Source organism: Myodes glareolus, chromosome 6, assembly GCF_982192425.1.
Source record: "Myodes glareolus chromosome 6, mMyoGla1.1, whole genome shotgun sequence".
In the NCBI taxonomy this organism is placed as follows: Eukaryota; Metazoa; Chordata; class Mammalia; order Rodentia; family Cricetidae; genus Myodes; species Myodes glareolus.
In genome coordinates this window covers 6,876,599-7,019,952 of record NC_142031.1, presented here as the reverse complement: position 1 = coordinate 7,019,952, position 143,354 = coordinate 6,876,599, and the positions used below count along the sequence as shown (strand labels likewise).

General features: G+C 50.9%; 1 protein-coding gene and 2 long non-coding RNA genes across 8 annotated transcripts; 1 reads left to right on the top strand and 2 right to left on the bottom strand.

The window, feature by feature from the left end:
* Window positions 1–7,446: 7,446 nt before the first annotated feature.
* Window positions 7,447–9,797, bottom strand: LOC146894074 (uncharacterized). Its single transcript, XR_015737968.1, has 2 exons — window positions 9,418–9,797; window positions 7,447–8,844 (listed from the first exon to the last, which is right to left on the bottom strand). It is a non-coding gene; the product is annotated as an uncharacterized LOC146894074 (long non-coding RNA).
* Window positions 9,798–63,608: 53,811 nt separating this feature from the next.
* Window positions 63,609–127,194, bottom strand: Spsb1 (splA/ryanodine receptor domain and SOCS box containing 1). Of its 6 annotated transcripts, none has more exons than XM_048415288.3 (3): window positions 127,029–127,194; window positions 74,570–75,412; window positions 63,609–65,743 (listed from the first exon to the last, which is right to left on the bottom strand). In XM_048415288.3, the coding sequence occupies exons 2-3, from the start codon at window positions 75,261–75,263 to the stop codon at window positions 65,616–65,618; spliced, it is 822 nt and encodes a 273-aa protein (XP_048271245.1). In that variant the 5' UTR covers window positions 75,264–75,412; window positions 127,029–127,194; the 3' UTR covers window positions 63,609–65,615. The 6 variants fall into 6 exon arrangements, with proteins under 6 accessions (XP_048271245.1, XP_087762973.1, XP_048271251.1 ...); XM_087906847.1 differs by lacking the exon at window positions 127,029–127,194 and adding an exon at window positions 117,759–117,777; XM_048415294.3 differs by lacking the exon at window positions 127,029–127,194 and adding an exon at window positions 112,157–112,175.
* LOC125387622 (uncharacterized) lies at window positions 79,288–83,100 on the top strand. The gene is made up of 3 exons (XR_007227919.3): window positions 79,288–79,403; window positions 80,605–80,878; window positions 82,356–83,100. It is a non-coding gene; the product is annotated as an uncharacterized LOC125387622 (long non-coding RNA).
* Window positions 127,195–143,354: the final 16,160 nt, after the last annotated feature.

The following is a 143,354-nucleotide window of genomic DNA, read 5'->3' as shown; positions in this document are numbered from 1 at the left end:
ACCCCTCCTGTTGGTCCTGAAAAGCCAGCTAAACTTTGCCTAGTCTTTGACCTCTCCACTGCCTCTTCCCACACAGATAGTCCACCATCGCTCCGCAGGAGCGTCTGCTTCCCTCGCATTGACTCTTCTGGGTTTGTGCCCCCTTCATTCATCCTGCAGCAACGGAAGGACTGGGTGGGCGCTCTCGGCTTCCATGATGTTGCTCCTCCCGGCCACCGTAAGGAACAAGGCCTTACCCTGCCTTGTTTCCAGGGCCTACTCAGCACCTGGCACTCAGGAGCACCAGCTGAATGAACTGTCTAGGCAGTGAGGGTGGGAAATGCTGTCACGAGAGGATTTGAAGCCCTCTCCCCAGCATGGCCAGCACCGGGGGACAGACATCATCTTCCGGCTCACTTCCCTACAGTTCGCAGTAGAAATAGCTCCCTTTTCCCATCTCAGAAAACAGCTGTTCCACTGGCTCCCCCGGCATGTGCCAGCACTATAAATACCCAAGGCCTTGGCACAGGGATCCGGGGAACTAGGGAAGCCGGAGTCCTGAGCTGTGTGGGCAGTGGGAGGGAGAAACATTGCCTAACTTCCCTCCCCTCGGCCTCCAGGCACAGACTGGCTCTGCTTCCCACGGGCTAGGAAAGCCGGCAGTATTCCTAGGAATCTGGCAGGCAGATGACCAGCGGCCCTCCCGCCCTGGTGGTGGCTAATACACTGTCTAGGGCAGACCAGTCAGCTCCCACTGCCCGGGACGGTGGGAGTCAAGCCTCTGCTTCCAGCTGGATTCTTGCAGGATGGGTAAAGACCCAGGATTGGCTTTCGTTCATATTTAAAAAGGATTTCCCTAGCCAAATGTGGTTGGTACTATAATCCCAACATCTGGGAGACTGAGGCAGGAGGATGACCTCAAGATAGGGGTTGGGTTACATACTGAGCTCTGACCAGCCCAGGCTGCATAGGGAAACCCTGTCTCAAAAACCAAACCAAAACCAAACAGTATGAAATCACAAAATCCTTCAGAAGGAGCCCAGGAGAGGTAAGAGCTGGGGGTAGTGACACAAACCCGGAATCCCAGAACTGGAGAGGTTGCGGCAGGAGGATTGGGAGTTCACAGCCAAACTCAGACACGTTGTTCAAGGGCTAGCCTGGGTTACATAAGACTGATCAAACCTAAACAAACAACAATCATATCATCTGCTCTATGACTCCTAGCATATTCTTTCACCCCAAATGCCACACGCTACTTTGACATGAGTGTGTAGAATTCTCTAGTGTGAGTGAATGGAAAAGAGGGACCTGGGAGGGGATCAGGTTCTGTCTTAAAATCATAAGTGCAGTGTGAGGCAGATGTATGGACAGCACGAGCTAATTGGAAAGTGGCTAGCCCACCTTCAGAGCACAGTCCTATTGCTCTCCTAAATCATTAAAAAATGCATGTGTTTGTATGGGTGCTTTGTTTGCCTTGTGTCTGTGCACATGTGTGCAAGGGGCCCAGAGACCAGAGGAGGGTGGGGCAACAGCAGTTGTGAGCTGCTGGGTAGGCACTGGGAACCGAACTCTGGTCCTCTGAAAGAAGAGCGTGGGCTCTTATGTGCTGAGCATCCAGCCCCAGAAAACATCTTTCCTTGTATTTTCTGCCCACTTCCTCCTTCCCACTCCTAGGCTCCTAGGATTGCTTAGTGCTTTATCCTGGTGGGCAGTTTGGGTCAGCGCTTCCTCAAGGCCCACAGGAAACACAGCTGCATCCTTTGTCATCTCCGCCCCATCCCCTCCCGCTCCCCCACCAATCTCTGTGGGCTGGGGCTCAGGGCAGCTGCCCTTCACCTTCCCCTCTCCTGAGGTCAGGACTTTATGCTCATATGAGACCAACATCAGGTGTCTGGCCCCTGTGCTCCTGTGTGCTGCCACATCTTCCTGTCATCTCTTTCTGCCATCTTCTGCAGGACCAAGGCAGGAAGGGAAGAGCCTCAGCATCCACGTCATCTCCCTCTTAGCCTTGCTACTCTCCACCTGTGGGCCATCACAGGGCACAGACATCTGCTCAGGCGCGCTCTGCAGCTCTGTGTTGGAACATCACTGGCCTCTGCTGGCTTACTCTCTGCCTCAGGACCTTGGTGGGAATTAAAGCAGGAGCGATTACTTCCTAACATCTTGTTTTGTTTATGCTTGCTGAGGGCAGGAGACCGGCAGTTGGTTTTAACAACACAACATGTCCCCTTTGACTTGCTCGTGTTCCGGGTGTTTTCCACACGCTATAGTGTTACACCTGGGGAGAGAAGAGCTGCAGATGGCGGTCTTTGTGCACTGGGCTATCAGGGGCTTTAGGTTCATCTCATGGTCATACATGGTGGTTGTTTTTCCGAATACTGTGCCCAGAGTCAAGATAGAAACAGGCAAAAGAGGCTCCTCCAACCCATTTATTTATTTATTTATTTATTTATTTATTTATTTATTTATTTATTTATTCATGTGTGTAGAGGCCAGAGGTGAACATCTGTGTCTTCCTCAATCAACCTCCACCTTATTTTTTGTGTGTATGTGGTTGTGTGTGCACGTGTGCATGGGTACATGTTTATACGTGTGCACATGAGTGTGGAAGCCAGAGTCAGTATCAGGCCCTCCTCCATCACTTGCTACCTTATTTTTTGAGACAGGATCTCTCCCTGAACTTGGAGCTCACTATTTGTTTAGACTGGCTGGCCAGCAGCCCTACATAGCCTCCAGTTTCTGCCTCCCCAGTGCTGCAATTACAGGCACGTAGGGTTTTGGTGCCGGGAGACGGAACTTGGTCTTATGCTTGTGCGGCAAATACTTTAGCTACTGAGTGTCTCCCTAGTCTCCTCCAGTCTGTCTTTTAGGGAAGAAGAACAAAGCCCCTTTTAGAATCTTTGGTAGGACCCTGCCAGGTGGACTTGGCTTTCCCAGCCTCTCAGTGGGGATGGACAAGGGAGGAGGCAGAGCAATGATTCAACAACAGGTCCATGCCACCAGGCAACCCACAGGAACCAGGTTGGAGATGCTCCCTGGACACAAGCAGGTGAGGCTCTGTATCCCTTTCCTCTCAGGCCTCTGTGCAGACATGTTCGCGAGCGTCACACTTGCCCTGGGTGTTGCTGTGGTGGGATTTCAGCCTTGGCCCCGGAAATCCAGATAGCACTGAGCAATCACAGGGATAGGGTGAGGCATGCAAGATCAGGCATGCCATCAGGACTGGCTTTGAAAAACCCGCTGAATACTTGAGGTCTCTTGGATGTCAGCTCCCATTTTATGGAAACTGAACTCTAGTTTCGGTTATTCTAGACCAACCTTCCTAGACAGATTTTTTTATTTTGGTAGTTACCGTTTTTGATTTTGAGAAAGAGTTTCACTCTGTCATTCAAGCTGGCTGCAAACCGACATCCTCCTGCCTCAGCCTCCTAAGTACTAGAATTACATGTGTGAGCCCCTGCACAGCTCTTCCGACTTCACGCTGGTTCTAACTAATTGATTAATGGATTAATTAGAGATACCGTCTTGCTATGTAGCCCCTGGCAGAACTGGGACTCACTAGGTAGCCCAGGTGGGTCTCAGACTTTAACCTCTCCTTCCCGCTTCAGCTTCCAGGAGGCTAAGGTGCCAAGCATGCCCAGCTCTTTCTTATATTGTCAGTTATTAAGTGGATCTCCTTTTCCCAGGAGCAAAGGAGAGAGGGAAGGTGGCTCAGTGGGTAGAGGCGCTTGCCTTGCAAGTCTGACCTCCTGGACCTGACCCCAGGACCTGGCTACAGATGGGCGGGAACTAACGGCACCAAGCTGTCCTCTGCCCTCTACGCGTGCAACTGTGCCCCCAACGATAACAAACCAACCAACAAGTTAAAATAATATAAGAAGGAGAGAGGAGGGAGGGAGGCAGTAAGCTTAGCTTACCAGCATGAGGCTATGGTGCTCCACTCTACCGTTCTTACGGCAAACACAGCACAGACTTGCACACTCCACACGGGTCAGGTGGCTCTGTCTGCGCCTCTTGTGAAGGCAGAGAGGGTGATAACAGCCTTCATAGTAATGGCGTTGGTGTGTTCCGGGCCAGTGAGATAGCGCAGCTGGTAAAGGTGCTGTTGCCAAACCTGAAAACCCTCCTTCAGTCTCCAGGATGCACATGGTAGAAGGAGAAAACTGACCCCTGCAAGGCGTCCTCTGACCTCCACGTGTGCACCATGGCTTGTGTGTGCCCACACATGAACACAAACACATACACAGTCTCCTATAATAAATTTTAAAATGACATTTAAAAGTTATTATATTTAGGTCGAATGTTTTTACTTTATTGCAGCTTTACAATACCAACATTTAATATTTAAATATATGTAATATCAAATTCTTTATTTATAATAAAATAATTATTAATAAATTATGAAACTCATTAAAAATTTCACTTCTTTGTTTTTTTTTTTTTTTTTTTTGCTTTACTTTAGGCTCACTGCCTCACAGCCACTCACTCTTAGGATGTGTTCCTTGCTAAAAACTTAAAAAAACAAAGAAAGAAAGAAAGAAAGGAAGGAAGGAAGGAAAGGAAAGAAAGAAAGAAGGAAGAAAGAAAACAATTCAGCTCATCAGGGCTGGAGAGATGGCTGAGAGGGTAAGAGCACTGGCTGCTCTTCCAGAGGTCCCGAGTTCAATTCCCAGCAACCACATGGTGGCTCACAACCATCTGTAATAAGACCTGGTGCCTTCCCTGCCAGCAGTACATTGTATGCTTAATAAATAAATAAATCTTAAAAAGAAAAAAAGAAAGAAAGAAAACAAGCCTGGCTTCTTAGAAATATATAAAAATTGCTACATCAAGACAATGGAATTATTCCTTGCTATAGCACAGTCAGAGGTCCAGCCATGAAAAGATGAGGAGAAGCCAGGTGCGATGGCACAGACCTCTGATCCCAGAACTTGGGAGGCAGAGGAAGGCAAATTTTTGTGATTTCAGGGTCAGCCTGGTCTACATGGGGAGTTCTAGATCCGTCAAGGCTACATAGTGAGACCCCGTCTTAGAAAGAGAGAGGAGGAGGAAAAGACAGAAGACACGTGGTACTAGTGGCAGAAGCCGGTCTGGACAGGCTACCCACAGTTTAATCCCTACTCTGACTTTCTGGAAAAGACACGCTGAGGAAACAGATTGGGAGTGGCCAGGGCTGGGATGGAGCCTCGGCGCACGCAATTTATTGGTCATGAAAGCTTCCTTGTAGGCCACAATAAAAGCAGAAGTAAGTCATTCATGTGTTGTGCAACTCTGACTGTGACCCTAATGTGACAGAGATGTCGGGTGTTAGCAGTGTGGCCACATGGTTTCATGGGCAAGGGATGTCCCCAAGGGTGCAGGATGTTGATGGCCAGGAAGGCCATGTGCAGGGTGATTAATTGAAACCCCACTGTCTGCTCCGCTTGTCTGTGACTCAGAAACTGCTCTAGGTGGCAGACTCAGTTGGTGGAGAGCTGAGGAAGGCCCAGGTGCCACATGGCATCGACCCTGTGTGGTGGCACCGTAACGCTGGCACTTGGCACTCGGGAGGTCGAGGAAGGAGGTCAGAAGTTCAGGATCACCCTCAGCCATGTATCAAGTTGGAGTTCAGCCTGGGCTACATGAGACCCTCCCTCCCCTCAAAAAGTAAATGTGGCTTAAGTGTGTTCATACACAGATGAGTGCAAGTGGAGACAGAGGGTTGGGCACATTTTTTAGAAAAGTCCCCATTTCATCCCAAGGCCTGCCAGCAAACTTTCTCGGTGTTTGAAGGGGCCTGGGACAGCGGAGGGGGGATAGCACGGTGTTCTTACAAGGACACCATTTTCTTAACATCTTCCTCTGGGCATCCAGGCCTGTGGGCAGCCAAGGGCTTCCCTCTCCTCCCACCAGCAGAGAACAGGGCCAGGTCAGCAGCTCACACCAATCCTTAGACACAGGGAGTCTTATTTAGTCTAGAAACTCACAAAGGAAATATCTGCTTGCACGTGAAAAATTTCTGGAATGTCTCTGCGAGACCACCGTGAAGAGCCCGGTGCACAGCCCACAACCACAGCCATCCAGGCAACCTGGTGGCCCTGCTGTGTCCCTCAGTCACCCTTGCTCTTCTGAGCCCCCAAGGGTGAGAGACTGAATGGGAAGAGGGAAGGAGAGGAGCGGGGATTCTCTGAGGTTGGAGAGAAACCTGGAGAAAGGAGGGGAGACCTGGGAGTCCTTCACCCCAGGACTCTAATTCAGGTCAGAGGGCTCTGCTCCCCTCCCCACCCTCCTCCCTTCTATCTTGTTTCCCTCCCCCCTTTCTTTCTCCCCTCTCTTTGTTTCATTTAGACAAGGTCTTCTGCAACCCAGGGTGTAATCCTGCTGAAGTCCAGGGTGGCCTTGAACTCCTTGAACTCCTGGTCCTCCCGCCTCCACTTTCTCAGTACTGGGGACATAGGCCGGTGCCACTGTGCACAACCTCCGTCTACCTGTAATTAATCTCTCCAAGTTTCCTTCTTTTTTTCCCTCAAGTTTTAAAAAAATGTACTTTAGTGTGTGTGTATGTGTGTGTGTGTATGCGCGTGCATATGTGTACGTGTATATGTGTGTGTGTAGAGGTCAGAGGACAGACAACTTGTGGTTATAGGCGGCAATCAAAGGGCAAGCGGTGGGAATCCGTTCTCCCCTTCTACTTTGTGGGTCCTGGAAATTGAACCCAGACCTCCCGTTCATTGGGGGCAGGAGCCTTCATCTGCAGAGCCATTTTGTGGTTCCCTACTTTTCTCAAGACCTGCTTCTCCAGAGGCCATTGACGGTTATAGACCTGGGTTTACTTAGATAGGCATGTTGGGGTGCAGGGCACTGAGGGCGTGGATATGACGTTTTCTCCGGGGTGACAATAGGGACACTCTTAATCCAGTTTCCTGGCCCCTCTGCCCTAGCACTCTTTGTAGGGTCATCTAATCTTGCATGAGACCAGTTTCAGCAACAGAGGCAAAAGACTGTGCCCTTGTTGTTTTTCTAATGGTCTTTCCTTTCCAGTCAGCATGCCGAGTAAAGCCGCCGGGACACGGAAAAGGGGGCCTGACGCTGGAAAAGAAGCTCAGGGCTCTAGGGCACCCACTGGAAAATAAGAAGCAGTCAAGCACCAGGTGTGAGGACTTTAGATAGAACACTGCCCACAGAGCGCTTGGGATAACAGCAGTCAGCTCTCCGAGGACCGGCCTCTCTCAGAGCCTAACATTTAAGTTCCAGACAGTTCCAGGCAGTCTCAACAGCACATGGATTTCCTGGGGCAAGCGCAGCCTCGTGGCCCATTCTGTCCACGCATCTCAAATTTCAAGTTTAAGAGCTGATTTTCTAAGGACTATGCTAAAACTCTCACATTCCACCACACACACACACACACAGACAGACACACAGACATACACACACACACACACACACATACACACACACAGACACAGACACACACACACACAACAACCGTTGTTTTTCAAAATGTTGTCTTACTTGGGAATTTATGACGTCAAACACTTAAAAATGTGGACAGTTTTGTTTCAAAAGACTTGATGGGGCAAATTTTAGAACTCTTGATTTTTTTCTTTCAAAGTCTTTGCTTCGGGTTCATTTCTGCAATCAGGCCTGGCAGTGGCTTAGTGGATGCGGCTAAGGTCACATAACGAAGGACTCATAGATGCCGAGTCTGGCCCTGTAGCCATTCAGATCTGTAAATATTTTCCCTTCAAAAACAGAAATCAAGAAGTTACTTTGGGGTCACTCAAAACTCTCAAAAGATCTTTTTCAAATGAGAACTAGTTGGGTTTTCTTGGAAGAGCTCCTCGGCACCTTCACGGGTCCAGGTTTTGGGTATCTGTGCTGCTTGAACCAGTGAGGTGGCATCAGGGGACGAGAGCCCAGGGCTGGTGCAGTCGGGGGCTTCAGGTGACTAGCCGAGGGGACAGAAGAGACTCTCTGGGCAGGCTCTGGATGCAGGGTGACCGGCTTTTTTCCAGTGGCTTCTGTGGGGGTGCAAGCTTCAGTAGGGCCGTGTGCATTGCCTTAAGGAAGAAGGCGGAGGGCAACAGCCATGAGGTTGCAGAGGGTGAAGGCACAGCTTTGCCTAGAGTGTGATAGAGCTTGGAACACATCCCCCAAATCATACATTGGAAACTTGATCTTCAATGCAGAAGTGCTGAAGGGCAGGAGACAGGTTCTCGCTATGTAGCCCAGGCTGACCTTAAATGCACCATCCTCCTGCCTCAACCTCCTGAGGTCTGGGATTACCGGAGTGTCTTACCACATACAGTTAGAGGGGGGCTTTTAAGAGTGTGTAGGTCATGAGTGCCCCTCCATCATGGATGGATTAATGCTGTCACTGGGAAGATGGGTTCTTTTAAAAAGGAATCCGAAGGAATCTGGGGTCAGGCATGGTGACACACTGGGAAAGCAAAGCCGGTAACTGCCAGTCAGGACCTACAGAGTGAGACCCTGCTCCCCTCTCCTCCCCTCCAAGGCAAGTCTGGACTCTGTCTGTGTGTCTCTGTGACATTTTTATTTAGACAAAGTCTTGCGTATCCTGGGCTGCCTCAAACTTACTGTGTAGCCAACTGAATTTCTGGTCCTCCTGCCCTTTGTACTGAGTGCTGGGAATACAGGCCTAGCCCTGGGGCTCCATCCCAGGTTTCAAGCACTCCAGGCAAGTGGGTACCAACTGGGCCACATCCCAGTGCCTTAAAAGGCACGTTTTGAACCTTGGGAGCTTTTGGGTTTGTTCTTGTCTGTGGGGGACAGGCAAAGAAGGCACTCTGGCCTGGGGACTTCTTTACCTTTGGAGGTGGCTTCCAACACACTGAGTCACTCTTGTACCACCCATGTAGAGCTGTCCTGGAAAAAAAAAACAACAAAAACACTAAAATAAATCTACCCTGCTTCCTGGCGGTTGTGCAGCTCATGAGGCGATGGCCAGGAGCACAGCGTGGCAACACCAAAGAGGCAGGTGGCGGAAGGAAGCACAGCGTGCGGGGAAACTCGACTGTGATTTCATCGTGTGGAGGCTGCGTCAGGCTGGGGTCTGTTTCTCCAGGGAGCAGACCCCAGAAAACACGCAGGGGTGTGGCTAAACCAGCTAGCCTGAAGCTGGCTGCCCTAAGGCTAACACCCAAGGGTGGATTTGCAACCTGGCCCTGGTCTGCTGACCAGTCTCCGCTCCTGAGCCCCAGCTGTGCTGGGAACTGACCTCATTCATGAAGTAAACACTGAATCAGATACCAGTGGGCCTAACCCCGGTGGAGTGGAAACAGCTCAGATCTTTTCATAATTACGAAGCGGCCGATTGCACTTGGCGTGAGCCCCTCAAAAGATGTCAGTCGGAATGAGTTCATGAGCATCTCTTGCCAGTTTCGTCAGAAGCCAGTTGCCTTGCTGTGGCTGAAGTGGTTTGTCTTAAAATGTACTTACATTCTAGTTCGGACACCTCAGATGTCCTCCTGGGAAGCAGTGCAGGTTTGCAACTGGAAGACGCTACTGGGAACCCACCAGCTGCCGCTGAGCCCTGGACACATCTGGAGCTGGTCTCGGGAGCCAGATGTTCCTGAGGGCAGGGGCTATGTAGCGCAGGTCTGTCTCATGATGATGTGGTCCAGGCTGGGATCAGGGGCCTGGCGTCGGTGTGTGCTTCTTTTGGGTCATGGACACCCGCTGGAGGTGTCCACACTCCCCTTCGGTTAGTCAGAGACTGTGGCCATTCGTGCTTTCATTCCCTTGCTTATTCGTGTGGTTTGTCCAGGAGATGAGAGGCCGTGCTCCACTGTATCTGGGCCACTTTGCAGGGCACTTTCAGAACCTGGGAGAAAAATAATTTCTTTTGTTTTAAAGATTTATTTTAAAAAAATTGTATGCATGTGTAAGTTACCTCAGAGGCCAAACGAGGCCACTGAGTCCCTTTGGGTCCAGAGTTATGGGTGGTTGTGAACTGCCCAAATGGGTGCTGGGAACCAAAGTTGGGTCCTCTGCAAGAGCAGTATGTGCCCTTAACCGCTGAGCTATCTCTCCAGCCCTGACGAACAATTCCTAATCATTCATTCCTTAGCCTCATTTACATGTGGAACAGTGGGATGTAGTGCCTGCCACTTGTTACCAGACTGCTTGAGTTCAAGTCCCAGCTCTACCTCTTATAAGAAGGACGGGTTTGGGAGGGTCACTCCCTTCTGTGCCTCGAGACTTAAGGGTTAATTCTGGGGCACAGTAGGAAATCAACAAGCATTAGCAGCCTTGATCCCAGTCTGCTTGTCCCGGCTGAAACAAACCAAAACCAAAACAAAACGGCACTGACTAATTCATAAACGTTAGAAATCTATTTCTTCAAGTTCTGCAGGCAGGGATTTAGAGGTCACCGTGCAGCATTTGACATCTGGTGAGACCTTCCTGCTGCTTCCCCGTGAGACAGCGGGCTGGAGGGAAAGGACATCTGGGATCCTCCAGGCCTTCTCTACAGCATCTAATCCCCCCTCCCCACGCCATAGTGGCAGTCTGCTGACTCAGTCACCTCCCAAAGGCCTAACAACTCTACATGGATTCAATTCCACGTAGATTTTAGGAAGGACAACGTCCCTCAGGGCAGGGAAACCTTTGTTTTTGTCATTGCCACCAGTAAGCTAGAATAAATAAAAAGGCATTTTGGACATCTTGTACTGTTAAGTACACACGGTGACTGGCAGTACCAGGTATGCCCAACCTTTGGACATTGCAACATGATGTTGACACTTGCAGCTGAGTCACAAAAACAAACAAGCAAGCAAAAAAAAATATCATAAAAATAGCATGTTGGAGCAAGTTTACAATTTTGCTTTAGGCGGCGCTTCTAGCTATCCTGGACCACGTGTGGCCTCAGAGTGGATATTTCAGTGTGAGCCAATCGCTGCTTTCCAGGGATGGCGATAAGAATCCAAAAGACAGGGCTGGAGAGATGGCTCAGCAGTTCAGACATTGGCAGCTTTCCAGAGGACCCTGGTTCAGTTCCCAGCACCCATGTGGCAGCTCACAACTTTTGTAATTCCAGCTCTAGGGAAGCTGCTTCTCTCACTTGGCTTCTGTGGGCAGTGAGGACATCCATTTAGCAAAACATTCATACACATAAAATGGAAATAAATAATTAAAACAAGAAGCCATGAGGCCAGGGTGGTGGTGCCCTTGTGTCGGTTAAATCGGGAACCTAATTTCCCCTTTAATTCTTGTGTGTTATATGGAGTGAAGGCTTCCTGTTCTTTCCTGCAAATAATTGTGTCTGGCCTCCATACTGAAGTAACTCAGGTTGTAAAACCACTTGGGGGTGACACTAGTGACATGGAATGACAATAGCATTGTCTCTTGGAGGGCTGTGGAAGCCATCTTGTCAAGGCTTCTTGTGGTTTCCTTTCTCTCCCTGAGATGAAACCATTTGGCGGGGCTTCACTTTGTAGCCCAGGTTGGCCTTGGACTTACATAAACCTCCTGTTTCAGTCTCCCAAGTGCTAGCACACAAGCATGAACCACCACTCCCATTTCCTGCTTCCTTCTGCACCTTTCTCCCATCACCCTGACCCCCATCAGCCTGGAAGAGAGGAGGCTTTCTCATCCGTGATTTGAAAGGGGGAGGGTTAGGATGGACAAGCCTTGGCAGGGGTACTGAGCACCTCTGAGACTCCAGGATGCTGTGAGGAACCACAAAGGCAAAGGTGACAAGTTGAATTATTAGGATGTATGTTTTTCAGGCAGGATCTCATGGATCTCAGGCTGTCTTTGTCAGGGTTTCTATTGTGGTGATGACCAAGCAACTTGGTGAGGAAAAGGTTTATTTGGCTCACACTTCCACACTTGAAGGGAGTCAGGGCAGGGACTCAAACAGAGCAGGGTACCTGGAGGCAGAAGCTAGTATAGAGGCCATGGAGAGGTACTGCTTGCCATCTTCCTCCACATGATTCAGCTGCTTTCTTTGCTTCTCCTTCTCCTTCTCCTTCTTCTTCTTCTTCTTCTTCTTCGTGGGGGGGGGGGGAGGGCAGGGTTTCTCTGTTTAACAGCTCTGGTTGTCCTGGAACTCGCTTTGTAGATCAGGCTGGTTTTGAACTTACAGGGATCTGCCTGCCTATGCCTTTCAAGTGCTGGGATTAAAGGCATGTGCCACCACAACCTGGCTCAGCCTGCTTTCTTACAGAACTCGGATCACCAGCTGAGGGATGGCCACACCCATTGGCCCTGGGGACAATGAACGGGGCCCTTCCACAGCAATCACTAAGAAAATGTTCCACAGGTTTTCCCACAGCCTGATCTTATGGAGGCCATCTTCTCAATTGGCGTTCTCGCCTCTCAGGTGATTACGGCTTGTGTCAAATTGACATAAAGCGAGCAAGCACATCCACACAGCTGAAGACAACCCTGGACATCTGCTCTGCCTGCCTCTACCTCCCAGCACTGGCAATGAATCCCAGCACTCCCATTTTACGCGGTGCTGGGGATCCAACCCAGAGCTTACTACGTGCTGGGTAAGCACTCTAGTAACTAAGTCACATCCTCACACAATTTAAAATTTTTAGGTTTTAAAATCACAAATGAGGGGGGCTGGAGAGATGGCTCAGTGGTCAAGAGCATTGCCTGCTCATCCAAAGGTCCTGAGTTCAATTCCCGGCAACCACATGGTGGCTCACAACCACCTGCAATGAGGTCTGGTGCCCTCTTCTGGCCTGCAGACATACACACAGACAGAGTATTGTATACATAATAAATAAATAAACATTAAAAATATTAAAAAAAAATAAAAATAAAATCACAAATGAGATCAAGGAGAGGTCGATGAGTTTAGGGTTGATTCTAAGGCAGCAGCAGATGGTCAGGCGCGTGGCTGGTTGGCCTACAGAAGGTGCTGATGGGGTGGATGATGATGCCCAAGCGCTGCCTTTGATGGCTTTGTTAACAGAATGAACACCATGAGCACCCATGCTGCTTATGATAGTTTCTCTGCTTCTCACATATTTTCCTATGGACCAAAACCAGTGACAAAGCCTGCTGAAGCTTGAGGCATGTCTCCCTGGAAAGCGGCACCGTTTCACACAGCAAAGAACGGGGAATCGGCGTCCAGGCCCGCCCCATGTCCAAGGTAAAGGTTCCTTATGTTTCTGGAACTCCAGAGCGTGGTCATGTGGAATCCTATCAACAGATGGGGCCATGTCAGTCCAAAGAATTCTCTAGTGGCGTGCCAAGAAATTCTGTCCTTGGCTTTAATCTCTTCAGCCTTCTATCAACAACTTGGATGGGACCAAAGATAGCTGCTTATCATCTGTGCAAACAGCCCAGACTGGGAGGGATGGCCAAGCTGTTGGAATTGCAACAGCGAGATCCAAAATTATCTCAACAGGAAGGAATGCTCGGTTAATCCCAACGAGATAAAATTGAACAGGAATACAGGCAAGGCCCTGTATTTAGCTCTAAAACTTGACTGAAGAAGTGTAGGAAGTGGCTGGAAAGGAGGCCAGTCTCACTGGTAATCAAAGAAATGCAAATGAAAGCAACCCTGAGATAATCGGTTCCCTCTATCAGATGGGCAGTGATTACAAGGAGAATTCCTGGAGCAGTTGGGGCGATCTTGTAAATTGCTCATGGGCTTACACATCAGAACACCCTTTCTGGAAGGCAATTAGGAAACTCAACAGCAGAAATCCTTCTTCCCAGAAGTCTCGTTCATAGAAACGCATCTAAAGATAAGTCGGGAAGATTTATGTACCAAGATATTCCTCAAAAGCGCCATTAAGAAAGAAAAGTCTTTTGGAAGAGGGAGAGGCGTGCGGGTTGGGAGCAGAAGACATGGAGACCACGGAAGGGTACCACACAGCTACTGCCAAATGCTTCACTCCTTGAGGAAACAGACTCAGCATCCCTGTAGAGCACCCGTGTTGGAAGCCAAGCAAGCCCGGTGGGATTTAGGAGACATCTCTTTGGCTGAACCACATTCCATCAGTTAATTCTGTCTCTGATCACAGTGATTGCCTTGAACACTCTCTGTCAGGGGAATGGAGGGGACTATGAGAAACATTAATCATGACTCTATCAAACACTATACAATTTGTGTTTCTGACCAGGAATTAAAATTTTGGTATATCACCAGGTGGCAGTGGTTCACACCTTTAATTCCAGCACTCTGGGGGTAGATCTCTGAGATCGAGGCCAGTCTGGTGTACAGAGTGAGTTCCAGGACACCGACGACTATTCACAGAGAAACCTTGTCTTGAGCCCCCACCCCAAAATAAATACAAATAAATAAAAAAAATTGTATCTCCCCCACCAGTATGCCAATGTTTCTATACCCCCTACATAGGAAAACCTTCGTTTACCAAATTTAAGGGAGCTAAGTAGGCAACCCCTTCCTGTTTCCCTTGTGTACTAATCTTTAAACTAGCCAATCGGATCCCAGCCAATGGGGAACAGATCCAGCCACCACCTGAAGTCCCAGGGCTTTGTTCTCTGGTTTTTGGGACTTCTTGGTTCAGAGTAGACGTGCCTTGCTAAGACACGGCACTACCATCTCTTTTTGAGAACCCCCAAACTTATTTCTGATGGGGACAGTCAGAGATCGTTTTTGTTTTTTTGCCGCATGCAGCTGAGGATGACCTTGATATTCTGATGCTCCTGCTGTAGCCTCCTGAGTCCTGAATTACAGGCATGCACCCAACCCCAGCTTTATGGGGTGCTTAGGATCAAACTGAGGACTCTGTGCACGGTAGGCAAGCACACTACCAACTGAGCTACATGGTCAGCTCAAGGGTTGCTTGGCTACTGGGCTGAAATGATTGTGTGGTCTTTCACACAGGGATGGGCCCCGGGACATTTCTGTGTGAAACTGTTCGAAGTAGAACTGCCAATCAAGGTGCGGGGGCGGGGAGGGTTAGGTGAAAGTTCACAAGGGAGGCCACGCATCTGAATGCTGAATTTTATTGAAATGAGAAGGCTTCTGCTGCCTCCAAAGCACCAATACTAAGAGCCACCAGGAGGTGAGCCCCATCTGTTATTCCTGCCCCTAATCTTTCAGGAGTTCTTCTGTTTATCAGTACCCTGACAGTGAACCTGGTTATTTACATCTGTGGTTTTGTGGTGGGACCTGGGCATGGGGAGTTAGGTCATTGGGAGTGTCTCTTGATGTGGACATCTGGTCTTTCCTTTGTTGAGTTTATGTTTAGATCTGTTATCCCAGTCAGTCAGGTTGTATCTGGATGGGGTCTAGGACTGGGTCTTGAGGTAATTCAGAGTAGATGTGGGAAGTCAGTAACAGTTCCGGCGTAGCTGGCTTGGTGTAGATTCTCAGCCTAAAGGATGTCTACTGAGTGAGAAGAGATTCTCATAGTCAAGCAGGAGTTTGAAGGAACAGCGGAGCTGGGTGGAGCTGGCAGTGTGAGCCTAGGATAGCCATCTGGGGCGAAGGGCCAGAAAGCAGGTTGTGGGGATGGGTTGATTGTAAGTGAATCTGGGGCCCCCACCTTGAGTGGCAGAAAACACGGGCTTCTGTGATGAGAAGTGTCTTAGTTAGGGTGTCTATTGCTGTGAAGAGACACCATGACCATGGCAACTCTTCACTGGGGTGGCTGTATGCCCCTCAAGCCACACGATTGGCCAGGCCCCTCCCCCAAGGACTTCTAACTGCCAGGTTCCACCCGCAGAACACTCTAACTGTCCCAACTGCTGGACACCGCCCCACCCTACAGAGTAAAAAGCCCAGTCTCTGGACATGAAATTCATCCGTCTCCACCTTGGAAAGCGCTACCCTGAAAAGTTCCACCCCTTCCCAAGAAACTTCTTGTAACCCCTATCTCCTGTTCAGTTTGCTGCTGTTTCTCCCCTGAGGAGAGCCAGCCACCCTTCTGGTTTTTCTCCCTCCCAATAAATCTCTTGTGTGAGGTTTGCTGTGCGGTGTGACTTTGTGGTATTTCTTGGCTCCTAGCTGCCAGCAGACCTTTCCATCCAAGCTGTAATGTTTACAGATGCCCACTTACATTTTCAGAACTTTAGTCTCTTTCCAACATGGCAGTGTGCAGACAGACATGGTGCTGGCTACATCTTGATCAGAAGGCAACAGGAAGTGGACGGTGACAGTGGGAGTAGTTTGAGCATAGGAGACCTCAAAGCCTGCCCCACAATGACACACTTCCTCCAACAAGGGCATACCTAATCCAACAGCACCACACCTCCTAATAGTGCCACTCCCTTTGGAGGCCATTTTCTTTCAAACCACGAAAAGAATATGTTTTTGAATCCCCGGTGAATGGGAATTCAAATACCACCTTCAATCAAACCGAATTAATAAAGCCAGGCTTTGTAGTGATGTTTCATTTTTATATTAATAAATAAAGCTTGCCTGAGGATCAGAAAAGTAAAACAGCCACACTGGCCAGCCTTATGGACCAGGCAGTGGTGACATACACCTTTAAACCCAGTAGCCACACTAGCTTGCCATAGAAACCAGGTAGTAGTGGTGTATGCCCTTAATCCCAGAACTAGAGAGGATTACAAGATGAGAGGAGACAGCTCTCAATCTCCTCAATATCTTCCTGAGATTCCTGGAGGCAGAATCACTATTTTGGACTGAGGTAGAGGTAAGAGCCAGTGGCTGGCTATTTTGCTTTTCTGACCTTCAGGTTGAACCCCAAATTCTGTCTCTGGGATTTTATTAATCGTGCTACAAGGCTTACTCTGAGCAAAGTACTCCTGGGTGACCCTCAGAAGGGTATGAGAGGTATCGCATGGCAAATATGACTATCAGGTCTTAAGTAGCCTATAGGCGTGGTCTTGAGCAGTCACATGGAGGGGCTGACTTTTGGCAGGCTTTCTCAGGGGTGGAGTTTAAAGAGGGCAGCTCCAGGGGAGGGGTCACTGCTTGGTGCACTAAGGGTAGGGTTTGGAGAGGGCAGCTCCACGGGAGATGCTGCATGGGGTGCTGAGGGTGAGGTCCAGAATGGGGCTCTGAGCTGGAGATTCTAAACATCCCAGACTTTGGGGGAATATATGGATGCCAGACACTGGGGTGAAGCTTCCAGCAGAACAGAATCTAGAGTCCTTACCTGAAGAAGGGAGGCCAGAGGGCAGACCATGGGGATGTGGGGAGCTGCCGTGACAGAAAGCCTAAAGGAACTAGGTGGTGGTGCACGCCTTTAATCCCAGCACTTGGGAGGCAGATACACATAGATCTGTGAGAGAGTTCCAGGACAGCCAGGGCTACACAAAGAAATCCTTTCCTAAAAATAAATACATACATACATACATACATAAATTTTAAAAAAGCAAAAGGCTAAGGGAACTGTTTGACTGAAACTAAAGCAAAGAAATAAAATAGAGGGCTAGAGACTCAGTGGTAGAGCCTGCTCAGCGTGCACAAGGCCTTGGTTCCATCCCCAGCATCACACAGGCAGGCGCTCCTCTCAAATCCCGTCGCCCACTGTGTTTGGGCTTTCAGCAGACAGACACAGGGACGGTGGCGCTGTCCCAAGCCTCCCCACTCCAGACAGAATCACTTCTGCTTAAGAGACTGTCAATGGTTTGAGGAGTAGGGCGGTCTCAACAGGGATACTGAGGTAGACTACTGGGAAGCAAGTTTACTAGAAAAGTAATCTTGCAGACAGGGAGAGAGCCCTGGGATGGAGAAGGGTGGAGTTGCTGAGAGATGGAAGGTGAACTTGCCGTGTTAAAAGAAAGAACTGAGTCATGTGGTAGAGTGTAGATAAGAAATATGGGTTAATTTGAGTTGTCAGATCTAGTTAGTAACAAGCTTAAGCTATCGGTTGAGCATTTATAATTAAAAAGTCTCTATGTAGTTATTTGGGAACTGGTTGGTGGGACAGAAAATTAGGCCTCCAGAGAATTTTCCTGTAGAAAGGAGAAGACAAGGACTGAGAGGAGACGGAAGAGGATTCAGTCAGGTAGGAGGTGGAAACTGGAAGAGGAATATAAGAAGTTCCAAGGAGTCATGATAGCCAGGAAAACGAAGATGGGGAGAAAGATGGAGTCACAAAGAACGCTTTCGGGAGGTAGAGGCAGTGCTTTTCCCTGCTGAGGGGGAAATCCTGCCAGTGAGTTCAATAGACTTTGGTAAATTACGAATACAGTGTAGTTTTACACTGCAGACTCCCCGCACTGGTCTTCCTGGTCCTTCTCTCTTGTTTTGGGGTGTGTATGTTGCATGTGTGTGTGTGTTTTATGCGTGTATGTGCATGTGTGTGCCGCAACCTTGCTTTCCTAAGTGATTTTGGTATTCTTATCCTGGGTTTGTAATTGTTTCTGGAATCATCCTCATAACTCCACTAGAAACAAGATAGCATGGAACCTGAGCAGAATGTACCCTAGGGCAGTGGTTCTCAATCTTCCTAATGCTGAGACCCTTTTATACAGTTCTTCAAGCTGTGGTGACCCCCAAGTATAATATTATTATTGTTGCTACTTCATAATTGTAATTTTGCTACTGTTATGAATCATAATGTATATATCTGATATGCAGGATATCTGATGTTCAACTGCCCTCCAAGGGCTCAGGACCCCATAGGTTGAACACCAAGGCCCTAGAGAGAGCTTCTACGGGCTTTTGAAACCTCTGCCAATCCCGTCTAGGGCGCAGGGTTAGACACTTGCATAATCTCCACGGCAACGGCTTTGTCCCTGGCGCTTTCCGATGACGCCATCAGTTCACGCTGCTCGGGTGACGTAAGCCCAGTCTCAGGAGCGGGACTCCGTAGGTGTGAAAAAGAGCACGGCTTGGGACACTGCGCATGTGCCACTTCAGGTCTGCCGGCGCTCAATTTTAGTTTGCAGTCTAGGGCGAGCACGTCTACTGAGAGGGGAGCCGGTTCTTTTAATCTTAGCCACAGAAATTATCCGAGATGCTTCAGCCTCTCTCTGGCTTGCTTTGAGCTGCCTGCGGGCGATACCCGATTAGCTGATGAGTGCTGTGCTCACCTTGTCGCTTCTATCTCTTGGCGTGCCTCCATCATGCCTAGCCCGTCTGACTGCTAGGTGGATTCACAAATCGCTGTTGCCTTGGCACGCTTTCTTTTGCAGGCCATCTCCCTAACGTGCTCCTTAGCTCTGTAGACTGAGGAGAGCCTTCACCAGGCTTTATAGCGTCACAGGTAGCAGGGACTCGAGAACTTGCGCGAAGTAATGGTCCCGGCAGGAATAAGGATATTCAGACAATGGTGACGGCCAGAGGGGGCCCACTGATCCTCCAGAGAGATTTCACACAGCTCTAAAGGTCTCGCAGATGGCCTTGCAGAAGAGACTGGAGAGGCTCACGGGTGGGACCACAGCTTCTTGGGGACTGCTTATTATACATACCTCGTACCTCTTGTTTAAACAGAAACCTCACATCCGAATCCTCAAGGTGGACTTCGAGGGGCATAGGACCTCCTTGTTCCTTCCCCGATGTGGCCGCGTTGAATGAATCTCCTTTTTCTGCTTTTCCCTATTATTTGTTTCTGTAGCTGGCTCATTGAGGGCAGGATGCTGAGCCTACATTGTCAGGGCTGCCAGGATTCAGGCTCTGCCCCTGACAATGCCAGTAACAACCAAGCATCCTTTCGGCGCTGTGCATTTGTGCAGATATTCCTCTGTGTGTGTGTCCCCAGTGTGGATGGCACTGTCTCAGTTGCAAATGGTTGATTGATTGATTCAAGAAGTGTTTATTGAGCACCAGCTGTGGGCTGGGCAACTGGGCAGTTTATGACTATTCATTAAAAGATAAATGAATCTTTTAATGAATCCCAGACCTACCTGGCAGGGAGCTACGGACTGCCTTGCGTTTGAATCTTAGCCCTACTTATTTTTTTCCATTAAAAATAGATTTTTTTAAAATACAATATATTCTGATCTAACTTCCCCTCCCCCAACTCCTTCCAGATCCTACCCATCCACCCAAATCCACACCTTTTTCCCTCTCATTAGAAAAAACAAAAAAGGTACATAAAAGTAAAATAGAATTAAAACAAACAAACCAGAATAGGACAAGACAAACAAACATAAAAAAGATCAAACAAAACAAAACCCTGTAAGAAACATGCACAGATGCAGAGGCACACACATCCACGTACAGAAATGGTATAAAAACACAAAAGCAGAAACTATAATATGTAAACAATAGAGCCTCTACTTCTCACTTGCTGTGTGATCTCAGGTGAGCTAAAACCCTCTCTGTATGCCAGTGAGTGATTTGTGAACATTTCTAAAAGTCTACCTCTTAAGGGTACGAAGACAAACCTTATGCTATGATTTTGGGAGTGTTTCCATTTCCTATATGTCTTTCCTTCAATATATGGAAAGTGTTGTACCTTCGAGGTCAGCAAGTTCCAGGCCAGCCGGAGATATATAATAAAACCCTGTCTCAAAAAAAAATAAAAAAGAAAAAAAAAGAAAAAGAAAGAAAGAAAGAAAGAAAGAGAGGAAAAAAAGGAAGGAAGGGTGGAGCCCCAACAAAGCCAGTCCTTTCAGGGAGGCCACCATCACTAATGGGAAATCAGTCCCCTGCTCAGCACAGGGCTTCAGTGGTCATCCACAGATTCCCAAATTACCATAACAGCAGCTTTATCCAGACGCTGCATTTTGCGAGTCTGCACATGAAGGCCAAGTTATATTTAAGCAGAGCCCTCCCACCTCATCTCCAGACAGCGGCTTGAAAAACCACCTATGTCCAGAAGTGAAGGATGCCTTTCCTCCGCTCCTACGGTGACTTGCTGCTGACTATGGCTGGGAGTTGGAAGGTGGCCTGGAGCCCGGGCTGGATCCTGCCTGGGATACTGTCTGAGGAGCAGCCATGTGTTGTCGGGGTCTGGGAGCCAGTGTCTGACTCCTTGTCACCACAAGGCCTGTGGTTTCCAGCTCTGTCTGCATCTGAGTCCCGCTAACCAGCAGCGGGAGAGAAAACAGACATGAACACAGGCAGCCACACACAGGCACCCAGACGTGCGCAACCTTCAGAGGAAGTGGAGCGCCAGATGTTCTGGGTTTCCTGTTCGATGCTTCCACAGCTGGTTGAGTCTGTGGCTGTGGTTTGTCTGTCTCGGGCTCATGTGAGAGACAAAGGCTGAGCTGACGGGAAACCTGGCCTCATCTCTGACTGATCAGTTACACAGAAATCTGGCAGATCGGAGATTTTCTGAAACACTTAGACCTGGATTCTCCCAGAAAGACCTCCAATCCCCCTGTCCCCGAGGAGTAGCCACAGGCGGCTGGTTGGCCTTCTTAGGACCTGGGGACAATGGGAAATACTCCAACTACGCCATTAATTTGGAGATCCATCCCTGGTGAATAGAAGGAAGCCAAGGCCAGTTTGCTTCAAGCTCCAGTCCATAGCCTGTAATGGCAGACAGCCAGAAAACTCTCAAAAAGGACAGGCATGGCAGTATTTGCCTGTGGTCCCAGTACTCAGAAGGCTGAGGCAGGAGGATGGCTAGAGTCCAAGAATTTGAGACCAGGTTCCAAACAACAAGATCTTGTTTATATGATAGAACAGGGGCTGGAGAGGGACTTGGTGAGGAAAATGCTGGCAGCACGTGAATGGGAACCTGAGCTTTTGTCCCCAGAACTCTCATAAAGGCCAGGCGTGATGGTGTGCACCTCTGACCCCAGCATGGGGCTGGTGGCATGTGTATGGCAGTGGTAGGGAGGATCCTGGGAGCTCACTGGCTACTCAGTCCAGCTGAAACAGTGAGTTTCAGGTTCAGTGAGAGACTGTCTCGATGAATGATGAATGAGACAGGATGGAGAAGCAACTGAGGAAAGATGTTTCGGTGTCAGCCTCTGGCCTCCATATGTACCCACACAAGCAAACACACACACACACACACACACACACACACACACACACACAATGCATACCACACATAGGTTCATAGGTTTAAGCACTACACCACACACACACATGTGCATACCACACAGGTGCATACACTATACCACACACACACACACACACAAGTTACAAGTAATAAAACCACTCACCATCTGAAGGAATAGATGAAGAAGGGCAATGGTCTCTGGGAGTCAGTTCTAACCCCCCGCTTAGCATCAGACTTCATTTGTGGCTTTGGATTTTAACAGGCAAGGGTTTGAGGCAGGTGTTGTACCGCTGGTCTCCTGTGTGCAAGTCATTAAGAGCCATGGATCCTATCTTATCTGTACAATAGATCCTGCTTCCTAGGGGCGCCAAGGTCTCTTGAGATGGGGCGCCTGTATTTGCTTGACAGAATGGTGCCCATAGTAACTGCTCAGTAACGCTGGCTCCCACTCTCTCCTGCAATACTGTAGTTTATCTAGGGAGGGGCTACAAAGCAAACGGTGGAACAGGCAACAGCTGGAATGAAGGTCGCAGGGCACCTGCCTGGGGAGCAGGATGTACAGCAGGAGTACTAACGTTTGTGGGGTATCATTGTGCCATTCTGGGTCTCTAGGCTCGATAAGGAGGTTCTCAGGGATCTCCTCTGGCTGAGGTGAGGTTAGGAAGGGATGAGTGTGGCTTCGTGTCCTTAATGATCACCAGTGACTCTCTCTAGGCACCACAGCCACTGTCCAGTAAGCTTCCGAACCCAGTGACACAGCCCTTTGCCAAGGGCCCTCCCTCCACAGGCTCCATAGCTCTGCGCCCCTGTCCAGGGGACGAGCATCCACAGTGGAGAGCGACCATTACGGCACGGCCTCAGTGTCACCTCTGGCATTTATCTGCGTAATGTTGGGCAACTTCACTTCGTCCTTCTGCGCCTCTGTTCTTTGTTTTAGAAAAACAACAACCGAATGGTGGGGAAGCTGGGGAGATTAAGTGAATCTGTCTGAAGCATCCAGACACAGTAGCATGGGAGCATGCGGGCCCAGGGTAAAGGGTGAATGGCAGTTAATTACCCCAGTTGGCTACACGGTGAGTCTGAGGCCAGCTAGGATCCATGAAACCCTATTCAAGAAAGACAGAGTACGTCCCTCCTGCCCGTCTCACGTCCTCTTGAGCAACATGCTTAATGTTCACCTGCTGCAGGGAAACACAAAGGAAGGCACAGAACTGGGTCCAGACCTCAGAGGCGTTCCAGAAATCATGGGGGTCCTGGACGCGATCTGGAAACTACTCTTGGGGTGAAGGCTGCTGGTCAGAGGAGAACCAAGTGGATTGTTTATTTTTCTCGTGCAAGTTGCGCGTGCGAGCTCTCTCTCTCTCTCTCTCTCTCTCTCTCTCTTTTTCTCTCTCTGTCTCTCTCTGTCTCTCTCTGTCTCTCTCTCTCTGTTTTTCTCTCTGTCTCTCTGTCTCTGTCTCTGTCTCTGTCTCTGTCTCTGTCTCTGTCTCTGTCTCTCTCTCTCTCAGTGAATGACATGGCAGACATCCCAGAGTATGCCATGAGCCGAATCAGTCAGAGAATGTAAGACAATTCTGCAGTAACAAACAGCCCCTGGGGCTGCGTAGACACGATAACAACCCCCCTGCCCCCCCGCCCCCGCTTTAGGTTATAAGGTCCATAGGGTTAGCAGGCAGTTTTCCACCACCGCCTCACTCAGGGAGACAGCACATGTGTGTGCAAACTAGAGGACACTCTTCCTCAGATGCTGTCCACCTTCAAACAGATACTTTACCTTTTACTTTTGTATGTTTGGATGTGTGTGTGCGTGCATGTCTGGAGAGACCAGAAGAGGGTGTTGGATGCTCTGGTACTGGAGTTGTAGACAGCTGTGAGCCACCGTGTGTGCACTAGAAGAGGAGCTGGGTCTTTGGCAAGGGCAGCAAGAGCTCTTAACCACCCAATAGTTCTCTAACTATTGAGGGCTCCCCTACTACACTAGGCTGACCAACCCGAAAGCCCTCGGGCTCTTCCTGCCCTCATCTCCCCAGTACTCAGACTACAAGCACACGCCTGACTTTTCCTGTGCGTGACGAGCACTTTGCTGACGGAGTTATCACCCTAGTCCCGGAAGTTATCCTTCGTAGATCAACCTCCACCGGGGCAATGGCTGAGGAAAGACACCAGCAGGCAGACGGGGCTTTTGAGAACACACATCTCCCGTACTTCCTTGGCCAGACTCTTCACAAACCCCAGCAGGCGCCCACGGGGGTGGGGCGGAGTCTTGGACTTTCCCTGGGAGTCATCTTTTCACTCTCAATACTTCCAGGAGCGAAGAGGACAGTTTGCTGTGTCCCAGGCTGACCTGGAAATTGCTAAGTGGTGTAGGCTGGCTTCTGCTTCAGATTCCTCCTGCTTCAGCCTCCCGAGTGTTGGGACTGCAGGTATATGCCACTACACCTAGATGAAAACTCTTCGTCTAAATTTCCAGCTTGGGCACAAGGATCGATGGTTCTTAGAGAGAAAAGGGAACCCTGTCCTTAAGCAGTTCTTGTATTCTACATCCCCAGAGGCTCTGATGCATTGCTTATTTTAACACGTTTGCCTCCTCCTCCTTCCCATTTTTCTTGCACATGGAGAAAAGCCTTCTGTCTCAAGCAGCCAAACAGCTGGTCATCTTGCCTAGGCCTTCCAAGGAAGGGATGAGCATTTCTCAGTATGCCAAGAATTGCCCCAGGCCCTCTGAGCTCCTGTGGGTCTGGGCTAGGAAGCTGCCTGCCAAAAAAGCCCAGGTCAGGGCTACACAGAGCTCAAAGCCTTGTGCCTGGCCGCCCACACCGCCCTTGGTCCCATTGCTCTACAGAGCTCAGCCCAAACCAATCCAGATATCTTCAAAAATGGAGAATGCCGGACTGGAACCCTGCAATTTGGGGCAGCATTTTTTTTTTTTAATGGAGCACATAACTTGGGAATTTGCCTTAAGAAATCTTTCATTCCTAGATTGTCAGTGGAGAAACGGAACTTATTTGCTTAACCTCGAATCAAGCCGCAGCCCCCACTCCTGGGTTGTTTGTGAAGGGTTTGACTTAAAAGCTGAACAAGCTGAAAACTCTGAGTTGGCTTGCTGGAAGGCTGAAGCAAGCAGCCTGGCACAGGAAGTTCTTGATTTTTCCATAGCATGAGACGGGTAGTGGTTGAGGGCGGGGACTGAGGCATGGGAGGGGAGGTGGGCTGTCAGTGGAGGAAAGGATGGGCCACTCTTAGGCTCCATGTTGGCTGGATTGTCTTTGGTTCAGCCTTTGGTGGACCTGTCTCCTTGACATCTGGGAATGGGAGGAGACCATGGAAGGTTTTGTGTGTGTGTGTGTGTGTGTGTGTGTGTGTGTGTGTGTGTGTGAGAGAGAGAGAGAGAGAGAGAGAGAGAGAGAGAGAGAGGGAGAGCGAGAGATACATGTTCATGTGTGTGTGTATGATACATGTTCATGTAAATGTACACACATGCACACACACACACATTTGTCAAGGCCAGAGGCTAATGCCCACCACTCTCCATCTCACTGAACTTGGAGCTCATCAGTTTGCTAGACTGACTGACCAGTGAGCCCCAGGAATCCCCTTTGTTAGACTAACTGGCTAGTGAGCCCCAGGAATTCCCTTTGCTGGACTGACTGACCAGTGAGCCCCAGGAATCCCCTCTGTATGGTTGCTTTTCTTTTCTAATTATAGTGAGTGTGTGGCTCATGTGGAGGGCAGAGGACAACTTTCAGGAGTCGTTTAAGTCCTGAAATTGTAAGCTTTGCTTACCAACTGGATACAATATAGAAGCAACCCAGGAAGAGGGTCTGGTGTGGGAGAATTGTCTGTATTCTGTCAATCACGTTTTAAATAAACGCTGATTGGCCAGGCAGGAGGTATAAGCGGGAAAACCAGACAGGAAGTGGAAATGATGCAAGGAGAGCAGGAGAATTCTAGGGAGGAGGAAGCTGATTCCTCCCACTCCTGCCCAGATCACCAAAGCAGCAGGATGTGAGCTGCCCTGCTGAAAAAGGTACTGAGCCACATGACTAACATAGATTAGAAAAATGGATTAATCAAGATGTGAGAGTTAGCCAGTAAGAAGCCTGACCTAAAGGGCCAATCAGTTTTATAACTTATAGAGATCTATGTGTGACTTTTCCTCTGGAGCTAAACAGCTGGGGGAACAGGGCAGGACAAAAACACAAACAAGCAGCCCCCTCCTCATGTTACAAGGGTCTCCATGAGGCTTGTCTAAATCAGGCTGAGCTGGGGAGGACTGTCTTGGTTTTTGACTAATGTGGGAAGGACCCAGTCCACTGTGGGCAGCATCATTACAGAGTCCTGGACTGTGGAAGACTGGTTGGTGATGGGGAGCTGAGCAGTGGGCATGCCTGCATCCATTTGTCATTGTTCTTGATTGGCTGTGATGAGCTGTGATGAGCTACTCTAAGCCCCCCCCCCCCACCTTGACTGTGGCTGTAATGAGCTACTCTAAGCCCCTCCCACCTTGGTTGTGGATGTAATGAGCTACTCTAAGCCCCTCCCACCTTGGTTGTGGCTGTAATGAGCTACTCTAAGCCCCTTCCACCTTGGTTGTGGCTATGATGATGAATTGGAACCTGGAATTGTGAGTTAAAATAAACCCTTTCCCTCCTAAATTTCTTTTTTAAAAAAAGATTCACACACACACACACACACACACACACACACACGTATTATGTATATGTACCACACATGTGCCTGGGTCCTTGAGAGGCCATAAAGGGGACAAGGGGATATGAGGTTCTTCGGAGTTGAAGGTTTTAGATAGATAGATGATCGTGAGCCATGTGGGTACCAAAGCTGTCCTCTGCGAGCACAGCAAACCCTCTCTATTGGCAAGCCATCTCTCCTGTTTTCCTCCAAGCTGTTTCTGCTGTTTTGGTGCAGGGTATTTTTACCATATTTTACCATAGCATGTAAACTGCGATTTTACCATAGATGAAACTGCGAGCCCCATCTCCACAGCCTTGGGATGACAGGTTCCCAGTGCTGCGTCCTACTTTTTACACAGTGTTGGGATCTAAACTCAGGTCCACACGTTTGCAAGGCAGACATTTTACCGACGGAGCATCCTCCTAGCCCGCAGGATTTGTGTTAGCAGCCTCTGCAGGCAGCTTCACACTCAGGACCCGAGCACCTGTGCAGCCTTCATCTTCACGTCCACCCTCCATTAACCTCTCTTCCTGCCCAGCCTCCATCTCTTGGTGAGAAGACAGGCTCTTCCTACTCTGCTGGTCTGAGATGAGCTAACTCAAAGTCTATGAGTTCACAGACGGCTCTGTCAAGTTCCAAATCTCCCACCACGGCCAAACCCTGCACCCACTGCTCTACCACCCACGGGTGAGCACGGAGTTGAGAAGATATGGGAGCATTATGGTGGAGATTCTCCCTCATCCAAGGTGAAGCTATAACCAAAGGTGTCCTGTTAGACTCTTCTGGCTGTGGGAAAGGACTGGTTCCCACCTAGATAGGATGGTGGCTGAGGATTGCTGGTAGCCATCTTGCTGGCTTTAAGGGAAGATGTTTGGGAGGTGTGTGTGTGTGTGTGTGTGTGTGTGTGTGTGTGGTGTGTAGAGATCATTCATGGCATTACTTGAATTTCTGGATCCAGCCATCCCTGAGGCAGGAATAGTCCATGGGTTTTATAGTTATACAAACCAATATTTCCATTTTTGCTTAGATGTGAATTCCTGCTACATGCCAATTAAAATACCAAGACTAAAATAAACAGGTTGCCCACGAAGGGGACTAACAAAGAGATTTGATGTTGGCCTTGTGTTGACTTTGCAGATGTCCACATCTTTTAAAAATATAAAACTGGGGCTGGAGAGGTGACTTAATGCTCAGGAATCCTACTGCTCTTTAAAAAGCAGGCAGGTTTTGTCCCAGCACCCAGCTGAGTAGCTCACAACTGACTGTAACTCCAATTTCAGGAGATCAGATGCCCTCTTCTGGTCTCCTTGGGCAGCTGCATGCACGTGATATATGTACATACAATCAGGCACATGCACATACAAATTAAATAATAAATAAATAAACCCTTGAATGTGCATATAGAAGCCATCTATATGTAATAGCACCTGCCTGTACCCCAGCTACTTGGGTGGCCAAGGTAGAAGGACTTGAGTCTGGAAGTGTATGGCCAGCCTGGGTGATATAGCAAGACCCTGTAGCAATAATAACAATGATAATGATAAAAGAAAAGCATGTTTATGCTTATTATGAGCTGAAGTTCTGTGACAAAGCTTTTTTTATATTCAAGAGCCTGCAGACTGTTTGACCTTGGCTGCCTAGAACATCAAGATTAGAGAGAGATGGAATGCTACAGATAAACAACCAAAGTAGGTCAGGCCAGCTTCAGTCTCTCCTACGGCTGGGCTAGTTAGGGTTACCATTGCTGTCAGCAAACACCACGACCAAAAGCAACTTATGAGGGAAAGGGCTTGTTTCACTCACAGTTCCACAAAGCAGTCTGTCATCAAAAGTAGTGAGGGCAGGAACTCACACAGGGCAGGAAGCTGGAGCGGATGCAGAAGCCATGGCGGGGTGCTGCTTTCTGACTTGCTCATCATGGCTTTCTCATAGAACCCAGCACCAGCATCCCTGGGATGGCCCCACCCACCATGGACTGAGCCCTCCCACATCAATTACTAATTAAGAAAATGTTCTACAGGCTTGCCTACAACCTGATTTTATGGAGGCATTTTTTTTTTTCAATTGAGAATCTTTCCTCTCTGATGATCCCAGCATGTGTCAAGTTGGCATAAGCTGGTTGGGACAATAGACATGCACTGTCACCTCTGTGTCTTGACCCAGTGTGTCTTGACTACTCTTGGGAGGTTTTGCTAAGCTTGACAGATACCCAGTTCCCATCAACCCTGTAGCTAAAATCGACATAAAGATAGCGCCTGAGCCTGGATGCACAGGCCTGCAATCCTTCCTCAAGAGGCTGAAGCAGGAGGGTGATGAGTTCAAGGCCAACTTGGAAAACTTCGCAAGAGTCTGTCTCAAAATTAAAATAATGTTTCAGAAGGAAAAATGAGGGCTGGAGAGATGACTCAGTGGCACAGCATTGACTGTGATTAGCATGTTAGCATGTGACTAACGTGAGCATGCATAAGGCTCTGGGTTCAATCATCAACAAGGCAAAGCTAACACCTACAAAGGGATTTCCCACCTTTTATAGTTGCCTACCTGGGCTGGAGAGATGGCTCAACCATTAAAGGCTAGGCACACAACCAAAAATATAGTTGCCTGCCTGACATCAACTTTCTTTACTTTTGACCATAAAGCTCATGCTGCTTTTCCGTGGTGACATGTCCCATGCACGGTGATAAAGCGTGCATTCCCTGGCCCTGGTTGTGCATGTTTAGCTCAGGATGAAACATCGCATTTCCTTCAAAGCCATATTTTATGGCAACAAAAGATAAACAAAAGGCCCGGGATGTACAGGTTGGGATTCGCCTTTATCGTGATGTCCTAGTTAGCGCTGTGTACTTAACACAACCCTGGAAGGAAAGCCTCCATTGAGGATAGACCTGTGGGCTTGCTCACAGGGGATGTGTTTATTTATTATTAACTGATGCAGGAGGGCCCAGTTCACAGTGGGAAACACCATTCCCTAGGCAGGCGGTCTGGGCTATATAAGAAAACTAGTTAAGTGAGCGTGTGAGTGTCCCAGGTAGCGAGCAGGGTCCTGCATGGTTCCTGGTGTGTTTCCTTGGCTGCGAATGAATTACCTGGTCAGAAGCAATGTGGTATGGGGCAGTAAGCAGTCCTACGGTTAGGTCCAGTCTTAACTTCTCCCAGTGATGGACTGTTACCTGGGAGTATAAGATGAAATAAACCCTCTCCTCCCCAAGCTGCTTTCGGTCAGAGCGTTTTAACATAGCAGCAGTGGCGAATTAGAACATATTCCTAATTCTGCCAGGCAGAGGTACGGATGCGGAAATACAAAAAGACCATGACAGTCTGCCACCATTTCAGACAGGCCTGTGAGGTCTGGCCACTCACACATCTGCTGCCTGAAGGTCTTGGAGGAGACAGAGATGAGGGAAAGAAGAAAAGATATCTCTTGGAAGCCGGAGGAGCAGAGCCCTCCTTGCTGCAGCTAGATGTGACTGCCCCCTCTGCCAACCCTGGAAACCAGCTAGTCCCCATGGCCCATGACCCAGGGCTGACAGTCCAGTCCCTTGGGAAGACTGACTTAAAGCTATATAAATAGAATTCTGTTTCATTAAAAAAAAAGAAAGAAAAAAGGGGGGTAGGTAAATCCTCAGCTCCCCACTCAATCTCAAGTGTAAAGATCTGAAGCTCTTACCTTAATCTCTCCCCTTCCCAGAGTTGCCTAGGAGCATGTAGGCCCGGACAATGTCTAGTTCCTGCACTGCCAACTGTTCCACCTGGTGATGCCAAAAGCCCTGGTTCTTCTGCCGTGGGACTCTGGGAGTGCCCATCTCATGGCCAACTTTACAAACTTGGGCTCAATTTTCCCATTCCTAGAAGTTAGATGCCTGATAATTCCCATGATACAGATAAGGAAAACCAGGCTCAGAGGGCTTAAACCCCTTGCCAAGAGGCATGGCGGAGTCTCGAATTTAGGACCCCGCCTAAATTTGTCTGTCCCCAAACCCAGATTTCCTGTCTGTTCAAGGTGGAGAGAGTTGCACTTAGATTTCTCATTTAGTGGCACTAAATTTATAATATCCAGCTACAAGGTAGATGAACTAGTTTGAGCAGGACTGTCTTGCTTTTGATGTGGGATTGAAGCCAGGGCTCTGTAGGGTACCAATTAGCTATACCCTTAGCCTGGCAAAGTGAATTTCAAACATCACTGACTGTACAGGAGGCTCGAGGCATCATGGCTGCTGGGACAGGCTTCCCATTTGTGCATGGAGGGCCCAGGCAGGTTGGAGTTGGAGGCTGGACGCTTAATGATTAAAAAGTGAGGAAACGTGGGGATACTCCAGGCGAGCCATTTTCCTCAGACCCCCCTGGCACTCCGCTGCTGCTTCCCTCCTGGGTTCCTTGGCATCTTCGTGGCTTGTCTGATGGCTGTGACAAAAGCCACCTAAGGACTGAGAGATTGCTAGGTCAGTAAAGTGCTTGTCGCACAAGCGCGGAGACTTGGGTTGATCTACAGCACCCTCAGTTTCAAATGACAACAAAGGCTCAGGGCGTGGTGGTGCGTGCTTGGAAGCCCAGCACTGGGGAGGCAAAGACACACGGCCTGAGGCTCTCTGGTTAGTCAGCACGGTCTAGTCGCCCCGGAGGCTCTCTGGTTAGTCAGCAGTCTAGCCAGTGCTCACGTTCCAGGCCAAACAAAGGCTCTGTCTCCAACAAGACAAAACAGAAACCAAGATACGTGAGCCTGAGGAGCTACACAGGAGGTTAACCTCCACATACGCAAACAGACGTGTGCCTCCACACGTGCCCTTCCCCTCACGCAGTGATTTGAGGAAGGGTTTACACGGTTCATAGGTGGAGGGAACAGACACAAAGGAGGTGGCAGGTGGCGGCGTGTATGTGTGTGTGTGTGTGTGTGTGTGTGTGTGTGTGTGTGTGTCTGGAAGCAGAGAGAGATTAACCTGGTGTTCAGGTCATTTTCTCATTTCTATGCATAGGTCCCCAGTCCACAGGATGATGATGCCCACTCTAAGGATGGGTCTTTCCTCTTTAGTTAAAGCTTCTCCGGCTATGCCTTCACAGACATGCCCAGTGTGAGTCTCCTGGGCAATTCTAAATGCAGTCAAGTGGACACCAGTTTGGCTGCCATGCTCTGGATGGGTCTTAGATGCCCACCAGGGATGCAGGCCCCTGCCCTAGGACGGTGCCCTCCACTACCCTGCCCGCCGGAAGCCTGCTCACCCCCAGGAGATAAAATGCTGCTCCCTTCTTTTTTTTTTTTTAAAGATTTATTTATTGGTTATATACAACATGTTTTCCTGCACGCCAGAAGATGGCATCAGATCTCATTACAGATGGTTGTGAGCCACCATGTGGTTGCCGGGAATTCCAGAGGTCCTGGGAACTCAGGACCTCTGGAAAAGTAGTCAGTGCTCTTAACCTCTGAGCCATCTCTCCAGCCCCCTCCCTTCTTGATCTAGGCACAAGCTGCTTATTTCTACAATTCTTAGCCCCCAAACTGTCCTTTAGTGACTTACAATTCTCTGTACCTCTCTGTTTAATGAAGCCGGAGCTGCGCCACAGGCGAGATGACAGTAAGAAGTAGGCACGCTATGCGGACGTGTCAGAGACAGGAGAGATCGCATGCCCATTGGTTTCCAAAGAAACCTCCTTCTCCCCCTCCTCCCCTCTCCTCCTCTTCAGAATAAAAAATTGGAGAGGTGGAGGGAGAGAGAGAGAGAGAGAGAGAGAGAGAGAGAGAGAGAGAGAGAGAGAGGCACTTTGCACCTCTGAATGCCAGAGGACAATTTGTAGAGTGTTCTTCCCTTCCACCTTTCAAAGGGTTATGGGGATCTTGCTCGGGCTTGCAAACCTTGACCTGCTCAGCCATCTTGATAGCCCCCACATTTCTTTTAACAACATTGGGCAGGATTAAAAGCAGGGACTTTTGTTGTTACTGTTGTTTTAGACGGGCTCTTGAGATATGGCCCAGGCTGGCCTGGACTACATGACCTTCCGTCTCAGACTCCCAAGTGCTAGGATTACAGGCGTGCACCGCTGTGCTCAGTCAAGATGGGGACTTTGTTTAGACTAACTCTGTGTCTTAGTCCATTTCTGCTACTGCCATAGAATCCCACTGCCTGGGTAGATTCTAAACACGAGGCATTCCTTTGGCTCCTGGAGACCAGGAAATCACAGATATAGGAAATTGCTTGGTTTTGGTCAGGGCCTTTGCACTCTACTGTCCCCTGGGAGAGGGCATAAGGGTGAGGGAGCAAATGAGGAGAACCGAGTGGAGCTGAAGGTGGCCTTTGACCTAGCCATCTCACCAGTCCCCACCTTACGCTTTTAGTCACATGACTTCATTTTATTTTAGAACATGTTTTATTTTATGTGTGTGAGTGGTTTGCTTGCATGTGTGTGTGTGTATCATGTGCTTGCCTGGCTGCCCACAGATGCCAGAACAGGCATCAGATCCTGGAGTTATGGATGCCACCACATTGAATTAAACCTGGGTCCTCTCCAAGAGTAGCACATGTTCTAAACCATGAAGTCTCCAGTCCTTCCCACCTCAGTTTTTGAGACAAGGTTTCTCACTGAACTTGGAGATCACCAGTTCTGCAAGACGAGCCCACCAGCGAGCCCCTGGGTGTGCAGGACCCTACAGGCTTCTCCCGTGGGTGCTGGGATCCACAGTTAGGCCCGCATTGTGGCAAAGCAAGCATTTTATCCACTGGGCTGTCTCCCCACCTCCCTAGGTAGACATTTTAAGAATGATGGCTTTGTGGTAACATAAAACTCTGTGAGAACATTAACTACAACAGCAATGTTGAAAAGTAACACTCTCCGCCCAAGAACCAGGACGGGAGAAAGCGAAAACAAAACAGGGCAGCGAAATGTTCCTGATTAACTGACCCTGGGAGCTGATAATTTCTTTTTTCCACTTTTTTAAAATCCCAAATATGAATAACTTCTATCAAGATTAATTATAGTTTAAAAATATTTTTTATCTCGAATGTCCTATTTTTGGTAAAAACAATACAAACAAGGGAAAGAAGAAAACAAGCTAACATTTCGCGTTTCCATCCAGCCTTTCCTGCATGTCTATTTCCACGACTAAAAATAGACAGTCTTTTGACTAGGGAAGAAAAATCCCAAGGAATTTTGGAGTCGCTCTGCCTGGCTCTGAGGTTCCCATTCCCTGGGAGTTCCCTGCGGCCTGGGAAGGCTGGCTCCGTAGTCCATGCTTAGGGATAGAGTCTGCTGTTAACTCAGACTCCTGGCCAACATGGGCCCACCACCTCATGACCCTGGGCCAGGATGCTGTCCCCAGGCTCGGCTTCCCTAGCCCAGCCTCAGGCCCTGCTCCGGCCTATTTTATAATGTCTATGCAATCAGTTTACTAAGTACCCCAGACTCTGGCAGACTCTACCCAGTGACTTGTCTACTCAGTGGTTTGGGCATCTGTTGGCTCCCCTGAGAGCTTTATTGTCTGAACTCATTGGGTAATCAATAGATCAGGCTGGGTTTGGTGGCTCATTCCTGTGATCCTAAGGCAAGCAAGAGAACTGCTATAAGGCTAACCTGGGCTACAAAGTGAGACTTTATTTAAAAAAAGGAAGGAAGGAAGGAAGGAAGAAAGGAAGGAAGAAAGAAAGCAAAGCAAGTTTGGGCTCTAGGGTGTGTGATGGGCGTGCTGGCGCTTGCCCTGTCCAGGTGGGGACAGTGCCACAGGCACCTCTCTGAGAATGTGCTGGTACTAGGGGCTCTATTGGGCTACTGACTCATTCGCTCCTTCAGGCTGTGGCAGCTCCCCCTCAAGGCCCCCGGATAGCTCCCTTTGATTCCTAGGAAATGCCACTCATTCTGAGGTTGGGGAAGCGGGGACGGGGACTCCCCATGTCTTTTTCTGCTGGCCTGTCCTCAGTCTACAGCCGTGACGCCCTCGACTCCCATGACTGCCTCTACCCGCAGTGCAGGGCCATGATTCAGAATTTCTCCTCCCTGCCTGTACCCGGCCTCCTGTCCGCCCCGCCCCCCACAGTTCACTGCACCACAGCTGCGTTCGGTTTTGGTCAGAGGTGAGCATGAATCAGGGGTCAGCAGGGGCTGCCCAGAGTTGCCGGTTTCACTTAGAAGGCAAAACAGGTCAGGCTGGCCAGGCCCTCCTTGTTGGGTCGGGGTGAGGACGTGGGTAGGGGAGGCCGGCCTGGGGACCAGGGTGAGGCTGGGAGCTCTGGGATGGCCATCTGAGGAGTCATTGGCAGCACCCACAGGCTAGCCCCTCTCTGCCCTAAATCCCCAGGGGATGGCACAAAAATATGCTCAGTTTTTGCTATTCAGTGATAGGAGGGAGCACTTGCTGTCTTCTCTAAAAGCCAAAATCTACTTCCTGGGAAAGAGGGCATCTCCTAGGAACCTTTGCATGTACAATATGCTGTTATTGCCACTTTTAATCTAAAAAATCACCTTTATTATATTTATTTTTATTGTGTGTACGTATGTATGTGAGAGGGGGAGAAAGATGGAGATGAGGCAGGAAAGGGGGAGGGATAGAGGGGGAAGAGAGAGAGAGAGGGAGAGGGAGGGACGGAGGGAGAGAGAGAGAGAGAGAGAGAGAGAGAGAGAGAGAGAGAGAGAGAGGAGAGAGAGCAAGAGAAAACAAGCGAATTTACTTGTACTGGCTCTGACCCGGGGGAAGGCACGTGGGTTTTCCTCGGCTGTACCCCTCACCCCCAACAAGCCTTGGTTTGAAGTTGAGAGGGAACGTTTTCAAAGTCATGGTTCAGACACCAAGGCCCTACAGAGTTGAAGCCATACAAGAGCTGCTTGACAAAGAGAAGCCAGTTGAGAAACAAAGGCCCAGCCATTTGTTAGAGTTAGATCCCTGGGACTTCAGGCCCACTCAGGCCTCCTCGGAGACAAGGGAATGGGGCACTGGAAAGATAAATGTGGAGTGGGGCTCAGCCAATGGGTCTGGATGCTTCCATGAGACTAACCAAGACCCAATGTCCCTCCCTTTCCTCATGCCCTTTCGGAAATTGCTAGGGCAGACAGGGCTATAGCTCTGACTGCAAGGGCTGCCTTAGTGAATAAGTTCATGGTGCAGGCTGGCTCACGGAACATTCTCTGAACCCTTTGCCTCCAGGCTGTATAATAGAAATATGGGAGGCTTCTGACTTTAGCTGACCCTCCTGCAATGCAGGAAGATGGAGGTCTGATCTTTATGTCTCTGAAGCTGAAGCTCGCCCATTTGTGAGTGGTCTTAAAACAAGCCAAGCTGGCAGAAACCCTCCATTCCTCCCAGCCTTGTAGCTGCAGAGCTCAGAAGAGGGAGTCAGATCCCCTGGAATCGCAGTTACAGGTGGTTGTGGGCCGCCATGTGGTTGCTGGGAGCTGAACCCAGGTCCTCTGCAAGAGCTGCCAGTGCTCCTCATCACTGAGCCGTCCTTGCAGCCCCTCAAGCTGAGTCCGGTATCTGGACATGATAACCAGGTGTCATGGTTTGGTCTTAGATCCCCTCAGCATCTTTACGCTCTCCAACACATTACACTCACATCTGCCAGCGGAGCCCAGCATGGTAGATAATGGCCACTCTGCCCTAGCCTCTTAAACTAGAATCCGTCTGGAATCTTCAAAGCAAAAAGGGACTTTAAAATATGTGGTATGTGGTTAGAGCAAAATACTGAGAAACGAGGATGGGGAAGGAAAACTTGAGCTATGTTTGCCTTGCAAATGTAAGGGCCTGAGTTTCATCCTAGAACCCATGCTAACAAAAAACAAACAAACATACAAACAACAGTGTGGCGGCGTGCCCTGGGATCTCCAGTGCAGGAGGTGATGGTGTGGGAGAATAGTCTGTATTCTGTCAATCATGTATTTTAATAAAACGCTGATTGGCCAGGCAGGAAGTATTGGCGAATCAACCAGACAGGACGTAGAGGCGGGGCAATGAGAATAGGAGAAGGCTAGAGAGGAGGAAGCTCCCTCCGCCATTCCTGCCCAGACCACCGAAGAGGCAACATGTGAGCTGCCACACTGAGAAAGGTACTGAGCCGTGTGGCTAACATAGATAATGATAATGGATTAATATAAGTTACAAGGACTAATAAGAAGCCTGACCTAATGGGCCAATCAGTTTATAATCTTATGGAGTCCTGTGTGTGATTTTTCTTGGGGTATGCCGGTTGAGGGGTACTGGGTGGGACAGATACCCCAACAAGCCGGCCCTCATGTTACATATGGTTCCCACATGGATAACTGAATCCACAGAAAGCTTGAGAAAGCTGGAAAAGAATAGAGTACAGCATGTTTTCTTGGTAGCAGCAATTTCTCAGGTCTGCTCTGCTTGCTAGAGGCAAGCAAATGCTCTCATCTAAGTGAGGCTTCCTGACTCAGCTTTAGATGCAAAACCCTGCAGCTCTTTTAAGAGGTCCTGCCACAAAACACTTAAATGGTGTTAATGAAAAGCTGAATGCATGCTTTTCGGTTTTTAGCCATAGCAGGAAAAAAGCCATGTTGTTTTAAAATGCCAACTTTCTGGGCTGTCCCGCTAGGGAAAACTCTGACTCTTTCAGGCAGGCAGTCCGACTGAGTGTGGTCTGTGAGCAGAATGCTGAAGCTTGCTTGCTGGCAAGGACCTTGAAACGCCATAGAGTTGTGACAAAAGAAATGGTTGCAGCTGGTACCTCGGCCACGAGACTGGAAAGCTAAGGAATGGGCTGGAGCTAGCCGTCAAAGCCACAGCTTTATCCTCTCCATAAAGACTCATGTGATCAGAAAAAGAGAGATATACAGTAAAGAGAGATTCAAAGACAAAGAAAATCTCTAAATGGTTTACAGTGTTTTAAAAATATATGCAAGCTAAAAGTTAAGTTCTTAAAGTAAAAAAAAAAAGAAAGAGTGAAAGAGAGTAGTTGGGTGTGGTGGTACACACCTTTAATCCCAACACTTGGGAAGCAGAGGTAGATTGACCTCTGTGACTTCAAGGGGCAGAGGTAGATTGACCTCTGTGACCTCAAGGTGTGGTAGTACACGCCTTTAATTCCAGCACTGGGGAGGCAGAGACAGGCAGATCTCTGTGAGTTCAAGGACAGCCTGGTCTACAGAGTTATTCCAGGACAAAGATATACAGAGAACCTGTCTCAAAAAGCCAAAAGTAAAAGTAAAAATATAAGAAATAGAGGTTAAAGTAAAGCCACATAAAGATGGAAAATAAACAGAGAATCTTGATACTGTATGTTATTATGCTCTCTTTGAATTGTTTGAATGCTAAGGAAGGAGCAACAGCTGCTAAAAGACTTTTGTTTATAAATGCTGCTGAACTAACCTAAGATAGGTATTTTGAAAATACCTTGGCTTCAAAACTGAAGTCAAAAGGTATGTTACTTTGGAGAAGAGATTTTGCTTTTGTTTCCACAGAAAATGAGAGGCTGTGGATTCATTCTGAGTTAAGAAAAATCAGGTTCGAGAAAGGAAGACCACCTGAGAAATCTCCAATAGGAACAGATGGCCCAGATGACAGAGTTCTTCATCCAGAACAGATTCAAGACTGCTGCCTGAGATGATCAAGACTCCCAGGATATTCCAGTCAGGACTTGATTATACCTCTAAATTTTCCTTAGGTCCCTATAAGATCATCAGCATCCCTAACCAGCAGGAAGTAGTCTGGAATACTACGCCCACATTCCTCAAAAATGGACTATGGATATTTTTCTTTGTTTAAAAAAAAAAAGAGGGAAATGGTGCGGGAGAATTATCTGTATTCTGTCAATCATGTATTTTAATAAAACACTGATTGGCCAGGCAGGAAGTATAGGCGGGAATACCAGACAGGAAGTAGAGGTGATGCAATGAGAACAGGAGAATTCTGGGAAGCAGGAAGCTTCCTCTGCCATTCCTGCGCAGACCACCGAAGAGGCAGCATGTAACTTGCCCAGCTGAGAAAGGTACTGAGCCATGTGGCTAATGTAGATAAGGATAATGGGATAACATAAGTTATAAGAGCTAATAAGTAGCCTGACGTAATGGGCCAATCAGTTTATAACCTAATGTAGACTCCATGTGATTTTCTTTGGAACTTGCCGGTTGTGGGGTACTGGGTAGGACAGAAACCCCAACAAGCCGGCCCGTCATGTTACAAGGCGAAGACAGGCAGAGCCCTACAGCTTGCTAGCCAAGCAGGATAATCTACTGGAGAATTTAAGACCAATAAGAGGCCCTGCCCAGGAAAGGTGGTGAAGGTTGGAAAGCTGAATGGGCAGTTAAGAGCACTGGTTGCTCTTCCAGAGGACCTGGGTTCAATTCCCAGCACCCACATGGCAGATCACAGCCATCAGGAACTCCAGTTCCCTGGGATCTGATGCCCTCTTCTGCCTCTACAGGCACTGTGTGTATGTGGTGCACAGTCATACATGTAGAACAAACACCCTATAAAGGGGATATGATATAGAGATGAATACTTTGCATTGGTATGGATCTTGGTTTATTGATACAAATTTAAAATCAATTTTGTTATATGTATATTTCTGCTCTTGATTAAGGTATTGTGTTGTGCAATTCATTTAAAAATGTAATGAATAATTAAGAAATATGGGTTAATAGATAGTCATCTATAACAGTCAAGTTCTGAAATCCATGCTCAAACCCAACATTCTTCTGTCTTGTTTCGTCTGAGATCAAGTCTTACTATATAGACCAAGCTATGATCAAACTCACAGCAACCCCTGTTAGCTTCCCGAGTGCCAGGATGAGAGGCACAAGCCACCGTGCTGGGCTAATAATGCCAACACCAGGAATGGTGGCTCATGCCTGTCACCCCAGCCCACAGGAACTAGAGGCAGGCCCCTCTCCATGCTCTAAGCTAGCCTGCACTATATAGTAAGACCTTGTCACAAAAAACAAGCAATACTCTACGCAAAAATACCCTCAGCACTTAACAGCATCTGCTGCTCTCACAGAAGACCTCGTTCAGCTCCCAGCACCCACATGATGGCTCCCAGCTGCCTCTAACTTCAACTCCAGCTGAGCCAATGGCCTCTTTTGGCTTCTATGGGCACAAGTCACAAATATGGTATACATATGTGCATGCAAACAAAACTCTCATACATATAAAATAACACAAGACAAATCTAAACAACAGCAAAAACCTAAGCCAATGATCTTACTTCTTGGAGATTTTGCTCCAGGTGAGGGGGACATGAAATAGGATCCGACCCTTACTCCCCTGGTAGTCTCAGGCACATGGCAAATCAATACCTGCTAAACGCATGCCAGACTGTGGAGGAGGGAATGGGTGCTTCTGAAACAGGCCATGGTGGGCTGTAGTGATATTTTATTGTGATCTAACAAATAAAGCTTGCCTGAGGATCAGCGTGCAGAGCTAAGCCATTAGTTAGCCATAGAGGCCAGGCAGTGGTGGCACACACCTTTAATCCCAGCACTTGGGAGGCAGAGGCAGAGGACTCTCTATGAGTTCAAGGTCACCCCGGGCTACACAGGATTGATCCAGAAACAGATCCAGGTGGTGGCTCACGCCTTTAATCCCAGCACTAGGGAGGTGAAGACAGGAATAATATGGCTGAGCGGAGAGAGGAAAATAAGGTGGGAGGAGACAGAAACTGAGACGCAGTCTGAGATGCAGTCTGAGGATTCGGTAGAGGTTAAAGGTCTCTAGTGGCTGGCTGCACTGCTTCTCTGATCACTTAGCTTTCACCCCCTAATATCTGACTCGGCTTTAATTAAAAACAATTAGATTTCGAGCTACACCAGGCCCTGCCCATTCCAGGAAAAGCCCCAAGTTCAGGGTTCAAGGCTGGTAAACGAGAGTGGCGCAGCCTGCCCTGGCTCTTCCCTGAGCCCTCCCGTTCTCGCCAAGCCCGAGGTTCAGACAACATCCCAAGTCAGCGGTGGCTGTGGCTACTCTGAGCCCCTCCCTCAGCCTGCACCCCCAGGCATCCGCTCCAGACTGTGCGGTCTCTGACCTTCCTTTCCTGAACACGATGTTGCTTCTCGGCTAGGGGGACTTTGCTCTCCTCCTCCTCCCTGCAGGGAGTGTTTTTGGTCATAACTCAGAGTGGGCAGGCTGGGGAGGTTGCTCAATTCGTAGAATGCTTCCCTAGTGTTCCTGAAACCTTATTTTCCCCCTTAGCACCACAAAAACTGGGTAAGGTAGTGACTCCTGTAATCCGAGCACTCAGGAGGTCAGAACAGGAGGATCAGAAGTTCAAGATCATCCTTGGCTGGTTAGTGAGTTCAAGGCCAGCCTAGGATACATGAGACTGTTTTATTAATCAATCATTCAGTGAAGGTAGGCTCTGACCTTGGATATGAATTAACACAGAGATGAATTCATAATCTGCTGGGCTGCTGGGAGGCGATGGAGATTTAGGGAGGCGAATTTACACAAGGAAGCAGGTTCTTCAGTGCGTGTCTGTGGGAGCTAGTCACTATCCCCTTACATCTTCCCTCCCTTCTCTCTGCTCTCTTTTTGCCCCACTCTTTGGCCACCAAGAGGCAAACAGTTTGCCCCCTCCCTCACACATCTGGCACTCACCTGTATGTGTGAGTGTGTGTGGGTATGATCAGAATGTGTTATATGTATGGATGACATTCTCAAAGAATTGGTACAAACATCATATTTTAGAAAGGACAAGGTGTGATGGGAAGGGTTGGGATTTAGGGGAGGGGCTTATAGAAGAAAGGCAGAGTCCAGGGAAAGTGTTCTAGGCAGAAGGACCAGGTCCTGGAAATTTCCAGACTAGGCTGGGGTTAGTGATAGAACTGGAGACTGACAAGCCCCATCAGGGAGACAGATCTCAAGATCACTGGACGCAGGGCTAAGCCCTGCCGACGAATGTCATATCCACATGTCAGTTGAGTGAAGAGAATCAGGAGACAGGGAGCTTGCAGCTGATGTGTGGGGGAAGCATGGGAAATGCTGGCTGAATGTCTGTGCCTGGTATGCAGGAGCATAGTTTCTCAGGTAAACTGAGAGAGAGCTTCAGGACTTACACCAAGATGGCTGGGGGCATGGCTCAGTGACACTACAAGCATTAGGATCGATGTTCAAGCCCCAGGGTCCCCATAAGAAGCCTGCGCAGCTGTTGTCCCGGCACCCCGAAATCTGAACTTAATGTAAATGATAAGGGCCTCTTTGATATACACAAGCATGTCCTATGCACCGTGGGGTAACTTCATTCTTTAGCCAGCCCGAACTGGCTTCAGGCTGTGGCACCTCTCCCATACACCGAATGGACTGGCTGCTGGCTACCACTAACTGATCCCAGCTTGAAAGGAGAGGTCCAGGGTTAGAAAGACAAAAGGAGTGAGTCCACGATCTAAGCTCCCAAGGATGGATCCAAGACTCTTTTTATCTGCCGCCAATCTTTAAAGGTAAGTTGAGGCCCTCGGAGGATATATGAAGGATCACAGGCTCCAGGTCAAAGTTCTTATCCTGACCCTGCTACTTGTAAACCATGACCCTGGGCAGGCACTTGGATCCTTTCTCTGAGTCCCTGTTGTTCTAACTCAAGTGAGGAGAATAATATTACATACGGCTGGCTATTTAGGTTACAGGAGGCCCGGGGCCTCTGGTAGAACGCTGGGTTTTATTTATTTATTACCAAATGCCTGAGGAACAAGTCTATATTTATGCAGATGTGCACAGTTATTACATTATTATTACTATACTTCTTGTATTGTTTGTGCTTATCTCTCAGGCATCTGAGACGCTGCCTGGAACACAGTAGCTTAATTATGTACCGAGCTAGTAGGTGACCTCAGATCAGGTTTAACTGTAGGGAGCCAGGAAGGGAGCAGAGATCTCCAGAACCCCTGAGGTAGGCTCGTCTCACTCCTACTTGTCCAAGCTGCCCTGATGACCCTCATGATAAGTAAACAAAATAAATGGGGATGTAGAAAAACCCATATTGTGGCTTCCCGTCTGTTCCTGTGGCTTCCCGTCTTACCTGGGATAGGAGGTGGAGGGCCTCTGGGGACGTCTGTGGATTCTGGTCTTGGATTCAAGTCTGTGGATTCAAGCGCCTTGGGAACAAACAGTGTCCTCATCTATCCCATGGGGCAGAGAGAGGACTGGGAAATAAGATCAAGATGAGGAAAGGGCGTAATCTCTGTCCTCTCTGAGCCTTATATCTGGGACATCCCGCGTGCCTGGCTGGCCCTGCGTGCCTGGCTGGCCCTGCCAAAGGATGTGGTGCCCCCACAGTCATGTCTGGGGATGGAATTCACACTCCGTGGTTCTACGGGCCAACGCACTTCCAAATTCCTGGAGCTCTGAGAGGTCCTATTGCTACAGACATTTTGAAACTGGGTTTTTAAGAACAATTTTTTACTCAATAAGAAGCTAGAGCTAATGAGCCAAGCAGTGTTTTAAATAAAAAAAGAACACTTTTATTTATATTTTATTACGGGTGGAGGAGGCACATTCATGACGTGGAGATCAGAGAACAACTTATGGGGTCAGCATTCCCTTTTGACTGTGTGTGTCAGGCTTGGTGCCAGCACCTGTAACAGTGAGTCATCTCACTGGCCCTGAGACTTCTGTCCTAGCTAGGGTCATTTCTGTCCCTCTGGGTCTACATCAGAAACCAGAAGTTTTCTGTCCTTCCACACCATCCCTTCTACCTCCTCAGACCTCACAACCATGCTCTGGAGAAGTGAACTATTGTTGCTTGCTGGCCTTCCCTGGCTCAGCTCCGGCAGCTGAGTAAGCCCCTCTCTGCCTTGCACGGTGACTTGGGACTCAGCCATGGGCACTTCGCCATCCATATATTCCTAAGCATTCCAAAGCCATGTGCAGAGTGAGACACCCCTCCTACTTTAACACAGCAAGCACCTTGCAGGATCCAGGGCACTCTCTTGCGCACCCGACTTCAGGAATACCAGTTAACACGCTCTCCACAATGAATATCTCAACAGCTCCAAAAACGAGTCGCTGGCCCTATTTTTGCTTTCAACACAGATTCCAGCCAGAAGTTCCCAACCCCAGGGCTCGGTGGCTTGTCCCATTAGTCCTCATTAGCTACTCTGGCAGCCCCGCGCTTCCCCACCAGAGCCCCACGCCTGCTCACTGACATCTTCCCCTCTTGTTAGGGGAGAGGACACGGGCTCAGGCTTGTCACATCCCCGGTGTGCCTGGCCCATAGAAAGCCGAACTAATGATGTTTCTGGAGTGGAATGGAGGAGGTGACACAGATCCTGTATGCTCGTAATTTCTTTTCCTCTCCGGCTAAAAATCTGCCATCTTGAAAAGCGGGTGTACTCAGTATGGAGAACGTGAAACAGGGAGGGAGGCAGCTGGCCTTAGCTCCGTGTCTGTGCTGGGCCACAACACGCATCTGCCCCTTCACTAACACGGAGGAACAGGGGACCTGAGGTGGGCTGTGGGGACAGTGCAGGCTGGGTCCCTTTCTAGCTCTTTCTGCGCCAGGGCCTCCTGGTGTCACTCACCCTCGTGTACCCAGAGATGTGAACTCTCAGAGAGCTGGAGCTTCTGCTTACAACGGGACCCCAATCTGGGACACAGGCCCAGCCTTCTGGGTTCTCAGCCTGCAGGGGTCATTCTCTCCCTCAGGATAGCTCATGGCTCAGAGGCTCACATGCGGACTAGAGTAACAATGGCCGGGACAGGGTTCTGGAGGGGCAGGAAGGCCCAAACAGCCCTGTGAGACGGAGAGGTCACTTGGTGTCACCAATATTTATTGACACAGTCTGACTGTTCCTGGGACAGCTGTGAATCAGAGGAACTGCCGGGAAAAGCATTCAAAGGCCAGACGCACAGTGTCTGACCCGTGCCTACCACCCCACCCGCATCCCTGGGGCAGGAACCCGGAAACCCTGGGGCCTGGGAGAGTACAGCATGGGTGAGCACGGGACACTGCCTGCTAGCTGTCACCTAGTCTGGCTCTTCAAACATGGCTACTGAGAGGCCACCATACCCCAGACTAAGTTCCATTCATTGACTGCGGTTGTATTTAGTTTGGGCAGTGATTGTGGATAAGGCCTTGCCCAATCTAGATTTTGGGTTCAGTTCTCTGCTTTTGGTTGATTTTAGAACGCTCAGGTGAGGTACACAGCCAGGCTCTGGCCTCAGGACCTTGGAATCCTTAGCTGTACCAGTCCTGGCTGGGAGCCAGTGGTTCTAGCCCAGAATACCGGTTTCAGCTGTACCCCCTGCGGGGTAAGACTCCATGAATGAACCACCCAGTTTCAGCCCAGGACAGATGCCCCAGCCGGGCTATTCACAGGCCTTGCAGTGAAGCTAACTGCTGTGTTCCCTAGCTCCTGGGGTACCCCCTCCACATAACAGTGGCCCATGTTGCTGGGAGACGATGTACAAAACATTGCCATCTGCTCTGTGAACCTGGCATAGCCCCTAGCCCCTTCGGCCGTTTGAGCAGCCCAGTCCTCTAATTAGAACCAGCAGGATTGGCTCACACCCTCCCCAAACCTAGCCTGACTTCAGTGTCCATAGCCATGCAAGCTCTTTCCTGTGTGCGTCTGGGAGATGCCGCCTGTAGGAACCTCACCGGCAAGTCACTTCCTGTGGCTCAAGGCCAGGCAGGTGCAGCAGAGTCATCCAAGGCACAGAGCCCGAGGCTTTCCAAGCAAGCCTGGTGTTCCCAGGCCTGGCACACCAAGTACCAGGAAGATTCCAAGAGCTAGGGCCCGGGCTGCTGCCTCCAAGCGCCTCCACATCCTTGCCTATTTCCTGCAAAGTCAGCCTCATCTGGACAGCCCCAGGGACCCTCCTGCAGATGGCTGACCACCAGCCGTTTTCCTTGGTTTCTGCTATGTCGGTTCAGACATGCCACATTGGCCTGATTTTACCTGGCTGCCTCAGGATCTTATCGGACAGGGCCAGCTAGAGTTGGGTCTTTTTCTGCATCTCAGCACCCATCACACACTTTGCACAAATCTGGGTTCAGGGATTTTTTTCAGGAGGCTGGATAAGAGCTACTCAAATCCCTCTGAAGCCAGCTCTGGCAGGAAGGAGTCCTTCCCTTTACCACGGGAGCCTGAGATAGTGAAGCCAACTTTTCCTCATTGGACTCCTTGAGGCTGGTATGGCCCAGACCTGTGTTGTCTGTAGCCAGGTAGACCAGGTTGATTCCAGTACATACAGCAACTTCTGGCCCAGTGTGGACCAAGTTTTCTACCTGGAGAACATCCCCATGGCTGAGTTGGCTCCCCAGCTTGGAATCTCTGAGGAATTCCAGCTGTTGGATCTCCAATCCCTGGTGTGAGAGAGCAGCTGGCACAACACTTCCTGTCCCAGCTTCTGCTCAGGCAGAGATGGAGGTGGCTGGGCATCCTGACGTCCTTGGTGCCCTCTTACACCTTCGAGGCCACACCAGTGTGCAGAAAGCCCCTCTCCCAGCCCCGAGATTGGCGCGCAGCAGTTTCTGTCTTGGAGGAGTTTTCATCAGCCTCTCCCTGGGCTAGGGCAGGGCAGGGTCCCAGGATGCAGTGGCCCTGCTGGGGCTCATTGCTTCTGCCAGTTCCCGCCCATGATCTAGCTCCTAACCTGTAGTCTGCTGGTCGAAGTGGTGGGCAGCAATCTTCAGTGTGGGGGATGCTGAGGAGAGACTGAGCCCAGGGTATGCTGGGATTGGTGCGAGACTTTGGGAGACAGAATGAGGGAAGGTGTCAGTATCTTAGAAGCTGCAGGCAGGGACAGGACAGTGGAAGGGGAAGGGGTGAGGAATGAAGGGAGCACTTGAGTCAAGGCCTTGGGCTTCCCTGGATCAGCTGGGAACAGGAACCTCAGATACTTCCCTCAAACTCAGGGATGGGATCAGCCAGTGTTTCCAGAACACGAGATCTGTGGGGGACTGCATCTCTGGAAAGGAGGGCGGGCTGAGGGGAGGAAGTGGTGTCTAGCCTGAGGCTGCAGCTGCATCCTCTGCTTGCCTCTCCACAGCCTTCGTTCACAGGTCTGACCTGCTCTCCCTCTGTGGTGCCCAGACTGTGACCCTGAAAGGGGCTGGGAAAAGGTCCCCTACCCCCACCCACCTGCTTTCTGGTCTCAAACATTCCCGTGTGACTCAGAAGGGTGGAGATGAAGCCTGGAAGCTTCTCAGAATCCTCTGTTGTCCCCTCCGTGGCTGGTGGCCAGAATTCCCCACCTTTTCTGTGGGACCCGGATGGCTTGCCCAGTTGCTCAAGCTCCCAGGGCACATGGATCTGAACCTGGCTTCCACTCAGGAAAAACCTGGCTTATCCAAGGGTGTGCCTGGCAGGCCTCAGCCAGGGGCCGCGTGCCAAGAGAGTAGCTAGCGGAGGGCCCTGGCTTGTGCACTGTGTTCAAGGATGCTTTGAGACCCCCTGGCTTAATTGAGAAACATTTAAAGCCTCTGGTCTGGCTGGGTCATCGAGGTCTGGAATCCCTCCCAGGGAGAAGCTTGAGTGACGACAACCACTTGAGCTTGGGTGGGGGGGGGGCTCTATCCACTGGAGTCCAGTTCTCCAGGGCTCAGGGAGGCCCTGGGCTTTTGTGACGTTTTGCCTGCAAGATGGTAGGAGGTAGGGTGGCAGCTCGCCTTGGGGACGCCAGCACTGCCAGGCACGCTCTTTGCACAGCCCTTGTCTTATGGTCCCCTTCTAGGCATCTGCTGAGAACATTCCAGGACCTGTCGGCAAGCCTAGCCTCTTGACCACGAGGGCCTCTTCCATACTGTCCTGGGAAGGCAAGGACTACATTGAGAGTCCTCAAGGCCAGGTCCCCAGGGTGTGTGTCAACCCCACGGATGCCAGCTCTGTGTAGGGACCACCACTCTTCTGCCTCAAGTCATCTACCTGCTTTTTTTTCTCTTCAGTTTTTCTCTCCTTCCTTTACTTCTTTCCTTTTTCTTTAGTCTTTTGACACAGGGACTTCATGTAGCTCAGGGTGACCCTGAATTTGCTATGTGGCTACAAGTTCTTCTTCCTTTCACCTCACCAGAATTCTGGGATTACAGACACGTATGGGGACACCAGGGCTTGCTCTTTCTTCCTTTTAATCTTAAAACTCTTCACTGGGTCTGGCTGGAATACACCCTGAAGTCCGCACAAGTGTTGCTAATGACAGCGATCACCTTTTCTCTCTCTTGCAGGCAGTGGTTGAAGCAGGTGTCAACAAGGCTGAATCCTTCTGGGGCCTGCGGGGAAAAGAGTTTTCTGGAGTTTTCCAGCTTCTAGAAGCGCCTGCATTCCTGGCCTCCCTCACTGTACCTTCTGGAGACTTTCCAGGATGCTAGGACAGTGAGTGATCGACAATGACAAAATCCCTCTGTGTTTGGTCTCTGCCCCACCACTCCTGTTGACTTTTGGGGAGGGTTCTTGGTTTGCCATTGGACTGGCTGCAGCGCCCCGTGTGCCCAAGTCAAAGGTCAGCTGGAGAATCCTCCACTGCAAGGGGCTGACTGGCCAATGGCCCTGGGAGAAGCCTGAGAACTGACCCTGAGTAAGGCAGCGCTGCAGCATAAGTGTGTGTGACTGGCTATGGTGCTAGTCAGAGGGGAGGTGACAGGCAGGATAACCGCCCTGTGAGGATGTTTAAGTCATCCTTATGATTTCACAGGGCAAAGGACTTTGGAGCTGGGATTAAGGACCTCCATGTGGTGAGATCAACCTGAATTATCCAGGCAGGCTTGGTGTCACCAAAGGATCCTCAGGAGAAGCAGACAGGAAGGAGCATCAGAGACAAAACCAGAAAGTCAGAGACAGATAGAGACACAGACAGAGACAGAGATATAAAATGAGTGACAGGAAATGTCAGAGAGAGAGAGAGAGAGAGAGAGAGAGAGAGAGAGAGAGAGAGAGAGACATAAACAGGAAGACATGAGACACATGAGACACACACAGAGGACCAGGATGAGACTCAGAGATGCTCCCGCCTAGGGCTTTGAAGAAGAGACTGTGTGAGCCTAGGAACAGAGGCATTGCTCAAAGTTAGAAAATGAAAATAACCATCTTCCCAGGCTCCAGGAGTCAACGCTGCTGAAACCTGCTTCTATCACTCTGGCCTCCAGAGCTCTGAAGTCGCACACGCATGTGTGCACAGTCATTTCTCAGACTTGTCGTCACAGGAAACCCACAGGGATCGCCTGGTGTCCCTTCCCCTCCTCCTGTCAGAAATCCCCAGGTTCTGCTGGAACCCCTGGTGGCTTTCAGACTGCGCCTTGCCCTTGGTGACCCTATTTTACCAGCAGCCCTTGGCTCCTTGTCAGTGCAGATGCAGACAGGTTCACTCTGCCTCCTGCACGTGTGGAAGTGACTTACCGACAGCAACTATGAAGACAGACTGATGGCTAGCTCCTAAAAGGAGGAAGTGAACAGTTAAGAACTTGTCAAAATATACTGGGAACATATGGGCACATGGATGCATTGAAATACCAGGAAGAGCAGGCTAAGAACTTCCTGAACACAGACTGAAGGTGCAGCACCCTCACCTGAATCCATAAAGCGGAGGACACTTACCGCTGTGATGGAAACGGTCCCCCTCATACATACTGTCATCTGACCACCCAGGTGTGTGTCCAGGGACAGATAGGCAGACGATTCCCTATGGTCCCTGGGACTTTCACTTGCCTGCATTTCCGGGGTTTGACATAGCTGGCCTTCACTGTGTCTGTTTGTCCTTCTGTCTAGTCCAAATGGATTCTCATCCCCTGCCCTTGTGCTGGAGTTCACATTCCTCCTGCAGATGTCCAACCAGACACGAACCTGACGCAGGGGTGGGACATGGTTCCGTTGGTAAAGCACTTGCTTTGCAAGCATGGGAACCTTGAGTTCACCTTCCCGGAACCCAAGAAGAAAGGCAGGTGTGGTATGCACACTTCCTAGTTCTACTTCTAGTGCTGCAGGGAGGTGGTGGAGACATGTGGATCCCTGGGACGGCTGCTCAGCCGACCTCGCCCAACTATTGAGTTCCAGGCTGGTGAAAGACCCTGTGCCCAGAAAGCAAAGTGGATGGTGGCCTGGGGAGCAAATGCCAAGGTTTACCTGCGGCTTCCCACGGGTGTACTTCCACTGAAGCACACGCACGCACACACACATGCACCATGCACTGGCAAATCCAAGTGTCCCCATGATGTTTCCCTGGCACGTGGCTGCAGGGATTCTGTTCTTCCTTCATGACTTCCTTCTGATGCCGAGCAGGCGGGTGGGGCTCTGAAGAGATCTAGTAGTAGCAGATGCCCACGTGATTGGCATCCAGGAGAGAATAGATCAAGGTGCCAAAATGGTTACTGTCATTGGCAATATGACCACCAGAAGCATGGTGAGTGCTGCTTACACCAGTGAAGGCAGATCTCCCTATCTGGGTCGGCTGCCTTTGGGACAACGACTGTCCCCTCTAGTCTTCCTCTGACCCTTCAAGGCCTGGCTCCCCCTTTCCCCTGCTTCCTGTCTGGAGACCTTCATGCCCTCCGCCTGAGGGCTAGACTCAAGACAGGCCAGAGGGAAGGAGGCCTGCTCTGATTTCCTGGAGCTAATAGCACACATGCACGCTCTCACAGTTCACCGTCACGTCCCCGAGCCCAGGGCCCTCCCCAGCTCTGGGAGGATCTACTTCGGGTGGCTCATCTTCCTGGGCTTGGAGCAGCATCTCCCCCATCTTCACGTCCTTCGTCACGTGGTCTTCGGCTCTGTCTACCTGTCCACGTTCTCTTCTGATGGGGATACCCGCCACTGGATGTTGACGTCACCTGGTGGTACTTACCTTGTTACATGCATAGAGAGAGGAGGGTTGGCTTTTACGTCAGTTTACATTCTGAGCTCTGGGTTGGCATGATGTTTGGGGTTCAGTCCAGACCACTGGCCAGACCCTGGGAGCTGATGAGGTCCGTGAGCGAAAGCTGCTGCTGCCTGCAGAGCGGCCTGCTGCTCTGGGTTTCAGCTGTGGGCCACACCATTGTCCTTTGGAGCGTGGAGAGAAGGCAGCTTTGCTGTCGCCAGCTCCAGGTGTCCTCAGTTCCCCCTTTTCTCTCTGAGGCCCTACACATACCATGTGAGGAAACCTTCTTTGAATTATCCCAAAGGTGCCATCTGTCTCTTGTTGGAACACGGAGACACAGCACCAACACTGAGCATATCCGCCGTCTCCTATTCCTCGTCCCACTGAAGAAGAACTGGAGAGCTGACCACAGGGGTTGCTCTGAGATAGCTCCCAGAAGGCTGCTAGGACATCCATCCAGCTGTAGGCTTCCCCTGGGAAGCAGGCTTCGTTCCCAGTGGTGTTGACAATGGTCTTAGGGGAGACGCTGATGGCTAGGGTCCCAGGCTGGGCAGTGAGCTCCGTAAAGTGAAGCTTGAGTGCTGATGAGACGTTTGGAAAGAGCGGGTATAACCAGGGTCAACTCTAGTGTTGAGGGGACATGGCAGCTGGGTTTCCTCTTCTATAATATAGGGTCAGAGGGGCTAAGGAGAGGGTGATCAGAGGCTGTGGGGATGGGGCAAGATTCATGCTCTTTGATGTCCTGTTGGACTTAGGACACCATGGGCTGCCACACTTTTATTCTGTCCCAGACATCTCAACACCACAAGCCTTCCCAGGGTTTAGTGACTTAGACCCTGAGCAGATGGCAGACCTGACTGGCATCCTGGACCCCTCACCAAGGGTCTAATACCGTTATGAAAAGGATCTAACTCATCTTCACACGTCACTGCCCTTCTCCATCCTGGACCTTGTTTTCCTACTGCCCTTTTGAAGGGAGCTTTGATGGGCTCCAGAGATGGCCAGGAAGGGCCATGTCCCCGTTTCACATCCCCTGGCTCCTGACAGCCATGAGGCCAGGCTTCTGACTTGGACGTCTCCCTTTGTCCAGCCCAGTCAGCAGCCCCTGAAGGCAGGGTGGCCTGTCCAATGATCCCCTTGTTTGCTCTGCAGCCTCAACAGACCCTTGTTTGGTAAGCTGCCCTGTGAAGCTCCGCTCTGAGCAGGGCGGGGAGGGCTCGGATCTCTCCCGGCCATGCACTGAATAAACACGCTTGGTGCCAGCTCAGTGCCAGGCGGTGCCAGCTCAGTGCCAGGCGCTGCGGGACACAGAGGGGCTGAGACGACAGGGCATCAGAGCCATCTCTGTCTGGAATGCTGACTTTGCTCTTGCCAGCTGCGAGGCACACTTGGGTCAAGACTCCCCTCCCTCTGTGCCTCAGTTTCCCCTGTAGAGTGATGATGGGAACCTAACCTTCCAGAATTTCAGTGGGGTTCAGGATAGAATACCCTGGTGCTTTACAGTGGGCTTGGGGCACAGACACAGTCTGAAGTTCTAGCAGGCCTTTCCTGTTGTCTGTCATACAGATGTTTGTTCATGTCCCATTGTAAAAATCATCCACATGTAATTTAGACGGGCTAGAGACACAGTTCGGTTGGTGGAGTGTTGGCCTGGCACACACCAAGTCCCAGGTCACTCTTTAGCGCTGCAGGAACCTGGCATGGCGGAGCATGTCTGTATTTCCAACCCTGGGGAGGAGACGGCGGAGGGTCAGGAGTTGAGGTCATCCTCTGTTACGTAGTGAGCTAGGACAACTAGCCTGGACTCCAGGAGACCGTATCTCCAAACAGAAACAGAGGAAGGGCTCTGCCTGCTTCCTCACACGTCCCTTCTCCTCCTTTGACTCGGACATGTTTGTGAGGTGAAAAATCACCTAATAAGACACAGGGACCCATCCTGCTCTGGTCCTCTCTAGGTTACCCAATCTTCCGTCTCTCCCCCTTGTCCTTTGTTTCTGGAAGGGGCTGACTTCCTTCCTGTCAACGCTCCCTTTTCACATGGATCCCCCAGCAATCATATACTTCCATCTGACCCCAGCCCCACCCACCATCTCTCCTGGATTCTATCTTTAAAAGTCAGGTACGCGCACCAGTGTCCAGAGGGTCAGAGCACTGTCACCCTTCCCTGACTTGCTCTGGTCTCTCACAAGCCTCTGGGTCTCTTGCCGGTAGCCAGAATGGGGATGTGCCTTGGGGATGGAGTGGACCAAAGCTGTTTGGCCACCATGGGTGAGGGAGGGAACTCCTGGTCTGGTGGCTGGTATCTATCATAGGGGTGGTGTTATGCGGGTAACCCTGTAGATTTCCCCTTAGGCATCGCTGCTGTATCCCCAGCTCAGTGAAATCTCTCCTGATTTTGGACTCTCTGCGGGTGTAAGGTAAAGAAAGGGAGATGGAGGGGTTGATCTAGGGGAGGAGACGAGAGCAGTGGAGGAGGGGAAATTGCGGTTGGGATGTAATGTCTGAGAGAAGAATAAAGGCTTAAAACAAGAAGAAGGGGGCTGGAGAGATGGCTCAGGGGTTAAAAAACACTGGCTGCTCTTCCAGAGGAGCCGGGTTCGATTCTCAGCACCCACATGACAGCTCACAACTGTCTGTAACTCCAGTTTCAGGAAATCTAACACCTTCACACCCACGTACATAAAATAAAGTTAAATAAATTAAAAAAGAAAAGTTGCCCTTTCTGCTGAGTGTGAGGAACCTGCGTGGTGTGACTTTGGAACTCCTTACTGGGTACTTCGGCTCTAAGATGCCATTTAGAGCAAATAGGTTGACAAAGTCTTAAAACAAAAGGACCTCCAGGTCTGTGCCGGCTGTGGCTGGGGGGATGGGGAAGGCCCAGTGCATTGTAGGTGTGTTATGTCTGGGTGCTGCCCTTTCTGCTACCCAGGGCCCCATTCCCCGAGGAACCGTATTTTGTGGAGACCTATGAGCTCAGTTTCGGGAGGTCAGCAAGGATCTGCCAAGCCCCTGGGGGAAGCTGTGTTCCCAAGAAGGGGTGTTTGCACCTGAGCACTGAGATCTAGTCCCCAAGTCATTAGCAATGAAAACAAGGTCCACCCCACAGGTATGTGTGCCTCGCACAGTGTCACACCGACATCTGTCTGTGGAACCCAGCCGACGGTCTCCTTCCCACCTCCAGCCAACCCAATATCCAGATTCTATTCAAGAACTGTCTTTGTTCTCATAAATCTCCCACGATACCCCACGGCTCCCCTCTCTTCTCAGAGGGGCTGAAAGGAACATGCCACTGACCCAGAGAAGAACCAATGTTTTATTCCAGAGACTTAATTCCCTGGCCTGGGGAAGTGGCCTAGGGTAGGCCGTGTACTGTCCAAAGGCACCTTGCCCAGGAGGGCGCTGTTCTCAGTGAAGACATCGACTAATCTACATGAGAGCAAGGGGATGATTTGGGGACCTGGAACTGTGGCTGAACCTGGAATAGTGGGCTCATTTGCACACCTCCATGCTGGCCTGAACACACTCGTGGATGCTTCTGTATATTCTTGGCACACCTGATCCATGTGGCCGCAGTGTCCAGCTCTCTGAACTCATGGGGCCTTCAGCTCCTCTCAGACCCAAGTCTAGCCCTGTCTGCCTCTGTGCTAACAGGTCTCAGGTAGCATTCAAGAAATGAGAGGAAAACAAACCAGCAAATGAACGCTAAGCGCAGGAAGCAAGGGAGCACACGGATAATAAAGGGCGAGGGCTGGGAATTGAAACTTCCAGCTGTGCCTGGATTGGTTGGGCGGGTTGGAGGCCTGGGCCTAGGGAGCGGTAGGCCGGTAGGCCGAGCACAAGCCCTGGAGTTCAAAGTTAAATCAGCAAATGACTGCCTCGTGTTCGCTGTCTAAGCAGCCCCTCAGACCACACGGACGGACAGAGCTGAGAAAGTGTCAGCGTTCAGCGCCTCGGTCCTCCAAGGCCAGCAGGCCGCTTTCTGCCATCTTGTGGGCCTTAGGTACTCTATTAGACTCCCAGGGTGTGGGGCAGGGGCAGACAGCAGCTGGGTGAGCCCTGTGGCAGCCAGCCCACTGGGGGCCTGCTCACCCCTCCCTGGGCTCAGGCGCGAGGGAGCCTGGAGCACAAAGCTCCTTTTATTTATGGTAGTGTCGGGGCCAGCCTCTGTCTAGACAGCTGCTGTTATCATGCGAGGCCATCCTGGAATGCGTGTCCTCATCTACTGGGAACAGAGGACAGTGAGCAGATTAAACAGCTCGTAAAAACAAGCTGGCAGCCGACACAGAGCTCAGGAGACCAGGGTAACCTCGGCCGGGTCAGGTGTCCTCGTTGGTCTTGGACAGAGCAATGTTTATGGAGAAAACAGGGAGCGATGTGGCCCTGGGGAGGCCAGCCTGGTTGTTTTGGTGCCCCTCTGCAGAGGCGCCCTTGGGGAGGCCACAGAGCATGCCCTCAGAAGCGGTGTAAGTGCAGGAGGAAGGGACCACCTTGCCCAGGACAGGTTGTAGAAAATACCCAGGAGACAGTCTGCAGAAATCTTGGCCTCCCAGACCTGGGAGCCAACATGCATAGAGGTCGGAATGGTCCTGTTAGCACTCCCTAAGGCTGTGTGTGTGTGCGTGTGTTTCTCTGTGTGTTTACGTGTTGGTATGTGTGCACATGTACAAACAGGGACGTGTACACTTGTGTGCGTGTGGAGGCTGATAGCAGGTCACCTCCACCTTAATTTTCTGGTACAAGGTCTCTCAGTGAACCTGCACCTCACAGATTCAGCGAGATCAGTGGTGCTCAATCTGTGGGACGAGACACCTTTGTGTGTGTGGGGTCACATATCAGATATTTACATGATGATTCATAACAAAAGCAGAATGACAGTTATGAAGCAGCAACAAAATAATTTCATGGTTGGGGTGGCCACGACGTGAGGAACTGTATTAAAGGGTTGCAGCGTTCGGGAGGTTGAGAGCCACTGCGTCAGACCCTCCTGGTCTCTGTGTAGCCTCAGGGCTGGGGTTACAGACCGTACTGTCCTGCTTGACTTTTCACGTAGGTGCTGAGGATTTGAACCCGGGTCCCCATGCTTGCACAGACACCCTGTGTCCACTGAGCCATCTCTCTAGTCCTATGGGGTCAGTCATTCTAAATGCCAAACAGAAATGTTCTAGAATTCTCAGAAAAGTGGAGGAAGAGAAGGCATGGGAACTGTGAATAAATCCACCGAGCCCCTCCGAGTCTCTCATGTGGCAGCGGCCACCAGGTGATCCCGGGCACAGATGTCCCAGTACTGTGGCTGGCCTTGGTCTCTAGTCCTGGCTCTGTGTGTGTGGTGGTAGGGATCCTGCTGGCTTTGGAGAATGCGGCCCTTAAGGCTAGCATCCATGTTTGAACCAACCCCAGCTCCTGATGGGCTCTGGGCCCAAGGACCATTTCAGGAAAAAGTTCCCACTGGCTCTTCGCTATGCTTAAGCCGGTTACCATCCTGAGCCCACACACCACCACGGGGCAACAGCCTTCCTGGCCTGGCTCATGGCTACCCCTAGGATCTCCAACGGTCGGAATTCAGGGCCTTTCTCAGGACAGTTGCTCTGAAGGGATCATCTCAGAAAAGCGAGGACCTGAAGGGACTCAGAAGGCCTCAGAGATGCCCCGGCTCCTGAGGGTGTGGGGCTAACATTCTTCCAAGACTTTTCTGTGGGAGGCATTGACATCGTGTACTTGGATGATGTCATCATAGTCGTCATCATCATCATCATCGTAGCTGTCAATGCTACCATTACTAATACTGCACTGAGCAAACTCTATTAGCTTACAAAGAGCTACTCAGCAACAACCAATTTCATACAGAAATGTGCATATGGAAATCTACCCATCTTTCCAAATTCCAGGAAGGCATCCCTGCCCGGACTGACTGGCAGGTCCCATCCCCCCTACCTGCTGGTTTTTGTCTCCCACTGTGCCCGGTTCAGGGTTTTTGAGTCTCTATCTAGTGTCCACATGTGTCTGGCACAGACCCGTGGTGGGGTGTGTCTACGAGCTGTCTGTCCAGTGGCATAATGGAGTCTGGGTCTTTGACAACATTTTTGTAGGCTATCCTGACAGGGACCCCCAGTCTCTGAGGCCAGCATGTTCTCGGGACGATTCTGGCCTGGGTTGCTGCATGGCTCCCCTTGAAGGAAGTGACTCCTGAAACTAATCCATCCTTCCAGGAAGTCAGGGTGGGCGACGGCCAAAGAAGCCATCAGCTTCCTGGAGAGCTGATGCAGATATAGGAGGAAGTGCTGGGCCAGAGGGAGGGGCTGTCTGGGAGCGAGGTGGGGGGTAGGGGGTGGGGGCGTCCCTAGGATGTGTCCCGACTCCCAGCAGGTGTGGGCTTCCTGGCCCTTCAGGTCCCATCTCTGTATCTACACTGCCTTTGATCTTGGCAATGCCAGGGGCTTGGTTGGAGGTTATCATTATCTCCAAACTATAGAAGGCACAGGCAGGTCCCTGGGAAGCTGACAGGTCCACGTGATGGATGCTCTGAGTCCAAACTCAGATCTTAGGTCTGAGTGTCTGCACTTCTGCAATGGCTTTATCCCTGCTGTGGGCCAGCCTGCGAGTATCTTAAATTTCACCATCATTCCCGGGCTGGTAACACAGGTTGTAGGGAGAGACGAATTGTTGAGTACTTTTCTTCCCTTTTTTTCTAATTCTCTGCAGAATTCAGAAGAAAAAACAGGGGCTGGGTAACAGCGCAGAGGGACACTGCTGAGGGCTGCAGGCTGGAGGACACCCCTGGGACCTCAGGGAAGCAGGGCTCCCCAAACCCTCCAGCCCTCAGCTACATTCCTCTCACATGGAGCCCTCCCAGGCCTCTCCCTGAGGCAGAGCCAAATTCTAGCTTAGGCAAAGGGTGTTTTCCTTCCCGGCGGACAAAACATTGCTGGCGCTTTCAGGAGGGGACTGAACAGTCTGTCCACTTTGGCGGCCTCCAGCCAGGATTCCTGGACGGACACAAGCAAGCTTGCACAGCAACAAGATTAATCATGCGTCTCCTTCCTCCTCCCCACCCTTCCCCTGTCACCCGCTTAGCTCCGCTGTGCAGCTAAACTTTCTGAGAAAACGCTTCCTAGTGGCCCCAGGAAGTGATCATGAGCCTGGAGTCTGCACCTCTTGCCTCAGCCTCTCGGATAGGGGAGGGCGCAGAAATGCAGTCCAACTTCCGGTGACCCCTGACTAGTCTCATGCTGGGAAAGATCCTGTCCACCCTCTTTAGGGCTGTCCAGGCTTGACACAGTTGTCTCCATGAACAGGTTGTAGTCACTAGTACCTCCAGCTCTCTGGCACTACTTGAGGAACCTTCTAGAAGCTCTTGGCTGAGATGTGGTCCCAGCCCTGGTCCCCTGTGCCTTTGATGTCAGGTGGCCAAAGCGGGAGAGACCGGGACGCAGAACAAGCAGAACAAACGCCAGACTTGTCGGTACGCGTCTCTCAAGCCACGCCCCACGTGCTTGAGCTCAAACAGAACATTCCAGAGCATTCTTAGAGCTCCGGAGAGACATCCTGAAATCAGACCTGCCGTACCTCCTCAGGAAGGTGGGATGCTTTGGAAACTGGGCTCCCAGCCTGGCTTCCCCTCCGAGTCGCAACAGACCTAAACAGGAGGGCGCCTCCAGGCAGCTGAGTGAGGCCTGTGGGGTTGGCGCCAGGGCCCTGAACCCGCTGGGGCCAGCTGAACTCCAGCAGGAGGTGGCTGCTCACCAGTGAGCGAGTTGTAAAACCCGGCTCAGACACAACATCTGGCAGCTGCTTCAAATAGTTTCTGTCTGCAGTCGGAGCTGCTCGCGGCCTCTTGTAAATCAAACCATGTGCACAGAGGAGAACGGTGCCAGCTGACCATGGCACCCCAGTTTGGCATGGCACCAGCTGTGCCTTCTGTCCCCCAGTAGCCTGGGGCTCACATTCCATGTCCTTGTAGGATCAGCTCAGTGCACAGCGCCGAAGCAAAAGCCGCAGGGATCCGTGGGATCCCTGTCCCGTCAGATGGAGGGAGATGAGCTCTCAAGGTCCCCACGGGGAACTTGGCACTTAAAGTGTGATGTCTCAAGCTCACCCTCTATTTCTAGAGACTTCTGAGCTATGGTCATCCTTTCCAACCCCTGGTGGTATAATGGGCCCAAGGGGAGAGAGCCTGACCCTATGACTCCTGAGCCTGCCCTGAGCTCTAACCATGGAATACAGATAACGGATACAGAAACCTGGTGTCATAGAACTGGCCTAAGAGGTCAGGGAGGGAGGACAATGACAGGTGACTATTGATGACTGAGATCCCTGATTGTTCGGCAGCAGCCCCTGTGGGCTAGCCTGGGCTGCATCTCTCACCTGCTGCTGGAAAAGTCCTCACAGCCATTCCAGTAACCGTCTTTAAGAAGCAGGAGGGTTGAACGGTATCCCCAAACGATGTGTATATATTTTGAGACCAGAACCCATGGATGTGACTTTATTTGGGGAAGGGGGTCTCAGAAGATGCCACTAAGTTAAGGACTTAAGGTAAGTTCACTTGGGTCCCATGACAAATGTTTAAAGAAGCCAGGAATAGAACAGAAAGAAGGGGTAGGGCTAGTTCAGCCGGTGAGGGGGCTAGTTCAGCCGGTGAGGGGGCTAGTTCAGCCGGTGAGGGGGCTAGTTCAGCTGGCTAGTTCACCTGGCGGGAGGGTGAATTCAGCTAGTGAAATACTTGTCTTAGAAGCATGAGGCCCTGTGCTTGAGCCTCAGAACATAAGTAACCAAAGCCAGGAGTGGGGTACATGCTTGTAGACCCAGAGCTAGGCAGAAACAGGTAGATCTCTGGGGCTCACTGGCCAGTCAGTCTAGCCTGCTTAGAGCACTACAGATCTGTGAGAGACTATATCTTAAAAAAAAAAAAAAACCAACAAGAGTTCATGAGGGCAACAGTCGAGGTTGTAGTTCACATATGTGACCACATGTACATGCACACACATACACACACAAACCAAGTGGAAGCTCATGGGAAGCTAAGGGAAGTCTGGAACCATCTGGAGCTACAGGAGGTCGGGAGGCTACTCCCCTAGACCCTCCAAGGAGAGTCCATCCTTGTCTACACCTTGACGCTAGACTTCTGGTGGTATTTTTAGCCGCCCAGTGCAGGGCACTTTGTCACATAGCCTCAGGAAACGAATGCGACTGGAACCTGGAGTCAAAGCTACTGAGCAAGGCCAAGAAGCCCTTATCGCCCGGTCCTTTGTTGCTCCTGGCTCCCAGACTATAAATAAATAAATGAATAATTAAATGAATAAATAAAAGTTAGACCTCAATTCTTCAAAGAGAAACTGAGGCTCCTGGGTCCTGGCAACGACCCTGAAAGATGCCGTTCTAGGAATGGGCTGACTTTGGTCAACACAGCGTGAGCGCAAGGGACTCTGGGTGGCTGGCAACCATGTAGTTACTTTCCTACATCTAAGGCTTGCAAGTGTCTGAACAGTCTGTAGATCCTGGCTCATGAATCCCGAAGGGAACCCGAGGAAATGTCCCCCTCTGAGGACCCAGGAGAAAGGAGTAGTCATAAGGGAAGTCATGAGGGACAAAAGGGATAAAGCCCCTTCACAGGTCACTGGGAAGCCAAAGAAGCCAGACACAAAAGGCCCCATGGTGTCATGAGTCCACTGAACAGAAAATCCATGGTGCCTGGTTGCCAGGTACTGCAGGCAAGGGGAAACGGGAGAGTGATTGAGTGTGTGTGTGTGGGGGGGGGTAGTAGGTATTTTAGATGGAGGTGGAGGCTAATGTCCAACACTGGGCATGTGCTAAACACCATTGATGTCTGTACCTTAAAATGGTGAATTTAATGCCACGTGACTTCAACTTTATTGCAAAATAAAAGGAGAGCTCCTGAGGGGACAGTCCTGGTAGAAAGCCCTGCCTGAGAGGAGGCTCGGAGACCTGATAAAGTCACCAGGCTCCTGGTGCAGCTTTCCAGGGAGCATTTCCTGGCCTCTACTCCAGTTCTTCCCTGCGGATCCTTCACTGTATTCTCAAGACCGGACCTGCTGGCATTGCCGCCTTAAGCTTCAGCTCTCCCGGGAACAAAGCAGACGGACCAGGCAGAGTCTTCACATGGTAGCTTCTGTACTGGGGTGTCACCAAGCCCCTTCAGGGCCGTCTGCAGGTTTCTGGAGGACCATGAGGGACTGGCAGAGGAGTCGGCTTGGGTAAAGCTATGTGCAGAATTCTGGGTTCTCAGGGACTCTGGGGCAATCTTATCAGAGTCACCGGATCCTCTGTCTTGGCGTCTTGGCGTAGCAAGTTTGCTAGGATTCTGTTTTTTCCAAGTAAGTTCCCCGAGGTGACTCAGATGCAGGGGGTATCTGGAGATTTCAGCTGACACATCCGGCTAGGACCTGTTATTGATGGGCATATACAAGCCCATAAAACCCCATAAATATATAGAGACGTAAGTCCACCATGAGATGGCATCAGGAGGAAGAAGGGACCTAGAGGCTGGCTTTCTGCCTAGAATATAGACCCAGAAGGGTAGCAGCTGGGCCTGGACTGGAAGACAGACCTAGGGCAGGTCAGCGCCAAGGATACTTCAGCTAAGGGCTAAATTCTAGCCGCTGCCCTTAGCCTGTTTTATCTTATTTATTTTTTGATGGAGAGCATCCCCTCTGCTCAGACCTTTAGGGGCAGTGGCAGGTCTCCGACGGCCTAGCCAAGCTATAGCAAACAGCTGATGTGAGTCTAGAAGAGGATCACGAGCTCTGAGTGCACGGGGAAGATGGACAGGCTTTCCACAGCCCTGGCTTCCCACAGCGGAGTCCTGAGAAGCCCTAGGAGTCATGCGCCGCTTCCTCCGGCTTGCTGGGCCAGGACATCATTTGTTGATCCTCCAGCCTGATCCGAGCTCATGATTTCCTCTCCGGTTGCCATGGCCCCATGCAGAAAACACAGCAAACTCCTGGCTCTGCGCAGTGCATTTATTTCAAATATTCCTTGTGGCTGGAACCCGACCATGTTTGGGTGTCTGGACTGGAACATGAACGAATTGCTCTGTCCTCAGCCCCCTCCCCAGCTTCCCCAGCATAGTTTACGGTTCAGCGGAGTCCACATTCCTCATCCCGCCTAGGAGCGGGAGGGAGGCTGCTGCCCAGGATGGAGACAGAGGCAGCTTCCCAATATGGCCAAGCCAGAGAGCCGGCTACCTGCTCGAAGGCAGGGGATTAATTACAACCAGATGGGCCAAGTCTACACAGATGGTTTTATTAAAACCGTTCCCTTCAGCACAAAGGCCGGCTCCCCCAGAAGTCTCCTGGCAGCACAAAGACCCTCATTTTGCTGATGCCTCCCCTACCTCATGCCTGACCCCTGCCATCCTTTCAAGGGAGGCCCAGGTTCCAACTGCAACCCAGACATGAACTCCTGCCTAAAAATAACTCTAGAGCCACCCTCTTTCCTCTGCCTGCATCCGGGGTGGGTGTGGAAGTCTTCCCCAGCATCCACCTTGATTTGTGGATGACTACCTGAGAAGAAAGATTAATTAGGAGGTTAGATCAGGAATGCTTGGCTTCCCCAGAAGCCAAGTCTCACTATAGGAAGCCATAGCTTTCAGGGAACGAGTCTCCACAGCGCTTGCTGGCACATGGACTGTGAGGCCAGGCCCTGTTCTGGGAGTCCCATGGCCCCTGGTTACATCTGTGACTGCCATTTTACGGAGGCGCATCTGAGGTTACCACATCAGTTGTCAGAACCTCACTGGGGATTCCATGTGCTAGTTCCTGGGCCAAGAGGCCACCACACAGATGCGAGTCCCTTTACCTAGCAGCTTTGCAAGAGACAGCATGAACACAGTCCCAAAGAGCATTGGCACATTCCATAAGCAAGGTGACCTGGGGAGCATGGGGGAGTGCAGGTTCCGGGGACCTGGCCCCAGAAATGGCAGTGAAGCTTAGTGGGTGTGGTTGCTGCACTATGTATTCTCTCTCTCTTCTTTTTTTTTTTTTTTGAGATAGGGTCTCATGTAGCCCAGGCTGGCCTCTAAATCACTCTGTAGCCAAGGATGGCCTTGAACTCTTGCTCTTCTAGCCGCCCCTCCCACCCGTGTCAGGGATCTGTCACTGTGACAAGCTGTGCTTTGTTTTCACAATTCTAATTGCTGTGAGCTTCTTTGCAGGCACCACAGTGTGCATTAGATTAGAGGACAATGTGAGGCAGTCAGCTTTCTCCACCATACGGATCCTCGGGACGAAACACTTGGCAGCAAGCGTGTTTACCTGCTGAGCCATCATGGAGGCCCATGCTAGACTTTCTATGGTTCTGGGGAAGCCAATGCAGGACTTTGTGCATGTCAGGCAAGCAAGCACTCAGCTAACCAAGTTACAACCGCAGCACAGGAACTTGTATTTAATAACACAGGATCTAAGAAAAATGGGTCAGGAGACCCTCAGAAAGGGACATATGCTGAGCAGCTTGTGCCCCGACCAGGCACTTCCTACAGCATCCCTAGAGACCAACGTGACCTTCAGACAAAATCCCCTCGACAAGCTTCATGTCCTCTCAGTGGCTCTCTGGAAACCAGTTACAACCTATGAGCTCACTCAGTGAGCTTCTCGAGAGCTCACAGTATTGTTCATCATTCCTCTGAATAAGTCAGAATTCCCTGTCCTTCCCACAGGGCCTCCATCTGCAGCGGTTGGCAAGAGGGGTTTGCTGGACAAGGTTCTTTCAATGCCACTGTGCACTCGATGGGATGTGAGGGACATAAGCCTAGTCTTCTGCTAAGTGTTGAGATTGGACTCCATGGGGGCTGTGCCGGCTACTGCTGGTCCTAACTAGCTCTATTCGACTTGAGTACTCCTCCTAGTTCTTGTGCATGTGTTGCCCGTGTGCACATATAAGCAGGCAGAGGCTGGAGGCTGACATCACATGTTTTTCTCAGTCACACTCCACCCTCGTTTTTGAGACAGGGTCCTCTCATTGAACCTGGAGCTCATGGATTTGGCACGACTGGCTGGCCCCCAGAAGCTTACCTCTGCTTCCTCAGTACTGGGATTACAGATGCATACTGCTGCGCCCAGCTTTTTACACTGATACTCCGACCCCAGCTTAGGTCCTCATGCTGTGTGACAGCACTTGGCAAGCTGAACCATCTCCCTAACTCCCACCCTAAGCTTTTAAGCAAGGCAACGAGAGGGCCTCAGCAGCAGGTGGAATCGCTTCCTATTAGGCTTGGTGAGTTGCTGGGGTTACAAGCTTTCTGCAAAAGTGAGGTGTATCCTAGGATGATCCCCGACTCTTTGGCAAGCATCCCACTCTTACGCCAGGTCAAGGAGTGACAAGTAACACAGTAGGCAGGATCGCTGGCCGGCTGAGGGCTTAATCATGCCCCGCTCCTCTCCCACAAGTTACAAAGGACTCAATGGTTTCATATTTTAACAAACTTTCCTTTATTAGGTTACTGTTATGAATCATCATAAAATAGAACAAACAGGGTTTCAAACTATACATGCCACGAGGCTTTATGCTAATGGGATGGCAGGGAGGGGTGGCGACCTGGGGTGACGGAGTATGGTGGATTCAGGAGAACCTGGCAATTCACCAGCATCCACCGGGTACAGCTGGATCAAGACGAGAAGCTGGGATCTGTACAGTTGAACATGATCCACTCCAAAATGGGAACAAGTGAAATTTTACAATCTGACAAGGCCCTAAAAGGAAACAAACAAACAAACGAACGAACAGACTCCAAAACTTCAAAATATGAAGGGAATAATTTACATTCTTTATCTAGTCTTGGCACCAATTTTGTGCTTTAAAAATTAGACTCCACTGGAAGACTGGGGGAAAAAAGGTACCTACAGCAGCTGTTTAAAACAATGCTTACAAATATATATATATATGTAAATATATTAAACATTTTCAACATAAAGTCATTTATTGTACCTGTGCAGAAACGAGCAAAGCTCAGACTCGATGGGAGTTGCTTTCTTTTTCTGTTTTTAAGAGGACAAGTGTCACACAGCCCTGGGCGGCCACCAGCTCAGCACACAGCTGAATTCCTGGTCTTCCCGCCTCTACCTCCTGAGTTCTGGGATCACGGGTGGTTCACCATGCCTGATTTTCCTTAGTATGGGGAATGGAACCTGAGCTTCCTGCAGGCTAGGCAAGCACTCTAGCAACTGGGCTACATTCCCAATTTAGGGAGCTGATTTCAAAGTAAAAGAAAGGGCAAGAGATCAGAAGCAGGTGCTGGAATGCTCCAAAAGGGTGCCGCTGGGGACAGGCAGCCCTCACCTGCTGCCATCCTACACCCCACTCCTGAGGCTTGAGGGTGTATGTGGTGGGGTTATGAGTGTTGCTCCATACGGCTCTTGAGCCTGAGAGGCGCGGGGTTTCACAATGCTCTACCCTATCTTGGTCTCTTTCATCCTGCTTTGTCTACAGCTTTCCTGGGGTTGGGAACCCCACTCACCCCGCTTATCCTAACGGCCCTCCAGGCCCGGAGTTCAAGGATGCCCATAGGAAACACCGGAAAAATCAGGTGCGAAATTCAAATCTTATGGAAGACAGGAGACCCAGACACACGCAATGATGTATGAACGCCCAAGGTAAGCAGCTACCTGGGGACGTGCGGACTTGCTCAGCCTTCTAATTCTCCTTGGGGCCCGATCCTGTGCTGGTGCAGAGCCCTTTGGAAACTGGGTCAAGGGATCTACACAATGACACCATTGTGTCTGTGCACGCCAGTTCATATGCCAAGGCATGTCCCAGGAAAAGGGACAGGTGTGGCACACACATTCCTGGGAAGTGGCAGGTGTGTGTGTGGGAGCAACAGAACACACCAAGGGAGGTGACCCAACAAGGTTTCCTTTCTAAATGGAATAAATAAATGGCCTTTGTTACTGTTTAAAGAATAAATATAGGGCATGGAGCACCGACAGCTGGCACTGAAGCCGGGCACTCATTGGCCCGAGGGAGGTTCAACCTGGGGTCCTGTCTCAGTGTCCATGGTATGTGACATCCTGAGCTTCATCTATGTGCCTTGTCCTGGCCATTCCTACTTTGGGAATCTGCCCTGGAGCCCTGGCATCTCCCACTACTCTCTCCTCCCAGGACCCCCAGGGGGCTGCAGGGTAGAAGCAGCCCACTCCGTGAGAGCAGTCAGGAGCCTGACAGAGGCTTCCATAGAAGTTTATTCTCTGCATCTGTTCAGGGGAGGGCCTGGATGCTGCTGCTTCAGCCAGTGTTGGGAAGGGAGGAGAGAAGTCCGCTGGCATTGGTCCACCTAGCAGAGGCAGCTGGTAGGATGAGAGGACACATCTGCCCACGGCTGGGGGTGGACATCCATCCCAGGCGCAGGGGTTGGTGGACTCCAACGGCCCGGTGAGTTGGCACCAGGTGGCTGTCGTGTGGCGGTCCTGGGATGTGGGTCACTGGTAGAGGAGGTAGGCCTTGAGCGAGGCAGGTAGCGGCAGAGCGGGGATGGCACCCAGACGCTCCTTTCCTAGAGCTAGGCGCACTGAACGCCGGCACAGGTCCATGAGCGGCAGGGGCTCAGCTGAGAAAACCAGGAAAGAGAAGGAGAACCTTAGCAAAGTTCAGGAAGATTCTAGAAAAGATGAGACAAAGCTTACAACATGTCCAGGGTTAGCACTGAACTGAGTGGATTTTAACAAGCAGATCACTAACAAATGCGGTTTTAGATTCTGGCTTGTGGTGGTGGCTGCAGAGAAAAGTTGCACGAGGCCAGGTGGGTTCAGAAGCCCTCTGCAGACAGGGATTCATCTGCTCTCCCAACAGTGACCAACTGCAGTGGAGTAACCAGAGAGGCCGCTGCTGCTCACGTTCCCTTTACAGAAAAGGGACCGGGAAGTATCTGGAGAACTAGTCTACGCTTGCCCTGTTGGAAGGGATGGGACCTGAAGGAGCTGCTCCTGGTCACATGTGGGGCTACCTGTGCTCTGTCCGGACAAACCCGGGCAAATGAGAGTCCGTTCTCTTCAGCACTCCCCCATTCCAGTGCCAGGGCCCAGACAGGTTTTGGAAGGGAGGTCCTTGTGTGACCTAGCTTCTGCTTTCAAGGACCTCTCAGGTACTGACTGTCCTTGCCTTCATTTTAAAGCAGAGGACGATACGGAACAGAAAAGGTAGAGGTTCAGAACCAATTCTGGGCACCCTGTGTTCTGTACTGGCACCCATGTTCTGTATTGTCCAGGACATATGGAGAACTGGCCTGGGGCTAACTCCGTGGATAAAGACACTTGTCACCAAGTCTGATGACCTAAGATCAATCTCCGGAGGGTGAACGTGGCGGAAAAAGATTCAATACCCATATGTTGTCCTCTGATCTTCACATGTGTGCAAAGTACACATACATGTGAAATAAATAAAACAAATGAGTAAACAAATAAAATTATTAAAAAAGAAATGCAAGCCAAAGTCATGTGTACTCAGTGGCAGAGCCAAGGTGGTGTTCAGAGTCACACTGACCAATAGGTCAGGGCTGGAGGAACCCCAGGTCTTTGGGCTCCCTTCAGCCTGACAGGGAAACTGGAAACGCCAGCTTAGCTGCAGCTAGAACACCAAGGTACTCGAGGTCACCTCCCTGCACTGTCCCAAGCATAGTCAGGAGTTCCTCCAGTTAGAGGAACTCATGGCAGAGCTGTTTCAGGGGTCCAGATTAAAGAGTAGCTGCCCCTTGTAGTTCCTGAGGTCCCTCTGTCCTGCCTGCTGAGAGCCCAGGCCCCGCGTCCTGCAGAGGAGGCCCTGGACAGCTGGCACCCCAGAGAGTTCTTCAGCCTTTCTCCCAGCCTTCTGAACGTCCTGAGGGTGGGCAGACCCTTCTCACTCTGCTTGGGACCAGGCACAAACGCACACGTGGGACTGCTCAGTTCTCCCCAGATCCCAGGGCTAGAGAGAGCACAAACAAATGGACTGTGGTTTGCTCCACGCCCACCCCTTGATGGCAAGTCTGTTGTGAGCCAAAAAAAAAAGTCCAGAATGAAAACTTCCCCTCCATATCTTACTCCACTGAAAAAGTGGGTTCTTTTATCAATGTGTACACTTATTCTTCTGTATATACATATAAGCTCATGTGTGTGCAGATGAACACTGTGGGGGGGGCACACATGCATGTGTGTGAATGTGACGGCCAAAGGATAACCTTGGCCAGCATTCTTCAGGACAATCATCCACCATATTGCTGCCTGTTTTGAGACAGAGTCATTGGCTTGAAATTCACCAAGTGGATAGGCTGGCTAGCTAGCCTCAGACATCTGCCTGGTTCTCTGTCTCCCTAGTGCTGGGATTACATGTGCACACATCATACCTGGCTGTCTTACGTGTGTTCTGGGGTGGTCAAACTCAGGTCCGCATTCTTGCAAGGCAAGCATTTTACAGAGCCATTTCTGCAATGCTAAGTGCATTCTTCTGAATTTCAACATTCACCAATGTGCCTCAAAACATTAAAAATAACACCTTTGTGGACTGGAGACATAGCCCAGTGGTAGGGCATGTGCTTAGCATGTACAAGGCACAAGGCCCTGGATTCAGACCTCATCACCAAATAAATAAATAAATAAATAAATAAATAAATAAATAAATAAATAAATAATATTAAGCATTACTGAAGGTTGGGTTCTCTGTCTGAGAGAACATGGAACCTGTTGATAAATGCAGGATGCTCTGGGAGTCAGAGAACGCTCTGACGCTGATTGCAGTGACGTCACTGGGTGCTTCAGACAAATGAATTAGAATGGTACCTAAGCTGCACCTCACACCAGCTGTACTGGAAATGAACAAACCAGGCTGGGGAGACGGCTCAGTCTGGAGGTGATCGCCATCAAAGAATGAGGACCTGAGTTCAGTTCCCAGAGCACATGAGAAAAGCTAGGCATGGCGGCACACACTCGTAATCCCAGTGCCGGGGAGGCAGACATGGGGGGATCCCTGGGGCTCACTAGCTAGCCAGTTTAGCCAACTGGGGAGTCCCAGGTCAAGAGAGAAAGGGGAAAGTACTCAGGAACGACACCTGAAGCTGCCCTCTAGCCTCCACATATATGTGCAAAAGCACCACTCACACACATGTATGTGCATATGTACCCACCCACACTTACACCCCGCCCACAGAATAAACCTGAGCCAACGGGATGGCTTAGTGTGTACGAGTGCTTGCTACAAACTTGATGACCATGGGTGTGCCAGCACTCTCTCTCTCACACACACACCACTCACTTGCTCGCACATATGCAAGCACGCATGCACGCACGCACACGTACGTAGGTTCAGAAAACTGCAGCCACAGCTTCTCGGGAGAGAAACTCAAGTAGCAGTGGTTTTTAACGGGAAGCTTTGAAATAGAGCCTGTCCAAGACAACACAGTGCCATTCCCAGGAGCCTGGAGGCAGGAGAATGAAGTAAAGGAGCTCCATGTATCCATGGCCAACTAGGCCCTGAAACCACAAGGCTTCACTGCAGCCTTTGGCCAGGACCTGGCAGTTGTAAGGTGGCCCTCCTGCATGGCAGAGCAGAAACCTCTGTGCTTCCTCCCCTGCCTGGGAACGCTACCATCCGGTGTCACTAGGCAAAGGGCCTGGGGCTGCCCAGTGTAGTCTTCCTGAAGGATGAGGCTCAGTCCCACTTGGGAGGTAGGGGGGCTTCCCTACAGGCTGGAGGGCTGTTGCAGGAACACCAGGAGTCAATGAATATGGACCAAGAGCCTCACCAGCCCAGCTGATACTCCCACCATGTAGCCCTTGGCATTGTGATTTCAGATCACCTCACAGATACCTGTCTCCCCCCCACCCCCCCGTGAAGAAAATTCCCAAACAAGAGGACTTGGACTCTACAAGACCCTGCTCCAGCTCCTGTGTTTCAGGACTGACACTGAAGCTGCCACCACTGCCACCATGGGAGGTGGAGCACATGCTTTGGACCTGGGTAGAGATGGGGAAACAGACATCAGGAGCCTGAGGACAAAGGACCAAGGACTCCGAAGGGAGGCAGTAGCCAACTCATTGACCCAGGCGGAAAACAGGCACACAGCAGGTGGGGGTGGGGAGCTCCTGTAATACTGTTAGGGACTGTGGGGCCTTCCAGGACCAGCTACAGGAAGGGTAGCTAACGGCTGTGGTGATGCATCAAGAGCTACAAATACAATCAGAATGAAACAGGCACTCTAAACAAGAACAAACAGGTCACATTTCCCTCCCTTGGAGGAGAAGCAGTACACAGTGCTCTGGGCAGAGGTGAAATGCATAGATCATGCAAACAGACACTGTACCAATCTCAGCTGGTCACTACCAGGACCCAGGGAAGTCTTCCCCACTTCAGTACTTCCCCACTTCAGCCAAGCTTGCTCCCTGCTCCACCCATAGCCCAAGTGTCCACTGCTGTCCCACTGATCTGGTGGGTACGTCTTGCTGGCTGGGGCCTCTGGCCACTTACGCTCATCTCAGGAGGTCACTGATATTAGTCGTTTATGATAGACAAGGTGACTGTGCAGCAGTGACACCGGAAGTAAAACAGATATATTTCCAGGAGCAGAAGGTCAAGGACCTGGAAGAGCCCACATGCCAACTTCTGCATTTCTAAGAGGAACAGCTTCCTAGTGGCCTAGTCAGAGCTGCAGAGTCCCAGAGCCCCAAACCTGCGACTCTTGGGGTACTCTGAAAAATACCTGACCCAAATGAAGCCTCAAAAACACAAGGCTAGCAGGGGAGATGGCTCAAGCAGGAGAAGAACTTGTGCAAATGTGAGCACCAGAACTTGGATCCCCAAGACCCAGTAAATGCCAACTGGACATGACAATCTGCCTATAATTCCAGCATTGGAAGACAGAGATGGGTTCCCCAAGCAAGCTAGAAAGATTAGTCACATCAGTGAGCTCTGAGTTTGACTGAGAAACCTGCCTCAATGATTAAGGTGGAATAGTTATTGAGGATGCTTCCTGACATCAATCTTGGACTTCCATAGGCACATGTACCCCCACACTTACCCCTGCAATGCATTCCCCCACATGCATCCATGCATTGCACCCCCACAATGCACCTCAACACATGTGCCCCTGCAATGCATCCCCACCCATGCACCCCACAATGTACCACTGCACATGCATCACCACCCATGCACCCCCTCAATGCACCACTACCCATGCACCTAGGCAGTGCACCCTGCAAGTGCACCCCGCAGTGCATGCCCGCACATGCACCCCTGCACTCCATACACTAAAGGAGTCATATGCATGTGCACAAATGAGATTTTTAAAGAAAAAGGCAAGTATTGAGTTCCCAGTCCATGACTTAAAGGATCAAGGAAAGCCACATTCAGAGGAGCCTCCCTCCGGGTCATGCTGCCCACCCCCACGGTACCTATGGCTGACCTGGGGCTCACTCCTATAAGCAGCTGGCAGTGACAATACCCATGAGAACATTCTAGAATGTTCTGAGTGGAAGTAGTCATTGTGTTTATTCTTTGTATTAAGCAGTTCTCACAGGAGGAGCCAGGGAAGGACAACTGACATCCAAGTGATAGAGGTGCTCTTGGTCCCTGTTGCCCTCACGAGGCCAGTGTTTCTGAGTGAGGCACTAGAACATCTCCTGAATGGGGTGACTCCCTGAAGGAAGTCCTGGCAGGACAGGGTAACGTGTCTCCCCAGAGCAAGGAGAAGTCTCCACGGCGGTGGGGCAGCCAGAGCAGCAGAGAGAGGCCGGGAGTGGGTGACATCTACAAACTGAGCAACAGCAGTCAGGCCTGCTGGCGGCAGGGAACTGATTCTCCCCAGAGCCTCTGAGAGGTCCAAGGACCCCGCTGACAGTTTCATCTCGGACAGCTGGCCTCCTGGACTATGACGGAATATATGTCTGCTGTTTTAGATGCCTGGTTCAGGATAATTTGTTCTGGCAGTCCCAGGAAATGAGTATCGCATCCTTCCTCTATCAGGCACCAGGCCTTAACCCTGCTCCACCCACATGACTCCTGGCGAGGCCCCTAACAACCTTCTTGTTGCCAAGGCAGCTGTCAGTGCTCCTGACCTGCCATTACTTTGTCTTTCTTGAAACCCTTTCCTCCTTTGGCACACAATAGCATCTCCTGGGACCTTCTGCACACATGGCGTGCTTCTCCTGGGCCTCCTGCTTCTAACAGAGTCCAGCGTCAGCCCTCAGGCCTGGCTCTCCCTCCCTCTGAGTGCTCTCATCCAGGGTCAAGGTGTAGTTACTGTTTTAGTGTGCTGGGGATGGAACCCGGGACCTTGTGCATGCTAGGCAAGTTTGTTACCCTTAAGCAACACCCCCTGCCCAAGAAGCATCGCTTCCAATACCATCTATATATGGATGAACGCCCAGTTTCTCCAACTCCAGGCTTGTAGGTCCACCTGTCCATGGTCCTCCCTCTAGCTTTGTCCCATCTAGGATATGTCCCATCTTTCTGATTGTGGACATATCCTTCAACCTGCTCAGGCCAAGCGTTCTCATTTCCTACACACAATTTAGTGAGGTGCGTACTCTAGAAGATGGTTGCCTCTATCATCACTATAGCTCTTGCCTTGCCTCAAGCCCAGTCATCTCTTACCAGACAACTGTCATAGCAGCCACTCTTGCCTACCATTGGCCAAGGGATCCTGGTAAGGCATGAGTCACCCCTCAACAATGCCCTGAGGTGCTAGTGTAAGCAGGTGATGGCCCTAACAATGCCACCTCTCCCTACTCTCCCCTGGCATTAGCAGGGCTAATGATAACATGCCATCATCAGATGTCCTGCTCAGCACCCCAGGAAATGGCCACATCCATGCTCCTATCTGCATCTTCCAGAGTCAAACATACACAACCAGGACTATGGAAAAGGAGAAGCCAAGGGTCTTGGTGTTTTCTGGCACTCGGTTAAGCTGGAGAGCACCTGGACTGTGTATCACTGATCAGGAAGTAACTCGATGTGACATTCTGAGTCTCTCTGGATCTTAGCTGCCGTGATGGGTGTTCCGGTTCTCACACTCCCACCCGGCCAGTAGGGCTGGAGCTCTGGACTGAAGAAAAAGGAGAAAGCAGGCATTCACCGTCCCCTGCTTCCCGACTATGGATGCAATGTGACTAGCTGTCTCATGCCTTCCCCACATGATGGACTGGACCCCTCGAACTGTGAGCCAAGGCAAACCCTTCCTCCCCTGAGTTGCACTGCTCGGGTGTTTGTCCCAGCAACAGGGAAAGGAGCTAGCTTGGCGTGCAGCCCCCACACCGGATGCAGAGCTAAGCAGAGTTCCATCTGTTCACTGGACATGTGTCTGGGCCTCTGGGAGGCCACTGCTGAGAATGTCATATGTGCTATGCGTGGCTTGCCGAGGGTAAACACACCCCAGGCCCCTCCTGACTGTGGTGTATAGGGGCTGGGATACCTGGAAACCATACAAATTCTCGGGGTTCATGAAAACCCTGGCAGGCCTGTTCTGTTCCCAAATGACAAGGTTGGGGATTCTCACGGGGCCCAGATGTGGCGTCTGTAGACAACAGCAGCCCGGCAATCCTCCCATCTATCATCTGTCAGTCTGCAGTGAAGGAGCATAAACCTCCCTGCGGCATTACTGACCACTCCTTAACAGGGAGGAGGCTGGTAGGCTCAGAGCCAGGCTTCCCTGAGAACCTAAGCCCGGACACCTGCACCTAGCAGTCCCAGTCTCCGCCCATCCCAGAAAATTTGGCTGAGGACTTATGCCACCTTTTTCTGTAGTCGAGGGAGACAGGCTCCCAAAACTGGCTCTGCCAGTTCCCGGTCCAGGCCTGAGATGACTTCCTCAGGGAGGCTCCCTTCTAGGTGCACGCTCGGCCACTCTGCCAGGAGTGCCATGCCCCTCGTGCTGCGCTGCACAGGGAAAGGTGGAACAGGCGGGGGCACTGCACTGCAGACACCTCCATCCAGTGATGGGCTCCCTGTCATAGTCCGGGCAAAGCCCGGGGAGAACACGGAAAGGAAGAGGAAGAAGTTTCTGGCTGCTCTCAACATTCCAGTGTCTCCCAAAGGTAGACTTTGGGGATCCTGCAGGGTCAGAGATGACGGGCCAGTTGAGGACTGCCTCCTGACATCAGTGAGGCCACACCTATCACTCATCACAGGCTGGGGCTAGGATTTGGAGGGTCAGGTCAAATCTGCCTTAAAACCAGCCATGGAGGGTTGGCGCTTTCTGGCTCACCCCCTTCTGGAGATGAAACACACAGACCACAGGAGATAACCCTGTAGGAAATGAGCTCCCAGAGAGGGGGCCTGGCCTGATGTGGGTGGCTCTGGAGCACCAGGACTTCAGTTAACACAGCTCTGGGTCCCACCCATGCTGGGTCATCACGGACCGGCACCTGCCACCACCAGCATAGCTATTTCATGCGGCTGCATGCAAGCTACTTCAGCACAGAGAAAGGCCACACCCCTTTCCAAAAGGACAGGCAGAAGTCACTGCCGACTCAGCGCAGTCCCCACTCCGAGACTAAGCAAGTCTTTCTCAGGACTACCGTGCAAAGGAGTGTCGAGCTCTGGGAGAGAAACTCAGAATCTGGGTCATGACTGGAAAAGGTTCTTGGCTTTCACTTATGTAAGAGGCTAGAGCTTCCCCAAGGCTACAGAGCTCACCTTGGGGACACCGGCTACTGTGCTAGAATATGGGCAACTACAGTTCAGGGCTGGAAGCACGTTAATCAGAGAATAATAAAAATCTATTTATCTACTCATTAACCATGACCTATTCATCCATTCATCTGACCCCTCCATCATCCATCCATCCATCCATCCATCCTTCACCGGCCATTCGGTCATCTGTCCGTCGGTCTGTCCATCCAGCCATCCTCTGCTTATTCATGAAGCACTGCCAGGTATTTCAGCAGGCTCTGGATAGAATTTCTCATTTAGCCAGACACAGGTCAAGAATGGTGTGGTGTTTGAATGTATTTGGCGTCCATAATCTTATAAAAAGAGGCAGTATTAGGAGGTGTAGCTTTGTTGGAGTGGGTATGGCCTTGTTGGAGGAAGAGTGTCACTGTGGGGGTGGGCTTTGAGTTTCCCAATGCTTAGGACACCACCCAGACTTCTTGTCTGCAAGATGTAGGACTCTCAGCTATTCACTCCAGCACCATGTCTGCCTGCACGCTGCCATGCTCCCCACCATGATTATAATGGACTGAACCTCTGAAACTGTAAGCGAGCCACCCCAATTAAATATTTCCTTTCTAAGAGTTGCTGTGGTCCTGGCGTCTCTTCACAGCAACAGAAACTAAGACACATGACCTTGCGGATTTACAAACACTGGGCTATTGACTCGAAGACATTTTAAGTCCAACAACTCCATAAACTAGCCAGGACCATAGGGGTGTGGGAGGACTCTGCTTTAGACAAGGCAGGGAACACTTACGATCAAGTCCGTTCAAGTAGCGCATGCGGATCTCACAGTGGCCCCAGACGGCGCTCACTACAGGATACAGTTTTTTACCCTTAAGTCCCCGAAAAGCCACTCCCATGTATTGTCCATCCACAATGAAACTCAGGGTCCCATCATCCATGTCCAGGGCCACAAGAAAGGAGTCAGGGACAATGAACGTCTCATCCGGCCCCAGAAAGGCTGGGTACGTTTTACTTGGCTGGTTCTTGCCATCATGGTAGAGACGGTTTCGCCCCAAGTCCCAGCCCCAGGACTCGTGGTTATTTCCTATGAGGGTTGTGTACCCAACAGAGTGCAGAGGGGCATCCGCTGTGGCCACCCCCACCACAGCATGTGTGCCTCGTTGCCTCATGGCCCATGTGATCTGCCACACATGTAGTCCACGTGTGTACCCAATTTTGCCCCTGATAGCGTCTGTGCTCTGGGCCACCGGATGCCGGTGAAAGATCAACTTGTCATCTTCCTTCACGAAGACATTGAGCGAACGGTCATTATTGTTCCAGGAGTGGAGCAGCTGGACGTCATAGGACACGGGGGGCATGTCGAGCAGCAGGTCCAGCCGGGTGGGCTTGCAGTAATCCAGACCCTGGAGCTCCTGCTTCAGAGGTCGGTATGTGGGGTCCCGCATGTCCACAGTCTTGATCCCTCCCGTGACCTTCTGACCCATGTTGACCTTTGGTTTCACCTTTTCACTGACTCCCAAGGCAAACTCATCAATCTTGGGGCTTTGACTCCAGATTTCTAATCAGGGCCAGACAGAATTCCTAAGGAAGGTTGCTAGGCGATCTCCGAAGGTTGTGAAGCATTCAGTATTGCCTAATGGGTGGAAAGAAAAACAGGAGAGTGGATGAGTGGGGTGCAGGGGAAGGGGGAAGATTAAAGAGGAACGCAGACTTCCACACACCAATCCGTCTCAGCAGCTTGGAACCCCGGTGCAGAATGAAATGCCCCCGTACCTGTGGCTATATTGTCACAAAGGAAAAGGGGCCATCTGCCCCACGGCCTGTGTGGAGAGGTAGAGGTGGGCTTGGGGACTGGGACCTGCGCTCAATGTGCTGGGTCAGTCTGAGACACCATTGGGGCTTCTAGGTGGTGGCCCAGACCCTGGAGTAAGCCTCAACTCAGTGACACCTTGGTCAGAACGAGGGGATGCACTGCTTTGCTTCCCTGCGTAGAACCCACAGTGCAGCCCAAGCAGATGAGGACACCGAGTGCACCCTCCCCTCTTCTCCAGCAGAATCACCTCTGATAGTCGGGAACCAAGTGGCCCTAGGGAGGAAATCCCAACGCAGACAGCAGGTTGATTAAGGAACTGCGTGCACATGCACACCCGGCCAGGTGCTGAGGCCCAGAGGTCCATACCCTACCCAGACTAGCACCATCAACAAGGCTTTCCTCAAGGCCCCTGGCTGGACCCTGGACTCAGATGGACACGGAAGGGCAAGGCTCATCCACTCACCCACTTGTGGTTCTGGCTAACTTGCAGATGGTCAACTGCTTTGTTAGAAGTTAGCCTTCAACTAGAGGACAATGCTTCACGCTTGAGTCTCCCTGCTACAGCACGGTAACAGGGATGCTGTGGCAGGGGCCTAACTGCACACTGCCTCTTTCCTCTCTGACTTCACCATCTCCAGGGTCTGTTAACGAGGATGGGGAAGTGGGACTGAGGGGAGCCCTCGCGACATCTGTCTACTCGATCTCTAGTGGTGACTGAGAGGAGGAGGAGGCTAAGAGCAGAGCCGACAGCACCTCCCCAACGTGTCCCTGCCCAGCCTGACTTCAGGGAAGATGGCGAAGCATTTGCACTCCCGGGTCCTCCTCATGAGCAGGTTCTCTCTGCCATCCAAACTTGGAGGGTTGGAAAGATGGCTCAGCGGCCAAAGGGCCTGCCTCACAAGTGTGAGGACCAGAGTTCAGATCCCCAGAGCCCACATAAGAGCTGGGTGGTTGTGGCAGTTCCCCTCCCCCTCCCCCGTGACCCCAGTGCACCTGGAAGGGGAGACAGGCTCCCTCCAGAGCAAGTTGGCTGGATCACTAGCTAAAGCAGTGAATTCAGAGAAACACCCCCAACACACAAGGTGGAGAGGTGAGAAAGAACCCACTGCCATCCTCCAGTCTCGAACACATGTACATACATGCGTGCGCGCACACACACACACACTGCACATACATTTACAAACCCACAAAACCCTCCTTGGCCTCCAGAAGGGACTTCTGACTCCCCACTTTGAAGAGGCGCCTATGATCAACAGGGTAAGGAGGAGGGCAGCCTCCTGGCTCCATAATCTAACAGAATGAGCATCAGCGAAGATGGGTGAGGGCCACTGAGACTCAGCTGTTGGGAAACAGGGTCATGCTGAGTCACCTGTCCCACGAGGCTCTAGGACACCTGAATAAAGCGGATGAAAGGAGTGGGAAGGAGTCTAGTGTGAGAAGGCTGTGGGGTGCCAGGCTGAGCATCTGGGGACCTGAGAGCGCTGGTCCTCGTCAGCGAGCACAGGTCCAGGAGGTGGGACAGGTCTGCTACGGGACCAGCATAAGCCGCTGTCCTCTTGGCTGGGAAAGACCGCCATGAGAATGTCGCCTTCAGGGTGGAAAGGTCTCCCAGAGGCTCAGTCCCAGGGGACAGATCTAGGTGGCCGCGTGTGCTCAATGCCCTTATCCTGTGGCTGTCATTCCTTCCTTCCTTAGTGCCAGAGAAAGCACGTGGCACAGCCCCACCCTAGCTCCCAATCCCAAGGACACAGACATCTCTACAGGGACAAGGCAGGACCACTGTGCCCAGATCTACTTAGACTTGAAATGTCCCTTTGTAGTTGAGGTTGACACTAGTTCCACAAAGCCCAGTGGATTCTGTGACCCCACTTCACAGAATGTCTAGGTACAATAATCCTCATTTCTCTCATCTTTTGTTGTGATACTGGGGGTTAAACCTAAAGCTTTGTAGCCGGGAAATGGTACACACCTCTGATCCCAGCACTAGGGAGGCAGAGGCAGGTGGATTGCTGTGAGTTTGAGGCCAGCCTGGTCTACAGTATGAGTTCTAGGACAGCCAGGGCTGTCACATAGACAATCCCTGTCTCAAACAAACAAACAAACAAACAAAAAAACTAAACAAATACAACGATAACAAACCCCATGCTTTGTATAAGCCAGGCAAGACCTCTGCCACCGGGGACGACATCATCAGACCTTTTAAAGACTTTAAATGACCCAGGGTCTCACATTGCTGGCTTGTTCATTCATCTGTGGTTTTTGCTTCAAACTCCTTGAGTTACAGCCCTGACATTCCTCAGTGACAGAGCTTTCCTCACCTAAATTGCTTCTGGCCCGAGTGTTTTATCATGGCAGCAGAGATCAAGTGAAAATACCTAGAAACGGCAAATTTTCTGTGTAAAGGCTCCATGCTAACTGTCTTGGGCTTTGTGGGCCAGACTACAGCTGTTCAACTTCATCAGAGCACAAAAGCATCCGTGAAAGGCAGACAAACTGATGTCCATGGCTGCATTCCAATAAAACTTTATGTATAAAAACAGGCCAGCCCACAGCCTGCCAGTCCCCAAGAGAGATTATGGATCCTACTCTGTCTCTACTGAACCAAGTTTTGCAAAGGCTGCAGCAGGCAAGCATAAAGTAAGGATGAGAAAGGATGTCCTGGCAGCCTTAGAATGAACAATCAAAAGAGTGACCCGAGGGTGGCGCGTCCACCATCTGTCCAGGTCAGTCCCACATTCTCTTCTACTGAGATGTTACCAATGGTCTGTGTAGGGCCCACTGAGTCCACCCACGCTATGCTGAGCTGTGGGAAGCGTGAGAGCCCCAGGCATGGAACGGCTGTGAAGGTGTGTGTCCATGGGAGGGAAGGTGTGGGAAGGAGGAACTGGAGAGGGGAACACGGGGGAAAGTATCCACAGTATTGTGAAATGATCCTGCCGAAGGGCAGGCTAGAGGACACGGTCCAAGCCCTCTGCTGTAAGCGCACCACCATCCCGTCATCTGAGTCACCTTCTGAGTGGTCAGTTGCCATGGCAATCCTCGAGTCACTCCTGACTCATCTTTCCTGTGTGTCCAGGTTGTTGGTTGAAGATGACACTGTCCTATTGTGCACAGCTAGCCACCTCCTAGCCTACAAGGGTGCCAAAGCCATCCGGCTTCCCTTCTTTCGTCCACTTTAAAACTGCCCATGCAGGGAACTGGGAATATGGTTCAAAGGTTAAAAGTACACACTGTTCTTACAGGGGACCCAAGTTCCACTCCCAGCACCCATGCCAGGCGGTTTACAACTGACTGCGGCGCCATCCTGGTACCTCTGGCCTCCGTGGGAACCTGCATTCATGTGCACATTCCCTGCCCCACATACATACACATAACTTTAAAAAAAACACCCCCATGCAGACGTACCCTTCCATTCTCACCTTTCCCTGGGCTGTGGCCTGAAGGATGTGTTCCCAGGCCCGTCTCCAAGGCTCCCAAATGCACTCAGGACGACTGTGCCTTGAATATACCAGCTAAGATTCACCCTTGGTTTTGCCAATTTCCCATTTGTTCATCTATAACATGAATGTCATCTGTGTGTCACATGCTTTTCTGAAACTTAATGGAGACAATGTCCTAGAGAGGGTCTGGCACAACTGGCATATTCCTTTTGATGTTCTAGAATGTGCTCATTCACTGAACAAAGATCACTGTGAGTCGCTCTTCCTGGTTACCGCACCTGGCCCAACAGAGGGACCCTGCCTCAGGCCATGATCTGGGCACTGGAATGCCATCCTACAGAGGATCAAGATGAAGGACTCTACTGAGCCAGGTTCAGTGGGCCTGGCTTGTGAATGGCCAGATAGTAAACATTTTAGGCTTTCAGACAGTGTGTAAACAAATAGGTGTGTCCATGTCCCAGTAAAACTGTAAGAAAACAAAGAGCTGGATCTACCCCAGGGCCACAGTCTCCCGACTGACCCTACTTACAAAGCTGCGAAAACCTGCTGACCTGCTCCCCAAAGCACCTGGACACAGAGCTCGGGATGGGGTGTGTGTGCCATCCATGGGTGCTGAGTGACAGGAACATGGGTGGGTCTGCAGAGCTGTGGCTGACAATGGATGAGACAGGCTTCATTGAGCCAGTAGGGAGTCCAGCAGTGGGTACTACTGGTAGGAAGTGGGGAACGGGTACAGGTGCCGGCTCTAGGTCACCCCCATTTCCTCCTGTTCTAGGAACAAAGCAGAAGCTCAAGCTTTATGGGGTCCAAGTGCCACATGAGTGTCAGGGCCTAAGGTTGCCATGCCCTCGTCCCTACCCAGGAGACCGTGAAGGGCGGGAAGGGAGTGGGTATGTGTTTCCTGTAGGCTGAGTAGAAGGCTCACAGGGTTGGACCACCATCCCAACGCTCCACCACTCACGGCAGCTGTGGATGCCTCCACAGACAGGCAAGCATGCCGTATACACGTGGGCACCGCTGAGTATAGCGATGGCAGTGGTCGGCCAGGCGAGGAGCCAGGACAGAAGCCTGGAAGTTGGACACCTACTTGAGTCCCTTAGCAATTCGCCTGCTCAGAAAGTAAACTCTGGCATTCACCACCACGCTCTCCACACAGCACCTGCCGGCCATCCTCACGGCCAGCCAACTCCCAAAGTCATAGCTGGCACCCCTCTCGCCCTACCAAACTCTGGCCACCCCAAATAATGAACACATCCTACTGTGCTTAGTCCTCAGGACCGTGCCTGCCAATTGTCAGACAGTTACAGTGCTGGTGATTCCCAAGGACCAGGGACACTCCTCAGAGAGAGTAGACATGCCACATCGTTACCCCATCATAGCCCCCATAAAGCAGGGCAGCCATCCCAGCCAAGAGTGTGTGCACACAGGTGTACATATGTGCACATCTGTGAGTGTGTGTGTGTGTGTGTGTGTGTGTGTGTGTGTGTGTAGGAGCTCTAACTACAGATCTGTCGCTCTTACTGAGCAGCAGGGAACATGGCCAGTCATTCTCCTGGCAATGTTTTTCTCCAGGTAAAATCAGATTAAAGATCAACCAAGGACAGCAGGGAAACCATCACCAGACGGCAAGCAGGCTGCGCACGGGAGAAAGAATACTCTTCGCACAACACACTGAGAACGTCCTGCGTCACAGAAGAGAACTCCTTCCTCTGGAGTCAGAGCTCTTGTTCCAGAGTCAAGACCAGTGACGGGGGCTGTGTGCCATGAAAGCTACCTGGATGGTCACTCAGGAAACGCCATGTGAGCAGCCTCACAGCAGGCGAGGCATGCTCCCATCATTGCCTGGGTATTCTGCTCTCTTGTTAGGGATGTGTGGCTGAACTTAAGCACACTGAAAAGGGGGTTATAGACTTGGGTTAGACCCCAAGGCTATGGGTGGGATATCCCCACCCATAGAATTTCACAATTCTGACCCTTCTGATCCTCATATCCCAGCTCAAGCCATGCTCCACAGTATTGGTCACAGCCTGGAAATGGTGGAGACCATTCCCAATATCAAAGCCAAGCACATGCTGAGACCTTCCTCTCTGACTGGAGGGTGGGGTGGGTAAGAGAAACACAGAAGGAAACCAACATGAGAAGCAGGGTCAGGACCACGGCGAACAAGAGCAAAGATATCTGCACTCTAGACACTGGCCCTGTGAGCTGATATGCGACTCTGAGGCCAGTTTACACACACACATGCACACACGCCGGTTTATACATGCACTTACCAGTTTATACACACATAGAGGCCCACGTATACTTGCCAGTTTATACACAGAGGCCAGTTTACACTCACACACACACACACACAGAGGCCGGTTTACACACACATGCGCTCTCTCTCTCTCTCTCTCTCTCTCTCTCACACACACACCACAGAGGCCCGTTGTTTACACCCCCCCTTACCCCACCTGACTGATTCTATATTTCTTTACGCTAGCATGAACCAGAGCAGAAGCGTAGGAGCTAAGGAAGGGGTGTCTGCATCCACCAGACCACACTAAACCTTGTGGTTTTAATTTCTTCCGCCTTCCACTAAGGAAGAACTCCCACCCCTCCCCCAACATCTGCCACACACAGAGCTGGGGTCATCGCTCAGTCCCAGGTTCACTGTGAGTGGCAACAACAGTTAAGGGCAAACGTTTTCAATCCAGACTCCCTATAGACGCCGTAAGGACACCAGGAGCCTACCAAAGATGCTGAGTATTTGAACGTCTACTACAGGTGGCATGTAATAGCCGTTCAAATGCACAGCTTGGCTCTAACAAGACGGGAACTTCCTGAAGCCTCAGCTTCCCACGGGCAGCCTTCTGTGCTCTTCTTAGTCAAGGGCCCCTTGTTGTTATCCATGATATCACAGAGGACAGAAGAGTTTGGCAGGAAATTATCAGCTAGTGTGATGGGCAGACCCCTAAACGGGACAGCCTTCTCGGCCGGGGCTGTGTAGGGTGGCATGCCTCCAACCAGGTGTCAAATGCTTTTTCAGGAGTATTTGAAATACTCCTCATCTGTGATGTCCCCTTCTTCCCCCAACCACAAACCAGGCCTACATAAAAGAGCCTGCAGATGAAGACATCTCATGCAGCACAGAGTCCAGTTCATCCACAGTGGGCAGAGCGGCAGGCTGAGCAGCCCTGGGACTGAGGCAGCTTGGGACAGGCTGTGGAAATGTCCCGTGAGGCTGTTCCAAAGCAGATCATAAAACATGCAGCGTGTGCTCCCATCACCAAAGAAACAGAATTTAAACAATCTCTTCACGTATGTGTGTCTGTTTGCAGGCATTGAGAACTACCCAGAAGAATAGATGCCAGAAATTTTACAGTAGTCACGCCGGGGTGCAGCGCTAGCAGTCACGACAGGTTCATTTTAGACCTTGCTGTCTGTGATTGACAGGAAAGCTAAGAATCCTGGTCAAGCTCTAGGCCACTGGAACTGGTTCTCCAGGGTGCGGCTTGCACTCTTTCTACGCCACCAGTTCACTCTGCCAACCCAAGGGCAGCACCTGTCCAGTGCCGCTTGCCCCAACGCCACTCCTTTATTCTCCGACTCAGCCAGGTGGGCTCTACTCACGTCTTGCCCGTCATGGGCCTCATATTGCTGTTTCATAAAAGCCAGGACTGCTCTGGCCTCAAGAGACCAACTCTAGAGAAGAGGAGGAGGAAGGAGGAGAGGGACATCTAAGGGGACAACTTTCAACACTTGACTCAGGCAGGATTTCGGAACTTGCCAGTACCGACTGGGAATCCTATCCTATCCCTTCAGTGAATGGCCCGGCAGACTTCACCGTTCCCCAAAGACCTTCCAATGACTTGAATCAAGAGTCCCACCTCTGTGAAAAAATATCCTTTTACTGTAGGAGGCACTGCCAAGGTGACAGGAGTGGGTGGTGGTGGTGGTGGCAGTGGATGGGTGTGGACAGAGGAGGGCCACCAGGGAGTAAGCAGACACACGCCCACCTCCTGAAGCTCGGTTCACCCTCACTACCTCTGACCCCAGAACAGTAAAACCATTGTTTTGACACAAGATGGAGAAAGAATGAAATTCAGGATGTGGAACAAGGTGACCTATTTATAAAAGCCTCCTTTCACCTGCAGATCAAACCGGCCCCTCCCTCCTGTGGCCTGCCTAGAGTGTGGCAGGAGCAATACGCCTGGGGCAGAACCGCCTGTTATTCTATCACAGTGCAGCCTCTGCAGGCGGGCTGAGCTGCTGTCTGACCCTGCCCAGGGTGGCCTGTTTCCTACAGCCTCCTGAACACAGGTGCTGGGATGGGTTAGGAGGGAGTGCTGGGGTGTGCACCGCAAGCGGGGCGACTGGGAGAAGTCTCCATCGCCATCTGGACTCCTGCCATGTGGCTGTAATCTCCCGCTCTACCCAATCACCCGCTTAAGAGGACTTCTCAGGCAGGGATGTAAAATTAAGTCTCTAACTCTAGAACCATCAGAGTATCAGACCCTTCTGGGAAGTTCTGATAGGCGATTTTGGAAAGAAAATCCCACATAGTCCAGAGCTCTAGCCTCTGGCCTCAAAAGAGCAAAAACGCACCTGCTGCAAACTCCTACGGAAGGACCCAGATTACTCACGGCGCTTTCAGAAAGGGCTCAAAGCAGTTGCACCGTGCCCCTGGGAAACCAGGGAGACATTCATACAGAGACCAAAAATTAAAATAACAGTTAGCTTGTAGTCTACTTAGAGCTGGAGGGCTAGTCTGTGGCTCACTCAGAGAGGCTCCGCTGCAGGAGGGGCAGCCATACCACGTCATGTGCACCTTTAGTGGCGGTGGGGACAGTCTAGACTCTGGGCTACTGGTCCATACGGCCCAGGGAAGTCAGTTACAGACTGGGCTGCTACTGCTGGTGCAGAGGGAACTGAGTGCCTCTAATCCAGCCTCAGAGAAGCAGGGGGAGCCCAGAAAATGCCTGGCTTCCCCTTGTCCATCCCCTTACCAGCTCCAGAGGAAGGAAGGGAACGGGGTGCTGGAGGTAGGTGTCTACAGTCCCTAAGTAGGTTGGGTGGCTCCAAAGAGCCCATAAACCCTTGTGAGAAGGCTCCCCAGGGGAACAATCCCTAGGCTCCCTCTTGCCTGGCTCCCCACCAGGCCGGCTCCAGGGCTGCCTGATATAAGATGAGGCTAACACAGCTCTGAGACAGGTTGCAGGCCTACAGCAAAGAAAACTCAGCTTTTGGGACCCAAGACCTAGTACAGGAGCAGATGATACTTTGACCTCTTCTTTAGAGAAGGTTGCTTCTAGAAGTGGACCTCAGGAAGAATCTGTTCACGGGTCTGAGTGCCTAGGACCCTATGAGCAAGTGAGAGGGCCTGGGGTGTACTTGCCCACTCTACAGGTCCAGGTAGATACCCCCAAACTACCTGGGGGTGTACAGGGAGGAAGAAGCATGATAGTTTTTATTTCAGCACACAGTATGCAGCTCCAGCTTCATATGACAGCAGAAGCATCACACATGCAATGTCCTGCCTCCTCCCGGCTCTCTTTACTAAGGGATCCCCAAAAACAAGGAACTTGAAAGCCAAGTGCAGGGGTTCATGGAAAGTCACAGGTCCATGGTTCACACAGGTAACTACAGATGCCCAGCTCTCAAGAAGGTGTCTCAGAGGGAAGACACAAGAGGTGAGACCCTGCACAGGGCACACAAAAAGCAAGAAGGCTGAAGGACACCTCACAAACACCCTCTTAGCTTCCCCTGAATTCAGTCAGTCACATGAACCCCTTAGATCAAAAACAGCAGCAGTGGGAGTCACCCCCAAAAGAGGCTGTATGGTTGCTCCCTGTAACTATGTATGTGAGAGGGGCTCTCAAAGTGAGGTATCAGCAGTGCTAGACCCTGGGAACCATACAGATTCCCGGTTCTCCCGAATGCTGGGATTAAAGGCGTGCGTGCACCATCAAACTTGGATCCCCAGTCCATTCAAGTATGTGAGTCAGTGTCTGTCTGTCTGTCTGTCTGTCTCTGTGTGTGTGTGTGCGCGCGTGCTGTCCCTTTGTGTACGCAGGGTCTCTCACTGAACCTGGACCTCACTGACTTGACTAGGGTAGCCAATGTGCAGAAGGAGTACCCTGTCTTCACCTCCCACGCACCGGGGTTACAGGGAGTAACTATGATCTGAACTCCAGTTCTCATGATAGTGTAGCAAGCCCTTTATCCACTGAGTGATCTCCCCAACTCCTTTCACTTTCTAGAAAACTCTCGTTCTACCTTGATATGAATGAACTATTTCAAATGTCACATATAAGAAGTCATAAGATATGTGTATCTGCCTTCTGGACCATTCTAGAGTGCAGATACAATGATAGTCATTTACAACCAAAGGTCAAACCACACCCAGCACATGGGTTGTTTTTCCTAGTCATATCTTAGCTCTTGCATTGGTTTTATGCGTTAAGGGTTGTATAAACAGCCCTTTGTAGACCCTTATCATATCTGAGTGATACCGAGGTTCTTTGTGAGGATGGTCACATATGCAGCTAAGATGTTTTTCTTTAACAGGGTGACCTGCAAGTATGTCCTTTAGTTCACTCTCACCCTCAAAACTTCGCTCTCAGAAGCCACATTTCAGTCATTGTTTGCAGAAGACAAAGATGCCCCTGACTTGCCTAGGGGTTCCCTGGTCTCCGGACTGCACGGTGGCAGGCTCAAGGTGCTGGAGAGTTTCTGCTGAGTTAGTCTGGCAAACAGACTTCTAATAGACTGCTTCCAATAAACTAGTTAAGGATTCTAAAAGGTAACAGCCTCAGCACCAGTCCCTGGCTGGGATTTCACAGAACTGAACTGAACAGGAGGCCTGGGAGAGGCAAGGCCCTGGGTCATGGGGAAAGCAATGACTTTAACTTCTCAGTTCCTATGGCCTCCAGGAACTTCTTACCTGTCCTGGCCTTCCTGCTCCAAGCCCATTAGCCTGGAAAGACCTTGACCTCTAGAGGGGAGGCCCCAGCAAGTCCAAAGGTGGCAAACGAATGAATCTGGCACTTCAGACAAGGTTCTGGGGAGCAAATGTCCATGCACCAGTTTATCCCATGCAGAACAGAGCAAGGAGGGAGACAAATGACCTCTTGTCCAGTGCATGGACAGACTATTCATCACCTGTCAGAAACACTGGTCCCAAGAGCCCATCAACAGGTGATGTGGTTTACTAACTGCAGTTCACACATACAACAGAACACTATTCGACCATGAAAGGAACAGCATCCTGGTGTATGTCACCCTGTGACTGGACCTGGAAAACTTTAGGCTGAGTGAAAGAAGCCAGACACAAACAGTCACACAGCCTATGGTTTCATCTTATGGAATGACTGGAATGGGAGAATCCATATAGACCAAAGCAGATTGCTAGAGGTCAGTAAATGTTTGGGGACTAAGAGGGATGTGGGGTGTGTGTGTGTGTGTGTGTGTGTGTGTGTACAAGATACCACCAAATTGCACCAAATTGTGCTTTCTAAAAAGATTAATAGTGGATGGGCAAGATGGCATAGTATATAAAGGCACTTGCCACCAAACCTGATGACCTGAGTTTGGTCATGGGACCCACATGGTGGAGAGAAATGACTCCAAGTTGTCCTCTGATCTCCACTTGTACATACCATAGTGCACACACAGGCACACATGTGTACATGTACACACACATTTTTAAAAATACAGGTTAATGTGGGCTGGGGAGGGAGCTCAGTTCCTAAAGTGCTTGCCGTACAAGCATAAAGATCCTCATCCAACCCCGAGTACCATGTACAAAGCCAAGCTCTGCAGATGTGGAACAAGGAAGAGCCCTGGGGACCCAGGGTCCAGCCAGTCTAGGCTGACCAGTTAGTCCCAAGAGCCAGTCTAGGCTAATCATTTAGTCCCAAGGTCATGGGCCAGTCAGTCCAGTCTGATCAATTAATCCCAGGGAGAGACCCTGACTCAAAAAGGAAAGCAGCTAACTCCTGATAATACCACTACAGGTTGACTTGTGTCTTCCACACATACACACGTGTACCCTGCCACACACGTATGCACATACACACTGGTTAATGTTAGGCTACTGAAGCACACTAAATGAAAGCATGCCACATTGCATGCTCATGATCACAGGAGGAGGGTAGGCCAGAGTTGCAAGGTTGAAGGACACCCAGAACCTACAGGGGACCTGGCTGACCGAGCACTGGCTTGCACCAATGCTTCAAAACAGCCACAGCTAATGGGCTAATGGTATAAGATGTGGGAGTTAAGAGCCTTCTAGAGCCTGCCTGCTGTGATCCTCTGGCCCTGCACCTACACACTTCTCTCTCTGCAGAAGAAAAGAGCACCAGGCTTGGCTGGCAGCTTTGCATCCTTGAGCAGGCGCCTGTGAATCAAGCTTCTCTAGTGGAATCTGGAATGTGTATCTGCATCTCCCGCCTGGGCTCAAACGGAGGACTGGGGAGTGGTGACCAGCACATGGCCTGCCCACCGCAGGAAGAAGGCCTGCTGATGCTCCAGAACCTCCTTTCCCACAGAGCAGGTCCATATCCCAAGGTATCAAACCTTAGCATAGCCCCTCCCCCCCATCTGCTATCAGGAAATCACCCTGGCTACTCAGCTCCTGCTTTCTCCCCTGCTGCTGATGTTTTAGCCTGGCCAGCGAAACTACACCACAGAACTGCCCACGCCCATGCTCAGACGAACCAGGCTTGTTCCCACACGCAAACTCATTCTAATGGACAAAGTGATGTGTTCTTGGACCATTACCACCGAGAGCTTGAGCACAGCCCAAGCACCTCACACAGGTGCCGTCACTTCCCAGAGGCCCTTTCCAGCTGGGCTGGGCTCACACGAAACACGAAAGCTGGCTGTGGAACAGGGTCAACCAAGGGAGAAGGTTTAGCCAAGTGTCTGTCAAACCATAGAGGCCATGTGTGCAGTCTAGGGCTGGGCTGTCAAGTACCAACTTCTGAGTGGCCTTATTTCCTCACCTCTCTGTGCTGGGTTCCCCCATGCACTGAAGTGAAGGCAACGATGCTCCAACCTCACCGGCTGCTTAGAGGGTAAAATATAGATCCCATGGGAAGTTCAGCATGAAATGAGCATCCAGGGCCAAAGAGATGGCTCAGGGAATAATAGGGGCTTGCTAACAAGCCCCAGAACCCGAGTCCTCGGATTCCTGGGACCCGCATGGTAGGAAATACCTCCCGGTAACTTTCCCGCAGACCTCCACGCATCCTCTGTAGCACTGCTGTGTAGCAGTTTCCTCCAGAGATGAAAACATTCCACCCTGCTTAACATTCCTTAAGCAGGAAGGAAAACAACTCAAAACAGCTTCAGGAAGTCCTTGAAACTGATCAGATTCACTAGGCCCCCTGAGAGTCCCTCTCAGCTGCCTGCAGGCTGTGCTGTGTGCTCCAGGTTCCCAGCTTTGTGAGCTGTCACCCTTGTGGGTGAGTCACTTCTCCTCCTGTAAGTGACCCCTTACCTAGATTTCTGCAAGTAACCCAATAAAACTCATTAGTTCACCAAGCTGGACTCTGGTGGTGTCCACAGTTTGGTCTGTCATGGGTTTCCTGACAGTCTGGGGTGACTGGATATTGATATTGTGCTTCCCAATAAAAATATTGTCACACAATAGGCATGTACATGCCTGCACGCACACACGCACACACACACACACACACACACACACACAGCTAAAGAGCTAACACTGGAGATGTATTTGGATTTAGTGATGTGAGGAAAAAGAAGAGAGGAGGGCTATGTCTCCTGAGATAGGGTTTCAACACAGACATGCAAATTCAAAACCAACTCCTACCCCAAACTCAGCCATCTTGGCAAAGAGCAGCAGCCCTAAACTGCTGACTTAGCTCCGTGCTACTTTGGGCCATCTCAGGTTGGGTAACAGCCACAGAGCCCCTGGGGACTTCACCCAGTGTCTGGTGAATTAAGTTTTCATCTCTGGAGGAAACTGCTACACAGCAGTGCCACAGAGCATGCATGGAGGGAAAATTACGGGGACGTTTTTCTCTCCTACCACGCAGGTCCCAGGAATCAAACTCAGGTCCTTGGGCTTGAAGCCCCTGTAGCCTCTGAGCCATCTCTTTGGCCCTGGAGGCTCATTTCATGCTTCCTCTGCTCTCTGACGCCAGGAAGCCAGGGACTGAGCATGAGGAAAGTTTCAGGATAGCAGTTTGGATCTGGGGCCTGTCTATTCCAGTTTTCAAATCACGAGAGCACAAAGGGGAATGGGGAGAAGGTGGCCAGAGAGTCGTTTAATGGGCCAACCCAGGGTGTCAACTGGTGCAAAGAAGGAGAGCACTCGCTCATCCCAGCAATCAGCTCAGCCTTGGGAAGGCCCAGCTCCTGCCGCCCCAGGCATACTCTGGCCTTGCTGGCAGAGAGCTCTGGAAACAACAAGGCCCAGCTTTAGGCAGGTATATCTGCAGCCGGCTGCATTTCCCATGACACAAGACAACAGCATGCATGTTACTGCGCAGGCGCAAGCAGGAAGGTCTGGCACACCCCAGCTGGGCAGCTGCCACCAGACCAATTGTGGGAGACCCTCCTCATGCCCTCCCTGGAAGCCTTCCTGCCAGACTCAGGTTCCCACAGCTGGAGCTGGACCGCAATCCCTGCTTCTACCGAAGGCACTGCCGAGCTCTCCTGCTGTCTGAGTTTCTGTTCCCATATCAAAAGCAGTTCTTTTCTGCTGAGGCGACAGGACCTGCCAACAAAACAAGCCGCTGGGACCTGCGTTTTCATAACATAGCACACTACAATGAATCACTGAGGCTTAATGGTATTGGCAGCTGGGCTGGTGGCAGGGACCCGTGTGAAAGTTGCACAGCCTCCTCCCCGCACTCATGTCTCCTGATTGACAGCACCCTCTCCAGGTCCCCAAACAGAAAACCAGACAGCATAGAGATCCTGCACGTGGACCAATCTGACTCTTTAGAGGAACACTGTCCCTCTAAAAAAGAGGAGGGGACCAGTCACCGGGCACATCCTGCATCCTGTGACACAGCAAAGCCCATATGCATGCCAAGAGCTTGATGAATGCATAGCCAAGGTCCTGCTCTACCTATTTACATGGAGGGGACCTGCAACAGACAGACCTCAGCTGACACGAGCTCAGGTGTCTTGGGACTTTGGGGGGGGGGAAGCTTGGAGGGCTTTATCTTCCTCCAGGAAGCTGGTCCTGAAAGACAACTGACCGTGTGACAGAGGTGGCAGACAATGTTCCCTGTCCTGGGTCAGAGACGCCAGCACTTTTGCAAGACCCATAGAGGTAGACAGGGTAGGGCACAGACTGTGTTCCTAGACGTGACAGAAGGCAGTGGTCATAGCCATCTGGGAGGACAGTCATGGTGACGTCACCCTGAGGCTCCTCCCCTATTCACACACCAGTCTCCCTCTGCCCACCCTTCAAGCTTCAGCCGTCCGTTCAGGCTCTCCTACTTCACATATTCCTTAGAGTCCCATGGGCCAGGTAGACCCTGAGACTTCTCAGCACCAGGCCTGCTAGAAAACACTCTTTGCTCTTAAATGGCCTACAGTCAGCTGAAGCTCATCTCTCAAGGTCTACCCTGGCTGCCTCCTCCATAGAACCTTCCCTGGTTGGCCTCTACGGTTGCCTCACAGCCATCTCCTCCAAACTCTGCCTGGGATTACCTCAGGACCCTGGGCCTGCAGAAACTAGGCATGTGGTCAGTCACAACCCTGTATCTTGGCTGAAGTCCATGAGCCTGTCCAAGACCCGCCCACATGTGGCCAGCCAGCAAGTGGCCTCACAGTCTCCCAACACCTACCACAAAATCCAGAGTTCTGGAATGTTCCAGGCAAGTGCCTTGGGAAAAAGCCAGGAGAAAAGTCTTGAGGGTCTTCACCCCAGAGGGTGGGGGATAGAATTAGGGAGCAAAATGAACGCAGCATCGGGCTGCTGAGACCTGAGGATCCTCCTGAACGTGGCTGCCCCACAGGGTCCCCAGGCCTGCCGGGCTGAGCTGCTTGATCACTCCTGGCCAGAGCCAGTTCCACCGTCACCAAGGGGAAACGGCCCTTGGTTACCACTGGCCTAACACAGAAGGCAAAACAAACACCAAGGCCTAGCAGGCCTCCCTCCTCACTGCTGGGAACAATTACAGGGGAATCGGCTCAGCAGTTTAAGGGCCCTCCAAGACTGGAGGCTGCAAGCCAGTGGGAGGCCAGTAGGTAACTCATTCCCTTCCTATGCCTCTGAATATTTCCCAAGACCTAGGGACCCTGTGTCATTCCACTCAGGAAGACAGGGAAACACACGGAACCCCAGGAACTGCAGAGTCACGGCCAACACAGACCACGGCACAGAGCACTGAGACAAGTCCACAACACTATTTTCCACCAGGAAGCTTGGCAGGTGCAGAGGTGATGCCCCCATCAGACCTCAAGAAGGGACTCACCAGAAACATCAGCCCAGGCAGGGGCAGGCTGAGGACCGGCAGAGTTCTCGCAGAGCCTGCCAGCCATGACCAACTCTCTCACCCCCACCCACTTCCCACCCCTGGCCAAGCAGCTTGCCATCCGATGAGTAAACTCACCACCAAAGAAGCAAAGGCACGTCTCACCAGGCTCTAGCAGAACTTGGCAGGGGAGCAACCAGGACTGCACCGGAGCTCGGCACTGTCCTCAGAGGTTGGGCAGTAGGGCTTCAGGTGCAGCCAGCACAGCCAGGGTGCCGGTCCTCAATCCCCTCCTGTCCTAGCACATCCAGAACCTTCCCCTCAGAATCATCCTCCCCTGGGACACGATCTCTCCCATGCAGGGACACCCCGCTGCCAGGATCTTAGACCCTGGAGGGAAGGAAGCTCAGGCAGAAAAGGAGCGAGAAAGAGCTGGGTGACACACCTCATCCCTCCTCAGACCCTCTCTCCAAGTCTCCAGGCCTGCTCCCTGCAGTAGGGTGGCATGCAGGGAGAAGCGTCTGTCCTTCCTCCAACCGATTCCTTATTATGTCCCGGGCACCCATGTGAGCGAGCCATGCTTTCTCTTCCCCACACTTTGACTTGGAAGGTAGAGTGGCCCTATTCACCACCTGGTGTTGGAGGGCTGGACAAGGTCCAAATCCTTGTCATACAGGAGCGACCAAACCCCTGGAAAATGCTCTTAAATATCCCTCAGCCCATCCTCAGGCTCACCTGGGCCCCCTACTCCGCAGCCTCCCTGGAGCTGTATTTTTCTCTGACCAGAACAGTACTTTGCTCTGGGTTCAGGGATTTGCCCAGGGGAGAGACAGAGAACAGGGAACAGGAAGAAGAATGAAGGTGGGGCAGAGAGGTTGGAGGCTCCAGCATGGATGCACAGGGGTGCCAGCGGCCTCCCAGTGTATGCAGAGCTAGAACCCCACCCTGAGCACAGTAAGGACATGATCCTCAAAACCGAGGGGATGGGGCCCACGGCGGGAGTACTGAAGTCTGGCGGGACAGAGGTCAGGGCGTTTCGCGTGCTCCACTCTCGGCTCCATCCTACTCTCTTGTCCTCCACAGAGGGTTTGTGCCCATGACCCACGACCCAGGGAGGGCTCAGGGCACAAGCAAGTTAGCCATTGCCTTCACCAGTCAGGCTGGGGTCTGCCTTGGAGAAAGCAGAGGCCCTACCTCACTGAAAGATGGCTTAAGTCTTTGGACTCAACCCTGGCCCTTGTTTGTCTCAGAGCAGGGGTTCTCGACCTTCCTACCGCTGCGACCCTTTAGTACAGTTCCTCACGTTGTGGTGATCCCAACCATAAAATTATCTTGTTTCGACTCCATAACTATAATTTTGTTATGAATCATAATGTAAATATCTGTGTTTTCCGATGGCCTTAGGCAACTCCTATGGAAGGGTGGTTAGAGCCCAAAGGGGTCACGGCACATGCTGAGAACTGCTACTTTAGAGGGACTTGAGGATCCACTGCCCCCTCATCCTGCCCCAGCCATAGACAGGAAGGCCACTGAACTTAACAACGGGCGGAGGGGAGGGGAGGTCAGAGTTTAGATTTTGATATGGTTGTGCTGAAAATTTAAACAGCACATTCCAAGGACAACCAGCCAGAAGCTATCAGAAACCCCCTGGAGAAGTTGCAAGAGTATAAAACCCTGTCTGGAGCCCAGTGGCAAGGACATTGGGGCTGCGTCACGGCAGGGAGCAGGATCTGGACATTGGGCAGTGATCCAGTGAGTGGTAGGGAAGACAGCGCACAGCACCAAGTCACTCGTGCCTTCGCTCCCCTGGGCTTCTGGGTGGGACGTGGAGAGCCATGTCCTCTCCCCACAGAGCGGTCAGAGTCACGCTCCCTGCTGCAAAGGGCAGGGGAGGGCAGCAGGTCCATAAACATGGCAGCTGGGGGCAGTCTGGCACGCTAAAGTGAGGGACCAGCAGCAGCCATCGAGCTTATGTATGCAGACTGGTGCTCTGACCTGTCCCTGAGAAGTCATCACAAACAGCCGATGCTCCACCTTCCTCTCCCCACCTTTTCTATTTTCCTTCCTTTCGCTTTGGGGAAAGGAGGTTAAGAACCAAGAGGGGGCTAGGGAGACAGTTGGTAAAGTGCTTGCCCTCCAAGCAGGAAGACTTGATTTGATGCCCACAGCCCACATTTAAAAGCCGGGCATGGCAGCACAGTTCCAGGCCAGTCAGGGAACTTGTCTTAATAGAGAAGGTGGAGCTGGCAAGATGGCTCGGTGGATACAGGCACTTACTGCCAACTCCAACAACACAAATTCAGGTGCTGGATCCCACATGATGGGAGGGAAGTGACTCCTGCAAGCTGAACTCTGACCTCCACACATGCACGGTGGCATGAATGTGTCCATAAACATACACCCATAAAATAAATGCCCCCCCCAAAAAAACCAGTGTTTGCAAGGCAGGGGCAGCTACATCAGAGTGACCTTACCTTTAAAAACAACAACAACAAAAAGGTAGCTGGCCGCTGAGGAACCACCTGAGTTTGTCCTCTGGCCTCCACACACACAGACACAAAAGAGCCAGGACAGGTGAATCAGAAGTGTCTTTCAGGTGAACAGCCTGAGGGTGAGGATCCCCATCAGCAGCTCGGGCTCATTTTTCACCTGCGAAAGTCAGAAGATGAACTCCCAGCCCCAGCAGGCTGCTGAGGTCACCGGAGGACACGGTGAATGCACAGGGGTCCGACAACTCCCAGCACAGAGTAGGTCTTCCAGCAGTGCCACAGGCTCAGGCAGCTCTCTGCGTGGCCAGTTTGGAGCATTAATCTGTGAGGTGTGTTTGTGCATGAGGTGGTAGCTACCGCTGTTTACCTGGCATCCACGTGGCTAGGTCTTAGCGCAAACTACTTGGCAGCGTGGGAACAGCACTGTCTTAGAGCACAAAGCTGCCTTACCGTCTGTCCAACCATGGCGCTGGAGACGGCTCAGAGATGAAGAGAAAGCACTGCTCTTGGAGAGGATGTGAGTTCATTTCCAGCACCCATGACTGGTGGCTTACGCCTGCTCCAGGGGGGCTGGCGCCCTCTCTGACACCCATGGATACTGCATACATGTGCATACACATTTGCACAATTTTAAAAATAAAAATTTTTTTTAAAGGCTCATCTATTTAGAACGCTTTGTTTTGTATAATGCAGTAGTGGTGGGAAACACTACGGAGGTTCGTCAGAAACCTCAAGATAGAATGACCGGGGACTCTAGCAATTCCATGTGGGGCACACATCGCTACTGGCTACAGTTAGTTCTCACCGCTGGGGCAAAACACCTGGGCTCAGGAACATAAGGAAGTTTGGGGGTGCCGGCCACTGTGGCAGAGGAGGCCTGGTGGCAGGAGCGTGAGGCAGCTGGTCACACTGCATCTGCAGTCAGGAAGCGGAGAGAGGAATGCTGGTGTTCAGCTAACTTCTCCTTTTTTAAAAAAATTATTTATTTATCACTCTATGTGGGTGGGGGAGGACGAGAGAGGAAGAGGGAGGGGGAAGAAAGAGATGTTGTGTTATGGGTCCACGCGTCGCGGCACACATGCTGAGGTCGAGGACAGTTCTGTGGAGTCAGTTCTCTCCTACCTTTGGGCAGGTCCTGGGGATTGAGCTAAGTCTCTCAGGCTTCTGTGTCGAGTATATCTACCCATGGGGACGTCTCCTAGGCCCCTTGCTTTCTCTCCTTATTCAGTCTGGGACTCCTGTCCATGGGATAGTGCCACCCACATTCAGGCAAGACTTTCCTTTCTTGGTTAAACCTTCCTGGAAATACCCTCATTCACAGAACCAGAGGTGTGCCCCCACAATGAGTCTAACCCAGTCAAGTTTACAATGATGACTAACCAACACAATTTTACCCTTTGCCCACACAGCGCCCAAGAGCATCACTATTAAGCCATGCTTGTCCATCCCCGACAATGTCTCATCTTCATCTTATAATGTGAAAAGAACTTAATCTATTCATAAAAGTCACCATAGTCTTTAATGGTGCCAACACTATTCAAAAATCAAAAACCTCTTCTAAGACCCAAGGCAAGTTAAAATCAAAAGGCAAGTTACATATCCTCCACTATAGAATGGCAGAGAATAAACATTCCTACTCCAAAGGGAGGAAGGGGAGGGTAGGATGGATGTACCAGACCAAAGCAAGACTAAAACTCAGAAGGGCAAACGCCAATTCCTGCAGCTCCATATTTGACATCTGGAGCTCATGAGGTCATCATTCCCTCCTACCGTTCTGCGGCACACAGACTCTTGGACCAGCTCTACTCCATGCCTGCAGCTTTCCTTGGCAGATGTCCTATGATCTTAGCGCTCCAACACACTTGGGGTCTCCTTTGCAACCTAGGCTTCACCTTTTCAGGTCCGTGCAATGAGCTCCAGAGGTCTCCTTGCAGGGACTCTAAGCCTGCCACACACTGCCTAGCTTCGACAGCTTTCTGGAACCTCGGTACAAGTCTCTATGACCAACTTATCAAATCTTCCGCAACTGCAAAACTAACGCCAGCCGGACGACAGTGCCAGGTTCTGCAGTCAGTCCAAGGCGTCGCCTAGCCCCCTCGGACCACAAACACAATAGCCTCTGCATGCCTTCAAGGATGAGTCTGGGACAATGCTTGCCTAGGTGGCCCTTACGAAGCAGAAAACCCTTTATCTGTGTTCTCACTTCAGGGTCTCTCTTTTCAAATGTGTCTGTGCTGTGACAACATTAGGGCTCGATGTGTAGGGGTGGGGCATCTCGACCTAAGGCCAGTTTCTACTTGTCCGGGAGCAGAAAATGGATGGCGGTCATCTCTTTCACAATTACAGCTGCCATCTCTCCCTGCCCTCCCTGCACACACCTTGCCTAGCCAATCCACACATTTCCCCCGTTTTTCTGTTCCACTTGCGGCTCCCTGCCACTACAGACCCGGATGAGAGCGGTTAAGTAATAACCACGCCACAGTGTAAATATGCTAACCTTGAAATTTCTTCTGCTCATTATCTTTAATAAACTGGCTCATTATCTTTAAGTCTCACTCAGATTCTCAGGACACAGGTAGAATGCTGACAGATTTTTAACTGCCAGAATAAAATATGAAAGGCTTCGGGCCTACTAGTACCTGTTCCTCTCTGAAACCTCCCAATGCAGGTCTCCACTGCCCGCATTTCTCTCTGCATTCTTCCAAACCCCCACAAGGACAGTTCTGCTCACAGCATGCTGGCCCATGGCTCCAAACTCTTCTGCGTTCCCTTGCGAACTAGTTCTCAAGGCCTGTGAACCCCCCGACCGAGAGCATCACAGCAGCGGCCACTGAATTAGGTGCTCTTCTTGCTGCTGTGCCAGCATGCCCAACAAACCCACCTCCTAGGATTTATTCCGGCTCACAGATTGGGGTGCAGTCCACCGCGGCAGAAAGCACGGTGGCGGGAACGTGAGGTGGCTAGTCACATCACATCTACAGTCAGGAAGCTAAAAGAGACGAATGCTCGGGCTTAGCTCACCTCCTTTACTCGGTTCGGGACCACAGCCCATAGGATGGTGCCACTGCACACAGGGTGGGTCTCCCTCCTCAGTTAGCTCTTCTGAAGATGTGGTCATGGACACGCTCAGGATGTGTTTCCATGGCAATTCTAAATCCAGTCAAGTTAACAATGAAGATTAACCATCACGGTGTCCAAAAGAACTAAAAGTCATGCTCATGGCATTGCTACTCATTAGAGCCAAGGGTGGGAGTGACCCATGTCTACTGATGATGGACACATGTATGGACAACTGCAATCTGTACAGACAGTGAGTTACAATTCAGACTTAGACGAGCAAGGAATTCTGACATATGCTCAAAGACGAACCTTGAGAATATTCTGGAAAATGAACTAAGTCACAAAAAGACAAATATAGTATGCTTTCACTTCTACATGGTCCTCATAGAGGATGAATTCAGAGACTGATCTAGATTGGTGAGTGTTGGGGCTCAGGGTGGGGCGGTGGAGATGGAGAGTGAGGGCTGCCTGGGGCAGACTTTCAGTGGGGACCATGGGAAGGTTCTGGAGATGGCAAGGGTGACAGAGGCATGACAACATGCATATTACTGCTCCCACTGAATTTAGTCTGCGCACATACATTTGTTTGTTAGTGTATTGTATGGGGGGCTGTGCATGCCAAGGCAGGCCTGTGAAGGTCAGCAGACATTGTGGGAATCAGTTCTCCCCTTTCACCACATGGTCCCAGGTACTGAGCCCAGGCGATCAGGCTTGGGGGCAAGTGCCTTCATCCACTGAGCTACTCTTTAAAATGGTTGGGGGCTGGAGATGGGGTTCAGTGGTAGAGCACTTGCCCAGGATGTATGCGGCATCAGGTTTGGGCCTGGGAGTCAAACAGTAAATTTTAGGTTATCTATATTTGCCACAATAAACACTTATTTTATAGAATTTTATATTTTGTATTTTCACATTTTATATGAAAATAAGATAAAGGAAAGCTTGCAGCACAGAAATCTGAAAGTAATGGAGGAAGAACTCTTTCATCCTGGTATTCCTGGGACAAATGCTCAAAACTGCTAAGAAATGTGGCCTATTGCCCCCGGCAGTGCCCTCTGTCTCTTTAAGCTGACCATTGGCCAGCACTGTCTGTCCTCCTAAGAGCAGCCCTGCTGAAAAGGACAGGAGGCCAAGCACAGACGGAAGGGCACCGCTTATCTGGTGAACAGTTCCCCAGGGCTCTTTGCACCGTCCTTCCCTTCCAGTCATGGTTCCCAGACTGCATCTGGGTCCAGTCTGGGCCACTCTGGGCAGCCCATGCGCTCACAAGGTACAGGTCTCCCTAGACAGGCAAGGAGACAGAAGCCAATTCAAAAATAGCAGATTGAGACACTGAAAATCAAGCCTCAAGTAGCTAAAAGCTCACATCTCTCCTGAGCTCAGGGCTCCTTTGTCAGGGAGACACTGGACAGGGCAACAACCAGGACCACATATGGAAAGCAGCTTGGAGACACCTGGGTGTTGCTGGTGCCCAATACACCCACTTGTTGGAGAGAATTAAACTGAAGCTAAGTGTGGTGGCACATGCCCGTAATCCTAGCACTTGGGAGGCTGAGGCAGAATAGACGGGAGTTTGAAGCCAGCCCCCAACTATGTAGAGAGTTCAAGGCAAGGCAGGGTTACAAGAGACCCTGTTTCATAAAACAAAACAAACAGACAAATCATTGATGTCAAGTCTGAGGCAGAGCGCCCAGGAGAGAGCTGTGAGTGCCAATGTTATTCTGGCTCCCAGTGCACTCTCCTGCTGCCCACACTTCCTGTGGCCTCCGTTCTCATCCGCACTCAGCCTACAGAAACAGGCTACTCAGGCCCAGTCCAGTGCCCTTCAAGGTCATGGATTCCTAATCAATACATTGACCGGGCCTAAGAAAAGCATCTGCTGTACTTCTCAACCTCATCTGGAACTCCTGCCATGTCCTTGACACAGACGCTCGACTCTCCAGGATGCACACCCTCGCTGCCTAGTGTGCCCCACCCCAGCAACGCTGCAAGCCTCTGCTGCCCTCTGCTTCGGTGGCTCTCATAAGGACTCAATCAGACACCCCCTGCCCTCCCAGGCTCTATGTATCTGTCAGTTTCTGTCCTCACCACCTGACTCACCTTAGTGCTAACACAGATGCCTTCGTCGCTGGGCGTCCCTCACACCGCAGGCCAGGGGTCACGTTCCCTCTGACACTACAGTTCAAATTGGTCCCCTTTGCCCGCCTGAGTCCTCGCTTGTGAAATTACTGCAGGGGGTGGCTCTTGCCACACTCGCTTATGGATCTGCTAACACACAGACATGATGTGGCCAGAGGACGTGGATAGTCCGCTCAAAAACAAAAACAAACAGACTCCAGACTTGCTTGAAACTCAAGATGACAGGTGTTGTGGGATAGTTACACTGTGTGAAGATATATGGCTGTGATTGGTTTAATAAAGAGCTGAACAGCCAATAACTAGGCAGGAGGTATAGGCAGGACTTCCAGGCAGAGAGAGGAAGCAGGGGGAGGAAATCTAGGTGCTAGAGAGAGACGCACCGAGACATGGAGAGGAAAGAGGATGTGCGCGATGGGAGAGAGGTAATGCCACATGATAGAACATAGATTAATGGAAATGAGTTCATTTAAGTTAGAAGAGCTGGTTAGCAACAAGTCTAAGCTATAGGCTGAGCTTTCATAATTAATAAGAAGTCTCATTATTTGGGAGCTGGCTGATGGGGCAGAGAAAGACTTGTTACAGACAGGGGAACCCCAAATTAAAATGACACCACTGTGCACATGCCAGATTTCTAGCAGACAGAGATCCTGCTTCCTCTGGGGAGTACAGGAGCTAGCGCCTCATGGTTTGAATAGGAAAATAAACTCCAGTCAGCAGTTCGACTCCAGGTACTTGAGCTGTAAGGATGAAGCCCCAGAAGGCAGGGTGTCTGGGGAATCTACTGGTAACGAAGTGCTGCCCTTGGCAGTGGACCACCATTGCCAGGAGATGGACAACTGAGTGTTTACTAACCAGTCTCTAAGTTGCTGGCCCTTGACTGAGATGGCCAAACTTTCGCCCAAACTTGGGTCTTCCAAGTCCAGGCTCAAGTGGGAGGACCAGTTACATCCAAAGCAGAGAAACGTGGCATCTAGCTGTTTGCCACTCTGCCCATAGCCTCCCTTCTCTTGGTCTGGCCTTCCCTTACCCAGAAGAAGCATCTCCCCAAACTTCTTAGGCCATTCCATTCCCTTCATAACCCAGAGCCTCTTTTGCACCAGAATTCACCATGTTTTCCAGTTTTTATGTCTATGTGATAAAGTGTCCATTTTTAAACAATTATTCCCAAAACACACACACAGATGATATAGACTAATATATATACTATGGTCACAATAATGCTACATCCACAAAGTCCAAACATAATGAAACACACACACACACACACACACACACACACACACACCAGAAACTTAAACTAGCATAGACAGAAATAAAGCTGTATTTTCTTCCCCAACCCCGTGGGTCATCCTGTGAGTACTACTCAGGAGGGCATAGAGGGTCACCCAGCCTGTCTGACGCACTACACATGTGCACAAGGGTCATGCTGAACTCTTAGCTAAGAAACAACAGCAGAGTCCTCTAAATACAAGAAAATACCCAGCCCTGAAACACCAGTCCCAAAGCAAAGACCCTCAGATGGGGAAGGGGATGCCTTTTGGACGTGGTACCTCCTAGAGAGCTGGCCAGGACAGCAGGCAGAAAAGGCTTAGAGAATGTTCCAGTTGTCCCCTTCCTCCAACACCCTCTTCCCTCACAGCCAATAATCTCTATAATGCATCCAGGGGGATTTTTAATGTTTTGACTCAAAAGCAATACGTCTTTGAAATAAACCAAAGTAGACTAAACTTTAGGAATGAAGAAAGCCCCTTGGAAAGTTAGGCTTGCTGCGTCTGCTCGGCTAGCAAGCAGGGTGCTGTTTATCTCCAGGGGGCAAATGTGCAGGGTCCCTCTGGCCACCAGCTCTCTCTGGGAAAGTAGACACAGCGGCTGCAGCAGGGCCCTGTGGGTATCCCAACTCCTTGAAACTCTTAGATTTTTCCCGCAGCTCCTGTGCCAGATCTCCACAGCCTCCAAGGAGGCCATTCACACAGAGCCATCTAGGCCAAGCTCCTCCTACCTCTGCATCTCTTCTGATCATGTCTCTGACCCCTATGCAAAGCACAATGGAGGGGACAGTGGGACACCACTCCTGACTCTTCTTGGCGGTGGCAGCGAGGGGGGGCTCCAATGGTTTGAGAATTTGTACACGGTGGAATCTCAGTGGCCCATGGGTGTCTATCTCTGTGGCAGAGGGGGACTGAGTCTCTTGGTGGTGTTTTGAGTAGACTCTGATCACCATTAGGGGACTCTCTTCCTATGAGCACCAGAGGCCCAACCAATCAATGGCAGAGAAAAGCAAATTCTGCCCTGCATGGGACCGCACCCACCTGATGTCAGCAGCTGGCCTTGTCATGCTCTTGGGGACAGCTGGGACAATGGCATATAAGACTGGGCCAGTTACCTGACTCAGATCTTTCTGGATGGACCTGAGATACTCTGTCCCTGACACCGCTCTTTGATACACTGACCTTTAACCCTGACAAATCAAGCACTCTGCGATGAGGTGTATACGATTGGCTTTCCGAGTAGCAAAACAGACAACTTCTTTGTTACTAAAGAGGAGCCAGGAATGCTGAGGAGAGCCAGCTCTAACTTCCCTCCAGGATTTATGGAGAAACAAAGTTCAATGGCAGGCCAGAAAGTAAAACACCCAAGTGAGAACGCAGCTCAGCTTTTAGAAACACGCCCTGCTCATCCTCCATGAACTATGTCAAAGTTAAAACCAGGTGTGACCTCTCCAGGGCTGCTGAGACTGCGGGGTCATGCTAATGGCAGGTTCCATTCTGCCACCCAAAATGATGCAGTTAGCTTTCCATGGAGAAGGGTGTCAGGAGGGGGCAGAGATTAAACCGGCTTTCTGGGTGTAGACCGTGCTGAGCCCTTCTCTTGAGGTCCTCTCAGACCATCCTGATCAGCCCCCAGAACTCAGCATCCTCGCGGTGCAGTCTCCTATGTTAAACTGTCTGGCGGTCACCCATGAAGTATGCAGATCACCTTTGTAAGTCTGCCAGGGACGAGTCACTTCAAGGACAGCGGTCAACAGTAATTTGTGACATCCTTCTATCCTTTCAGATTCCTTCCTTGCTCCCTTTATGACTACGCTATGAGAACGGTCGATTTCCCCAACACTTAGCTGGGGGTAGAGCATCTGATGTCTTTGCCCAGGGTCTGCTTTGCCTCATTTTGGTGATATGCCTCAGTTCTGATTTTGAAGACTCGCTTGTCCCCACTCATAAGTAGGCCTTGATCGACTGCTGGGCCCTGGGAGTTGGGATGTGACCCCAAACTGCTGCATCAGGAGATTTACATGGCCCTAAAACAGTGAAGATAGGGGACCAGTCAAAACAATCCTGGGACTTTTGCCTAAACGACCTTCTGAGAAAGAGGCCAGAAGGAATGAAATTAGATGCTTAAATAGCAAGAGACACAGTTGCTCACGCCAGGGCTGGAACCCCTGGGTCCAGATTCTTCCTCCTCGTCTTTTCTTTTTCTTTTTAAAGCAACCTTACAGTTTTTCAAAGCAATTTTTAAAATTCGTTTTTAGATTTGATTTTCTGATGCGGAAAAGTCCTTGCTGAGAAGCAGGTTAAGCTTTAGGGTATGTCCCTGTGTGTGTCCCCCGTGTGTGTGTCCACGTGGAGGCCAGAGGTCAACCCTGAGCATCTTCCTTATTCACTCCTTAAGGCAGGGTTTCCTTTTGAACCTGGAGCTCAGTGACTGAGCCTGCCTGGCTGGCGACAAGCCCCAGGGCTCTTCCTGTCTCCACCTTCCCAGCACTGGGATTGCAGGCGCATGCTGCCATGCGTGGAAGGTGTTCTTATGTGAGTTCTGGGGGACTGAGTTCAGGCTCTTGTGTGTGCATGGCAAGCTCTTTAACATCTGTGCCATTTTCCCAAGTTGAGGGTTTTCTTTTTGTTTGCTAATTAATATTTTAAACTATTTATTTATGGTGCTAGGAACTGAGCACAGGGCTACTGGCATGCTGAGTGAGAACTCTTCCACGGTTCCCAGCTGAACTTGGCAAAGACTACTTTCTGGCTCACACAGTTTCTTCCTTCCACCAGGCACGTCCTGTTTCCTCACCAAACTTTGCCCCACAGAGCCTTTGACATCGGAAAGTCTTACAGCCTGTCCCCCATGTGACACTGCTCCTGTGCCTTTGTGGGGCTTTTGCAAGCTTTCTGTCATTGACCTGTTTCACAGCACCCGTCCCCTGGTGCCTGCTTCAGCACAGCACACAGCAGAGTGCGGTAACTGCGGGTACTAAACCTTCTCAAAGTTAGTGCCAGGCACATAGCACACGTCAGACAATCATCCAGATGGAGCACCTGCCACCTGGTGACCCTTATTTGATGTCACATCGTGTGTAAGTTTGAAGGCAGAAATCGGGTCAGTCTAGGAAGAACCAGGTTGTCATCCCCACCTCTGTTCCTTCCAAGGGCCAGCACGGGTCCCTCACGCCACAGGCCTTCTGTGTGGCTCCTACACCAGCTCTTGGCTTCCTGCCGCCCACACTCTCCCGTGGCTGCCTTCAGGCGTGAGCTAGCGTCTCACAGAGTCTGTACGCCTTCTATTTGGGCTGCATCACTTGCTTTTTGTCACCTGCCATACCCCGTCCGGTCTCTCTAGCCTGAAACCCAGGACCTCTGCACCACCCAAGGGTTCTCCTTCATTCAGCGGGCTCTCCTCTCCTTCTCCCATCAGGGAGGGCAATACACCACCGAGGCCTGCCAGCCATCGTCTGTGATTGCAGGTACGTCTGCCCCAGTCCTCCTACCTCAGGAACCCAGCCCATGCTTCTCCAGAAACACGGAGACACCAGTCTGAGACAGTCTTCACCAGAATAGGAACTCCAGAGGGGCAGGAAGTTCATCTTGCCCACCACATCCCAGGATCTGGAACAGTGCCTGCCGTGGTAATAAATACATGCCTGTGGGATGAATGAGAGGCTCTTTCTGTCTGATACACTGCACAATACTCCCAGGGAAGCAGGGTCTAGCACCTCCCCAAGATATACTACCGTCCTGAAGGGCTCTCTCTGCATTCCTCTGTCTGTCCCCAACTGACTGACTGTAAACACTGCTTTATCCCCAGCTTGCCTTCCAGGCCCCTCATTTCTAGAGACTCAAGACTCAATTCTCTGCAGCCAAAACTGTCTCTAGTGGGGAAAGCTGGCTGTGCCTAGGAAGCAGGCAGCAGCTTCGGTCCCTCGCTTCCTGTCTCCTCCCTGGCCCAGAACCAAAAGTGTCAGCTCAGGGCTGGACAACAGAGTATTGGTCCTTCTGGGCACCCAGTCCCAGCTTGGAGAATCCACATCCACACTGGGCACAGAAGAGGCTCAATACATTCCCTCCATCTACACAAACCTTCTCTTCGGGAGCAACAGCCGGCAAGTACTGTCCTTCCAGACAGGACACCCAGCTGCAGCACCTGCACCTGACCGCCTTCCTATTCACCAGCCCGAGAGGCCAGTGCCCCTACATTCTCAGAACGAAGAATGCATCTGTGCTGAATCTGGCCACACAGCCCTCTCCCCCACTCCCATCCCCACTCCTTGGCACAGTAACAGACCTCTTGACCCGAACGTGACCGCCTAGCCTGGTGTCAGCTCTGAGAAATCAAGGGTCACAGAGTTATTGCCATGGTACATGTACCATGGCTTCAAGGCTGTCTGTCATACCCATCCCAGAGACTCTGGTCATTAGGAGACACTGATCAGCGGCTGTCTCTCACCAGGACCCAAACACAAAGTTCTCTTGATGGGAAGATAGGCTGGCCATTGGCTGATTCAGGGTCAGGGAAAGCCAGGTGTAGATTTTCTCCAAGGACACAATAGGCTTTTGTCTTATCTCCTACCCCATGCCCACCCATCCAGTTTTCCCAGCAGGTACAGTCTAGGACCCCCTAGGCTACCACATCTCCCTATAAAGACACCGAGGATAGACAGGCACATGGAGCCAGCACTGGACATCTCCACACTCCCTAGAAGCTTACTGAGGACCTGCTATGCGCTGAGCAGGGGCAGCTGCAGCAGAGCAGACAGAACGACACTGCTGGCCACTGACAATGTCATTCACGGCTGCCATAGGCCTGCTTCACAGTGGGTGCACACGGTGATGAGGACAAGCCAGCTCACTTGGGGTCTGGTCCAGCTGCATCACGGGGGACAGACTGGCTGACTGAGAAAAATATAGAGATTATTGGAGGTTAGTGTCCCTTGGCCTGGGGATGGAACTCGGCTGGTAGGGGCTTAGCTAGCATGCATGAAGCCCTGGAACTCACACCATAGCACGTGAGAACCAAACACCCCCCCGCAGGTTGTCCTCGAACCTCCACATTCAAGCTGTCACACACACACAAACACACACACACACAGACACACGCACGCACGTGCACGCACTCACACACGCACGCACACCACAAGCTGAGACTGTCTGGGGAGGAATAAATAAAGGTCCTAATGGAGCTACACAAAACAGGTAGGAACTAGAAGAAGGGAAGAGAAGTGACCTAGAAAACCGAAAAATCATGACCAAGATGGAGTCACCAGATACCCTGGGGAGGAATTCTGTGGCTCAGATAAAGTAACCACCTCCTTGGGGTTCATACCTCAGTTTTCCTCACTAGAAGAAAGCCCCTGAGCTTTCTCTCTGGTCCTCAGGAACTAGGACCTGAGAGGAGGGGAGGAAGGTCTATGGTTCCAAGAATGGCCTCTGCCGTTCATGGGCTGATCTCCTAAAGACACAGCCAAAAGGCCTGGGGGTCGGGACTGAGAAAGCAAGCCAGGGAGAAATGGAAAACCCCAGGATCCTGTGGGAGGCAAAGGGGTAGGGGCCAGAGAGGGGCCATATCAAGCCCCAGCAACCCTTGGCTTCGGCTCAGCAGGAACTGTTTCATCCAGAGACTGGGAGCCGCCAGCCCAGCCAGCGCTCTCATGAGAGCGGAAGAGGTCAAGGCTGGATTTCCCCTTTCCAATATGGCAGAGGGGAGGAGGGGCTGACTGAGGAGCATGCAGAGAGTTGTGGCTGAGATGACAAAGTCTTCAAAGGCCAAAGCTGGGAAGAGATGGCCACCTGGCCCCTCCACTGCCAGCATCAAAGAGTGACATTCAGACAGATACCGTCACATGGGGCAGGTCACATCTGGGTCAGTGCTGGCTACACGGGAAGGGAGTGACCTATTTCTAAGGTCCCTCATCAGGAACCTCCCTGGGAGCCCAGACGTCTGTCAGAGTCAGACAACAAAAGGTGTCTGGGAAGAGCCTTGGGAAGGGTGTGGTGAGGGCGAGAGGCTGCTGTGTCTGGTGACTTTAAACCAGAGCTGCCCTCCAGGCCAAGGACCTCTGCCTCCTGCTAGCTATCAGAGTCACCAAAGTCAGGTTCAATGTTATAAACCACCATCCCTCTATTTAATACCTGCACCTGCGTGTGGCTCCTCACGGCCCTCCAAAATAATCCACTAATTTTCAACCACAATGGAACCAGCAGGTGCCCGACTGCCTCAGAACCCCTGAGCACAGTGTTCCCCGGTCTTCCTTTACATTCTGTCCAGAGATGAAGCCATTTCTCCTCCAGCTTTGAAGAAAACTTCCTAGCGCAGACCCTCGGTCCTGTTCACAGATGTTTCCTCTTGGTCAGTTTTCAGTGGGGGCTTCCAATCCCACCTGCTAATAGCTGGTGAATACAGCATACAGAGGGGGCCAGCTAATGGATAGTTCTCCAAACAGGAATAGATGAGGGTCCATGGGAAATTTGCCACTTATCAGAAAGACTCATGAGCTTTGAAATTTTCAGTGTGCTCTAGGTCAGCTATAACCTGTGATATTATGGGCCTCAGTTTCCCCTTTCTTCAAACTGTAAAGCTGTCCTGTCTTATAGGAATGACTTGAATATTAGATGAGACAATGCGGGCACCCACTGAGCCCCAGGCCTGGCGTGTACTAGGAGATGATGAGAGACAAGCCACTGGGACAGGACAGGGTAAGACTCCATCTCCAGGGCTAAACCCAAGGCCTCAGGGGCCAATAAAGACCCTTTCTGATTCTTACAGAATGGGAGTTCAGAGGGAGGCATTTCACCAGTCTGTCTAACATGAGCTGGCTGTGTATTTCCCAAGGACAGACAGACAGCTTTTGTCCATGTATAAAACAGATACCAGTCAGGCTCCTTCATAGGATAAGAGGCCAGAGGGGGGCATCATACATGGCACACTGGATTGCTCCTGCGGCTGTCATCCTCTCTGGCCACCACTGGAGACACCCAGCTCTGCAGCCCCATGCCTACAACAGTTTCTTGCCTACAGTGGAACTGTATCTCCTGACCTAGAGTAGAGGTGGTTGGTAGTCTTCCCCCACAGTCCATAAAAACCCTTTCCCATGACCTTGGCCTGCCCAGCACCACCTACCTGTCTAACATGCTCATCTTCTCCCCTGATGCCAACTCCGTCATGGGACCTGCATCTTACTGTCTCTGCCATCAGACTGGTCCTGAAGACAATGGCACCTTACAGTGACCATCAGGTGACTCCAACCCTAATGGCCTTTGATGTGATATGTCAGGAACAACCCCGTGTCTGTCTCCCATTGCTCCTTACTTCCCCAAAGCCTCTCACCTCTTCTCAGCTGTGCCCCCCAACACACAGTGAATGTGCTATAAGGGTCTGAAGGCCCAACTAGGCGACATGTCTCTCCCTAGCACAAGAGTGCATTTCCATGGTCTTGATGCTGAAGAAGGCCACCCATGCCTTGCAGGATATTTGAAATTCCAACACACACACACGCTTTCTTTGTAAGGAGCTCTGACTCCATCTTGGTGGACCACTAACCCAGAAACTCTACACCCAAAGAGCCAGCTAAGCCCCAGGAATGCAAATGTTTAAGCCGCCCCCCCCCACCCACGGCCCCTCCCGACCAACCACGCAGACTAAACTAGGGAGGTTTAAGAATTCTTTCGGCTTGGTGTTTTGGGGAAGTTTTTGTTTTGTTTTGATTTCTTTTTTATTTTTTTAATTTTCTTCTAGTGGGACAGAGAAGGCTGAGAGGAAATAAGATTACTTCCAGTAACAGTAATTACTCTGCTGCCTCCGTCCCTAGAATCATGGCCAAAGTTACTCCCCTTGCTGTAGCCTAGAGAGTGGGAGTGGGGATCTCAGGAATTCAGACATTTGAACAGTTCATAGGAATTGGGAGGGGGCTGGTTTTAGAGGAGGGGGGCTTCCCCTGAAACCTGGTAAAGCTTGGTTCCTTCTGCCTCACTGAACTTGTACAGTGAGAGTCTACTGTAACTCCGTCCCTCTCATTTCACCTCAGGATGTACGGTCTCCAAACCACCAGCGAGATAAACAAAAAGGCCCGCATGAAGAAGTAAGACACACAGAGTTCGCCTTCAGCGGCCCTGCAGGAGGAAGATGGTCAGCCTGTGTGGGAAAAGCCGCCCTCAGTCCACCTTCAGGAGGAGAGTGGGGATGTGTGTGGGGGGAGAGGCCAGTTTGGGGGAGGAAGGAGACAGGCCTGAGCCTTCAGGGGCAACGCAACCTTGTCCATCTTACTAGGTCGAGGGACTCAATCCCACGGTAAGCCAGACACTGTTCTAGACACAGTAGTTTCAGAACAAAATGGGTGGAGCCCGAGAGCCAGTCAGTAGACATCCATAAAGTATGACCTGGCTAGATCAAAGGTACTAGCTCCTCCATCATCAGTGAAGAGATGGCCTTGCTCACTCATTTGCTCAGCCCTTCATTTCCATTTCTACCATGTACCTACCATGTGCAGCCGCCATGTCACAGCTACTGTATAAGATGGGCAACTCCAACAGTGATTAAGCCAAGTCTGTACTGGAAGTATACTCTGGCCCTTCTTTCAGGACCTCGGGTCAGATACTGAGGGAGAGCGATCAACAGCCCTAGCTGGGTCTTTTCAGCTCCTCCAGAGTCTTACTGTGCCACCGCATACAACACTCAGAGATGGAAGGAGTGGGGACTTACTTCCTCGATGTTATGAGGACTAACCGAGGCATGCCGAACAAAATGATCATGCCCGAGGACAAAGGGGCTCTTATGGCCACCCCACACCTGTACACACCTGAGGTGAGGCAGAAGTGGAAGGAACCTGAGAGGAGGCAAAGTCTTCTAGGGGACTAAGCCTCTGGCTTGGCTAGCCAAACCAGTGGATGTGTCTAAATGCAGAGGGCAGCCCTGCCCCGAGAGACGGCAATGGCTCATCATGACCCTCTGGTCTTTCTCCCAGAGTGCACCCCACACTGCTGCAAAGAACACAGAGCAGTAGTGGATCTCCACACCTATTTGTAGGAGCAAGTTCTTGCCGTGAAAGATCAGGAAGGAGGCAAAGAAACTGTAGTAGATGCAACCTGAACATCTAATCTCTATGCCTTGTCCCCAGAAAGCCTGAGTCACATGATCCAGTGGGCTTGAAAGTAGAATTCCTCGCCTGCTTCTTATGTTCTGGACACCGGGTCTTGCTATGCAGACTAGGTTGTCCACAGATGTGCTGCAACGCTCTTGCTTTAGCCTCCCAAGTGTTTATTACAGTTGTGTAGCTAAGAGGGCCCCTACACCTCCTTATATTAACTCAGCTTCAAAAGAGAGCAGGGGGTCTACACTCCAGGATTCCAGAGTGGTGGCGCTAGTTTGAAGGGAGCTGGTGTTGCAGGGCTATGAAGTCTGGTGATCAGTGGCCTGGGAGACTTACATAGGCCCACCACCGCTACCCTGCAGACTCTGCCTCTGCAGCTCCTGACTCCTCATTAGAACCTGTTCTAGGGCACCATTGCGGGCTGGGCTCCTGCCAGGGTGGCTTCTGCACAGTTACACTGCGTTCTAATCACCAGCTCATATGACTGTCCCCACTAGGGAAGGCCAGTCCTTAGGGCCAAGAACCTTGCCTTGTCCAGCTGTGCATCTAAAGTCTGGTAGAGCAACTCACAAAGGTACAATTATCTGAACGATGGCACAGTGAGCCACAGGCAGCAGCCACTTGTCTGTCTGTGTCTATGCTCGGTCCAGCTGTGGTTCTGCAGAAGGGCCTTACGCCCCTATCAACGGCCGCGGAAGGCAGGGCTCAAAGCAGCGCAGGCACCTGTCCAGGATCCAGGTGAGAAGCCAGAACCAAGGCTCACAGTGTTTTCAGGACACGGAAAGGCGGGGCGCGGTGGGGGTGCGGGACAAAGAAGAGCATGGCAGAGAACAGCTACACCAGTACTTCTGTTCTCTCCTGCCTGCGACCCAGAGAGCTTGCAAACACCCTCTCAGGCAGGGCTTATGCTGCCAAGGGGGAAAGCAGGAAAGGCAGAGAGCAGGCACAGTAATAGGCAGGGTGTGTGGGGGTCTATCACCACCAGCCACCCCTCAGCTGAGGGTCTGGCAGGGCACATAAGCCTCCAATGCCCACGCCCAACCCCAGCCCTTGCCTCAGTCCTAAGGCTCCACCCTCACTGGCCACAGGAAACCCAGGCGCTGTCCAAGTTGAGCTTCCCAGAACAATCACCATGCTTCCCTAACCTGCCCGGAAAGGGGGAAAGAGTGCAGCTGCTTCCTGTCTCCACCTGGCTTGTCACAGCCCACAACTGTCCACTCCGCTTCCTATGGCTGGGGAAGGGACTGGTTCATGGCCAAGTCTGGCACACAGACACCCTTAATATGCAGTGTGATAAATGGGAGGTCGGAGACGAATAAAAAGCTCAGACCCGAGAAACCAATCGACCTGTAGGGGGAAGGGAAAGACAGAGACAGACGTATAGACAACACACACACACACATACACACACACACAAACACACGCGTGCGCGCGCGCACATACACACACTCGCACCTCCCAAGTATCAAATTGAAAATCCAGGCATCATATTGCCTTCTCCAATGACATTTCTCAGGCACTGATTATCCAAGTCCTAGGTGCACCTCTGAAGGCTTTGCATATATACTGCCCTCCCTCAGCAAAAGCATCTTCCTTTCCTCGCTCAGCCCTCACAGACATAAGACCCAGTGTCAGAGACACGGCCCCCACATAGCTTTCCCACACTCACCCGAGTCACTGACTGCCATTAAAATTCAATCCAAACCCTGCTGGTCCCTTTGCCCTTACCACCTCCACTAGTGTTATATTTGGGGAGAGTTATCTGGCTATCCACCCTCTTGATGACAAGCCGCCTCATTTCCAATAGGCAGGGCACCCAGACTAGTAAAAGGGCACCCCCCAGGCAACTCACCTACATGTACCATCCCCTTCCGTGGGGCATCCTGACACTCCCACTTCGCAGGGGGAAACTGGAGGCTGAGAGGAATGACCAGCACACTCAGGTCACAGAAGCAGGAAGTGCCAACGCTAGAATGCAGTCATCTCTCTGACTCCCAGCCAAGCTCAAAACAGCATCAACCTCCTCCACACACAGACTAAACCCAGCTTCCCCTGTGGCCTCATCCAGACTAGAGGCTGCCACCCTGGAGAAGAGCAACTATCCGCTGCACTCGGAGCGGACCCTGTGCGGCCTGTTTATGCCCGTGTTCTAAAACAGGGACACACGGGCTACAGGGTAGCAAACTTCCCATGTCCGCCGCCCAAGCAATCAGTCTCTGCTGCCACCTGTGCTCCCTCGCTGTAGGACAACTAAAAGGGGCTCTACCTTTAGTTTAGGACATAGCAGAGGCTCCCCGTGTCCTGCCAATACCAGCACCGAAGTAGGTTCTGCTTTGATAGTGCCTGGACCCAACCAGGTGTAGTGATGCCCTGGATGATGCTATGTGGAAATATCCATGTGGACGGACAGACATGGACACACACACAGACACACAGACACACACACACACACACACACCGTCCCCTGGAACTGCCTTGTACACACTCCAGCAGAACCTAAGCAGCCTAGGCATGCCCCCCCCCCCTGTCTCCAATCCACTCCAGCAGCAGTAGGCAGCTGGTCTGCATCAGCTGAGCTCTTCTTCTCGCCAGGCCACACCCCTTGGGAGTGCCATGAGCCCCAAGGATCTGGGTGGCTGTCTCACCTGCCACCTTCCTCTTCGCCCAGTTCTCCTCCTGCAGTCTGGGGCAGGGCTGAGCGGGAGGGAGCACCCAGCTGTTATGGTTCCTTGGGCAGGGCAGGACCTCTTGTGCCCCCACAACCCCTCCACCTCCCTGACCTCCCGCACCTGGATCCGCTCGTAAATGACTAAGCGATTTCTCCCTGGAGCGAGCTGCCAAGAGGCCCTGCTGGCTGCAGAAATGCACCAGGATGCCCTGAGCCACGCATGCTGAACCCTTAATTAGCAAGTCCTCTTCTTGGGAAAGAAAACCCCTCTATGTTTTGTTTTGTTTCATTTTCCCCTTTAGTGAAACAAATCCACCCACGTGGTTACTGGAAGTGCAAGCCTGTGAAACAACCCTTTGCAAAGAGAATTAGTCAGCAGCCCTCAGAGGTGGGGCAGCCTGTGTACCCCAGGTTCCCAACAGGAGAGGAGCGAGGGGGGCCTCAACCTCCAATCCCAGTGCTCTCCAAATGGTGGGTGATGATGCCTGCCAGTGGATATAATTAGAATGCAGCCATGGCCCAGGGGCAAGGTCATTGGCACCAGACAGAGTACTGCATACTTATTTAACAGGCCGACAGGGGAATCAGACTTGTACTCAAATCCCACCCACCAGAGGGGGTGGAGCCTCAGCAGGTTACAGTTTGCTTATCTGCAATGTAAAGATAATGGATTATCTACCAGGTGTATGTATTAGATCCCTAAAACTGAAAAAAGAAAAAAAAAAAAAAACGACCCGAGAGGCTCTGTGCAGGGTACCCAGGAAGACAATCACACAAACGCCATCTCTTCTTGAGTAGGCAGCTGTCCCCAGTGCCAGCACACATCTCTTGCAGAAGGATCTGCTGAATCAGGTCTCAGTTTTACCCACAATGCAACCTGGGCAAGTGGGCAGGGGGTGGACCAGGTGCAGAAACAGTTCCCATCTCAGCTGCCCTGGACCCAAACTGTGTGACCCCATAGGTTTCCCAGTCTTGTCCTCCATTTCATCGTAGAGATTGTATTTCCAACCACGGCAGTTTGGGCACTTCTCAAACAAAACTCGCTGAATCATCTGTGTCAAAGTTTCGATTTAAAAAAAAAAAAAAAAAGATCAAATCTAGACTCTTGGCAACGCTGCCACACCACTGGGCTCAACTGTCCCTGAAGCTACGCCTTAGCTGGGACACATACTTCTTTGCCACAGTCTTCCCGATGCCCTGCCGCCTCCCTTCCCAGCCTCTGGGAGCATGTGAGCTTATGACCCAGTTAAAACCCTAATTTTATTTAGGAGCTCAGTCTCAGCCACTCGTCACTAGAAATATCCACAGGACGCCCCTCGGGAAGGTAATTAAAGCCTGACGCTCAGGGCTGGTTTTTCTCAGAGAAAGACGTGGCACTACAAGGGAAGCCCAGCGGCAAGGCCTCCATTTTCTCAGTTTTGTTTTAATGTCAATTCTTAGACAAAGAGCAGAAGTAAGTGTGAGAACCCTGCTCCCTCCCCTACTTCCCTCTACCTCCTGGTTACCAATTCAAGTACGCATCACCTCTCTGGCTGATGTCCCTGTAGCCGCGCAGAAGACAGGCAGAAGAATAAATCACTGATGTCAGCTCCCAGCTCCCACCAGGAAAGACGGAGGGTAGCTGTGGGAAGCCCTCCAGCTTTCCCAGCCGGCAGCTGTTCTAGGTATTTGTGAGAATGTGGAAGATTCGCTGGACGTGGCTGGATCTGCTGACAGCCCAGCAGAACCACTAAACATGTCCAGGGCTGTCTGGGGAAAGTGCAAGCCTCGGGATCTTTTCCTTACCTCTCTGAGATGCTGGTGTCGCTCACGTGGCCATCACCAACATCTGCTGAGGGCCACACACTGGGGATCGGGAGCTGAAGACGCTGCTACTCTCCCACCTCCTCCTTAACCTGGGCCCAGTCATGTGCCTTTGCCTCCCTCTGCCAGAAACTCTACCTACACAGCCCAGCACATCCCACCCCAGGGCTGTGCTGTGGTTCTGTAGTGACTGATTCTCACCACCCCCATCCTGACTGGCTTCCAGCTCAGTGGTAGGCAGAGGGTGAGGACACACTGGGAGGCTGGGGAGTATGGGGATCAGAGCCTGGGTTCCCAAAACCACATACGTGCCAGATGGGCATGGGGGCCCACCAGGAAACTGACTTAGGAATAACGTGGAAGAGTGAAGGAGGATGGCTCCCAACATCAGCCTGAGGCCTCTACATGCATACATACTCGTGAGTGCACACCTGCACACACAAACACACATGCATGTGTGCAATAAAAATGCATTCACAACACATACATAGAAAAAAATGAAAAGAAAAAACATACAACAAAACAGGGACTGCTTGCATCTACATCACTGTGTCAGCATGAATTCTTATGTGACTTTCGGTTTTGATTTTTTTTTTTCTTTTCTTTGGCAGCAGGATCACTATGTAGTCCACGCTTATGTGCCCTGCCTCACATAATTCACAATTCTCCTGCCTCAGCTTCTCAAATCCTGGAATTACAGGCATGCAATGCACCTCCATGTGCAGCACTCGGCTCGTGTTTAGCTGTCTGTGAACGGACTGAAGAGCCTGTTTCTCGTGTTTAGTGGGAAGACTTAGAAGGAAATCCGACACAGATGCTCCCTCTGCGCCGAAGAACTGGACTCCTTCCTAAGCCCAGGAAGGAAATAAGTGATTCACACCCAGGACCACCCCAAACTCACAATAGGTCTAGCGTGGACAATCTTCTCATGCCACCCTTGGTCACATCCTGGGGACAGCTTTCCCTGGGGGCTTTCCAAAGCTGTGCCACTTCTGCAGGACGAGTCAAAGTGATACTGCTCAAGTGACAAGAAATTTAGTTCATAAGTGGCTTGTCCAAAGAGATCATGTTAGTGCCCACCTGGACCGCAGCCAGCAGCCAGCAGCCAGCAGCCAAGCAACCTGAGAGCACTGTCTCCACCCTGACTCTCCTCGCTCGCAGGAATGCTGCAGTGGGCGCACACCTTTAATCCAAGCACTGGGAGGCAGAGACAGGCGGGTCTCTGTGAGTTCAAGGCCAGCCTGGTCTACACAGATAGTTATAGGATAGCCATAGCCACAAAGAGACCCTGACTCTGTTTCACACACACACACACACAGACACACACATGCACACTGAGAGAGAGAGAGAGGGAGAGAGAGAGAGAGCATCAATGGCTATCCATCTGTGTACTATGTCTTAAAAATCAACGTGGACACTTAGAGTAGGCAAACTGTGCCACATAAATTACACCACAGTTAAGACCTGAGAAGCAAGGCTTGCACTACATCCTACTGCATATACTGGGCCCTGAGAGACGGTGGCATGTGCTGATAGCATGCGCTGTGCACATTATAAAATGTTCAGAAAGACAGCAGGGAGTCTGCTACACCAACATGAAGTCTGGTCCTCCTGAAGGGTCCTGAGTCTCAACTCACTGACACGCTTAGGAGAGAGACATAGAGCCCTGGTTTCCACCAGGTCTAAGTTCAGCTGCTTCACCTGGCTGGAGGGGAAGGACAGACAGCTCAGTACCAAAGAGAAAGCTCTCTTTCCTCGGGTTACTCTAAACCCACCTTCTCAGGAAGAAACAGACATAGCACCCCACGAACCCTCAAAACACGCCAAGTGAAGTCATATGTCACACCTGACAGCCAGCAACTTGCAGAAACATCAGGGCACTGCCTGCTGGCCCTGATATTGTTTGCGTCTATTGATTCCTGCCAGGTTTCTGGAAGCATTTTAGACAGAAAACAGAGACAGAGAAGGAGGGAGAAGGCTTCTCAGAGTTGGCTTCTCTGGGGAGGGACTCCAAATCCATGCTGAGCAGTGCAAACTATCACTCAAAAAAAAAAAAAAAAGGTTCATCTTGTAGAGAACCCTAAATGTAAGTAGCCCCCTCCAGTTCAAATGGCCCAAGAGTCTGTAGGAACTGGGGAAAGTGTCCAAAAACACAGGTTCAGGGGATGCTCGGTGTAAACCTCCAAGGCCCCAGAGCCCTTCTGATCTTTCAGAACCCCAATGCTATTCCTGAACCTGATGGCCTTCCTAGGGAGGATGACCATGTCTACTGAAGAGAGAGGGGAGTGTGCAGGAATCCTTGACACTGGGTGTCAGGGCGGGGGACTAAAGGTGTCTGTGTCTGCCAGTCTCCGAGGTGAACACCTGACTGTAATGCAAACCTCAGCTGTGGCAAAACCATTACAGGGAAGACAGAGAGCCAGTCATGCGGGCTCGGCTCAGACACAACCTCCGGGTTAGTTCTGTCTGGGCATCTCCCTCGGTGCAGACACCAGGACGGCCTGGACAGAGCAGGCATTCAGGGGACAGTGGTTGAACGATGAAGGAATTTTTGAAAAGGGGGGGCATTTTATCTTGAGCTTTCCAGACAGTCCTGAAAGCAGGTTGGTGGCAGGAAGGCTGGCTTTGAGGGACCTTAGAGGGCAAATGGAGCGTGTGTGTGTGTGTGTGGGGGGGTGATCACGGGAATCAACTTGGAATCAACATGACAGTACACATAGGACAGAGCAATGATCGTCACTCTGAGGAAAGACTTTTCAAAGGAACCCTGACACAAACATATAACTTATAGGTAATTACTATAAATTGAACACTGTTGCATGTCTTTAGGAAGCTCTCCCCTCCACCATTTCCATGCATCCCAGACAAACACAGCCACCGTTCTCGTGAGCCCTAAAATCACCAAACTGAGAAGAGCTTGGGATCCGGAAAGCATGAGAAGGTCTCCCTCCTATGCAGAGGACTCGAGCGACTTGACTCCATTTCTGCCGGCTTTCTGCCTGTCTAACAGGTCTCATTCAGAAACCCCTGAAGGGTTTCACAGAGCAAAGGACATATAGGGCTCATTCCTCACAAAGTCTAGCACTCTGACTCCTGTGTTAATTTTGGGTCTGCAGGCTTCCTGTGATCCCCAACGGATGAGCCCCTCTGGGTTTCCTCTGTGGCCGCCCACAACAGCTGCAGTAGTATCTTATCATCACAGATCCCACAAGAGGGAAGACTTGAGGCAACAGAGCGACACCACACAGCTAGACACCTACGCCTTGGTCGGCAGACGGCAGCGCTGCCAAGGGGGCATTAATGACCTGACCCAGGAAGTCAGCCAGTTGGAAGGAGCAGGGATTTGAATTTGGGTCTTCTGAGAGACACTGTCCAGGATCCCCACTTACTATGCTTTATTTTATATGCAAGGTAAAACAGGCAAATTGAGGGGGAAAAAAACAACACTCCATCAATCAACACATCTCAGAAACAACTCGAGGTGAGATGGTGGAAGACGAGTACAAGGGCACCCTGAACCCACAAATGACCTCAGCCAGACAGAGAATGCCATCCTTGCTATACAGTAATGCAGCCACTTCTCAGACTTCTCCATGAGGGCCAGCTTCCCTGTGCCAACCAAGAAAACTCCCCAGCCTGGCAGAAACCCTCCTCATGGGCACGTGTGTCTGGGTTCATGTTCCTGGGGTCCACCAGGCACCTGGAAGCTGTCCACAGCTCAGGGAACATCCCTGTACTTCACTCTTCTCACCCATAAACAGGGCAGCAGTACCTACCTCCCAGGGCCACTGGAGGGAGGCAAGCACAGAGCCCGGCGGAGGCATCTGACAAGGATTCCGACTACTAGCAGAACCATCTCTGGAGAAGCCGGGACTTCAGACAGCCCACACTGAATGCCGGACTGAGTATGGAAAGAATGCAAGAAGCTGTTGGGAAGAAACGGAGAGAGGATGGTGTAGACATCCGCACGCCAGTCTCTGCGCTTCCCAGCGGCTGTGAGGTGTGCCTTTTTGCTCGTCACATGCCCTACTGCTCATGAGAGGTGCAGATTCATACAGGCCCAGAAGCAGCAGAGCTGAGTGACCATGGACTACAAAATCTGAAACCACCAGCAACCAAAAGCCAGTTGATGAGCAGGAAGGTCTCAGGGTCGGGGAGAGGTGCCAGGCAGCAGTGATGCAAACAGGGTCTGGTAGCAGCAGGAGAGACCCAAGGAGGGGCCAGGAAGTCCTAACACGGGGAAGGGCAAGGGTACCCGAGTGTGCGGGTCATTGATGACCTCTGCTGAGCAGGTCTAGTAACTAGGGTGCTGGATCAGGCTTAAGGGGGTTAGGATGGTAAAGGAAGTTAGGAGGTAGAGGTCAGAGTGTTGACCACAGTCCAGAGACCTGGGAATAGAGGCTGGGCCATGACTGGTGTTATTCCTCTCCTTCCAGGACCAGGCTGGAGAGGCACTTTAAGGCCGAGAAGTCAGAGCCATATCTCTCTGGCACCCAGACTTTCCCCACCAGCAACACAAGCAACTTCATTCCATCGGCCATCCAGCTGAAGTGGGCACCTATGTGTACCCACGGAGCTCATATCGCTAAACTCACCTTGAAAGCGGACCACAAAGTCACCTTCCCACTGGCTGGAGATGTAGCCCGGCTGGTAGAGTACTGGTCCAGCATGCACAAAGACTTGGGTTCTATTTCTACCATCATACAAATTGAGTGTCGTGGCACATACCCGTAACTCCAGCACCCAGGAAGCTGAGGCTGGAGGATCAGAAGTTCCAGGTCAATCTAAGCTAAAACAACAAGACTCTGTCTCAAAAACCCAGGGGTTGAAAGTGTGGCTCAGTGGTAGGGCTTTTCCCCAGCACGCACAAGGCTCTGGGTTCAATCCCCAACACTGAAAAGAAGAAATGTTAAGACGGTTGATTTTAGAGTTTTTCTCTTGAAATTTTAAAAATGGTTTCCATTTTTAAAACCATAAAAACATAAACAGAAAGGCTTTCCAGAGGGTTCTCGGACACTCTGATACTCATCTTAGAGGCCACACATCAGGTAGCAAGTACCTGCTGATGTTCAGGGGTGGTCACTCCCCAGACATGGAGTACCAGGTAGGAGAACCAGAAGGGAACACCCAGCCTGAGAAGCCACCAAAGGTCTGCCCAGTTCTGGAAGAAGATGCCCAACATGGCTCCATCTCCCATGGCATCTCACCTCATGCCATGCAATCTGTTTGCAGAGAAACCTCCTTACAAAGAAGCTCCAGTTCCTAGCTTCTAGTCCAGGCCTCTCTCTAACCCCAAGTCTTCCTGTCTATCTGAACAGGTCTACTCGGGCCACGTTCACCAGGACAGGTTCAAAGGGCCTCCATGGACCTAGTCTCTAGACCTCGCTCTAGGGTCTGGATCCACTATGACCTTCTTAGCTGGGTTTCTCAGAAACACCTATAGTTCTTCAGCCTTCTTTAACATTCCATGTCCAATGAGCTCCCAAAGTCTGCCCACTGTACCCCAGGAGTGCTGCCAGCCCACCTCCCAATTGGCAGGTTTGGGTTAGACAGCTACCTCCCCTGACCTTTCAGCTCCAGCCTCCTCATCAGACGCTATGTATGTTTGTGTGTGCGTGCATACGTGCACGCATACTTTCATGGATGGATGTGTGCATGCGTGCATGTCTGTGTATGCAGAGCTAGCAGTCAACCTCACATGTCATTCCTCAGGAGCTGTCAGCCCCTTTCACCAGACAGAAACAAACCATGAATGCATGTTACATACGTAATTCCCAAGCGTCAGTCTCTCTGTTTCTCACACAGTGTTCTTCTCTGGCACCATGGCTACTTCAGGATATCATTGGGCTAGGGAAAGAAGCTGGCCAGTCATCTTCAGAACATTGGGCTAGGGAAAAAAGCTGGCCAGACATCTTCAGAACATTGGGCTAGGGACAGAAGCTAGCCAGTCATCTTGAAAACAAATCACCCCTGTTCACTTGAACACCAACATCCCCTTTACTGAGATCATCTTTTAGGGGCCACTTACTTGGGACACATATCTAGCTACATGTCTTCTGTCTACTCAGACACACACTTGAGTCTTCAGGCACTGCTCAGGTTCATATAAATACCTTTTGCTGGATCACGGATTGCTCCCATGAACACATGCATTGTTATGGCTTAGGGCGGTCTAATAACACCAGTTCATATGCGTGGCTCCGATCAAATGACAAAGTAGTGGCCCATGGTCAAAGGTTCGCTTTCCAGTAAGACCCAGCAGCATGCCAAGGGATGCTCAAAAGGAGAGTAGTTATTTGGGGATAGCAGCTGGGCCATGCTCCAAAATCCCAAACACTTGTGCAGTGATTCACATGTGGAGCTGCCAAGGGCTCCAAATAGCATCCTTATCTACCACCACACCTCAAGGATCACTGGAGCTTCTGGATCATGCAGCCCAAACACAAAAGCAGTCGGTAGGGGAGCCTGAATCTGTTGCAGAGCCTTCCCCCGGTCCGGTCCTGCTCAAAACCAGCAGCTTGAAGAGTCCCTCAATAGATGGGCCAGAGTAACACACCCAACCCAGGAATGTACTATCTCCAAAGTCCAAAACGTCTGCTTGCTAGCATTATGCTCCTTTCTGGGTTGGAGACAGGGCCAGGCACAACTTATTCTTTGCCTAGGAAGGGGTGTTCCGGCATGCCTCAAACCACTAACTCATACAAACTTCATTGATGCAAAGGGCACCTAAACTTCAGTAGATCTTATTTCTAACTTCTGTCATGAAGCTGTCTTACCAGTAATCCAGGGTGGTTTTCACCTCTTGCTCTGTGAATCCAATCAGCATCATATTATCAACATCATTACCACGTGGGATGTATGGTAGAAGGGAAAGGTAAGTAGGACTGTCCTCAGGAATGAATCTGTGCCACAGCACAGGGGAGCTGACTGCCCCTCAGGTGGAACCACGCATTGTATTACTGGCCTTGCCCACTGAAAGGTCTGGAAGGTCTTATGGACCGGTCTGGAGAAAAAGGCATTTGCCAGGTCAATAGCTATATACCAGGTACCAGATGTGTGCATTTGCTTAAAAGAAAGTCACATCTGTAATGGCAGCTGAGCTGGAGTCGACACTGGTCCAGGTAATGGTGGGCAGTATTATTCTCTGAGACCCATATGTGTCTTGCATAGGCTGCGTGTCCTTTGTTGAGTTGAATGGGGATCTGGGTGGAGAGACCATCACCCTTGGCATCTCTCAAACCCTTGATGGGGGTGCTCATCTCTGAAATCCCCCTAAAGGGGATGGCACTGCTTCTGATGTCTGATCTCCCTGGGCGGGCACATGTCTAAAGGATTGCAGGCCCTGACTCCGCAGGTCAGAGAGTCAATGTGATGATTCTGCCAGCTGCTATACTTTCTGCTCCAATTACATTCTGGGGTTGGGAAAAAAAATAACGACAGGATATGTTCAGGGACCCACAGCACCCTCCGAGTTGGATCTAAACTGAAAATCCATGAATCACATGACGTCCATCAGCCCCTGTCGGAAGGGAGGACCACAATGACAATTCCAGTCTCCTGGACTAAAGTCAGCTCACGGCAACATCCAGGAGGCCCGGGGTACTCTGTTCCTTTCTTCCAGTGCATAGTCATCCTGCTCAGAGGCCCTCCGGGAGGCCTGGCCAAAAGATTAACCGTATAAGTTTTCGTGAGCGATACTGGGTGTACTCAGGTAGGCCTGGCCTCCCTGTCATTGAGCTCAGGGCCTGAAAACTGGTTCAAGCTGGAAACGAGTGGAGGAGCCATGCTTCCGTTGTTATGATTTGAGCTAGTCTTCAGTTCACTCACCCTAGAGGCTTTCTGCTTGCACGGTCAAGAATGCAGCAGGCTTCCCATCTATCTCACTTCTAGGAACGTGGTGATTAACTCGCCAGCCCCATACGTCTGCACGAGCCAGACGCCTGTGATTGCGGCTCTGCGCCGCCTCCCATTACCATAATTACTAATTACACCCACCTGGTCTTTGGAGGTTGCGCGCCACCACTCAGCCTCCTTCTGCCCCATCCAATTACTCCCACTGAGCTCAGAGTTCTCAGGGTTCCACGGAAGGCCTGAGAAGAGCAAGCAGCACTTCAGGAGTGGTGGATCTCCTCCTGAGTCCATTTCCGAGAGTACGGGTGGGAAGTTCATCTTTTGGACCTTCCCAGGATGGGCGGTGAGGTTTAAGTGGGAGATCTGCCTGCCCCTCTGGAATTCCAATCTTTCCAGCTGCCAACTCTTTCCTGCATTAAACCCAGGGAGATTTGGCATCTCCTGTTCCAACACAGAGTGCCAGCTTTTCATGTTTCAGCCAACCAACCTGTTAGCATCCTTCATAACTCTCGGAACTGCAATACTAAATGAAGACTCTCAGCCCCAGTAAGTTCAGCAGACCCAACTCTGTGCCCCCTGCCACCACGGCTCCATACCCACAAAGTCTGTCCCCAGAAGCTTATGGGTTCTTTCCAGTGAACGTAAGTTGTTCTGGAGGGCAGGTCACCTTGCAAAGGTAAGGTGACCCAAAGGGCAAGAGCCTTTGCTCCTTAGGGATGGGGTGAGAAGCGGACACAAATGTTCACAAGATAGGGGTGCTATGATATTTAGTTTTTCCCGGTCAACTTAATGGGATTTAGACTCACCTAGGAGATGCTCCTCTGGGTGTGTCCATGAGGGTATTTCAAGAGAGGTATAGCTGAGGCGGGAAAACCCACCTTGAGTGTGAGTGGAAATGTCTGGGATGCTCCTGGGCTGAAGAAATACGATAAAGCGAGCTGAGTCCCAGCCCCGTCTCTCTCTCCCTGTTTTCTGACTGTGGCCACCACAGGACCAGATACCTCAGGCTTCTGTGCCATACCTTCCCCAAGATGATGAAATAACCCTTCTTTAAGCTGCTTTTGTCCAGTATTCTGTCTTAGCAACAAGAAAAGTAACTCAGAAAGCTGTAACTTTACCCATCAAGGTGGCCCCAAAACATAGCCAGCAGCTTCAGGTAACCTGGCAAGCAGGGTTCACAGTGAGGGGCAGACTGGAGACCTTGTCACGGGCAGGGCCCTCCAACCTTGAGTCACGGAAGTCCCACTCTGCTGCCCTTTTCTGTGTGTGAGGTCACCTCACAATCTCCTCCACACTTAGCCCCGGCAGCCCAGAACTCCCCTTCTTTTCCCGGGCATTGCATGGGGGAAGCAGAGGCTCCCAGACCCCCTCCATCCATGGACGGCACTGCCAGCTGAAGAGCTAAGCTTGGGTTGAGGTCTGGTCCAGAATTTGTTGACAAATCATTTCTCTTACCCTGACGCCCGAGCCCGCCATGACCCCCGGCACCAGCATTGCACAAGGCCTGGGCCTCCATGGCAGGCAGAGCTGGGCTGTGCCTTGGCGGCTTCTCTTGCCCAACTCTTCAGGGAGGCCAGGAGAGCCTAAGCCGCTGTGGTTTGCCTCATGACCCTCAGACTCATTCTTTTTAATATTAGGCAACGCACAGAACATTTACAAGGCTAAATAAGCAAGATGCTGCCCAGAGGCTCTGAAGAGTGGCACCAAGCTGGAGGCCCTGACTGGCTGCGCAGTCCTCTTGACCAGAATACAGATAGTGTCAACGTCACCCTCAAAGTGCGGGTGGCACACTGACCCAAATCTTACCCTCATAAGGAGTGACAGGTTCTCTTTTAAATCCAATTCTCCCCCTTAAGTTCATCTTAAAAGGTAGCTACAGGTAAACTGACAACATAATTCCACTTCAGAATATCCTAACATGTATATATACATGCAGGCATTCATGTAGGTGCATGTGTTGGTCCTTGAAACTGGTGAGGGAATGTGGGGACCTATTCAGTATATTCTCCTTTCCACTGATACATGGTTGGATTTTTTTTTGTAACAACAAAAAGATTCATTTAAAAAAATTAACAAGGCCGTCAAGATGTTTCAGCAGACAAGGCTAGCTACACAGGCTTGACAGCCTGAGTTTGATCCCCAGCACCTACATACCTACATAATGTAGAGAGAAGAGATTCTCCAAGGTTGTCCTCTGACCTCTACACACACACACACACACACACACACACACACACACTCTACATACACACGTAAACATGCAATAATAAAAATTTTAAAAGTTAACACAAACTTGCTGAGGGGACAGGAAAGGCAGAAGAGGAAGACTCTGTTCTGGTGACTAAAGTCTGGATTGGAATTTTGACTTCACCATTCAATGGCAAACAGATCTTGACTACGTAACCTGCCAGATGCGGCGAAGAGGGACGGAAGGAAGGAGAGCCCACAGTCCAGGGCTCCCGGGAAGTGTAGACAAGTTAACATGTCAAAGGCTTGGATCAGAGTACCACGACATCTCTCAAGCCACTGCCCACTAAGAGTAAGACAAAGGCTCATATCAGAGCCCTGGCAGCACGGACATCACTCAGACTCTCCATTGGAGAGAATACCATTTGGGGACCAGAGCCCTGGCAATACGGGCATCACTCAGGCTCTCCGTTGGAGAGGATGCCATTGAGGGACCAGAGCCCTGGCAGCATGGGCATCATTTGCACTCTCTGTTGGAGAGGATGCCATTGGGAAAAAAGGTGAGCACAGCACTGAAAGCCCTAGGTGACAGACAGCTGTGTGCTCTGTTCTCACTGACCTTGCAGTGAATGCAGGGCCTGTGCACTTACACCTAGACAGACTGATGCACACCTGCCACACGTTGTATACCCCTAACACGAGGATGAATCAATTCATGCATACCGGCCACACCCTGTTTCTGAAAGGGAGTGGTGTAAAATTCCTAGACTAAACTTGGAACCCGGTGAGAAGCAAAGACTTGGCTAAAGTGAAGACACCTCTGCCTGCCCAGAAAGGAGAAGATGGCAGGTTCTAGAAGGGAGCACTCACATCTCCATGAGCAGCAGCACCTCCTGGGAGCAAGGAGAATTCAACATCTATGCTGACTCTGAGGGGCCCAATTTTATGCAGTAGCCGTAAGGAACCCATTGAAGGGTGTGTCCACCCTGGCTGGCACAACCTCACACTCAGGCAGCTTCATTTATCCCCTAAGTGACCTCATCCAGGGCCCCAGGCAAGACCACTCCTTCCTGAGACTCTAACAGCTGTGGCTTCTCCCCAGGGCTTGGTCTGGCTGATTTAAGTGGGATCTCGGCTAAGTAGGAAAAAGACTTGTAAAGTTTCTGGATTCAGCAACTCCACACCTCCCATCCAGATAACCTCCATCTACTGGAAGAAGCACTCCCTGCAGAAAGAGGGGGAGCAGAAATGGTTCAAATGATCTAATCCAGCTCCTCACTCTGCAGTTGCCTGGCCTATGACCTCAGTGCCGGGGACACTAGCCAACAGCCAGGACAGGACTTGGAGCTTGGTCCATAGCACGGTGGGTAAGCCACCCAACCTCTCCACTGGCCTTCCACTGGGAAAGGGCTTGTCTAGCTGGATATTCGCTAAGTGATGTAGTGCTTTCCCGACTCCATGATTCCTTCTGTCTGTGCCACTAATGTTGGCGTAATGATTTCTACCTCCCAGGGAAGGAAGTTAGAAAAGCTGTCTACTCTCCTCAGATCTAACAATTAGGAAGAAAGCTAACTCCCTCCAGGCCATCCTACCTCAGTGTATACATACACACATACACACACACACACACACACACACCCCTTCAAGGACACCAAGCCTTCGCATGGGGGACAGCACTGTTACTATAAACACCTGTTAAAACTCAGCTCATAAGCAGCTTCTGAAGCTACTAACTAGAGTATCTAATTAAATATTACTCACGCAGGAAGCAGCCTCTGCCAGCTCACCACCACACTGTACAGTTTACTTTCAGAGAAAAAGAGAGGAAGAGAGAAAGAAGAGCCTGAGCCCTGGTCAGGTGGCACTCACAGGGGCTTCCCTGGATGGGTGCCAGCTAACGCTCCAGCAATACCCCACTTACCAGAACCAAACAAGCAAGGGGGTCACACTCCACAGCCTGGAGAGCCAATGGCCAGCCCCACTGGTTATCCCAGATGGCACGCGCACTCAAACATAAGCGCGCGCGCGCGCGCGCGCACACACACACACACACACACAGCACATGCTACAGAAATATGTGAACACACAAGAACACTTAGAAAACACATATTCACAAGGATACACTGACAGACACTCACACAAACACACGAGGACACACGCCCATATTCAAAAGCACACAACTTCCTGGCCGGTCAGCATCTTTACAGGCATCATTTGACGAACATTCAGAGCCTTTGCCATCGCACATTGGCAAAGTTGGAAACTAACGACTCTTTACACACTCGGCAGGCGCGGGGCAATCCATCCCGCTGCTCCACCAGCGACTCAGGCTGCTCTTGTTTCTCTGTTTCCATCGATTTCCTGACATATCCTCAGTTGGTTGCTGGGAGAAGCATCGGCGGCTCCGGGGTGGCTGGCGCCGAGCGCAGTGACACCAAGCGGTCTCCCATAGAGAGGCGCTACGGGCGGCATCAAGAGGGGGACCGGGACAGTAGTAACCGCTGCAAATAAGAACCCAGACTGGCGGGAAAAGCGAAACTAACTCAGCAGGGTCACGATGCTCGGTGCAGAAGGGGTCCACTCTACTTGGGAAACCAAAGTCAGCCTCGATAACAGAACCCTAGGGCGCCCGGAGACTATCGCGCGCCCCAGGCTTCTTTCCGTTCTGCAGCCGCCGCGGCTCATCCCACGGCGCGACAGTCCCCGCTCCACTGAGGCCCCCACCCAGTGCCGCCCCCGCAGGTGGGACCCTGGAGCCTCCAGGAGCCGCCCTCAGCAGCACAGGCAGCAGCGCGCTGGGCGGCGCCCGGCCCCTCTCCAGGGACCCACAGCGAGCAGGGCTCGGGAGCCAGCGCTTCGCGCTGAGTGCCCACCCTATGCCCACGCTCTGCCCCGCGCCCACTCTCTCAGTTCCCACAGCGCGGCGGTCCCCACGTTGCCTCCTCCCCGGGTCCCAGAGGCCCACCGCGCGCCCACCCACCCGGTCTTCTGTGTCCCGCGCCACCTACCGTGCAGAGAGGCCGCAGCCCCTGAAGCTCTGGAGGCTCGCGGGGCTCTGAGCCGCGCCCGCTGCTGCAGAGAGCGAAATCGCTTCCTTCCCGCGGCCCCGGCGCCAGCGCCTGGAGCTGGTTCCTGCAGCAAGCGCGCGGGCCGCTCGAGCGCGACTCGTGCGCTGAGAAGAAAAACCAACCGACCTCTCTAAAGTGGGGGGGTGGAGGGACAGAGGGACGTGCCAGGGGCGGGGTTTGTACGCCCCACCACGCCCCTTGTCGAGTCCCTTACACCACGCCCTCCCCTGGGTCACGCCCTTTACCCCCGCCCTCCCGTCTTCTGCCAGCCACGCCCATGCCTGCCACGCCCCTTCTCCCCGCCACGCCCCTCTACTCTCCCGGCCAGGTCGTGGGTTTCCCAGCGCTGAGCGCTGCGAGGCGCCCGAGAGCGCAGAGAGCGCAAAGTGCTCAGGGTGCAGAGGCGGGGCGGGACGGCGGGCGGGCGGGCGAGCGCCCCCGCCCTCTTGCGAAGGCTCCCTAGGGTGGTGGAGGCTGCAGCCAGGCATCTCTGCCCTGGCGTCTGCAACAACAGCTTCGATCCCTCTTGGAGGAGTTTTTGGGAAAGGCTGGGCCTGAAGCCGGGATTGTAATAACGGAAAGCCTGCGGAGGGCTGCGGTAGTGCCAGGCCCTGCACTGGGGAGTTGAGGTTCATTCATGGGGGCGGGGCAGGTTTGACAGGGTGAGGTTATAACAATAATCACAGGAGCAAAACCTTGTTTAATTCCGTTCGAAACTCGGAGTTGTTTTTTGTGTTGTTTTTTTTTTAAAGTGTTTTAGAAGCTGAGATTCTCTGTATAGCCCTGGATGTCCTGGAAATCACTCTGTACACCATGCTGGCCTCGAACTCACAGAGTGCTGGGATTAAAGGCGTTTGCCACCACCGCCCTAAACTCTTAGTTTTAAGGTTCTGTAATGACTACGTGCAAAGGACCAGTATATGAGTCAATTCGTAATTCTACTGGACTGTTCTCGCTCTTTCTGCACCCATCGGGCCAGGCAGGCATCTTTAGACTTCAAAACAGTACCCGAGCTTAGGACCACATGAGCGACAGGCAGTCTCCACCTTTATGAACCTCTAGTCTGGAAGGAATCTTTCTTTCCCTCACTGTGCACAAGATAGTTGTCAAGGTGACTGGGGGATTTCACATTCCTGCCTGGACGAAATCCCCCTAAGATTTCCCCACTCTTCACCTGTGGGTGGTAGGGAATGCCAGAGGAGGTGCTATAAATACTGTGGCCACTCTCGTTATTCAATCACGGTAAAGATGCAACCCTAAGGGCCAGAGGAATTATGTTGCAAATAAGTTTAGTTTTGTTTGAAAACATAGATGCTTCCACCTGCAATGGACACGGTGGGCCTGAGGGGGAAATGTGGCCGCTCTGGGGCCCTATAGGTTTAAGTCCACAGCTATCTAGGCGGGTAGCCTTGTCAGTGCCTCGGGGGTGTTTGCACTTGGCTGACCATCATGGCTTTCTCCCTTTAGCCCTTTCACAGTCTTAAAACTTGTAGCATTCTGGAGTGACCCCAGCAGCCACTGACCTCCTCCAGCATGGGAGGACAGCCACACACCAGGGGCCCACAAACATTCAGGTTCCTCAAAAAGAATCTTCCAGGCCTTGCCTTTTGCGTGGGGGACAGTTTCCAGGACAGACTGGGGACACATTTCAAGTGATTAGAATGGCAGGTGTTCATTTGGGGTCCTAAGCTTTGGTGGCCCCAAGAAAGAGTTCTCAAAAGTCTTGAACTCTTAAGTTCCGATCCTGTTGGGTACCTAGGTACTGACAGTCTTCTTCCCCAGCCCCCGAACACCGGGAAGGTATGCTAGATGTCAGATGTTTAGTCACGTACCAGTGACCCCTGTGACTCAGAGCCAGCGCTCTTACAGACTCCTCAAGGACAGACTGTGAGGAGTAACAGGGCGTAATGCTATTGTTTGCTGCAAAGTCATGTTCTTGCAATAGTGTAACACCAGCTGATAAACGCCGTTGGAAGGTCAGCTGATAAATGCTTGAAGCCTGAGTCAGGCCTGTGATCCATGGGGAGGAGATTCCCAGTTCTGCCCAAGTCTTCCCACACCCACTCCACATCTTTTGTATCATGGACGCTGTGATATAGTTAGTATGCTCACTTCTTTAATCTTGGAAATGATAAGGATGGATCACTAGGGAACAAACCTGCACAGACTTGCTTTTTCTGATGATGGCTCGAGGTCTAGTTTGAGATGTCCTGGACAGCTGGAGACAGAAGGGAAGAATCCTGCTGTTCTTAAAAGAACATAGGCTCCCATCTTCTCCGAGGTCCTTGGGAATAGGAGTAGCCAAGTGTAAACTCCAACTCTGCTGTTCCCTGTGTGTCCATGACCAAGGTACTTAACCTATGGGGATTGTTTGTTTTGAGGGTAATTTTGTGTGCTTGCTGGTGTGTATGTAAATGTGGGCACCAATGTACCACAGCATGCATGTGGAGGTCAGGACAGTCTCGGGCATCGGTCCTCACCTTCCACCTCCTCTGAGACAAGGGTCTCTTACTTGCTTCTGCATACACCAGGCTAACTTGGGGTTACAACTTGTGTTTCAAATCAGGCCAGCCACCCATCCTCAATAAGCCAATTAACAGAGCCAAATTAAACATGGAAAGCAGAAAAAGAAGATGTATTCATATGTTTGCACTGGGAAGAGGGACAGAGAGAGCTTATAAACCCCACAAGTTCATTTTGGGGGCTCTGAGGTGAGACAGAAGCCAAGGATGTGGACGGCATCTAAGCTGTTTCAGTCAAAACGCGACTCCACCGTCACTGGCCCATCATTGTCAGGGCTCTCATCTGAGGAGTTCTTCGCAACTGTGAGAAATCGCTCTGGGAGACAAGTTCCCCTCTGGCTGGTGTCCTTTCCTTCTGCCAGTATGAGATTCTTGGGGACATTCCCATTTCTGTGGGGTCCACTGTTTCAATAGTCTGACAGTCATACTGAGACACAGTGTGTCTCTGTAGAACGGCTTCATTTCTGCCAGGCCTTTGCCAGAGCTTCTGGGGATTCTCCAGTCCCCCCACCCATCTCAAAGTATTAGTGTCGAAATGAGATTATAGAAGATCACGACCACGACTTACTTTACATGGATGCCGGCGATTTTAACTCAGGTCTTCACAGTTGTGGGGCGCTTTACTCGTTATCCACAAAAACCGCTCTACGTGTGTTTTCCAGGGTTCACAGGGGCATCTCCTCATAGGTGTGTGTTCATTTAACAAATATGAGTGCAGGGCATTGTGTTAGGATGAAATCAAAAGGTTTTGAGGAGTTTAGAGATTCCCAGGGATTTGTGAGAACAATCCAAGACACAGAAGCGTGGCAAGAGCTACCAAAACAGAAAGAACAAACCCTGGGGTGCATAAATAACTGTAGGTCATTGGGCACCTGTAGTCTAAGCTTTCTCTCACAAAGTAAAACTAGATTGGTTCTTTCACAGATTTTGATCTTGTGACTTTTATGAATTGGTGTGTCCATCCTTCCTACATTTGTCCAAGGGTGGGGGTTGTGCAGGACCACATGTTATTGAACATGGCACTGGTGCAGGATCACATGTTATTGAACATGGCACTGGTGCAGGACCCCATGTTATTGAGCATGGCACTGGTGCAGGATCACATGTTATTGAACATGGCACTGGTGCAGGATCACATGTTATTGAACAGTGACACCTGCTGGCAGAATGTGAGATTGCAGTATAGCTCTATCAAACATTCAGAGAAAAATTTCCGTTAAACGATGCCAGGCTTTGGGTGGTACCCAGGCTTGAAGACTCTGAGAAGGCGTTGATACAGAAACAGTCATTCTGTGCAACTGGGATGCAGCTCAGTTGGTAGAGTGCTTAGCATCACATAAACCTGGCCTTGCTGGTATAATACCTGTAAACCCAGCACTTGGGAGGTAGACGCAGGAAGATCTGAAGTTCAAAGTCAGAATCCTTTACGTAGTGAGTTCAAGGCCAGCTTGGACTACATGAATCCTAAAGAGATGGGGGATAGAGTGTAGGGTCTGAGGAGATGCTGAAGGAAGACCCCAGACTCAAATAGTATGTAAGAGCAAAGAGTGTTTATTAATATCTCAGCATGCATGTGGGGTCGTTCACCGGTACAAAAGGGCAACAACCCTGCAGATTCTTTTTAAGCACAGCTAAGAGGAGTTTCAGGAACAGTTAAGTCATCTCAAATATGATTAGTTAACAAGCAGGGTTATATTAGTATATTTTTAAATGACTGAGGTTTAGTCTTATCATTTTTGGACATACTTGCACAAAATTGGGCAAGTTTGGATGTGACTCAGAAGGGGCTGCTGAATTTGTCCTTGAGACATTGTGAGGCTGGCTCAGGCTTTGTCCCTGAATACAAGGGCATCGTGGATAAATAGCTCTGTGGGAGAGACACCTGTTTCGCCCTTCTCTGAGAACTGAAACCTAAACTCAGTGGTGAGGGTAGGAGTTTAACCCCTTCTGGGGGAATCTTGGGACAACAGTTATTGCAATGTTTGTTTTTTTTACGGTACCAAAACCGACTTCCCTCTTGAGGAAGAGGCCTCGGGTCCAAACAAAAAGCAGTGGTTACGACTCTAAGCTTGGTGGCTCTATTTATTGCGCCAGTGGGCACATCTTACCTGGCAGGCCAGTGTTGCAATATTCAGGATCCAGCACACTGGGTAAGACCATTGCTTTTTCACCTCAGCCCCTGAACAGAACCTTCTTGTGCTGTTCTGCACACTGGCTTTAGAGAGTTTCAGTGTGAATGGCAAAGGCTGGAATGGGATCATTCAGGTCTGGGGAGCCGGATCATTTGGTCAAATGAAGACCTGGTAAGAAAGTGGCCATAGTAGCACACCTGTACCTCTGAGCTGGAGAGGCAAAGATGGGGGGATCCCGAGGCTCCTGCCAGCCAGGCTTGTTGATCAGCGAGCTCTGGTTCAGTGAGAGACCTGTCTCAAAATACAAAAGAGATTTAAAATAACACACAATGTTGACTTCTGGCCTCTACACACAAGATACACACACCTGAACACACACACACACACACACACACACACACACACACACACACAAACACACAGAGCAAGTAGTATCATTCAGACAGTAGCAGAGAGAATGAGGACTCACTTCATGGAACTGGAGAGATAGTTGAGCGGTTAAGACCCAGGTTTGATCTGCAGCACCCAAGTGGTGGCTCATGACTATCCATAATTCTAGTTTCATGGACTAATGCCTTATTCTGACCTCTGAAGGCACCAGGATCAACCGTTAGACCATTGTGTCCAGACATACAGGCAACACACACACACACACACACACACGAATCTTTTAAATATTCATTTATTTATTTATTTATTTTTGAGAAAGTTTCTCTGTAGTTTTGGAACTAGCTCTTGTACACCAGGCTGGCCTCCAACTCACAGAGATCTGCCTGCCTCTGCCTCCCGAGTGCTGGGATTAAAGGCGTGCGCCACCACCACCCAACTGTATTGTTTTTTATTAAGTCATTTAAAAAAAAAAGACTCATTTTAGGTGTATTTATTCAATGGTCTATTTTTCTTTTACTTAGAAGCTTGGGGTGAGAACACCTCTATTCAGGACTCTGGCTCAGAAATTTAAGACTCAGTGCTTCTCATCCTATGGGTCACAATCCCTGTGGGGGTCAAATGACACTTTCACAGTGACCCCTTAAGACAACTGGAAAACACAGATATTTACATTACAATTTGTAATATTAGCAAAGTTACAATTATTAAGTAGCAACACAAATAATTTTATGGTTGAGGGGTCACCACAGCATGAAGAACTGTATTAAACACAGCATTAGGAAGGTTGAGAACCATAGCTCTATATAAAGAATCTAGAAAAGCCACTCTGTTGTCCCCAGATAATAAGACACCTCTGGCAGCTAGGGACTCAATCCCTCTCCAGTCCCCACCACAGAGTTTGCTGTGTTTGGTAGATATCTTGATCATGAGTTCGGACCCCCAGATCTGGACCTTTCTTCCATCTTCACACCTAGCAAGAATCAGTTTCCTCATTCACTCAGCACTGGTATTTTTGGGGCATGAGCCATAGACCCTGCTGCATGCTGGGAGCTTGTTGGACGGAGCAAGAGGAAAAGGATGGCGGATGAAACTGAGTCAGCTCCGGTTCTACCTCACACCACGAGCTCAAAGCACAGGTCCTGCCATCCTCTGCACACAGCCTAGAACGTTCTAGAATGTTCCTTGAAGATGGCCTGAATCTTCCCAGAGAAGATCAGCATGGAAGAAGAGTAATTAAAATGTCCTGATTCATCAATTTTTTTCAAGCTACATTTGTTATATGCTTACCACCTCCAGGAATTACACGTGCTACCTGCATCCTCCCACAGGGCCCTCCCAGGAAGTACATGCTGTGATTTTCTCTGTTTTGTCATGAAGCTAAAGAAACCCAAGCTGTCAATATTCATGGGGTTGGAGGTGGCAAAGAAGGATTATTTCTAGAGCCTGAGACAGCCTTGCCTTTGGCCCTGACAGGAAACTAGTATGCATGCCCTCCTCGCCCCTCAGCTGTCTGGTGCTGGCCCTTCATTCTCCTCATTTTGGGAACTCAGTCCTTCAGTCATCAACAGAAATGGTCTCTGCAATGCCAACTTCCACCGTCCCATTCTGTTATTAACATGGAGCCCAAAGGCAGTCGGGATGGCTCAGCAGGTAAAGTGCTTGGTGACAAGCTTGAGGCCTGGGTTTGATCCCCAGAACTCACATGGTGGAAGGAGAGAACAGATTCCCTCAGGTTGCCCTCCATATGATGTAGGAGAGGCTTCTGTATTTCTGTTGCTTTCATTGGCTAATTAATAAAGAAACTGCCTGTAGTAAAATGGAACGGCTGGTTGTGTTCCTGTCTGGATCCCGGCTAGCTTACCCCAGAAATAATTATTTGGAAACTGTATTCTTTTAAACATTGCCTGGCCCATTAGTTTTATCCTCTTATTGGCTAACTCTCATATCTTGTTTTAACCCATATTTAGTAATCTTTGTAGCACCACGAGGTGGTGGCTTACCAGGAAGATTTTAACCTGTATCCATCTCGAAGAGGAGAGCTATGGCGACTGCCTCATTTCCCTTCTTCCCAGCATTCTGTTCTGTCTATTCCATCCACCTATGTTCTGACCTATCAGGCTAAGCAGTTTCTTTATTAATTAGCCAATGAAAGCAACAGAAATACAGAAACCTCTCCTACATCATTTCCCCTTTTTCTGTTTAAACAAAAAGAAAGGGTTTAACTTTAACATAGTAAAATTACATATAACCAAACAGTTATCAAGCAAGAATTATAGTTATAATATTTACATCTTCTTTATCTTTTATCATAACTAAGGAAAACTATAACTATAACTATTTTTTAACTCCATCAAAGACTCCAGAAGGATATAATATTACCTAAGCAAACAAGAAGTAAGCAACTTTAAAAACTCCAGAAATGACAGAGACATCTTGTTGCCTGGACAGTCACCCAAAGTTCTTTTGTAACGTTGGGACATCCATCTTTGGCCTACAGGCCCATAGTATCCAGCAGACATTTCCATGAAGCAGGAAAATTTAAAGACAGTTCAGTCACTATCTGCTGTATCCTGCAGAATGTCTCACAGACTCTTTTAAGAATCAGGAACTCCGAAAGACCATCTCATCTTTAGATAAGTTTAGCAGTCCTCTCTTTGTGGGTTCTTTGTGTCCAGTTTACGTATCAGTCCAGGCAAGAGCAGTTTCTTGCCCAAATGGCTACCAAACTCCATAAGGAGCCTCTTTGATGCCCATCTTTCTCTTGAAGTAGATTGGTGCTGCCAGGAGTAGATGTGTCTCATTGTCATGAAAACCCTAGTCATTAAAACATTAAATGCCATATTTTGTAGCCTTTGAAAGATATGAAGAATGCCTATCTGAAATATATCTATGCACATCTAGAAAATCTAACATGACTACAAGCTTGACTATTACTAATGATTATCTATTAACCTATATTTCTAATTATACATTACATTTTAAAAATGAGCTACACAATCACAATACCTTAATCAAAATCAAAAATATATATACATATAACAAAATTGACCTTAAAATCCATAACAATACAAATTATTCATATCTATATCATCCATATTCATTATACAAAATGCATGAGTGTGTGGGCATGCACACACACACACACACACACACGCATGCACACACACACATATCCCGCAGTCAATCAATATTTTAAAAACAGACTTCTTCCAGAGGTCCTGAGTTCAATTCCCAGCAATCACATGGTGGCTCACAGTCATCTGTACTAAGATCTGGTGCCCTCTTCTGGCCTCTTCTGCCTACATGCAGGCAGAATACTGTATACATAATTAATAAATAAATCCTTTTAAAAATCAATCAATATTTTTAAAAGAGAGTCCCAAAATCTGACCATGTCAACAAGGCCCTCCATGGCCGGCCTTCTGTCCCCTCTGCACCTGACCCTCTCGCCATATCTCCAGCCCCACCACTCTTCCCTTTATGTCTTCATCCTCCTGCTTCCTCCCACACGACAGCCACAGGCCTCTCTCCAGCAGCATCCCCTCTCCTGCTCTGCTCTGGCTCCCAGCTCCCATCTGCCCTTCTTGGCTGATCACACCCGATTCCACACTCTCCCACCCGGCCCTCCCTCATAACACCTGTCAGAGAGGCAGTCTCTACAGTTTGTTTGAATCTCTGATGAACACCAATCTCATTGGACTCTTACATGAGGGGCTATGTTGCCCTCCCACAAATGCCCAAGGCTCATCTGGGTCCAAGTGTGACACATGATATATCTGTCATTGCCATGAAGCAAACCACCCCCAAACCCAGCAGCTCAAGCAATAAAAGCAAGCGTTTATTCTGTCACGTGTGCTGAGTGGCTGGGGAGGAGCTGGTTCTCCTGGCCTTGGGCTCCAGGGTTATCTGAGCCTGACTCACAGATGAGCAACCCAGTGTGTGCAACCCTGGACCTGAGTTGAAATGGCAGCGGAACCCTGTGGAAGTCCTGATGGCAGAAAACCTGGAGCTTGTGTGACTTTTAAGTCTCTGATCTGCTCCCTTCCAGGACAAGAGGGAGTCACAGGGTGGAGGACGAAGATGCCCCAGTGGGCGGGGCTGAGGGAACAGTGACTCTTTCCTTAACAATCTCAGTCCCACTGCCCTCAAATAGTATTGGATGAATTAATGAAGACGTTCAATTAAATAAGCTTAGTCCTGCAAAGGGACAGCCCAGTGAAGAAGGAAGGGAGCAGCCTGACGTCATCAGTGCGACGTGCTCCATGCCCAGTCCATGCCCAGCACTCCCGAGGCGGCTTCCGGGCTGTAGCATGTTTAAAGCCTTGGTTGCTGTTCCCAGGTTCTTCCAAGTTAGAATAAATGAATTTTTAAAGAAAAACCTTGTTTAAAGGGCCAGCCACAGCGGCCTGACAATCCCAGTCCTTGGGAATCAGAGGCAGGAGGATCAGGGCCAGCCTGCCAAACAGGAGACTGCCTCAAACCAAGCAAAATAAAATCTCATTTGGTTAATCCTCACAGGAGTCTGGTGTAGACGCGGAAACACGAGGCACAGATGAGATCAATGGTTTGTTAGAGGCAGTGTGGCCGCTAGTCAAGTTACTCACAAACCTACAGCGTGGCTTTGAGCCCAACAACCTAGCTTCAAAATCAGCACAGACACTGATAACTTTTCTTATGCCTATGACTAAAATACCTCATAGAAGCAATGTGTGGGGGGGAAAGGTTGGTTTGGGCTCCCAGTCTCGGTGGTTCTCCCAGTGGGGAAGGCAGGACAGTAGGACTGGTCAGTTCCCGGCTGGCAAGAGCGAGACTGTCTCAGTGGGACAAGATGCAGAGAGCTCAGGTTAGAAGCAGAAGCAGATACCAGCTTCAAGGCTCCTAATCAATAACCCATCTGCCAGGCAAGCCACTGCCCCATCGATACCACGACCTCCAAAAAAGGAGGGAAAAAAAGGCTCCATGAGGGCACGTCACATCCTAGCTGTTGGCAGCACCTCACCCAGGTCTCTACGTGAGATCGCGTGTTTAGGTAACGTCAAAAACGAAAAGGTGGGGTGGAGAGACGGCTCAGCAGTTAAGAGCGTGTGCGGCTGTTCCTCAGCGGCTGTTCCTCAGCACCCAGCACCCAGCATCAGGTGCTCACCATCACCTGTAATTCCAGCTCCAGGGGATCTGATGCCTCCTCTGGCCTCCTCGAAAATGTTACTCAGGCTTGCACACACAAAATAAATAAAATAAAATAAATAAGCCTTATGAAGGAGCAACCAAGGAAGACTATTGAAAAAATATGAAAGTAAGTAACAGAACAATGAAAAAGAAAAATTCTAGTAGCCATCCTTGGGTGTAGCAGCTGGGGTGTGGGGGTGGGCAGGGAACCACTGAGAAGGGGTGTTGTTTTGCTTGTATCTTTTTCATATTTAAAAAAGTATTTATGACTAGGAATATAGCCCAGTGGTAGGTCGTGTTCTGAGTGGCCCCGTGTCTGATACCCGGGATTGTAGAATCAAATAAACGAATAAACGACTTGCAAGCATTTTAAATAGGTCATTTCTATAATAAAACGCCACAGGGATTTCCTCCCCAGAGTTCTGGAGGCTGGAAGGAAGGACTGGGAGGAAGTCCAAACTGCCATGTCTGGGCAAGGCCCGTGTCTCATCTTGCTTTCTGTGGCTGTGATCAACACCTTGAACAAAAAGAGTGTGGGGAGGAAAGGGTTTAACTGGCCTACAGGTTAGAATCCATCATGGAGGGAAGTCAGGGCAGGAACTCAAGGCAGGACCCTGGAGGCAGGAACTGAAGCAGAGACACTGCTTACTGGCTTGCTGTCCGTGACTGGCTTGGCTTGCTGTCTTATACAGCCCAAAACCACCTGTCTGGGGTGGCACTGCCCACAGTGGGCTGGACCCTCCCACATCTGTCATTAATCAAGGAAATGTCCTACAGACTAGTCTTCGGCTGATCTTATAGAGTTGTTTTCTCAGCTGTGGGTCCCTCTTCTCAGACGACCCTAGCTCATGACACGGTGGCAAACACTTAACCGACATAGCTTGTTTGCCAGACAGTTGTAACCTCCTGTGTAACCTGCCCTTGCTGTGTGCCCGCATGGTGGAAGAGTGTAGAAAGTCTCTCAGGCCTCTTTTATAAGGACACTAATTTCACTCATGAGGGTACCACCCATCTCTGAGGACACGAACATTCAGATGGCAACAGCCTGCATTGTCCTGATTACAGCACAAATCAAGAAAAGTCAGCCCCAACAGTCCCCTTCCCCAGAGGTGACCTTCTCACAGTCACCTGGGCACACCCCAGGGAGTAGCAGGCCTTCTGTGTGCTCTGCGAGAGGGGCCACGAGCCATGTAGTGGCCTCCTGCTCTTCCTCCTAACCATCGACCATAGAGCTGGCTCCAGTCAGGGGATAGAGGCACCGTTGGGGGCTCAGAACCGAGGAGGGTTCCCAGTTATCACGGTCCCTGGTTGGCTCTTCCTCCAAAAAAAAGTCCCTTGAACCAAAGGTCTCTTCTGCCAGCAGAGCTCAGAACCCAGGGCACAGCTTCCTGGCTCTCCCTGGCACCTCAGGAGGCAGATAGCCCTGGACAAGGCTCCCATAAGCACATCAGCTGCTCTGACCCCTTTCCATTGTCACAGGTCCCCCCAATCCTGAACCCTTGCCTCTCACCTGTGCTATGGGAAGCCCTGGGCTTTGAAATAGGGCTCCTCTGGTATGTGATGCTCTGGGATGCCGGGGAAACCAAACACCGGTCTACCCTGTACTATCCAACCAGTTCTCAGGGGTGGACAAGCCACAGAACCACTACTCACCCCACCCGACCCTGCTCCATCTCTGAGCCATGGCAGCACAGCGTGGGGACCGCTGAATCTGGCTGAGGTCCTGGGCGCCCACCCAGAACGGAGAAGGCGGAGGCCTGGCAGGGACCAAGCTGAAGGGCCTTTCTATTTAAGGGGAAAACACAAGGCAATATTTTTAGGTGCCCGCTAAGTTGTCTGCTGTGTGGCTTAGTGGTGGAGGCCCCCGTCTGCAGCGAGGACTGCAGCAGAGGAGGAAGAGGTGAGCTGGCGCCTCCTGTCTCTGAGTGGCTCGGGAGAGATTCTGACATCTGGTTTTAAGTGTGGGGTCTGTTTTTTTCCTGTTCAACTGGTGGGTTTGCCTGGAGCCCTAGAAAAAAATCTCTCAGGAAATTGGTGGCAATCTGAACCCAGATCCTCTGGTCTCTGGGTCCTTGACACTAGACCACCCAGGATCTGGAACGTTCCAAGAGTGGGCTGAACTTTTTCTGGTAGCTGCATCCGGAAGCCACTCTGCAGCTGGTGGGAGGTTGGAGGTGGGGGCTGCACTGGTTCCAGGATGTCAGCCTGCCTTCCTCAGGTCTGGGCTTCACAGGGTTCCTGCTCCCAGAGGGGCCAATGGCACAAAGGGACACCAAGCCTTTCTGTGGTTAGGCAGGGCCACACTGGCTCGGGAAGACATGAGAGCTACAGCTAAGGCTGGAAGAGAAGTTGCGCCTATCTTAGGAAAATTCGGTGCCACTGTGGCCTGACTGGGTCACCTGCTTGGGGCTAGGTGCCTCCATCATGAACCTGCTTCCCCAAGCCAGCTCTCTGCGTCAGGGTGCTCTCTGAAGGCACTGGCTCTCAGAGGGCCTCGGTCCTAGCAGTCTGAGATGTGGTGGTGCATACCCCTAATCCCAGCACTTAGAAAGAGGAGGCAGGAGAATCAGGACTTCAACACCAGCTTCATAGGGGGTTTGAGGACTATATGAGAGCCTGTCTCAAAAACCAAAAACTATCCCAGTTTACAGAGGAGGAAAACGAACCTCAGAGCGTTCATGTGACCCTGTGGCATTCACTGCTAAGGAGTGGAGCTGGGATCTGAACTCTGACCTTTCACATTTAGAATCTTACAAGGTGTTATCGCCTCAACAGGTTGAGAACAAGGGTCCCACATCCTTGTTCCTGGCTTCCGATGGAGAGTGTAGAAAGTGTGTCACAGGCAAAGCTGATCCTCCCTTGTGGACCTGGGAAGAGGAAATCACTGTTGGCAGAAGCCAGAGAAGGGGTGTGTGGGCAGAGTGCCAGCAGCCCAGTATGAGCCAGACCGCTACTGAGCAAGCCCATGGGAAGGAAACGTTCGTGGGCAGGGCAGCACGGTGGTCTGGACCAAAGGCCTGACTCACTTTCTGAGTGCCCAACAGCACACCAGGCAGGGTGTGTGACAAGAAGCAGCAGGCCTTTGCCCCTAACTGAGGAGACTTGTCACAATGTGGCAAAGAAAGGGAGGGCCTGCCTGGCCAGCTTCCTCATAGCCAGGGATTCAGCATCCACCATTGGAACTGAAGCGTTCCAGGGGGAAGAATGCATGAATGAGTGAATGAACGGTGTGTTGAGGGGCAGATCATCCGTCCCTGGGTCCCCGAGCATTCGCACAGCGGCACCGGCTGGACCCCTCCTGGTGTAAGCAAGCCATGCCGAAAACATTGGCAAACACATTTGTATCTTCCTACAATGTCACAATAAATTCAACCAGTTCTCTTGACTCGTGCTCCTTCATCCCCAAAGAGAAGATGCTCATGAACCCAGCCAGAGGGGTGCTGGGGACCCACAGAGCTGCTGGGGGTCCACCTAAGAGTGGAGCTGGGCTGCAGAGGGTTGGACTGTGGGCATGAGACAGAAACAAGCCGGGATAAAGGGCGGCAATGTGGTGAGTCAGCAGTTTACACAGACAGACTCAAGCAGGGGGACCGAGCTGAGCTGGAGCCCTGGGGACAGTAGGAAGTTCTCTGCCTGTCAGTCCCTTGACACACATCAGGTGGTGAGATCACAGGTCAGGGGAAACATCCATCTCAGTGGCAAGTGCCCTCCTCGCCATGGAGTCCAGGGAGGCGACATCATCCCTTCACACGTGGCGTGATCGGCAAGTTCTCAGGCCTGGTTTTTCTGATACGGTTTTTGTATTTTATTTTTTATTATTTGCATGTGCGAAGGTCAGAAGACAGCTTTGTGGGGTCAGTTCTCTCCTTCCACCTTTACATGAGTTCCAGAGAAGGAACACAAAGCTGTCAGGTTTGACCGGCAGACGATGGTGAGCCTTCTTGCCAGGCCTATTTGAATTTCATTTGCCGCTCTAGCACTGTTTTAGGGCAAACTCACTTCTAACCACTCTGGATACGGTTTTTGTCTGGGAGACGGTCTCCCACCCCTTGTACCTCCATGTCTCCAAGTCTATGGGGTGACCCGGTCGGAGAGGACTGAACAGCCTTCAAGGCTGAGTGAGTCTGCCCTCTCTCAGCCTCCGTACCCAAGCTGCCCACCTAGAACCAGCCTGTCTAGCAGTTCAGGACCTCACGTGTCTCCCACCTGAGACATGTGCTTCCAACTGCCTGCTTGAGAGGCCCATGCTCTGCCCTGGACCTTTCTCCTGGCAGGGGTCTTCAGGACACAACCATCTCTCTCCTCTTCCTTCTGTGGCCAGCGCCCGGCTTTGGGATCCCCACATCATTGGACTTCTAGGACAAAGACTAGAATTCGGTTTTTCTGTAGAGATATAGCTCAGCTGGCAGAATGCTTGCCCAACAGGCTTGAAGTCTTGGGTTTAATCCACAATGCTGTATAAACTAGAGTGGTTGCCTGTGCCTAAGGTGTGTACTCTGAAAATGGTGAGTTCAAGGCCAGCCTGGGCTGTGTGAGATCCTGTCTCAAAAGCAAACAATAACAACAAACCTATTTTTCTTTATGCACACAGCCCTGAGGTTAACCCCTAGTCCTGCAAAAATAAGATAAATAAATACATAAACTCAATATAACATGAATATGAAGAACCCTAAGTCCCTAACATTCTCCTGGACTGGGGATGTGTCCCGGCGGTGGAGCTCTGGGCTGGGGATATGTTCTGTTCTGTGTCTGTCTGCTCCATTGTCCAGGGGTTCTTTCCTTAGGAGTGAAAAAATCCAGTTCAAAGCAGTTTAAGCTGGGAAAGAAGCCGGATGGATTGGTTTACAGGCAAGGGAAAGCGTGGGCAGAGCCTTGGGCACCAAAGGCTGGCTGGAGACTCAGGACCCTTGTCTGCTGGGCTTCCTTCTCTGGGGCCAGCAATCAATGGGGGAGAAAAGAGACTGGCTGCCTGCTCTTCAGGCTTGAAACACAAGACCAGCTCTTAGTCAAAGAGAGAAATGTGCTTTCCCTCTCATGTCAGGGGAAATGCTCAGTCCTAGCCCAGCCTTCGGCATATCCTCATAGGAATGCTCTGGTGGGCGGGGGTGCCGGGGCCTCTTCTACTCCTTTCTGAAATAAAGGAAAGGACCAGCAGGGAGCAGGCCTGCACAGGACGGATGCCCACTGATGGCTCAAACCTTGTTTAGGGCCAAGGGCTGTTTGTGGTATCAGCTTCCCTCAGATCCAGTTGAGATGGGATGGAGGGAAAGTTACTGGGCAGGGCAGGACACCTATGGGGGCTAAGCAGCCTGCTGCTCCCCCCCTCCCTGGGTATCTGTGGCCAGGGGAGAAGATCCAAATATAACTGGTCTAGGGCTTCCAGCCTGTTGAGAAGGGCTCAGAGTTGAAATCAGGGCGGCAGGGGGGGGGGGGGGGGGAGCTGGGAAGTCAAAGCCATGACCACTATACTCCCTGACACAAGGCTTCTCTTCCTGTCCGTGGTTCTGTCCTTTCTCTCTCTTCCTTCATCTTCACTCAAGGCAGATAAATAAATGAAAGCGGTGAGTGAGGCAATCTGGACGCCTGGCACTCAGGACCCTGACTCAGATTTGGGGAGAGCCAGCGGGTGTGTTCTTCTGTTCTCTTAAATACTCACTAAAACTGTAATTTTAAAAAATGGCACAAGAGAAAAATACATACGCCATATGAGAACTCACATGGAGGGGTTTTTTATTGGAGGAAAGGGAATAGGGGAAAAAAGTGGGGAGGGGAGGAGAGGGGGGAGACCAGCCTCTGGTGGCGGGACCAGAAGAAGAGGAGGAGGAGGAGGATGAGAAGAAGGAGGAAGAGGAGCGCAAGGCCCACCTTTTAAAGGGGAACATAGTGAATGTGCACAGGAGGTGCGCTTAGTGGCTGCAGCTGAGGATGTATCCTGTCAGGACCCGAAGGGCAGGCCAGTGCAGATGCCTGAACACTAACACTAACTCCTGGGGCGGGGGTGGCAGACCCAGGTATCCTGAGGTCCAGCCCAGGGGAGGCCCTGGACTACTTGCCTG

Bases quoted from the DNA above. Each gene is read 5' to 3' on its own strand.
- Spsb1 (XM_048415288.3), bottom strand. From the start codon at position 75,263: ATGGGTCAGAAGGTCACGGGAGGGATCAAGACTGTGGACATGCGGGAC. The intron at 65,744-74,569 runs GTAAGTGTTCCC...TGGTTTTCTCAG, and splicing joins CTACTTGAACGGACTTGATC to CTGAGCCCCTGCCGCTCATG.